Source organism: Brachionichthys hirsutus, unplaced genomic scaffold, assembly GCF_040956055.1.
Source record: "Brachionichthys hirsutus isolate HB-005 unplaced genomic scaffold, CSIRO-AGI_Bhir_v1 contig_197, whole genome shotgun sequence".
Classification (NCBI taxonomy): Eukaryota; Metazoa; Chordata; class Actinopteri; order Lophiiformes; family Brachionichthyidae; genus Brachionichthys; species Brachionichthys hirsutus.
In genome coordinates, this window is record NW_027180342.1 from 88,852 (window position 1) to 233,030 (window position 144,179).

General features: G+C 39.3%; 1 protein-coding gene across 1 annotated transcript; it reads right to left on the reverse strand.

The window, feature by feature from the left end:
• Positions 1-12,021: 12,021 nt before the first annotated feature.
• LOC137913747 (carbohydrate sulfotransferase 8-like) lies at positions 12,022-99,828 on the reverse strand. The gene is made up of 3 exons (XM_068757379.1): positions 99,669-99,828; positions 14,493-14,530; positions 12,022-13,155 (listed from the first exon to the last, which is right to left on the reverse strand). Exons 1-3 carry the CDS (start codon positions 99,826-99,828, stop codon positions 12,022-12,024), a joined length of 1,332 nt encoding a protein of 443 aa, XP_068613480.1.
• Between the last annotated feature and the right edge of the window lie 44,351 nt (positions 99,829-144,179).

Sequence of the window (144,179 nt, forward strand, 5' to 3'; positions counted from 1 at the left end):
AGAATCTCTTTTGCTGCCATCATGTGGTCTGAGGCCCTAATCACATTTACAAGCTGTAAGCAACTGCAAGGTGCATGAGAAGAAAAGCTTCTCGACACAGAAACCTCATGAAGGATGATTGCCACTAAGTCTTTGTTTCCAGTCATGTATAGTGCATATACATTTACTAAATCAAACACAGAAATCATCTTCTGCATTGCGTTAGAGAGGAGAACTGATGCTGTGGCTTGTTTTGAAGTTATCCCCTACCACACTCTCGATCAAGTGAATCTAAGTGCAATACTTTCTGAAAGTCTTTAAGACATTCTCTGAAATGTATTATTTTGCTTCTGGCTCCAACTAGTCTTATACAGATCAAGCATCATGCTTTGAATTCATGAACAGAGGAAAAATGGTCTTACACTTTTGTTGCTGCTACTATTTGGATAACAGTAACAGCATCAACAGTGTGATGTCTCCAATCACATCTGGTATGCATCACATACCATTCCCCCTACTCAACGTGCCTTGGGGGGGAAGTCCCTGGCACTGCAGAGCACCCACAGTCCTCATTAGATCGCATGTGTCATTACGACATCAACACACAGCCTTGACTTGTGCTTTATATTTACAGTCATCCATCACAACAGTCAGAAAACCCAAATCTCATCTTGAACAGTTTGAGATGATTTGTCTTGTGGTAATTCACGTACATATAATATCCTCAAGGGCCCTTTTCTGTCTTTAGCCATGTTGTGGAGACTAGTAATGGCCTGCGACTGAAACAGGCATCCCTGTCCCTTTGTTGTGCACTGAGCTCCCCAAAAGCACAGAGAGGGGACAGGGTTTGATGTGTCTTCTGAAAGCTTGCTGCTTTGTCAACACTGAGGCCTCTGCACTGACACTATGGTGGCTGAGAGCCTCAGGGTGACAGCGAGGGGAGGGTCGGGAGGGAGGAACGGGTGGGTCACGGCACACTACTAAAGACAGTCAGAGACAGAGCGAGCATGGGGGAAGGGTGCCAGCTAGTGCGACCAGTGCCCGAGGCAAGAGGAGAGTGCTCCGTGCAGCAGCCTGCCTGATAGGGACTGGGGCTGCTGGCTGATGACATTTTGCGGTCACAACATGCAATCCCACCAACTTTAGTTGGTGAAAATCCAGTTTTCATCCACTGAACAAATTGTTTTTGTATCAACCACACAAAGAATAGAGAAGTTTTTCATATTATCTTTGAATGTGATTCTTTTACAGTTAATGGAACAGCAGGTGGTAAAAGAATATCTAAACTCATACCATATGCAAGGATAATAGACTTTTTCCAAATATTTGTGTTGCTTTCATTTAGTAAGAAAAATAGCTTCTAAAATGTTCTGCATAATTGCAGTAATGAACTTAAATGTGGTCATTGCTGATAAAATAAATAAATAAGCCAGGCTCACACCTGTGTTCAGAGTTTGTGATCTGATCAATGAGATGGAAAGTTTGCAAGCTGAAGGGATGAAGGTGCAACTCTTGGAGCAATGCTGTCTCAGTAGATGTATTTAGTAATTTACTGACTAATACTGTTTCTGCCAGGCCCTCAGCATCACCAGAGAAAGCGACCAAACTACGTAAGGCTATTACAAACAGGCTGACTACAGTCGAGATGCGGAGTATAACCTGGACGTGTCATCAGTTCATTGACGGACAAACATTTATACACACATTCACACCTACAGACAATTCTTGAGTGTCCAATTCACCTGCATTGTGGAGGTGGGAGGAAGCCAGTAAACATGGAGCGAGCCCACAGAGGCACAGAGAAAAATGTACAAACACAGCACCGCATGCGGAATCAAACCTGGGAACTTCTTACTGTGGGGCAACAGCACTACAACTGTGCCATTATTATTTACTTGTTGCATATGCTTCAAGTCAATACAGTGAACCAAATGTACCACCGCTAATGTTCTACAGCTGTAAAAATATAGAAGAATACTTTTATCAGCAACTGGGGACAAAATGTCGATGCAGTTTTTTGACCGAGAACATTTTCTTGAGAATACTTCTGTTTTGTTTGATTGCAAGAGTTCTCAGAAAGTAGATTTGTTTTAATAACATTCTTCCACCACAGGATTAGTGACAACGTAAAGCAACAGTGGTTAATGTTGAATGCGGCGCTGTTGGACTGTTAGATTGTGATTTATCTGTTTTATTCAGGGAATGTGCTTCCTGTCCTCCAGAGGTTAAGAAAGAGATGAGACTGGGGCTCGCCAGAGGCATGATCTCTTCTGGGTTGGTCTGTTGCACGCTAAGAAGTCATCGCCACACAGACACTGCTTTATTTCACTTTGTGTTCAGAGGCCATAAGTAGCACTGGGTTTTCATTGTGCATCAAGCGTGAGTTTATTTTCTCAGACATCATTATGGGTTTGCTTGTGTGTGTGGTCTGTGCTGCTTTCCCTTATGTTTCAGCTCTGACCTCATCCTGTCAGTTTAAACCTCTGATATGCAGCATTACTCCATTTCTGTGCAGATGACGAGCAAAGCAGAGTCAGCCGAGAGGTGTATCTTCTGTGGTTTGTTGCGAAGTATAAATCCAAGATTCTAAAGCCAGTCTCCTTGGATTTCTGCACCACTCCCCCTTCTGTGTCTCTGTTTGCATGAGAATATATTTTACAGAACAGTAATGTAGAAATGTAAGTCAGCATCTTAAGATCCAAACATATCTTTCTGGAGTTGGTAGAGATTCAGAAACAGAGACAATAGCAGAGTCCGTAGATTAGAGCTACACTGCTCTGCATCTACTGGATGTAAATAGGCCATTGTTTGCCTACACATTCTCTGTATCAACTTTATAAGGTGGCTTTAAGTCCAAAAAAAAAGCGCCAAATTTAAGAAAACAGAGAAAACATTCCAAGATTATTTCTCAACTATTAATACTTCCAGGAGAGCTTTCTCATTGTTTTAATATTCATCATCTGAGTGTATTGAATCATACAGTGAATGAACTGCTGTGACTTGGTGTGGCACACCTGCTTTATGCCGGGCAGCCACAGAGCTGCATCTACCCCAGCCAGCCTACAGGCACTTCTAGATCACTCTTGTCTGATTAGCTCCTTAGGAGGACATTGTTCCAAAAGCAATTCACTCGACTCCCAGTATTAATTTAGTCCTGGGAGAGAGGCCCATCCATTCTAGGCAGGACGGGCTGTGCTCTGGGCCCACCCTACGGCCTGCTAATAGCACAGAACCTCCTGGCCTGTCAGTATAAGTGATAGTCTCTGCAAGTTTGTTGCCTTGTTGTGTGTTTCTTCCATCAGGCAGTGTTCCTCCCTCCCACTGAATCTCCGTCTTTCCCTCCCTCTGTGTCATCCATAGTTCAGGGCAGGTGTCTTCTCTGTCACATCCATCACTCCCGCTGCTTGATGAAGGGAAGACACAGTTCAGAACATGACAGGAGCAGGGGGTGATTCATTGAAAGCTCACCTCTCTCCTTGAAAGGGAGCATAACAAACAGGTTGCTATTTTAGATGTGTGTGTGTGTGTGTGTGTGTGTGTGTGTGTGTGTGTGAACTCTCAGCAACTAGGAAATAAGAGGAGAAGGAAAATGACTTCTGTATTTAATCTCTGCACCCAAAGTGAATAAAATCTCTGAAAAAGAAGCGATTGGCAGGGGATCCTAGTATATACCTGTTGTTCTTTCTGTTGAAGAAGAAACACTAGATTGTTGGAAATGCTAAAGGAACTGTGATGTGACAGTTGTTTCCTTGTGGAAAAGACAGGACTTCTGTAGCTCTTGACATTTGGGGAGGTCTGTTCACCGTGTGGCTCCATACATGAAAGTAAGTATTTTGTTTTAGATCTTTCACGTATTTGAGTTGTTACCTATAACTTTCCGTATATGCTTTAGAAACAGATCTGCAATGTCAGGGACAAAGATACCATTAAACGGTAAACTGAATGGTCTGAGAGAAGAATGGACTTGCTTTTGTTTGTCCATGAACAGAAGTATTCTACAGTGTAATAAAACTGATATTTTGCAGACATCTCAGTTTTATCGTTTGGGACGTTCTCACGAAAAAAACTGTTGCTGGATTTTTCCTGTATTTATATTTGGCCTGTGAAATATTAAGACAGAATGTTCCAATACATTAGGTGCTTCACCTAATTCTAAGAATTAGAATAATATGCAATGTTATAAAATTATAACATGGCTCGCTCCATGTTTAATTTCCTCCTCCTGTCCCTCAGCGACACCACCCAGATGCTCGTCGCAACCCTTGATGTGTTTTTAAATAAAGAATTCTCCACAATATGGAAGCATGGGAGGGGAAGATGATTACTTTATCCTCTAAAATGTTTCAGCCATTCCCGGCAGATGTGTCATCCCAGTAGAGATATAGCCTCAAGGATAACGAACCACTCTGTCCAGAGTAGTTTGTGCTACTGGCTTTATTATAGATCCTGTGTTTACTGATTCAAGTTCAATAAAGCTGCTGCATAATTCATGCCAATGCCAGCGCAAAGCTTAATTAGAAGACTTGCAGAGGCTTTCATGGGTGCTTTAGTGTAAAACTGAAGAATGACAGGTGGTGGCAGCAAATTACATATCAAAATGCCCTCCATGTGCAGCACTAAGGGAGGATCATGCTTTGAAAGGCAAGCCTTGTGTTGGAGTTTGCAATATTTCAGATGCAGCACTGCCATCATGTGGTTATGTATTATGCACCTACAATATGAGACAATACGCAGTAGTACTGTACAAGCATTTTGTCTGAGGAAACGTTCAATCAAACCATATGCAATGAAAAGTGATCCACTGCACTGGCGTAGGTAAGACAAATAAAATAGACAAATTGAGATCTTATTTCTCTTGTACCATTCTAATATTATTACTGGCTCTATACTTCTATTCCTGATACTTACGGCAAATGCTTGTTGACAGAATGAGCAGCGTGTTGATAAAAGAGCCAGGCTAGTTAACAATATGAGACGTTTGGGAAGCTCGATATGACATTAATTTTTAGTTTTACTGCTGCTAATATACATTTGTGTATCCACTCCTGATGCTGCTGTTTTGTGACGTGTCTGTACTTGTATGTTTTTTGTATTTAGTCATTACTGTTACATGTAGCACGACTTCACCAAGAACCATTCCTAGTCTGTGAACCCTCATTGACAATGGCAATAAACTACTTCTGATTCTGATTCTGAATTTTGAGATTTTATTTGATGTTTAGGGAAATATTTTTTGTCACTCCAGTGAACAGAGGAGCAAACCCCTAGAATCGGGTTTGTTCTGCAAATAAATAGAGTTTGTAATGCTACTAAAGCAATTGCTGTTACACCAGTGTGTGAAAGCAGTGTGTGAGTCTTTGCATGTACAATGTGAGAATTCTGTTATCAGCCATGTTAATGCTGGCTGGAAGGCAAACACAAGTATTATCTGCACAACCTATAATATTAGTGCTTAAAAAATGAGGCAAAGTCTCTCTTCACAGTCCTCCCAACCGAGCAGAGATTGTTTATCACTTGGGTAGATGTTTGGTTGCTTCCCTTGCATGTCTGCTTTGGGCCCTTAAGCTGATTTAGCTACACAAGCACATTGTCTTCAAAGCATGTCAAGATTTTCCATGCACACTAATGAGGTAAATGGATGGCTTTTGTTTTCTTCACAGGTTTAACTTTGCCCAAAGTGCTTGCATGAATTACGCAAGAGCTGTGTTGAAAATCAGCCTCGAGCTCTACAGAATTATCAATCTGTGTTGTAATATTCATCTACCACACAAACATGCACTTTATCCCAGATGTGCACACACACACACACACACACACACACACACACAACACACACACACACAAATCCATCATGGCAACAAACGATCTGAGGTTGTAATTTTCTCTTCTTCTGACAATAGTGTCATTTTGGAAAGCAACATGAAAGTAAGACAATAAATGTGCTATGAAAGACTTTTTTCTCCACTTAAAATGTTTATAAAAATTGCACATTCAGGTAGCACACAGTTCCCACTCTGATCTAATCACAGAATGGAAGTGAAGCAAATCCTTTCCCACAGAACAGGAGCTCCCTGGCTGCAAATGATGGGAGAAAAAAAGCCCCAATTGAAATTATTTGAAAAGTGCTTCAGTCTCATCAACTTTATTATTTTCTTCCGTCTCTCGTACTCACATCAATACATCAAAATTATTAGAGTGAATCGAATTTTAGCAGGGAAGCCCAGACATTCTTCTCTTGCTCTGTTTCCTCACTGGAATGTGTATCAGTGGGATCATTGAGGTGATCCTCAAAGGATTCCGTCCACCCGCCGAATGGTTTGACAGAATTTCTTTGGGGCCGACTGAAAGTTATCTTCCATGGTGTCACCAAACCATTCCCACGACTGGTTCTTTGCCTCCTTGACAGCTGATGCTGCGCATCGCTTTGCCCGCCAGTGCTCATCTGCAGTCTCAGGACTCCCATGGGGCAAGCATGTCCTGTAGGACTCCTTCTTCAGCCTGATGGCATGCCTCACCTCCGGTGTCCACCAGCAGGTTCAAAGACCAGCAGTCTTGTGACCACAGCTCCACGCAGCCACCTCGACAATGGCAGCATGAGACTTGGACCATTTAGATTCCATGTCTCCTGCCACCCCCGGAATATGATCTATATTTTTCCATATGTGGGTGTTGTAGACCAACTTGATTCACCAACAAGTGGTGATCAGTTGACAGCTCAGCTCTGCTCTTTACTGGACTTTCCAGAACACATGGCCGGCCAGAGTATCGGCTGATATGACTACAAAGTCGATTATTGATCTACCACCTTTGGTGTCCTGGTGCAAAGTGTATTTGTGGACACCCTTATACTTGAACATGAGATTAGTTATGGACAAAATGTGACTAGCACAGAAACTCAACAACTGAACACTATTCAGGTCCAGATCGGGTCCTTCACTTCTTTGCTGTACTGCTTAAATACATCAAATAATTACGGTACAGTACACGTATTTCAAGCACAACCAGACAGGAGGACAAAACTGGACATTAATATGGTTTTTTTTGTTTTGCAATTATTTAATTGGGCAAGTCGTTCTGGTCACCGACTCTTTCCCACTGATGAGATCATGTCTCCTGAGTAAAAGGTTAACTACCCAATAAATCCAGGGATGAATAATTTTGTTCCTCTTGAAAATGCTCTGGATGAAGTAAACCAATGATAAAGCTAAAGAGAGCCTCGTGTTGCTAATCCCACTGAGATGATATCAACATCTGAGTCTGCAGTGTTGCCAACCCTTTGAATCATTGTAAGCCTTGTTTGATTGTGGGCAGCAGTTCCTGGTTCATGTTAACTGTACACTAACTATGAAATGCAATGAAGAGCCAGTGGTGGAGAAAACATGTGGTGTGGTCCTGATACCAAGAGGGACAACGATACTCATGTTGTTCTGATGTATGAGGCAAATGTCTGCTGCAATGCCAGTGTAACCGGATGGGATGTAATTAGGCAGGCAGGTGTGGGAGGGAGCACCTGTGGCCCATTTGCCACTGATTGGGGGGGGCGTATATAGGTGCTTCCCCTCCCCCATTCCTGTCTTTGCGTTTTCCCCGTCGAAGGCAGGTTGGCCGTAGACTGTCACTGCCTCGTCTCTCCTTTTCTTTTGTTAGTTTTGTTTGTAGAGTGTTTTTAAGGAAGTTTTTAGGGGGTTAAATGAATGTTTTGAATTGTTGAATGCCGTGCTGGTCGTCACTGTGAGCGGACCTGTGGTTGGGGAAACCCGCTAAAGCAAGCTGGGGACCAAAGGAACAAAAAATTAGATCTTTAGGTGAAAGTCCTAAAGTGGCGTTGTCGGCAAAGGTCGGACCGTTTGGCCCCGTATTCCCAACGCCACACCAGCCATAACATATTAATATGTTGATACGGCACGTAACTGAGCATTCGCAAAACTGTAGTTGGATTCTGTCTACCTAGTGGAAAGTAGAGGATGCAGATTTACACGTGTGCTTTAGATATTTCTTTATATAAATCAAGCCTGAAATTCTATTCAATATAGGAATGAAACTTATGAAATAAAAACTCCATCTTAAATACATTAGATGTAATTTCAGAGATGCCACCACTGTTCAGTAATCATTTAGTGCTGCTAATTTGTTTGCTTAATAGTCAATTTTCTTCCTTTATTACTATGAAACATAATGGATTGAAACAAATGAAGAAAATGTGAGTGTGTTGTGTTGTTTTGTCTTCTGTATCTCATTTAAACAGTGTGTGAGTTATTCTCTGTACCTTTCCACAGGCCATCCTATAGTGAATGTTAAAAAGCCCTACATTGTAGAAATAGCTTCGACAGTTAAAAAAAAAAAAAATCAACACAAAAATACCACCTGGAACAACACAGAGCATCACAGACAGATGCCAAATAATGTATTTTAACGTCAGAGAAAACGTTTTGCCCAATGAGTGTCATTATCTTTCAACACAAGGACTCAATGACCAGATGCTGGAAATGTATCAGCTGTGAGCAACTCACTCCTGATTTCATCTTAATTCAAATATCTCAACATCTGTTTAAATGTTGCAATTCTGTAAAGACGTTCATGTTCCCCAGAGGATGATTCCCAGTGACTCGTGGCATCCTGACTTTCCTTATTAATGATGTGAAGGTTGAGGTTTTTGGCTGTTGGTAAGACATTTATGAAAACTATTGGAATCTGTTCCAGACCTCACACTAGCCAGAAGATGAATCCCTCTCAGTTTGATGATTTTTACATTTTTAGACCACAATAAACACAAAGTATCCTTCTGTGCTGTACTCTGAGAGAGCTGCTGCAAAACAGCTTGCATTTCTGAAATGTGAAATTCATTTGTAGACATTTACAAATGCTTCGATGTATTGGCTATTGACTTAAGAGTTAATTTTAATGATGCATTTCATTTTTTTCTGACTTTGTCTTGGCACAATGAATTTTTAATGTTTATAGTCATTGAGGGCAAAAGAGAGAAAGAGAAAGTTGATTGAAGGAAACAGGCCATGGAACCTCTGGTTTCCCCCTCCTGCTGCTTCTGATCATCATACTGTCTATTAATGCAGCTGAATTCATCTTCTCATTTGTATATTAACTCTGTCCCACGCAAACAAACAAATATGAAATTTGATGGCTGAAAAGAAAAGCACAAATTATAATAATAACAATCATACTATACTATACATACATGGTCACTGTTAAAAGTCAGAAGTACTCTAGACACAACACAGAGTAAAATGGACATGTTATGAAAATGCTAAAGACATTTTATTAGTAGACACTCATCAGCCAGAAAGATTACCTACCTGAAGAAGATCTTCCTGAAATACACCATTTAATTGGCAGTGTAAAATAAGGCAAAGGGCTTAAGATCATATATTATACAATTTTGCACCAACAATAAATATTAATACATTCACTTGTTACTGAAATCACACTTGATAATTCTGTGTATACACTCATATATCAAGAAAACTTCATGAGCAGGAGGGGCAGGGGCTGACGGAGTATTTGCAAGAATGATACTCATCTTAATGAGATAGCTGATTTGGTTAGCGATCTGACCACAATATAAACAAAGATTCATTTTTGAATCGCAAACGCTAACACGATATACTGACAAAGGGTCATACAATAACCATCACTGCAAGTGGGTAATACCATCAATATTGTTCAAGGTTTTCAAAGGCAGATTATATTGTGTTAAGACTTAAAAAATAAGAATTTTCATTTGCTAATAGGCAAAAACATCTCTATGAAGTAGTTTTTTTTTACACGACACATATTTCCAGTGAGCTGCAAAGCGTATAGCTGAGTATTTACTTTTTTATTAGAGAAAACTAGCATTAAGTTGTTCTCTGAAGCAAAATGGCCTGTGTTTATCCTTGCATTGCACCATCATAGAAAAAAGCCAAACTTGCTGATGCCAGTTAATGTTGAGATTTTGTTGTGTTTATTCAAAGTTTTCCATTTAAATTAAAAGCACACATCAATCAAAACTTTTTTTTGGTGTCTATAGCCATATTTGTTATTTAGCTAAATATGCAGTAAGTTTAAACTGAAACAAAAAGACGTAAACTGAAATTTAAAATTGGGAGAATCCAAGACTGACGACTTCATACAGTACAATATAACCTGCTTAATAATTGGGCTTGTTTTCATCTCATTTTAAATCTCACAGATGTGTCTAATATTACAGTGTTCAAACGGACAATGGATTTAAGTATATTAAAGTGTTCAGGAGTTTATTGTGTCGGTGCAATTCTCACATTTGCTTTGTTTCAGTTCAGACTGGATAAAGTAGTGCTTTAGAAAAACGTGTCTATTTATCTTTCTCACCCCCCCCCCCCCCCCCCCCCCCCCACACACACACACACAATGGAGTTGCTGTGGGTGAAAATGCCATTAGCAGGATGGGTTTAGGAGGAATGCAGCTCATCTGTACAGGGACTATTATCCTTATCCCAGAGACCAAACTGATTAGGAATAAGTAATTAGAAAGCTATTTTTTAAAAGACAATGAACTTATATGGATATTTTAATTTGGAAAGAAACTCTTCTTTGAAACAACGATCTACACTGGTGTCACACAAAGAACAATTAATGACATCAAAAAGGAAAATAAGAAAGTACCATCACCAAGAAGCACTGAATACATATAGTTTAGAAATACATAGAAAAATATATAGAATCTGAATGCCTATTATATAATTTTACACAGTAGTGTCAGTATAAAGCCTATAAGATGGTGTGGAATATGGGATTCATACAGAGAGTATGGAATCACTGGAAGTGAGATTTGTAAGTGATACTCTAAATTAGGTGTTTAGAATAATAGATGGGAGGTTTGGGCACATTTTTCTGTTCTCAAATTTCTAAATGGCCAAATCTAAATTTTTAAACTTTGTGAAGTGTCTACTTTTGCATTTTTACCCTGATTTATAGTTGCTGTTTTTCCCCACTGTTAACTTTTAGCCATTTGGTTGCTGTCAGGACCCTCGAGAAAGACGAGCAAACACAAGTATTTAAAGATGTTGGCAGAACTTTTTACCCTGAAAAATACCCCTTAGGAAAACCCTCCAGTGACGGCGTTAACAACAGCAGGTCTTTGTTAGATTAAACCATCAAACTAAGTGACAACATTAGAGGTAAGAAAATGCTACAGTAATTGCACACATCCTTAGAGTGGGTGGCACTTGGCATGTGTATATATATATATATATATAGAGATAGATAGAGATTGATCTTCTTTAATTTAGTTATGGTTTAGTTTTAGTAAAACCATTGACATTAAACATTTGTATTAGTGTGCATGGGTACATAGAGGTATACTGCTGCCTAAAGTGCTTTAAGTCAAACAGTAAATGCACATTTTCCATATTAAAAAATGGATATGTTGAGTTAATTTGAACAAATGGCAGTACATGCCAGTAAACATGACTAAATATGCATCTGAAGCCAAGTAATAACCAAATCAATATAGTCCTAAATGTTTTGCTTTGATTATTCCTAAGGTGGTGGTAGAGGTGCAGGTAATTAAAGCTACTGTAGGCTGACTAGAATTAGGGATGGGATTAGATTTTGTACTAAATGTGTGGCCTGTATTGCGCCACATCCAAGAATGCATTTGCAAATACTGATTGACTGGCAGCAAATAGGGCATATAATTTAAAGCCTGTTTGAAAACAACAAACTTTTTTTTAGAAGCAACATTAAAACTTGAATATTCCATCTCGCCATGTGTCAGAAGTGAATAAATAGATTGCATTTTACAACTATTTAGAATATTTTATATGACAACCCATAAACTTTCTCAACTCAGAATTGTCTAAAAAGCAAGATAATCTGGTAGAAACGTATTCATAAAAAGTACCTTTTATGAAATTCAGAGATATATTTGGTCTCTAATCTCTGGCCTTTGATTCAAAGATCCTTGTGAGCATGTGCGTGAGACATTTACATTAATGATGTAAGCCATATTAAGGATGTAGACGTGCTGGAATGTGACTGTGAATCGAGCATCTTGTTAGGAGTCAGTTAATATAAATCTTTAAAAGGCTTGGAGTAGTTAAACATCAAATAGTCCATGTAGTAGAAGTCATACACGCGCTGTCTCTCCAGCATGCTGACCTGTGAAAAGTATTTTTGTGTGATCTGCATAGAGGTCCTTGTGTCAGTTGGGTTCCGATCTTTAAAGCTGGGCAATGTAATGTTAGGTGGAGCCCCAGTCAATCTCAGGACAAAGTTAGACTCCTCTTCCATATTCTCAAACTTGCCGATAAAGTCATAGTCTATGAGACAAGGGTTGCAGAGTTGATTCACCTGTTCCCAATGGATGTCCATTCCTACTGGCCGGTGGACATCCAGCAGGTACTGGACAAACTCTTTGAATATGACCCCGCTGCCTGTCTTCAGGGCTGCCCGGGAAGGGTTTGCCCTGTACTTGGAAATTATGGGTTTTCCAAATAGGGAGTGGTAGTAGTTGTTAGGATTTTCAAATTTGTCTCTGTACGCCGACACCATTCTCTCCAATGGCTCTCGGACAAAGATAACTTTTGTGTAGGTCTTAAGGCGATGCATGATCCCCTGGCGTCCAAAGCTGTCGAGTGTCTTGAGATGGTGGCCATAGTGGACGGTGTCATGTTTAATGCTCTGAGCATTTGGGGCTTGACCTGCCAACACCATTAGGGTTCTCTTCCAGTTGGAACACCCTGCCTTGGGCACCTGGCAATACAACAACTTGTATTTATCCTCAACATAGAGGTGCTTCACATGATGACGTGTGACAGTTCTGGAGATGCTGCTTTTGTACTTTGCACAGATTTCCTTCATCAATTGCCGGCGTGCTTCAAAGATACTGGGGGAAAAAGAACCAATGGCTGTGGATGAGGAGGACACTGATGATGAGGAGGAAGGAGAGGAAGTGGGTGGGGAAAAATTATTGATGGTGTGATTGATTGAGGGACTTGTTTTCAACAGTTTGCGCTGTCTTTTGGAGACATGAAGAGAGACTATGTCCTGCTCCCGAGACCCAGCGGTAGATGCCTGTCTACTTTCCTCAAAGTGTGGAAACTGCATTGGAGGGATCGGGCTGGAGAAAATATCTTCGGCTGCTTCATGGTCATGATAACTGTCAAGTTTGCCTCTCTGTCTGTCCGGTGTAGAAAGAGTCTATAAAACAATGACAGTAAAACATCTCTTTAGACCAGAAAGATATCAACATACACATGCTGTACACTTCTTAGTAATTATGGTAGAGCTTTATTGGCAAAAACAATGACATTAACGTACAGTACAGAAATAGGCCGCTTGATGGTGCTGTTTCACTATATCTTTCACAAGGGTCTAACTTTGTGACATAAAAATATAACACTGCCCAATGCCATCCATCACATATCAATAAATGGATCTGTATTATCATATAAATGTCTTATAAACACTTAATGGGGAATCTAAATTAGAATCAGCCACTGTCTGATTAGCATCATTTGATCCCCCAGGCAATCGTGCATTCTGACATTTTATTTCAATTTAATGCTGTAATGGTGTCATAAAGCCAATGTACTAGATGTATAATTTAATTTAATAACAGCCAAGGTAAGGAGGCCATCATGAATACTGGCCCATCCCCCCTTTTTTTACTTAAATAGCCATATTCTTACATCTGGAGGGGGAGGGAAAGGAAGGAGTGGTTCCTTGCTGTTTGTTTGCTGTGTGAAGCCAGTAGCAAATGGCAGCAGCCGTTGCACCAGACATCACATGCTACAGGTTTTTCACTTATGCAAGTCTCTCATTAGTTCTGAGGATCACAGCAAAATTGAGAGCAAGAAGAGATCGGCTGAGAGGAGAAATATGTCAAACCTGATTTTGCTCTTCCTTAATTTAAACCTTGTTAGTGACAAATTACAGTATGATAAAAGCCAAAATGTCCACGCCTTAAAAATGTTGTAAGGCAATTCAGGACACTTTTAATGCCTTGTAATAGTTTATTCAAATTGTGGAGCTTTAATTTAGTTTTGATCTGGCACATGAAAGCAAGGCCATTAAAACTTGCTCTTGTAAAAATAATTGCCAGAAAATACAGGAACTGAACTCAAAATGCAAAATTATATGGATTTGAAAGAGTTATAACAATACTTATCTCTTATCCATATCGCTGCTAATGCTTGAAATGCTTCATTAAATGAATGGACTTCTTATAAATCTGCATGATTATGTTAATAAATAAACCATTGTTAACCAACTAAACTAACTAACAATCAATAAGCTTCTATTTTGGAGGATGAAAAAAACAGAAGGGTGTGATCTGAACCTAATCTTGGTTGACCCAGGATTCTTTTTTACCCAGTAGAGTCTGGCTGGCTGTGTGAGGTCAGCTTCTCTACATAAATGTTATTGGACATGCTGAGAGGTACAAGGCAGGCAATTCCTTTTTTTTTTGCTTGCAACAGATAACAGTTGGGAGCAACCTGTGTAGCTCTTTTGGGAGAAAGAGAGAAAGCATTTACCTCTCTGGACTGCCGTAGAGCGCTTCCAAGCTTCACGCCTGCAGGAGAGAGAGGAAGGAAGACAAAAAAAAAACAAAATTCACCTATTAAGTAAACATAAATTTTTTGCTCTTGTGGAAGAGAGTTGAGCCTCGGATGCATCAGAGGCATAATAACGTTTAACGTTTGCTATCTCTTTGCACGTCTGCTTTTAATCCCCAGGAAAACCACTGGTGATCAAGTAGTCCACAGGGGGAAGGCAGGTTATATCTGTGTGTAATGAGCTGCCACAAGCATGAAAAGTTGGTAAATGAGTTGTGCTCCTAGTATAACAATGAATGAGGATGAGACAGAGGGAGCTAACAAAGAGACTGAAAACTACATGTTATTTGTCTTAGATAAAAGAAAGAAAGAAATAACGAAAGAAAAAGAAAGTAAAGTAAAGGAACCAATTCAAGTTTGATAAAGGTTTAGATTACATACAGGGGGATCGTAAGAAAAGCAAGACAAAGAGTCATGGCATTTGTAAAGTCTTGAGAGGGGACAGCAGGAGGTGATGGAGACATACAAACTGGTTTTGTGGCAGCCTTTGGGACTGGAGGTATGTATATTGACAGATAGGGAACGGCATGACAGACAGTGTGTTTAGTGTTCTGTCTTTGTTAGACATCTCCTTTCCTTAGGTCCTCCACCATCTTGCTGGTATATAATAAGGCTGACAGGTTTGAGTGGAGCTGTATGGCTACTGATGGAAGGGAGAGAAGAGGACACCTCTGCGTGAGTGCCCTGTCACTTCTAATTTGAGTGTGGAAGTGAAAGGAACCTGCACAAGGGTGTTCTGGTGGGGTCTGTTGATGCAGGTCACCACCCTCCCTAAGTGATGAAATCTGCAGATCCCTATCTCACACTTAAACACGCATCGTTGGAAAGGGAATCAAATGCGCTGCCCAGGTGCAATGTTGGTTTAGATTAGTATGCACTAGAGCGCTCTGTGTTGCTGTCTGGCTCTGTCAGTTGAATCTTTACTTGTCTTCACTCTTTTTACACACTGGAGGAAGATGCAGAGGGGACAAGTGGACTAAGGCGATGGCGTATGACATTTTATCATCTTGTTTGAATGCTGCTCTGCTGGTTGATCTCCGAGCCCTGATACTAGCTTTTGTAGGATGAGCAACTCGCCATCATTTACGTTGGTGAATTAATATTTATTCCAACAGCAACAGATGCAATCACTGGGGAAACACATCTCGAGCGCAGCGATAACCACATTCCGTCCATGTCGAGCATCTAAACAGACGGAGTGGCAGAAGCCCCTTGCAGTCCTGATGATTTTGTCAAAGTATACGCTGCATGTTATCAATGTAGAAAAAGCATCAACGAGGCACTGTAATTGAAATCTCCAAATATTTAATTGGTGTGTCACGGCTGTCACACTCTGCTGTTCTATATCACACCTTCAAGCACTGGGACATTTTAAACCTGTGCCTCTTTGCAATGGAAAAAAAACCCAAAACTGTTTTAACAAGACTTTTTCCTGAAAAAATAAAAAGTATCTGTTAAAACAGTAGGCAGTAATCTGCAAGACAGTGATTGGAAACGGAACTGTCATAAATGTGCGTGAAGCCTTTAGTTGTTGTTTTACTTTGTTTTACATTTTTATCATTAAGTCTTTTTAGCATTTACGTCTGCTTTAAATGTATGGGGTGATCAAAAACAAAACTTTCAGACCAAAATCAACACCACAGCATAACTAAACTCAACAGAGTCTTCAACACAAACAAAATCATATAATCCATCACTGACAAGAGTATTTTCTTATGCACATATAAGGCATAATAATTGTCATAATTCTCAGAGGACTTGCATTTTGTCCATTTTGCCAGTTTAAAATATTACACTCTGGATACAGTTTTCATAGTTTTGTGTTTTGAGGCCATAACCAAAGACAATCAACCAAAATGCAGTTGGGTAAAACTGCTGTGGCGTAAACTGACCATTGCAGAAAGGCTACCCACTGGATAAAAATGTCTGCTTGTGATACATGAATGGGACAATTAGATAAATCACTGGCTACGGAATGGGAGGGCGCTGATAAACCAGAAATATGAAATGCAGTTAAGTTAAATTAGATTCAAGCCTAAGGCATTGAACAGAGCATACGAGACATCCAGCTGTCCTATTCAGCACTTTGTGACAAAGACGCCTAGTTAAAGTTGCTTTGAAATTGAATCTGTCACAGCTTGATTCAGCCCAATAAATCTGGACTTTAACATCTGTTGCAAATAGCATGTCAATTCTGGCTATGAAAATACAAGCCACTGTGAAGTAAAACAACTTTCATGCAAGAAACATATTTTCCACAATAAACTATGACTGAAACGAGTAATATAACGATTTAAAGCAAATTTCAGGGGGATTTGTAAACACCATTTATCTCTGTATTGTCTGTTTGGTTGACGCTAATAGTTGCTGTTTGATTGCAATTTCACACTCAGTCAATTCCACTCAGTATAAGTATACTATTGATTTTTACTGCAGTGCAGTGAAACACTGATAAATTATTTGGCGGATTCATCTGAGCAACGCAGAAAAGTCTCCCTGGTAATTCCACACTCGTGTAAAAAGAAAGCTATTGGCCATTTTCTATGTTATAATAATAATAATAAATAAAATAGTTACAAAGAGTCTAGAAAATACAAGATCTGGACGCTCTACAAGAGGATTATATTGTATTCAGATTCTGTTTTCTGTAGCACTAAGCAAAAATATTTTCTGCAGCATTAATTACAAAATTCAGGGATAACTGCACCAATCATGTAATGTAAATAAAATATTCAACCAATAAGACAAAAGCTGTTTTTTAAACATTAAATACCAAACTGTCTTGTCTTGTGAGCTCTGAAGGTTTCAGTAAAACAAACAGAAAGCCGACCATTTTTAGTCAAAAGAGGTTGATTATATCTATTTTTATGCTGTGATTCAGATGCATTTCTCTGTAATTCTTGTAATGGTGGAAGCTGATTTATAAGATGAAGCTTTGTCCTCTCTTGCCCTCTAAAGAACCTTGAGCATCCCTAGCTCTCTTGTTGAGACCAAGGTTCTGAATATTCATGCAGATGACCCTGCTTTACTGCAAGGATCCATATAATCAAGTGCCACATCATTAGTGGATCTATTACCATCCTTCCCTCTCAAAGACCCTTGTGGACCACTCTAAAAGAGACACACATCAAACATCCTTTTTCCCTGTTACTGTCACAGAGGAGGAGCAATGGACGAAAACAATGTGAAAATAATGAGCTTGTTAAGTGAAGGATTGCAGCCTGTCTGTTCTGAGAGAAAAATGCCTGGTTTTATTCAGAGACAAGCCGGGTGGGTGCTCGAAGCCAGACAGACAAGGCGTGTCCTCCTGCAGTCCACTTTTTAAACCAGGCAGTCATGTTGTGCCACCATAAACCCTTATTATTCATTCAGCACACTGAGCTACCGTGACCCCGACCAGCTGCAACCCCTTCTCTCCCCAACACACCACCTACACCTGCGCACATTCTCCTCCTTCACTTGACTCTGTGTGGGAATACAAAGCTTTGGCATACTGGTGTTGTTTATCAGAGAAAAAACCCCACTTGAGAACAGAGGAATTAAGCTTTATACCCAGGTCCATTGATGTTTAAACTGGTTTTGGTGAGAGATAAAATTATGTTTCAGCTAGTGCAGAAATCCTCCAGGACTGGGCCAGAGGCAGCAGCTACAGGAGGGACCTCTGAGTGATTTGGGAATGAAAATATGCTCGAAGAGCTTCTCAAAAGAACAAACGCGGACCATCTAAAATGTCTGTGTCTCATTATCTGACGGATGGCTCATGTTATGAAGGAAGGCTTGGCAGAGTTGCATCAATCTTAGATGTCCACACCTCAAAGCCCAAATTTGGCCAAAAATTAATCAATAACAGATGTTCAATGTACTGTAAATCAAACACCAGGAAACTACAAAACAAAGTAATCCCACAAACCCAGACTAATTTCAATTGGATTTAGATTCATTTTAGGAGACTTTGTACTCTGATTTGAAGAAATAAAGCTGATTTGATTACGTTTTACACTGTAGGTCACAGAATGCTACAAACTACGTTCATATTCTGCATTTCCTGGTGCTCATTGACAGAGGCTGATAAAGGAAATAAACTGGCTTGTTTAAAGCCCACCCCCCCTCTGTCTATTTAATCCATGCACTTGAAGAAATGGTAGTTCAAAATGACCTAAAAGAATGACAAAGTGTGAATTGCTCCCAATTTTGCTTTACATAAGGGGACCGGTTGGTGCGCCCCAACCACTGGGGGGTGTCCCTCAGTTCCCCAGGTAAAGTCCACTCCAGGGCCCCAGTGAGGAGACCAACACACACATCTATGCGACCCGGAAAAGGTGCTCCACCAGAGAAGACACAAACGAAGAAAGTGAAACCCTGCCCATCCATCCACCCTCCTCTGTCTTTTCTGGGGGGTAGCTGTGAATAAAGCTGTGGAAATAGAATAAAAAAGAAAAAAAAGAATTGTTTCGGTGAGCAGAGCATGATCACTGCTCACCGAAACAATTATTTTTTGAATGCCTAACAATACCCAACATTTTTCTGATATCAGCACAGTATTATCATTTTTTGCAACTTCATGTATGCACACAGGGATATTTATTTATGTTTTATTAGTAAAGTATGTAAATTACCACATATAGCATTCTCCTCCCACTTCTGACCTCAGGTAAATGTTTAAGGCATAAAGGGATGTGTTCTGTCATTAGCTGTATTTTAAATGAAAGAAGATGCTTCCGCTAATCCTTCACTGCATTAAATCAGTGCATCTTCGATGCACCATAAATAACGTATAGTTTGGCTCAAAATCTTCTGTGGCAGAGCATGTAATGCATACAAAGATGACATTACTATTCAAGAAGATAAAAACTAAGCACACTGCAAGACTATTTATGATGCAAGCCTGTGGTGCTGCATTAACACCTTTGCACTATATTCAGCGCACTTTGCTCTGCTCCTCTTAAACAATAGATGAGAGCTTCTCATGAATTATCACTTCCATCATAACATCATCTCTATTTATGAGTTTGTGAATTGGCTAAGAGTGATACACTTTTACCATTTCCATACAAGATACAATACAAATTGCATAACAATCCTTGTTTCTAAAGATGATGCATTGATCATGACAATCTTAGAATATCTATCTCAGAATAATTAAAAGAAGAAGTTAAAGTTATTAAAATGGACATACTGCCTAGTTCTTTAGGAGTAAAACTCTTATGAAGACAAAAAAAATGCAAAACTGCATAAAGATAAAGAGAACCAAACTCTGTGGGGTAATAAAGCTGGTAGGTGTTACAAGCTCCCTCGGTTTTCTCCAATATTAAGATTATTTTTCTGTGCAATCTTTGAATTATTTCTCCCACACTGGGAACTGAACACAGCAGGAGGCAAAATAATGAACAGACAAAGCCACCGAAAGGGGGTATCAAATGTGCTACTGGTACTTATTACTGCTATGCCCATTAATTTTGACAACTACATCGTCTCTGAAATGATCATACCCGGAGCAGTTTCAAGGTTAGAAGATGCGCACACTACCGAGGGCCGATTTCCATGGAAACAGCGAGTCATAGAGCTGTATGTATGGCTGTGTTGGGAGGCGGCGTGTTGTAACACATCGTAGAGGGGTAGGGCAGCCAGCACAAGAAGGGATGTGTAAACAAATGCTACCTGTGAACTCCACGCATGGGGTTAAGTGAATTATGTCGGCCCAGATGAGGTGCAGGAGGCCGGAATTGGCACATATTGTATTTAGATCATATTTAGCTATTCAGATATTTACACCTCTTGACCCAGCCACTGACACAACCCCGCCCTCCCATTGAGCTTCTCCCTCACCCATGACAAGAAGCTGATGGGATTAGAAGAGTAACACACAAAGTGGAGTTTTAGCCAAGTTTTTCTGTTTACAACCGTGCAATCTTTGTCGACGCAGTCACAGTCTGCAGGTGGAGGTGCTTTATGCTGTCCTATGCACAGCTGGATAAAGAAAAAAGATTTACCAGAATGAATACTGACATGAGAATAGTCAAACTCAGCATACTTCAGTAATATAAAAGAAAGTTGTGGACAGTGAAATATTTGGCAATGTACAGTATATCAAAACTTTCAGCCATTTTTCCAGAAATGTACTCCAACATCAACACTGTAATTACAATGAAAAATGGCGTGTGACGATCAATGCGTGCTCTGATTATAAAGATACTGTACTCAGCTCTCAGCTCTTCAGACATGATTTTAAGCTATACATCAAAAGTAGAAAAAAAGTGGAAGCACAACAGTAGTACATGCAGTGGTTATGAAATCCATTTTGTTTAATTTTTAAAACAACAACTTCATAATAATAATGGGCTTTGCCTTCCTTAATGTTGGAAGCAAATGCTTACCAGTTCCCTCTCATATTACATGGTGCCATTTGCTTTTTCCTCCAAGCTCAGTATCACAGAAGGATAGAGGCTACTAAAAGGCATACATCCACTTGTCCAGATGATTATCTTCTACATTCTTATTTGCTTGAATCTCCTGGTCGAACGTGGAAAGCAGACAATTGCAACTGACCACTTGCTGTACCGTAATTCCCTCACCCTCCCTCCTGCTGATTTAGGACAGGCATGAACAGGAGGCTCTGCTCCAGCAATAGCTATACACCCTTTACACCCACTGCACTTTACAATATGCATTAAAAACCATAGCGCATGCCAACTCCACTTATTCTGCTTGTCAAGATATACAATTTAAACAAGGGTGAGAATTGCCTTCCCTTACATTGGTGGAATGCATACAACTGCTAATGCCTAAATAAGGGTCACATTTATCGCCAGAGAAAAAAAATAAAATAAAAAATCCCCCATTGAGAGAGTCAAAATCTTTGATTCAACCACCAATTTCCCAAAAGAGAATTGGCATCTCATAAATGTTAAAATATTTTTATTTGCAGCATTACAGCATTGGCAACTTCTAAACAACGGTGAAGTATCTTAATAGCAAAACTCATTATCTTCATTGTTGAAGACACTTTTGTCTTTTAAAGTAACCTGATGGCTTTTGAAGAAGTTTCACTGCACCCTTCAAGCAAATTAATCATTTTACAACATAATTTCAAATGGTATACTTTTTTGTTTTGTTTTCGCCACACAAACATTTAAGGTGTTGTGTGTGTTGGCTTTAGGAGGAATTCCATGAGCTATTTGATGACATCTTTTTTGTGTCTTTTTCTCCCACAGTTCTGAATTTCTTAAAGATTAAAGATGGGGCCGAACCCTTTTATTGTGACCCGTTGGTTGGTACGCTATGCACTGAGGTGCTGTGATGCTATGTCTTCGTTAAATCCTTCTGCTCCCCTGTTCACCCCTATTTGTGGTGAGATTGGGAGCCTGAATTGGCCCTGTCACTGTTTACCCTGCCTCTTATTTGAGTTAGCTTCACGTTCTCCTGCCCACCCCTTGTTCTCCTGTCAGACTGCTGCTGATTACAGCAGCGAGTGATGAGTCCAGACATGTGAGTAAAGCACAGAGGCCATGACTGAATTCTAAAGAATCAGCAGTCACTCTCAGCCAGCAGTTCATGCCAAATTAACACATGGGGAGAAGATTGAAAATGCCATAAAGGTAATACTATCCATAGTGCTGCACACAATACTGAAATTCTAGCGAAAAGAGAATGAAAGAAAAGGTGATGATTTAACAGAAAAAAAGCTCTGGTTGCGTATGAGACAATGTACAACATGACAAGCAGATTGTTATCTTGTGATCAAAGAGCAGCAAGTGAGTGAAATCACAAGTCTCTTGAATCCTATTCAATTTCAAAACTTCTGCTCGTAAAACTGATATAAACTCCATTAATGCATACTGATAATAAACTGGACTATAAATAACTCAAATCGATAACCTGTCCCAAACAGACATAAAGGGGTGGGAAGAACAGGACTGCCACTCGAGTTCACGCCTCCAAGCAGCCTTATTTCTCTCTCAGTGCCCGGGAAACATACATTTTTAACATGCCTACTAGCTCATCTCTGGGTCCAGCCAACACAAAAACAAGACCATTACAGGTCTTCATAGCAGCTCCTGACTTGCCTTGAGCACCTTCCTCTTTTCTTCTTATTGCCTATGGCCTTGCCTTTGTTATCCTCCCCATTATAATTCTCTCCACCTCCAGATTTTGGTCTTTTACTCCATTCTCCCAAATGTCTTATCTCCCTTTGTTTCTCGACTCCCCTCCACACCTCTGGCCTCCAGTCTTCAACCTATAATTTCCCCATACTATCATCTAGATCCTCTGTGTCTAACCAGAAAAGCAGTGGAAATATCACCAGATATTAAACATAGCTGCACCATCACGACTCCTGTGACTATGATTTCCTTCTGTCCTCGACACTGCGTGGGAACAAAGATAGAAATAATGATGGTAAAAGTTTCCATATCAGAGACCTTTTTGAAAGAAGCTCTGACAAGAAGTGATGTGTATGTGAACATCTGAACAGTGCAGAGCCGATTCCACTCTGTGCTAATAAGCTGTGTTGGTCTGTGTGTACTTGTACGGCTGTCTTTGTGGAAATCATTCTGTTTTAAGACTTGGGTGCGAGCACATTTTTGCAAAATGAGGACACTGTGGCTAGACTTTCAGACAGACCCCCAAAGACCTATTTCAGGTTAAAGACATGGTTTCATTAAGTTTTAGGTTGGAGTTATAGTACATGTGGACTGGAGGATGTGCATGTACACTAGCTTTGATGAATAAGGCTACAGGCAATATGTTAATGAATTTTAAATGTGACATGTGGGTTTCTAGTTTGTTGTGCAAGAACAGAGTTTTATGTAGTCACCACAACTGAGACTCCTGGTGTGTTTAGTTATGCAGGCAAGATTTGTCTACATCAGCGTATTGGACACAGACATCGTCAAGCTCGACACTACGCTCTACATTAAATGAGTCAAATTTAGTATTCAAAGTCAAAAATAAGGATGTTATGGGAGCATATTATGTTATTGATTGCTGCTGGTTGATTTCTGCACGTGCAGAGCTGCGGAGGCATTGCTGAACTGAACGAGACGCACCTGTTAGACATCTCACCTAATCAGCTCCTGTTCTGTCTGTTTCCTCAGTATTATCAGGCTCTCCCATTCTATGTTTCACACAAGATGCAAGTACTTGTTTGGATCTCAGTAGAACTAAAAACTCCTTTCAATTTGTCTAGAATATGCAGTTCTATATGCAGAATCTGCTAAGAATCAGCAATGATGAGGCAGATACTGATCTTGAATATGACCAAAATGATCTGAAATTTGCAACTAACTAACAAATCCTGAACCTGTTCCTCCCCTATTGCACTTGGAAGATGTTTCCTATGTGTTTGGTTGGTTTACACTCTGCTTTGCAGGATCCAAATGATCAGCCTTTTTTTCTACATGCTTTTTGCTGCGTCTGAATATTGACAACGTCTGTGGAAAAAAAAATAAAGAAGAAAAATCAGCAGCTTAAGGAAGCATGAATTCAATTGACTATTTATTTTATTATAATATGTACCCGTGCAAAGCATCTGGTCAGGCATTAATGAAGTCGAGTCGTGCTTGGCACTGATAAAACCATTCACAGCTAAATATCTCTTTCTGATTACCTGGCTTCAGCATTTTAAGTGCTCATTGAGCCCAGGCCGAGCCTCATTCTGCTACCTCAGACTCCTTTCTTCTCCTTTCCAGGGAAAATGTCAGAGAGGTGCAGTTAGCACCATGCGCTGCTCCCAGTGCTGGTAATTTGACAGTGAGCAGAGATGGTACAGAATAATTGGAATAGCATTTACGTGTCAATGTGACACTGATGGAAAGAGCTCAACATTTAATGTGTATGAAATAGGAAGGGAAAATGGTAGTTGGTGATTCCTAAAATAAAAAAAAAAGGTTAATCAGACAAACAAAAACATCCTGGGGTTTTGTATGTGACTGGAGCTAAAACAACTGTCAGTAAGCCAGTGCTGACCAGAACTGGTAGTTGATGGTTTAATTGGACCTAACTCAGCTGAGCGGATACATTCAAATATAACAGGAGGGTGTGATTGGTAGTTGTCCTGGTGATATTTCTCACACAGCCAATCCTCCTGTTATGCGCTGATGCGAGGAGCAAAATGGTATGTTGTATTGTTGAAGCTTTGCCTGTCAAACAGCACACACAACAATAAAGATGCATCTTGATGGTGTGACTGGCAAGTTTCACAGAACCTTTTAATTGGTACCTTCCACTGAGCCGTGTACATTCACTGCAGCCTGCAATGTGAGAAGGGTGAATCTCCCTATTAGGAGATGACACGAGAGCAAATCAGTCTGGATAGTCTGTGGGAAGGAAAACAACCACATCCCTCAGCAAAAACTTCCCATATGCTTCAACAGAGCTGGCGCCTCTGTACGATTTGGACAGTAGCGGCTGCCATGTTAAGGAGATGGTGGGAATTGTTCAATCATCAGAGCTTGTGTTTGCATGTCAGAAAACGACGGTTAGAGCGGTCTATGATAAAAGTCAAATGCTCAAGTGATCAAGATGCAGACTAGAAGACAACAGCACTGGCCACAGGCTGTCTCTGGTGCAGACTCGCCAGTTTGGCTGTCCTTTTGCGCTCTCATACTATTAGATGCTGCTTTCAGTCTCACAATAGCAGTACAGCATGGTGTAATGAACAAGGTTACCAAGGGAGACCAGCAAGAATAGCATGGTATCAAAGGAAATCCAGTCAGCAAGAGATATTCAGACAGCGCTCCTGCTCTTTAATTCATTGCCTGCGCGTTCAGAGCGACTCAGCTCACTCTCCTGCTGTCAAACTCTGTCATTATCCATTAGTGTGTTTCTGCCTTTCCAGGGACCGCCCACAGCTGCTGGCAAGTATGAGTAGGTGTCTTCATTTTTGTTCACACGCATTTTGTGTACTGCGTGCTTGCTGTTGTATGAATGGGTTTGTTCACAATACCACTGATTGAGGTTACTGTTTGCTGTTCAAGAGCCTAATTGGTGGCCTTTTCTCATCAGGAACTTCGTAGTCATGGTGCTTTGTGCTTTATCAAGCACTGAGAACAGGAACATAGCCTCTATCGCTACCTTAGATAGATTTTGAGCAACACAAAAATGAAAAAAAATACCAAACAAAAAATGTGATTCATAAAATGAATGCAGAGAAATGTCACACATTATGTTTACACACTGCTGCATTGTGTTTCATATTAATCAGCCTATATGATTATGACTAAAAATATATAATTTAGATCAAATTCCACATGGAATTCTTGCAGTGCAGCCTTTACATCCTGGAGCAGCATCAGTAAATCCGGCGGCTCAAAAGGCCTCACTAGTGCTACTTATTGTACAAAAACTAATAGCACACAACAACACAGCACAGTTACACAAAGTAGATAACTCAGTCCACCAAATGCCACTGTTGCTCTATAGTTACCTTATTGTTGATCATTTATACTGGCAAAAACTTATTGTCAGCCTGCTGTACAAAATCTTCAAAAACATTTCTACTTAGAAAAAGACAACTCTAATTGCTAGAGCACAGTTGTGGCTCTGAAGGGCAGCTGAAGTTTGGCCTGCATAAATGCATGTTGCAGAGAAGCTGCATGTCCTGTCATCTTAAGTTAAAACTATGTAGCTTCCACAGTACTATTATTGCGCCTCTGGCTGTTTGATGATGCTGACCTAAGACTTTAAGCTTGATTCATCACAGCACTAACAGCATCAGTAAATTGCTTACAATGAAAAAGTGAACGCATTTATGCCTTTCCTACATTGTAGTGCACTTATAGTAGAGTCATGCTGTCTTTCTTTATAGAGTATTGTGGCATGAGATTGTACAGCAGAACAAAAGTTTCTCCCCTCAGCAGCTTAACTGAGTGACAACTCTGATGTTGCATGAAACGTAGTTTCGACTGTTGACGGATCCAGCCAAGCAGGAGTGTGGCCAGAGGTGCGTTGTGAGATCGCTGTCATTTTATCACGTTCACTTTGAATTAAACGTCTTACTCCCGTGGCTGAAAATGGATTTATAACTTGCTTGTACTTGGGAGCATGGGATGTAAATAAAAAAGAAGAAATAAAGGCAATCGAGATAGGGATTCCAGGGAGAGACTGAAGCTGAAATTACCAAGCAGTGGCAGGAAAACAGATACAAAAAAAAGAGAAAGTGAGGAAACAAAAGGAACATCACAGGAAAACATAAAGCAAAATGACTCAAAAAATAGAAACATGTGAAATATAACATATATTGCTGCATGAAATCCAGATATGGCAATTAAATGAAATTACGGAATGTTAATATTGGTTTTCCATTTTTAGACAGGTGGATAAACTGATCACTACATTGCAGAGATTTAACTAAGTTGTATATAATACTACAAAAAGAAAATACCCAGGTACATTTAGGTGCACCTGTTGTTATAAAGATTTTGGTAAAGAAGTCAAAAGAAGAAACATGAGCTATATAGAGCATTGAGAAGACGATTGAAAAATACAATCTAATCGCCAGCGGTTTAATAGCACTTAGAAGGAGGAGGTCCTACGCACAAGCAGCTCTCACCTAAATAAATGCACCATCTCAATTTTGATGAAATGAAAGATAAGGTTTGTGCTATATTTGTCGGGAAATTTGATGACTACTTAGGAAAAGTACTATTAAATTCCAGATTTGGAAGAAAATAGGAAACCAAGTTTAAACCGGTTTCACACTCTGTGAGATTAAATAAACTGTATTGAAAATGTTTTCTCCCAGCCATGCTCAAACATCACATGCAGCTTCGTGCCTGCACGTTGAGAAGCATCTTTATGACACTTAAGCCATTAATCTGTCCGCTGCATCAGTCTAACAGTGAGCTGCTCATGGCGGCCGTAAGTGAACAACCGAGTGGCGACGACATCAGCTGCCAGGAGGATGAGTTGTCAGACTTGTTGCACATTCACAGCTGATAAAAGCTAAAAGGAAACAGCCAATTATCCACTGCAGCTGTGGAGATAGAGAGAAGGAAGTCAACCACTTCACCAGTCTTCTTGCCTAATGATGGCGGCCCACAAACCCACATAGCTGGATAGATCACCCTTGTGTCGTGTCAGCAAAGCATTACTAATGATGGACTCTTAAAACCGTATTACAGCCTGATATTGTGATTACCTATGCTTGATGGCTCAGAGATTCAGCCTGGTGGGAATTGGCCAGGTAATGAATAACTGACATGCTTAACCATCCACAAAAATACAAAATGCTCTATGTTAATAAACGAAAGGGAAAAAAGAAGAGGCTATAACAGTGAAGAGCTGCTCAGTCTACAGTCGGCATAACCAATGTTTCCATGAGTGGAACAGCAGTAACAACAATGGCAGTCAGACAGCAGCAATGATGTGATGATTCCCCACATTGGAAAGTTATGTTAAACAACTTTAATAGTTGAAAATGTACATAACCATAGGTTCACAGTGCCAGTCAGAAGTTCAGACATTCATTTGACTGGTACTGTTGTTTCTGCTTCTTTCAGCAGTTCAACACAGCATGTCCAAAGAACCATTTAAAGGCAGAGGTGGACTCAGACAGCCATTACCGGTACTATTTACTTCCTAACATTTTGGGATTTAAAACCCAAGCTTTTCTCTTCTCCTTCGCTCTATGGCTCTCCGTGTGGAGCATGCTGTTCTCAGCAGACAAACGTTCCCCCAGAAGTTTGATCAGTGTTAATGATAAAAGGTAAAACACACACAAACAATAAAGCAAGTACCGGTACTGCTTTAGCCTTTGCTTTCCAGTGACAGTATTATAGCTAAACATACTACTCGTGATACTTGTCAATAAGCAGCTCTGCATGCTGGGACACCTTAACAGATGTTTATTAGTTGGAAAGTTCCTTCTGCTCTTGACTCGTCTAAATGTTGTCGTTTTCTTAATTGAATTAAAATCACTTTGTTGTTGGTCGGTACTCTAAAAATAAACTCATTTTGCCTTGCCTTCAATTCCCCACCTCTATATTCCAAGTTTATTTATATTTCATATTTTCTACCAGTGAACCCTTCATAGCCCTCTATTAAAACCAGTTAACAGAAAAGCCTAGATCGTAGTTAGCTGTCATAAAACCACACCAGCAATCAGAAAATAAATAAGAAGTTGTAAGCCTTTGTGCTAGACTGCACCCTTCAACCCCCGCAGTGCACTGAAGTAATTGCACTACCTGCCAGCATGGAAGAAATGCCTCCCATTGAGCATTTCCATCATTTTGAAGGTTATGGCACTTTGATGTAACACAAGCTGCTTCATTTGACTATCTGCCAAATATGTATTAGGTGGCCCTCTGATGTTTGCGTGAAATATATCAAGCCTTCCAAACACTGACCAGGAATGTATGACGTGCTACCTTAATGAACAATAGCCCAGCCTTCTTCATGGAAAGTAACAAAGAAAGAAAGAAATACTATTAAATAAAATGAATGGCTTTAGGTTTAGCATGATACTGAGTAGTATAATACTAAAAATGTATTCAGAATATATAGAAATATAACTATTATGATATAGATTTAATCTCAAAATCTTGTGACAAAATAAAGAGTAATTACAAAAAAACGATACGTTCAATTAATGTATAAGTACGACTTATTATTAATAATAATGTCTTTTAAGGTAGAAATTTGGAAATTACACTCTGTTCTCAGGACTTCAAAGTTTAGTTACCCTGAGTTGAAGACAATGGTGGAATTTCCCGAAGTGTCAATTCTTTCCATACAAGTGGAAGAATATTTCACATGTGATATACACAAACTGCACTTAATAGCTGGGATAAAATATTGCAATATAAGAGGAAGCCGTGCAGTATTAAGAATATATAACAAGTCTTTTCCTAGGCGGCCCGGTGGCACAGTGGTAAGCACTGTTGCCTCACAGCGAGATGGTCGCAGGTTAGTCTCCGACTTGTGGCCATTCTGTCAGGAGTTTGCATGTTCTCCCCGTGTCTGTGTGGGTTCTCTCCGGGTTCTCCGGCTTCCTCCCACCACCAAAAACATGCAGCTTAGGTAAATTGGTGACACTAAATTGCCCGTAGGTGTGAGTGTGGCTGATTGTCTGTCTCTGTGTTGCCCTGCGATGGACTGGCGGCTTGTCCAGAGTGTACCCCGCCTCTCGCCCATTGACTGCTGGGATTGGCTCCAGCTTGGCCCGCGACCCGATAACGCAATAAGCGGTTGGATAATGAATGAATGAATAACAAGTCTTTTCACTCCAGTCAATGTGTGTCATTGATACACTGTCGTAAAATATTAAGATTACATTTTTCATAACAACATTTTACAGTCTACGCTTAAGATTTTAAAGGTGAGAACAGCATGCACATCTGTGTAGACACGTGTGAAAAAACAATGTGTATGAAAATGTTGAAATACAAATTAATTTTGTTGCCTGCAAAATGTGAGACAGCCAAACAGATGTTGTGGACATTGGCAAGCGAGTCTCCTGGTTGGTGGGCATCTTCCAATATTGGTGAATAGAGAATGGTTCCAAGATGAAGATCACAACCCTTTCTGAATCCATATTCTATACCTCAGAGTGCTGGAAAAGGTCAGATCTGTTTTCCTGAGAAGTTGCTGGAGCTGGATTGACTCCAAAGCACCTGGTGCGGTGGAGAGACCTGGTGGAGGGTGAATCATCCTGACCGAGCACCTCTGCTGTGAGGGCATCGCTGATGATCTCGGGTTGTGTTTCCTTCCACCTCTCTGTTCTTTGTTACGCTCCCGGATGATTACACACAAGGCAACCTGCCGTTAAAAGAACTGGTGGATAATAATTCTGAATTCAATCACCTCATCCTCCCACTGAGCCCGTCTATATCACACTTACTAAATTTTACCTCCAGTCATACAGGAGAAGATGAAAGAAATGAAGGAAGGAAGAAGAAAAAAGAAAGGAGGAAAAAAATAGTGTTACATGAATATCAGGAGTGCAGTGGGTGTGGCCTTTTGGTGATGCTGACATTTCGCCACAGAAGAAGATTACAGAGCTGTTACAAAGAGCTCTGAAGGCAAGGCCTATGTAGCGCTGAAGCGGGATGAATGCCACCCACGAAGGCTGCCGTTTTCTTTTTTCCTCTCATGGAAAGCTGAAAGGGCCTTAAAATATTAATAAACATGCCCATCAATATCAAACCGCTGAAGTCATCGTCCCAGCACCACACATGCGGTTCAGACACTAATGGCAGTGAAGTTGAAAAGATTGGTATAAGGAGCGGACCGTGGTTGATTGAGATGATGCCACCTCTTCCACAAAATGATGTACAAATGGTTTCTTCATTTAACTGTTCTGATTTTTAAGATACATTTTGAGACCCTCTGAAGCTTTCATGGATTCTCCTGAGTCTGTTGGTTGTATAAACTTTGCTAATTGAGGGAATGTTCATTCATTCATTTTCTTGAAGTCAAGACAATCAAAAAATTGTCTCATCTTTAGCTGCTTATCAGGATCCGGTTTGTGCTGGAGCTTATTGCACCTTACTATGGGCGGAGGCACTGCATGTTGAATGAGGGCAACATGGTAAAGTGGTAAATTTAAAGACATATTCCATGAGAACTGAAATAAAATATGACAAGATGAATTCAAAATGTATTTATTTTTACAGCTGGATTACTGTCGTGAAAATTTGCTGCAACATTAGGTGTCCCGTTAAATAAATCGTCTTTGTAAACCATAAGAGGTGCTTTCAAATCTGTCTTATAGAAAAGGTATAATAAATGGGAGAAATAATGTAGAAAATTTCACAACTGCAGAAAAACTGTGGTAATATCTCCTTTTGAAAATACCTCTTTTACACATTAAATATATTATTACATTTAGCTACAGACATGCATCTGTAATTACCCGGTGGATAATTTAAGTCTTAAATGTTTTCATTCAGAAGTCAAAATTGATTTTTCTAGAGAACATGGTCATGGCACAGAAAATTAGACCAGGATGTTAATTTGGAATTGAATTTCACAGAAACAGTATAAAGTGCTCACTCTCTGGGTAATGCCTGTCACCCCCTGATAAAAGGCTGTGCAGCTACAGGATCCACCAAAAGGAATATGGGCTTTTAAGAAATAAATTCATCTGGTTGACTTTGTAATTTTGGATTTCAATTAACCTACTGACAGCAAGTAAGTATTAAAGCAGTGGCCATAAAAAAAGAGACAAAGTAACATGATTTTGCACGTGTGCTCAGGTATGTGCTAGCATCTTCATGTTTCTTGCATGTAAAGGCTGCACTACAAGACTTCCATGTGGAAGCAGCACATGCAGAGTTATGCTTCATTTAATCTCTGGCATGCGTAAACCCACGGAACATCTGATATAGAAGATGCTGTTTTAGAACTATGGCATGCAATTTATTTGACACCATGACTAATCTGAATGCTCCATCTTATTCCAATGTGTTATCTCATAACACACTACGTTTGTTCTTAACTGTAGCGTGAAACGCCCTACGTGCACAATGAATTGCCACCCCCCTGTGAGCCGGAGATGGATTACAGGGCTTTCATGGGGAGAAAATCACCTGCATTAGCAAAAGGAAAGGCCACCATAATATACAACGAACCCAGACTCCCATAAAAGGAAAGCAAATACCAGGAGGAGCTGTATGTTTTATAGCAAGAGCACAAGATAGAAAAGCAAGGGAGGAAGAAAGCATTAGAGAATATAACTTGAACTCATAATGAAAAGATTCAGTCCAGAGTAAATCTAAAAGCTACAGAGACAGCAATATCAAAAGTTATTGTTGAACAGAACAGAGAAGTATGCGAGCAATCAAAACTAAAAACACATTAACTTTTGAAAATTGAAATAACTTATTATAGGATTTAATTCATGATTTGATTCAAATATTGCTCTATCATTTACCACACTCTGTTCTAAATCATTCATGATGTAAGCAACCAACTTTTAAAACAATTTCCTATTGGGATAGCACAGGAAGTGTAGATGGTTCCACACTAAGGGCAAAGTCTGATCAAATTTGTATAATATTTTAATCTCAAAACACAAAATTAACTTTCTTCAACACATTCACAGCCACAAGGTTTTGTAGTTTACTGGTTTAATATGCTTACATTTTTGGATACTACCTTTTGTCCCAGCTACATTTTACACTTGAAGTACTTTCCTTGAAGTATTCAAATGAAGGTTGTCTAAGAGTGGTGATGTGCGAAATTCTCCAGATTGTAATTTAGGGTGAGCTGCATGTGTTTGTGCATCAAATACCGGCACTTTGAAGAACAGATGTGTGACTTCTACCTTTTTTTTCTCCATAGGTCTGTCAATGCTTCTGCAATATGTGCAAGTACACAGCATTTTGGCATGGGGTGTGCTTCTCTGCTGAGGTTGTAGCTGTAATTGTGGTTGGACTGTCTGAGAGGTAGATTCTATATTATTGTGCAGCAGCCCCCCAGCTCTAAGCTCTCAGTGTGTGCCGTCCAAGCAGTGGGACAGAGATTGCCACCACCTGTGGCTCAACTGGGAGCTGCTGCGAAATGAGAGCTGAGAAAAAACAAAAACAAAGGAGGCGCAGTATTGCAGAAGAGACAGGCGGAGGGAGGTGACACCGGAGTACGAAATCGCACGGAAGAGCAGAAGCTCATCTCTTGGTACTCCAAGAACCCCTTTTCTGTTTTCTGCAGAGTACACACAACCACAACACAAAGACCGCATCTCCATCACCCACCCTGTGTTCTTTATGCCTTGATTTTGGAGCAAACGTCCTTTAGACAAAGGTCAATGTAACCCCATTGTCATCACAACAAGCTCAGCTGCTGCTGACTCGGTCAAAACTGTAAAATTAAACGGAGAAAAATAAACCTACCGGTAATCACAAACACGGATTTTGCATGTACGTGCTGATTAACATTTACTGGTGTTTTATTCAACCTATAATTAATGATCTGTCACGTTTTAGATGCTGCAGGTGTCCCTGGATGACTTCAGAACCGATATCAGTCAGGAATGTCTCCGTGCTAGGCTCTTGTTTTCCTGTTCTCTCCCCCACAGGTCAATAGTGGCTGCGGTTATTTGTGCACAAACTCTGCTTCCACACTGCAGTTGAAAGTGAACCAATTCTAATTTGTACATTTTTTTACAAATTATTTTGCTTTGGCTGCACACATTCATCTTTGTGCATGACCAGTATCTGACATTAGTGTGCATATCTGTATGGCACTCTAAAGGATTCTGTTTCTAGATGGCAGAAAATGTCAGTCGCTGAAGAGGCCATCCTCAAAACGTACAGAATACTAATACAGACATTTATTTCTGTTGATTTCTTGAATTTTGTGGTAACAGTATTGTGTTGACCACCTTGTCATACTAATGGCAAGAATGCAAAAAGGATGCCTGTCTGTCTGCCTGTTTATCTATCTATCTATCGATCTATCTATCATCGCTTGTCCGTCTATAATAAATCTATTTTTATTCAATTTGTCACTGCTGAAATTTTCCTAATTTTGGTTTTGTCTACCACTGCTGGCAGATGATGAATAACGTACAATGAAAAAAACAAAGCCACATGAATTCCTATCTGGCTGTTCAGACGTCTGTCACATTAGCAGGAATCAGATATCTGATTTAGAAACACACATAAAAGTCCACATTCACACTATGGTTGACGGTAATCTGAGTTGAGAATTGTTCTTCCTATCATCCAATTCACCTTTTATATCATTTGAAACGTAATATCCCCGTGGGAACTCAGCTTCCTCCCAAAGTTCAAAAACATGCAGAACAGGTGAATTAGTGACTGTAAATTGCCCATAGGTGTGAGTGTAATGGGTTGTTTAGCTTTCTGTGTTGGCCCTGTAATTAACTGGTGGCTCGTCAAGGTTGAACCCCGCCCTGTCAGCTGGGGTAGGCTCCAGGCCCCTATGCAACTCTAAACAGGATAAACGATGACAGAAAATTAATTTGGGATGGAACTTACAGTTTTTCTCAGTCGCTTCGCTACTTTTCTCAGATGTGAATGAAAATTATCACAACTATTAGGCCAACCTCCACAACATCTAGTCATTTGTGCAGATCATAGTAGCAATTTCTCCTTCCTCTGAGAAAAATGCAAATGCTTTTGGACATGTATCAGTTGCTTTCATGCAATTCTCTGCTATTTTCTAACTTTATCATTTGCTTATGTCATGTCAGTCAAGATGAACTATACTTGTGGATGCTGAATAGTCATTCCCAATAAAACTCATTTCATTGCTTGAGTCATTACATACAAAATTGTTGAACTAGATATCAAATTCTGTCAAGCAAATTTTATACATGTCTTTATGTGCAAATGGCCGTGCTAGTAGCCATGGATGCAGCATGTGGTGACATCACAGCAGAGTCATGCAGAGGGTGGATTCACCACTCCATGAGACTCTTTCCTCACTGGGGCAAGGGATAATATCCGCTGTGATGTAGATGATAACATGTGGCCAGACAGGAACGTCTGGATGTGCCAGAATGATATAGTTGTGTCCAGTTACAATATGTACTGTTATATTGTTCACATTTGTACACAGCTCTACCAAAAGGGTGTTTCTTAGGTTTGTTCTAAATAAGTGGCTTTAGTGTATTTTTCTTTTGCACAATGCTGTAGAATTGCAAAGAGCATATACAGTAAAAACAACCGGATTTTTGCCAATGTAATAATCGCCTGTGAATTTTCATGCTTTACGTGATAGGCTTCTAAAAACAGCCGTAAACTAGCGAAAATTAAATTCAAAAACAAACGTCTTTGGAAAGCTTTTTTGCTAATGGAAGTCCAACTGAGGTGGAAGAAGAGGAGGTAGAAGAGGTGCTGACGACCTCCAAGAAAATAAAACTTATTTTAACAGACAAACCAGGAGTCAGACTTAAAACACCGGCTTATCTAAAACAGCTGAGTAGCTTCGTTAACGAGGCAACGAAGGGTTCAAAACTGCTTCGGCACATAGAGACCAAGAACCCTGGATTAAAAGACAAGAATGTGGAATTTATGAAACTAAAAACGTGACCATGAAGGACAGAAGCAATTATTGAGGCCACAATTTATGGTGAGTAGATATTGGTGTAATACTTCTTTAACAGTTATTGCAAGTGCATAATATAAAGTTTATTGGTAAGATTATATTCCTCTTTTATTTATGGAACCAGATTTTATAAAACTGGTTCCAAAATGCTTCAAATTTGCAGTAACAACTTTGCCAAAACAGAAGCACAGGCATATTAGTAGTTTGTTTTACAACCGATTGATGCTGGTTGAGTGAAATTCAACTCTGCTGTAAGTAAATGTGGTTTAACAGTGCACAGCATCACTCGAGCAGAGACTGCAATGGAACAGACTCATGCTGTCTTTGGATGGTTGTAAAGAGATACCAGTGTAGGAAAATGGTCAGAATACAGTGTACCCCTTCAAATCATATTGCTTCAATAAGATAATAAATAAATAAAATGTCAAAAGTAGCACTGTGGAAAGATGAGCAGTGAGTAGGCTCATTGGAATGAAACAGCTTTTTGCCAGACACAGGCCCGCCTGCAGACCTGCCAAGGCAAGCTTGGATCTGATTCAACCTTTGAAAACCTGCCACGGTGTGGCTGCACATGAATGGCCAATCGATGGTTACTATCCTGCTTGACAAATGAAATGGGAGTCTGCTGATTCACAGTAATAGAGAAGAAATTGATCCTATTTGTGCAAGATTTCCCAAAGCTGCACAGCAGATATTCATCAGAGTGTACGGAGGAAAACAAAACAAATTTGGAGGTTGCAAAACACATTAGTCAATAAGAGTCACACAAATACAGACGACACAAAACAGCAATGTGGCATCAAAGATGTAAGAAGTATGTCAATCCAAGTTACTAATGTTAAAAGTAGGAATCCCCCCCCCCCCCCCTCCACACACATCAATTCTCACATCTACTATCCACACACATATGCATGAGCACCTGGTAGCTGATAGTTGGAGTGCAAACTGTCTCCCTGAAAAGCCTTAAATAGAGAGTATGTTTGGGAGAAAGTGTGGCAGAAAAAAGGAAAGGAAGACAGTAAAAAAGAGGCAATTAATTACACCAGAAGGGGATGAAATGAAGCGTAAAGGAGAGCAGAGTATAAAAAGGCATGAATATAGAAAACAAAAGCGGAAGCCTTTCTACTGGTTATTACTGTTTTTCATTCTTTAACCTGTTACTACAGTGCCACATTACGTTAACTGATAAAAGAGGATACAGGCCTGATATCTGTGTATTTTGCCATTTATTATATGGTGGCTAATTGTGAATAGTTATTGTGCAAATGGTATTTGTGATATGAAATATTAGCAAGTCTGTAGCCTATTTTTTTTTACCAAAGCACTATATATCAGGGCCCTGTGCCACATTATTATGACGCTATCCATAACACCCTAATTTGATGGGTTTACTCACACACACTCCTCAAACATAAGGTGTTTAGGGATTCATGCATATTGCTTTTTATGAAAGGCAGCAGATGGTTGTTATATTGATGACTTTTGTCAAGAAATGTTGCCATAAATATTTATGTGGTTGCATCTCCCTAGCAGTATTTTGTGTAATACAAATGTGTGTGGAAACAACTACCAACATAATCTGGTCTTGATACATGAGCAAATCGTCTTACAGTAAATGCAGTACACGTCAGGACTTCTCAATGTCCGGACTAGGGTTTGCAGTCGGACCCCTCTAAACTGCTCGTGGGGTGCAGTAATAAGCAGGCTGCTCGTCACTTCATCAGTCTACTTTCTCTCCATTGCATCTGTATTTGCCCTTCCTGTGTGAGTATTTAGGCCTTTATCATGGGTGTGAAACTGTGCATGTGTTAAAGTGTAGAAAACAAATTCTGCTTTGTTCTGGATGAATGAAATATTCGTAATCTTCTTCTTACAGACCCCATTTTTGGTTGACGAGTGTTCAAGAGAGGTTGACATCGTCCCATTGGCAGGTGTTGTATCTCTGCAAACATAATGGTTACAGCAGGAAGTTTCCTCAACCTTCAGAAGGCAGTCAGCTTTGTGCTGATCATGTTTGTGTCTCCAGAACAGTTTGAGTCTACATTTTCTTCAATGAAGGAGTTTAAAAGCTCAGACCACAGCAGGTTGACCAATGAACATTTGAATCAGTGTCTCTAGCTGGCAACCCACCGTATCAGCCAAGGATTTAGCAATTGATTGCAGGAACACAGTGCAATTTCTTCCACTAGCCTTACATTAATTTTTACTGTGTTGATTTTTTTTATCTGATATTTGTTGCTTGAAAGTGATAAGTGTGTTGAGAAAAGGTATGTGTTTGAAAAAGTGAATTAATTAAATGTTATTACATTCACTCTAATTGTTCCGGACCTCTGATCTTAAATGCTCATTAGTTACGGACCACTGAGAAATAAGTTTGAGAACCCCTGCACTATATATAAAGAAACATACTGTGCCCATGATTAATATCGCCAAGCTCTCTCATGTTGAATAGACAGCTACCCTTTGTATCAAAATTGGGATACAGGATAAAGAGGACAAGCTCCTTTTTAAAATGCCACTTCATTGAGCTGCAGTGCCCCAGAATAATAATAACTAATACTCAAAATGAAAGAAAGCAGGCTGAAAAGATCATTCTATTTTTATCATGGCTATCCAAGGCAATACTTTGTTATTAAAATCCTACGGTCTATAGACAGTACCTCAAATTCACCCATTTTATAATATTGTAATTTAATATCCTCAACAGGCTGACACTGTTCCTTGCAACATTCAGAGCGTGATAGAGAGCACAGCTTATTTTTTTAATGTCCGGTGGCTTTGTTGATGCATTTAAACAACCTTGGAAGATATTTGAAATAAACCAAAACAATTTTCTTTTTTTCTTTTTCCTCCAGCCGAGGGCATGTTACCGGAGACTTGCCGCTTTATTCGAAGATGCTTTAGAGATGTTTTTCCATTATTCATAATCAGGGACTTCCTAGAATATATCAATGCTAGCAATACAAAAAGGGCCGACTGCACATAGTCCTGCATTCAAAACAGCACATTATCAATATAAAACATGGTGTGCTGAAAATATACCCTTTAATTTTCTCATGAGCTCATTCTATCACTAAGGTGAGTACAAGTATTATGGTAGCAGTCGAGTATTCAGTCTGCTCGCTATGTATTCAGTTCAACTGCTTTTCTCTTGTTTGGATTCTATGGAGACATATTGTGTCACGTCCAGCAGATGAAAGGAGATTGCCTATTAAATGGTAAATGGACTGCACTTATATAGCGCTTTCTCCACCATTGCGGTGCTCAAAGCGCTTTACATTTGGTCTCACATTCACCCATTCACACACACATTCACACTCCAGTGGGCGACTGCTGCCATGCAAGGTTCTGCCAGACCCACTGGGGGCAATTTGGGGTTCAGTGTCTTGCCGAATGACACTTCGACATGTTTACAGTCAGCTGGGATTCGAACCAATTTACTGATCACTGGACTACCCACTCTACCAACTGAGCCACAGTGATCTCCATTACTGTCGTGCCTCAGTCTTGGTGTTCTATAATCTATTCAATATACAGTACAGCATTTTACCTCTTTAATAATAGACTAGAATTGGTAGTTTATGCAATTTATTAACATAAGGTTTGCAAAATAAAAAAAGTATTTACTTGAGCTTGCATAGCATTGTATTATCTGGGTATGGAGTCCACATATTTTAACAGAATCTTTCACATTATACCATGGAAGGGCTCTACAGATAACGGGACAAAGAAAGATATGTGTATCATCCTCCACTTCCTCAAAGGAGGTAGGCAGTTCTCTCCCCAGCAGAGCTTATCTCAGCACAAGAGGCAGCCGTTTCCTCACACGGTGACTACAGGCAGGATATCTCATTAGATCTCACAACACAACACAACACAACACAACACAACACAACATGACACAGCTTTCTGCACTGATGGACCAATAAGGTGCTCAGTAAAGCAAGCCATGTGCCACTACACTCACATCCCAGATGCTGTAGAACACTGTCAGCCCATTAGTGGTAGGCAGCAGCATGTTCAGTGATTAAGCCGGGTAATGGGGGGTGACTGCCTCTGGAGGGTGTGGATGGATCTTTGGGGGTGGTGTTTGTGGATGATGCAGAAGTCTTCACTTCATGTTTTCAGTAACAATTGTCCAAACAACAGTACATTCCCTACCGAGACACTTCATTTCCTGACTTTTGGTCCCAGACACTTTGGATATGTTTAACACTTATGCATTACAGCAGCTTTTACCAATATGACACAAACATGTGTATATCATAATACATCCTACATTTACAGCATATTTTCAATGAAAAGTGGTCTATACAATCTGTACATGGCCTTTACTTCATGAAATACATGAAAAATAGAGCCGCACAGTCTCTCACTTCTCTCATGCGAAGGTGTTGATAGGGATTAGAGTGAATGATGGCGATTCATTTCCTGACTTTTGGCACAGACACTGTGGATTCCCCTGGGAGACGGCAAAGCCGGTATTATGCTGGAGACGCTCATACAACTCAGCTGCTAATGAAATAAGAGCTCCTCTGAGGTTTTTCTCACTCCACATTTTAGAAGAGGCTATTTGCAGGCAGGAAGAAGACATTAATAGCTCTACTTCACATAACCTTTTCTCGCTGGCTTGAATGTGTCTTTTCAAAGAAATTCTGATTCGCTTCCTCCTGATGCCAAAATGATGCCTACAAGATGATACTGAAATAGATTGTATGGCATTGACAATGGACATATTAAAGAGGAATATGCAACTGCATCTCCTAAAACTTTGAGGTCTTGCTGTGAACATAATCAATCCTTCAATTAAGAGTTCATACAATGAACAGTTTAAATGTAAACTGTGTGTATACATAGATATATTTAAGTAAGCAGTATATATTGACACAGTTTATACTCAAACTGTTCATTTGTAAACATCTGAATAAAATGACGTACTTTCATTTTCAATTACGATTTTGAAAAAATGGGCCAGACCGTTGTACGTATGAAATAGAAATGTAAAAAAAAACTAAAGACTAAACTACTAACTAATACATTTAAGACCCTAAGCCAAAAGCAATCCATTGTATTCATAAGGACTTAACCATGGATGTAGTTTATAAAACTGTTTATGTGCAAGTAATTACTAATAAAAGAGCAAGCAAAGGATGGAAACATGATTTTCAATAAACATAGTCAGAAACAAGGATGCAGCGCTCGGGGCTGTTGTACTCTAAGCTTCTGTATCTAGAAGAAAAAAAAAAAAACTCCATTCCATATAAATAAAAAGGGTTTCAGGCATTACTCTGAACTTAATGGTTGTTAGATTTTTTGCAGTTTCTTTTTTTTCCAAAATAACTTGAACAGACATTATTAATGCAACTGAATAAAAGGGTCAGGAGGTTCTTAAGTGGAGTTGACTGTTCTCTGAAAACCATATAGGCTACCTAGCACCTTTTCGCTCTATACTTGATCACAGTATTTCAGTTCATGGCTGAGTGTGAAAGATTGTATTGTTGACGCTTAATGACATTTAAGATCCGTGACAATGCTGTAAAACTTTTAAATGAAATTCTATTTCAGCCGTTCTGATTCGGACAGGAGAAAAGTTACTCGATGTGAGAGGGAATGGACTGATGACTGTTAAGTTATTGTTGATTTGAATACAGAGAGAATCCCATTACACTAAAGTTATAACACAGGAGTAAGAAGAAAATTGATAAAGAAAGCAAGTTTTAGGTGGGCAGAAGGCATATACACTGCATGAGGTCGCTAATGGCCAGTTGACTACTGCAGTAAAGGCCTGAGATAATAAAGACTGGTTTAATCGGTGTCCTTAGTTCACATCAGAGAGCACTACTCCCGGGATTTATAAATATACACTGATTACTCTATGGTATGGTAGGATCATAAATGTAAAACTATAGGCTAAGCTAAAATAGATTCATCCATCAATGATCTTCTTCCCTAAGCACTCATTATCATTCCATCAAGATCCTCAGTGGCTCGATTTAACCATACGAAATGTCTGGAGATCGTTTCAGCTAACATGATATTTTTGCTGAAAGCTCTTGAAGTTCAGGTAATGCATGTTGTTCAGTAATTCTCACTTTCCACAACTGATGTTCTGCTAAATGGCTGCAAATGAGGACAAACTGCTAAAAGAATCCAAAAGCTCTCCAGAAATGAAAAATAAATGCATGGCATGTCCTGTTTCTCATTCATTCATTCATTTCTCTGTTCATGCACTCATTCGTTTGTTCATAAATCCCAAAGCCAACCTAACAGATGGTGTGATCAGCTTTGTACCATAAACAAGAGGCTGCATGACAAACACATTTGGTCAGGAACCATTGCTTTTGCTGATCTTTTAATTACATTTTCTGTTCTGATCAAGGTTGTTCCCAATTTCTCTGCCATCTGTGTCTGCTCTCTCTCTCGTCAGTAAGCTCCATCAACAGATTGATTTCATAGCTGTAATATATCAGTCACTACACACATTTAAATGAAAACACTACATGAGAAGGTCCCAACACTATCTTACATAATACATGTCTTTTCATAACATAGAAATTCTTAACTAACATGTTTAAAAAAAAATTCCAACCATCCACATATTTATACCAAAGTAAATCCTAGTACTTTTCCTGTCTGCTTGGAACTCATCTCTGTTATGCTTCTCTGGAGTAACATCCAACCATACATCTACACACACAAAGAAGATAGCATGCGATCTGATTAGAAGTAAAGCAAAAAGTACTTATTTTATAAATACATTTAAGAAGAGGTCAGAGAGAATCTACATTTGATAACGGAATATCCGAATATTTCACTACTTAGTAATGTTAGAGCATTGTGAAGTCACCTGCAGCAAATGTATATATAGTTTTGGAGAATGTGTTAATTTGCATTCCCAGTGGATGAGACAACTTTGCAATGAGACTCAAAAATCAGATATTTTACTCACTTACACGTTGACTTACACCGTGCTTTCAGGGGATACATGGTGTTCATTAGTGAGTAGAACAGCTTGTCTCAAGAAACTCAACATTTAATCAATCAATAATAAACAAGCTTCATTTAAAATTGTCTGATTTGTCACAATTTTAGGATAGATAGTGCTACTATGGTAACAGATTACCATGTAGTTCTGGATCATGGAAATTGTAAAGATGGACATTTTCCGCTAAAAAGGAGAGCAGTTGTTTTTTTCAGCCTCTCCATATCCACAGCCTGGATGGCTGTCTTTGGCAGACAGAACACATTTTCAGGTTTTTGAATAGAAAATAAAATCAGATAATGGCTAATTCTAGCTGAAATTGTATTTCTTCTCTTATACCAAGAGTACAATGTAAAAAATGCTTTTCAGAGAATCCCCCTTGCAGCATCTTCTAGTAATTATCTACTGGAGGGAAAATCCTCTCCAATCTATTGGTTTCCTGAAGATACTTGTTACAGCAAAGTAATCATACAGAATCAAACAGTATATATTACAGTACCTGTGTAACACCTGTGTTGAGGAACAAATTCAGGTGTATTGATTTATTGATAGCATTAAACTAATGTTGCGTAGTTATAGACTATGTTTGATTTAATTAACAGCAATGGTGAACCAGATACAAACTGGGAAATGTTCTCCCTCCTTGATTGTCTGTCAATATAAATACCTTTAATATGAGATCATTAAATTTTTTTCTCAAGAAATCCAAGCAGAAAGATTTAATCGGGGGGTTCTTAGGCAGAGCCAGAAATTTTCATATTGATTAAAAATTTATTTGGAGCCGGCATAGAAAGCAGTTCCAAGACTTTTCACTGAATCTCCCTGAGGGTGTGCCTCATTTTCTGCTGCACATGTGATTTCCCATTTTATTTTTGTGTACATATTTTTTTGCACTGTGAAAAAAACAAACATTTTAAACTCAATTGAATTCTTCTCTAAATATATTTAAGATATATTTTGCTAGAAAAAGCTAGAAATGATAATGGCTCTGATTCCGTAACTACGGATATTTGTCTTCCTGCTAAGTGCATGTCCCATAGATATAAAAAAGAAAAACAAACAGAGAAACGGTGGGACTTCAATGAACCACCACAGGTTTTATTTGCACTGATGCTGTGCTGTCCGGCCTTTTGCACCTTCCCTCGTCTGAGGTCCTGCCTTCTGTTCACTGTTACTGTTTGTTTCCCACTCCAGGCTCAACTGTGGGCTGCCAACTGCTCCTCCTCTGAACCTCCCTCCTCCCTCCTTCATCTCCTGCAGAAGCTTCCTGTGTTGGATGAAGGCCTAGTGCTTCCAAGCTTAAATAATGTGCATTCCTCTCTTGCATCCCTGCTTCTGAAAGCAGATTCTTCACCTGGAGACTGAAGAGTCCTTTCAGACTTTTCCATTTAGGCAAACGCTAGGCTTGTCTGCTCTTTTATTTACCAGCTTCCTGAATTATTCAAGGAAATTTAGATTTGCTTCAGTCAGATTGGGAAAATTACAAACTATATTATAACCCGGGATGAGCTAAACACATGATGAATAATACACTGTAAGAAGATTTAATCATTTTAAATAAACATTTGTGTGATTCATATGGAGCATGCTCTGTGGTCTATCTCTGAGTGACCATCCTCTACTTGGCTATTTCATCTCAGACAGGGAGCATAGCCTGAGGAGCTGGGATTGTTTAGTAAGCGTGGAAGGTGATATCCTTGCGTAAAACAGTAGACTCTGGCTGCTACTGAGTGAAAAATGTGACTTATCTATGCACACTAGAGAAATGTGTCTGCCTGTGTGGCTGCAGCATTAATTATTATGACTTAACATATCCTAATAGAAAAGGAGTTAATTTTCTTTGATTCATCGGCTGCATTCTATGACATGGTTAGGAACGATGTGTTGGAATTAAAATGGATAATTCAAAGGATTCTGTTTAGTTTTTTTCCAGGTGAAAGATAAATTCTTCATCAGATGCCTTCCGGCCTTGAAACACGAGTCTCCTCCCGAAGTATCTAAAATGTACTTCATGTCCCATTTCCTTAAAACCTGTCTCACAGGGAAGATGTTCAGAGGCAGCACCATCCATCTGTCACTCACTGAGTGCAGAAGTGGGAAAACTCATCTGTGGCGATTGTGCCATGATAAATATGTCATCAGCTGTCCGTCCCTTACTTGCCTGACATCCAATTTATGCAGCTTGTAATTGATTACTTGCTCTTCCACATTATGTGAGTTTAATATCACACTTTGAGAATTTTTTTCGTCCACTCTGCGAAACATCCATTCACTTTGCATTACCTCACAGCTATGGCTCATATACAAGCTCATGGATGTGTTGCATGGTGGTGGGAGTGGTGCTGACCTCATTTCCTCACTTCGGTTTACACTTCTTCCACCACCATCAACACTTGCTAAAACTAACACCATCGTCTTATCAATGAGTCCCAGAATCTTGCACCTCTTTCACTAACAAGCCTGAACTAGCAGCTGAAGGCGCAGTAGCAGAGACGAGGCATACACAGCAAACACCAGCTGCTATAAATAGACATCTGTTAAACCTCTGAGCTTTGTGGTTCACTGACTGCATCTATTGATCGTAAGAAATTGCAGGAACTCAAAACCAATAAAATAAAAAAATGAAATGTTTGCCAAACAATATCTGCTTCCGTGCAAAGTGATGAAGTTGACCTTAAACTAATGCCATGTGGATGCAGTCAGGAAAAACAGGAAAACAGTGTCATCTTTCCTGAGTTAAAGCCCCTCTTTTAGATTGATTTATTCTGCAGTGAAAGCAAATTCTCTTGGTCTGCCCACTTGCATTTGCCTCTAGCAGCTTGGGAAGATCTCCTTTAGAGTGGCACTCTCTAGGGTGAGCGGATAGCAAGCCGGCGGCCAGGCGTGACCAAATTTAAAATCTCCAATCAAAGGGCAAGAGGTGAGGGCAAGGTCATCAGCCTCACCTTGAAAATATCATACACAATAGTCTAAATGTGGATGTAAAGGGCTGAGCTGGTGAGTACAATCCTATAGTAATAGGATTGGCTGTACTGCATACAGCAAAGTAATCTGAGACCAGAAAGAAATATGATTGATGCAATCTTCTTAAGGCCCTTCTTCAGGTTGAGAAGAAGGCATCACATTCCAAGATGAGCTTTTTTTTCCATTCCATCGTGTCATTTTGTTGTGCGAGACTGCCAAAATCTTCATGGAAAGTCCCACGACTCCATGTTGCTTTCTTTCAATCCTCTGCTAATACCGAGGTGTCAAATCATTCTTCTTTTCATTGTTGCCACTGCATCTGCTGCCTGCTGTTGGTTATTTATGGACAGGATTCTGTATCAGGTGTGCAAAAAGAAAATGTAAAACTATCAATATACCTTGTCTGCTTCAATTATGCTGCAGCAATCAACACATGGCCCTCACTTACCCCCATCAGAATGTTAACAGGAAATGTAAAATGTGTTATGCTAGCGAAGGTGTCTTTGAAATAATCAGCCTGTGTAATTTCCCTATGGGCTGTTACAGTTTATGTTATGTTATGTTGTTCCTGAGGAGAACTTTTATTCCCGTTTCCCTAACTGTGCCCCCCCCCCCCCCCTTGCAACTCTATAAACTGCAGATTAATTTGCACTGACAGAGAACACCTGTTTCAGCAACCATATCTCTTCTCTCCCCCTCCTTGTTGCAGGTATGTTTTATCTTCACTGAATTAATGCAGCTCCAACTGCATGCAGTGCAGTCTGAGGTGACAACATCTGTTGGTGGGAGGATGTTTGGCTTGTTTCAAGAATGAGAGGATGTAGGCAACCTGCCCTCAAAAATAGTTGTGCTTTCATTTAAACTTGCTCTAAACTTATCTACATACGAACGTGTCTATTCTAGCAGTGTTTACCTGAGAAGATACAACAAACACCATATGTTACAGCAGCAGTCTCCTACTTCTAGCCTTTAAAGTAGGCTTTAGCAATTATAAACTAAGCAGAGCAAACAGGATGTTGTTAAGTGCATGCTTCCATACTTATTACTGTACTGTTTTGGAATTTTTTGAAAGACAGAACTCTACTTTTCTGCTTTCTACAGGTACATCCTATACAGCTTTAGAGGAGGATTTCAAATAACTACTATATTATAATGATATATTAGCTCTGTGTGGCTCAGATGGAGCATTACAAGGATTGCTTCGAGGCAGGTTAGTGATGACGATGAGAAACAGAGCAGCCACTGATAAAAGAATGAGTGAAGATGAATGCGCCCAGTTTGATCATGTTTTCAAATTGAGGCAGAATATTTCCCTCAAGAAAATCAAAGCTGATTGCCTTACATTTTCAATCACATCATGAATTAGTTTCACTATAGAGGATAGTTGTCTTTGAGCAAGCCAAATGACTGAAAATGTAATACAGTTTCTATGGAAAATGGTTTCTGGTCAACCTTTCTCAGCACAAACATTTGACTCCATCAAAAACGCCCTCACTTTACGGAAGAAAATGTATTTTTGAAACCTTTCCATTAGGGTTTTTTAAATTTATTTCTGACTATAACATTTTTGCTGGAACAATTACACTTAAAACCCGACAGTGCAAACTGTACTGATTGTGTTTAAGTGAAAATAAACTACACCTGTCTTTCCTGAAGGCTGAAACAATAGAGGAAACTCCTGAATGAGGACTCTGATCCGTGCGCTGTGCAGTGGGGAATGGGAATCAGAGATTATCAACTGGTGTTTACAAGGATGCCTTTTTGATGCTGTTCATTGAAGGGCATCAGAACTGACATAGCAGACAGACAATCCGTCACTTGACTCATGGACCTCTATTTTCCCTGAATCTATTGACTGCAACTAAACAACAATGATGGCCCTAGTCGTACCAATACACCTCTCTACTGCAGCTGAAACTGTTTTGTAAAGGAGGCTAACTTCTAATTAAGTAGATGTTTAAATACATTGTCTTTTTTTGTTTTGTTACTGGTGACCATAGAATAAATCCTGCTTAAGAATTTTCTTAATTGCCTTCTCTATCGTTTGTCAATCTTTGCTTTCCTTCAAAATGATCTGGAAAAAAAATCCTAATTCATCTGATGGGTTTATCTTCAGCAGTTTCTTGGCGACTACCAACAGCCTATCTCTGCATTCTGACATGTCTGATGTTAATGTAATTACAGAAGCACAAACTGAAAAGGGCAGTTTGGTCCTCAAGGCACGCTGACCTCATAACAGCCCCATTAGATGTCTATCTACAGACGTGAAAATGTGGCAGTGAGCCAATGGATAACATTTTTTTTGCTGTAAAAGCACCAGTGACATGAAATCTAATGCTCACAGTATACATCAGAAAATACAAACAGACAATATGTGAATACAGTATTGGATGTGTATGTAAAAGCAGCCAATGTGGGTCCACAGAAACCCACTTCTAATGTTTCATTAAAGTAATTCATGTAAGTGGTTCGTGTGACAATACTTGCTTGTGGTGCAGGATTTTGGGGTAAGGCTTGCAAATTTATGAGCAGGGAATTATGATGCGCATGTGTTGAATATAATCATGAAATTTAATTCTGTGGCAATATATTTACATGATTTGTTTGAAAGACAACTTGAAGTTCTATTGTCATTTAAACCTTTTCATTTGACTCAAACTCTATAATTTCAGTCCATCTTTAGGCCATTCAGGTCCTTGTAGAATCGATTGTTTTAGACATTCATAATTTGAAATAGATACATTGGTTAAAGCTGTTGCTCAGCAGTCTGAAATGGAAATGAAAGATTTGCAACTGTCTTTGAGTCTGTGAGGTAAAGTGAGATAACCCTTTGTTCCAGTCATCATTTCTGGAGTGGGTATTTTTTTAAATCACTGACTTGATAAATGACTGGAGGCTGAATAATATTTCCCTTTAAAGGAAAGCTAATCTTCGTTTTATCAATAACTAGCCAAGCACATACTGTATAGTCACAGCTACTTGGAATGCAAATGAACTCCAGTAAGAGCTCCTCAGTTCATCGAAGCTGCACAGAGTAATACCAAAACGCAATTCATAGCTTAAGAATTAGTACGTGAAACAACGCTCTCCTCTTTTTTCCATGGAACCTGCAGTATAAACTGATGTGTACGCATGCAACACGAGCATGCAGCTGTAACAAAGCATGCTGCTGTATGCATTTAAATATAAATCCACCCCACACAAGAAGCTCAAGGAAGCATACGTCATGCTGGGAGAAGAACTAATATGTGATGAGTACTTTTTTCAGGCTGTCTTCTCTTTCAAAGCCTTTGACAGTGAATGCAGGCAAGGAAGCATGGCACCATCCACAAAGTTCCACAAGAGACATTCACACAAAGGGGTGGTAAAATGTTTTCAGGGGATTTTCGCCCTTTCTTTTCAAGGTGGAAAGAAAGCATTCATAGCGTCTACCCTGTGTTTCAATGTCTGAACTGTGAAAGTGTGTGCAGCACCTTTATAGTTATTTCATTGTGTAAAAAACGTGGAATGAGTTTCCCTGTTTTGCCCAGGAGAAGTCTACAGTGCAAAACATGCAAAATGTGCGTGTTGTTCAGCACAGATTAGTTAGGATGTCTGGTGATGAATCTAAATGTTGCAAAAGTTAATTGTAATTTCTGTATACTGTATTGCTATTTTTATTTAATCATAAAAATGTATCATCTGCACAATTTGTTTTTTAAATTTGCAACTGTTGTTCAGTATATTTTCAGTTCACAATGTACAACTAAACTTTTTTAAGGATATTGCAGCGCAAATTAAAGCCTCTTTTTGGTTTGTACCTCTAAACTCCAAACCACATTTCTGCGACAGATCATGGTGCCTTGAGATAAATTATTTAATAGACACTTGTCACACAGGATAAACAAGAATACACTGAGAAAGATACTGAACCGTTTCGCTGCAGGAACTGGATTATTATTTTCCTCTCCAGTAATTTGGTGATGTCTAATCTTGAGGCGATAATTGGCACATTGCGCGGCGGTTTTTCACACTGGTGCTTTGGATACTATGATTCACTGCTGAGTCATGCAATATGAGCTGTGAGGATTATTCAAATGTTCCAGGATGCGATCTAGCTAAAAGAAGTGTTATATTTCTCCTTATTAGTATACACTGTTGCATAGACAAAAAAAAAGTATCTGAAATCAGGGGTCAAAGTCCAAGCGGTTAGTGTGAATAAAGTTGTTTACTTTTTCTGAGATAAGTAAAAAAAAAAAAAAAAATCACCAGAGGCACTATAATGATCCAGGTGCAGTGTGTATGTGTGTATTTTTCCCAGTGGCTAAATATTGACTGCGCTTTATAGAAGCAGATGGGCAGAACGGTGAATGCAGGCTGTGCTGGAAGGAATGAGTGAGTGTACGAGTGACATCTGGTCCTTTCTGAGCCCGGTGGACCTGGTTGCTACATCAAGCTGCCTCATTAGAACTACCTGGGGCTTTAGGAGCATTCTGCCACTCAAGCCACAGTTCCAGTGCTCCCCCCTGAATCCCTCATTTGCCACTATGCTTAGACTGAAGGGCCATATAATGTGTTGTGTAGGCATGTTTTGCACATTTGTTTCTCTACACTTTGCTGGATTCATCTAATCGAACTTTGGGTGAGAGAATGATGAGGCAGTCGCTGTCGAAAATATCTGCATTCAACCTTGCCTCACAGCTGGTTTTCAGTAATGCTTCCTGACTGGTGACATATGGCTCGTACATTCCCAGTTTGAACTGACACTTACAATAAATGTAATCATCATTCCACCATTAACCATAGCATGCATTTAGCATGCTTGAACAGTTGTGTAGTCTTCTAATACTAAATTACCAAAATACTAATACAGATGAAAAATACTGATGCTGACTTGCCCTTGCAGCATAGCTGTCTATTGTGAATTCCGCAAAAATGGACAAACCTGTAACATGATTACAAATCAAATTCCTGCCACGTTTCGCATAAAAAAACAAATCAAGTAAAGCCTTCAATTCTACCCTGATTATATATTAGGGGCGACGGTGGTTGAGCGGGTCGTCCTATGATCGAGAGGTCGCGGTTCGATTCCCGTGTCCGGCGTGTGTACGCTGTTGTTGTGTCCTTGGGCAAGACACTTCGCCCGCATTGCCTGTGTGAATGTAGTGAGTGAGTGAATGTCGGTGGCGGTCGGGAGGGCCGATGGCGCCAATTGGCAGCCTGTCAGTCTGCCTCAGGGCAGCTCACCACCACAAAGTATGGAGTGAATGAATAATGCCCAATGTAAGAGCGCTTTGAGTTTCTGTATAGAAAGAAAAGCGCCATATAAAACCAAGGCATTATTATGATCTTGATTGTTAAAAGTGAAGGAGGTGATCCTGAAGGACGATCACAATTTTAACTTTCTTTATTTTGCGGTGCCTTTATGGTGAAAAAGATCCAAGCCAAAGTGTTTTTGTGATGAATCACTACAATCATAAAGCATGATTTCAATGATTTCCACTCACAGTAAAGAGCCATTTATTTTTCTGATGGCTGTGAAGAGTCCTCATTTCAGTTCAGGCTGTGAACCTCTCCTCTGCCGGTAGAGGCAGCTGGGGTCCGGTTCAGCAGCTCAACTCTCCTCTCCTCGGGGCTGCAATCAGCTGCGGCACCATCTACTTGTCACAGAGGGCTCTTTGGATTACCGCACCACATTTAATGGCAAGCTGCCATATGATGAATATCATAATACACAACACAAGTGATGCTACAAATTCTGTGTCCCTTCACAGAGTGCTGCCTTGCTGAGCTCAAATCCGAACCCCCCCCCCCCCCCAGCTAGTGGGTTCCTCATATCACAGAGTACAGAAGAAATTGTTCTGGGAAATAATAAAAACAATAGCTAAATAAACATGGGGGTCGTGACAAAAATGTTACTTGAGGCTGCTGTTGTGCAATACATATTTAAAACAAAACCTGCACATTTAAAATCAATTCAATGCATCTTATGTAAATTTTACTTTCTATCCTACGTGCACCCAATTAACTTATTTCACTTCATATAAAGATTTTTTGTTAGCCCTACAAGAAAGATACTTCTTAAATCTATGCCTTTTTGTACAACATTGAAATGTTTACTATTATGTGTTTGTGATGCTACAAATTTAGAAAATTAAGTTCCTTCTATTGGTACACTAATCTCCCTCCTAATTATAGCTAAAATGAAAAATGCAGATGGAATGCATCTTAAAACAACAAGCCTTGGTGAAAAAACAACAAACAAACAAAACAACCAAAACTTAAAATAAATGTTGAATTATATTAAATTCTAGTCTGTAAAATGCAAAATGAAGCCTGTCTTATCCAGGTATTATGATCTGAGTTATTCTGCAGATTTATTGTGCTCCTGTCTTAAATAAATCCACTATTTATTATCTTCACACTGTCTCAGATTACGGAATATAAAACAGATTTCTCTCACCATCAACATATTCATACACATTAGGCTTTTAGGGCTTTGCCTTGGAATATTTCTTTCAGAAACTGAAACATTTTGATGTTGAAAAAAACTATCACCATTACTACATGTAAAATAATTTAATTCCAGACTGACTCAATCCTTGCATTAATGCTGAGTGCATTGGCTCTGTTAATCTGAATTCACCGTAATCATCCACATCACACACCCGGATGGAGTAGTTTCTCCATTTCAGATACTTGAATTTTTCTCAACATCTTCCAGCCACTGTAAACTATGTTGAGTGTGAGCTGGCGGTGTGATTTCTCCATTACATACTGAAATAAGTATTTTTATACAGCTCAGATGACGCTCAGGATTCAATCAGGGGCCATGCTTCATGTCATCAGCAATTACTTTACTACAATTACACAGTAAGAACTAACCTGCGTAGCCTTTAAGATACACACATTGCATAAATTAATACTAGATCATGACCAATCCCATTAGTGTATTTGGAGATTTCACTTTATAATGGATGGACATACTTTCTGCTGTTGATGAATCACTGCATGTAATGCACCTTTTATTTTCCTCTTTAACAATGTATTTCACTCAGCATACAAATTGTTTACCATGAAACAATGTTAATTTTATGACCTGGTCTAACTGATCTGCAAATTAACCAGCATGTTTCTGGAAATAACTGCTCTTTCACTTATGTTGATGTAGAGACTGATGGAATGGGCTGGTTGGGTGGCATTCTCTTTTATTCAAGTCTAGTTCTCTGTAACTCTCAGATGAAATGGATGTAGGGCATGCCATATTTCTGAGAAAGTATGACGGGGATGTAAATTACAGATTCCAAAATGTAGCTTTATGTAAACTATCTTAAAAGTGAGCCCTGGATTTTGACTGCTTTGAGCTAACTGACATCTGGCAGAAATGCAGTCGTTAAATGCCGCTGAGAAAATGTCAATGTGAAATAGAGACCTTTAGATTGGAAGGTACTAAAACAAATAGAGAGTGGAGTCATAGAAAATGTGAAAACCGGAAAATAAAGTACTACACCAAAGTAATAAAATACACTGCTATTAATGATTAAAATGTGTTCCCGTTGCTGGCAGAGCAGTATTCAACCGCAAAATAATTAGAGCAGCTGCAGCCTCAGCCCCAGATCAACTTCTCAAAATGCTCATGTCTCATATCACTAAAGTCAATGGTTCCATTTTCAGATTCTCAAAGTTGATATTGGACACGAACACATCTCCACAATGAGCCCCACATTTTGCAATAGTTGAGTATAGAGATCCACAAGATTGAAACATGTTCAACAGTCCTCAGCAGTCAATCAATCACTAACCTGTCTTTCCACCTTGTCAAAAATAATGTATTTTTGTATCATTTTGTAGAATTAATATTATTGTATTGTCTAAGGTGACACTATACACACATGGAAACTGAATTTAATTTGATTTAATTCAGCAAATTTCAGTTTTGTGGTTGAAGTATTTTGTGTTGTGACGCAAGTGGTTATTTCCAAGGAACAGGCAGTCAAAGAGTAAATTTGTGTAGCCTTTAGCTACAGATGAAATTTCAAGTAAATTTCCTCAGAATTTTTTAAATACTAAAATATATTATTGACTGCAAAAATTAATTAATATATATATAATGTATTTGTTGATATTTGTACTCATCATGCAAGCCATTTCATTTGGCTCATGCACGCATAACAAAATTAAACAAATAGCTGAAAGTGAGAATAACAATTGATGTACCATATATCAAAGCAGGAAAACAAAACATATACACAAACAATAGCAAGCACCGTGCTTGTCAGCTTGGTGTCATGGCCAACGGTGCTCCATTTACTTGCACACTGTACCATGAGCTGCTGGCAGTGGTCTATTAGCTGAGCTGCTGGCTGACTGCATCTTCTGAGGTTCAAAGATGCGTCTGGGCACTACATTAACAGGGAGAGGGCTGTTGCCTGATGGAATATTGATAAAATGTTTTTTGTTTGCTGCACATTGCTCAGAGACTTGATGGCTCACTGCACTAAATCATAAAGCCCACTTGGGCGTACTGCAGAGTCAATAACCAGTTCTTTTTTTCTATTCTGGGAATAGTTTCTGGGAGGTTGTCAACTGAAGCCACAACGATATTGAAAGCCTCAGCAGTAACTCAGCACACTCCTACTCTCTGGTGCAAAATGTACAGATTTTATCTTGGTAGCCTTGATCGACCCGAGTGTGAACTTATATAGCGGTTTTTCATACTGTACATGCATAGCAGCATTTAGGCCTGCAGTATCTATATTTTCATTCATTTGCTGTTCTAACCCCCATCTGTACTTAGTTTTTGACTTCCAACGAGACAGTCCGAACAATTCCTTTAAATGCAGCTATACGATCCAAATGAAGGGATTCTGGCTCTGATATCACCAAATGTTCATGTCTTGAAAGACACGTACACATATCAGAAAAATGCTGTCGCTATTTTACCCCTAAACTCACTGATTTGACAGTTATTGTAAATGCTTGTAGCTCTCTGTCAAAGTAAGTGGCATGTATCTTCTATGTGAATGACATGTTTTGTTCTCTGCGTGCTGACAGCTTGTTAGAGCATGGCGAAGCAGCAGCAGCAGCGGCGGCGACGGCAGCAGTGGCAGCTCCAGCTTTGAGGTGAGAGGCGACATACCAGGGGAGATAATGACGCCAAGAGCCGCTGTATTATTACAACGCCACTCTTAGCACTATAAATTATACATCACATCATGAAATCTTAACTCTGGTGTTTCCAAACATTTTAGAGGGCCCCTTGGTGAAATGCTGTGCTCATTGAAGTGGACCAACATATATTTGATGGAAGCGGACTAGAAATGCTGGAAATATTTTGATTGTATTTTTTTCGTTTGCCACAGCAAATAATAATAAAGTGACTATAAGTCGGTGTGATATTTTGTGCATCAGGGATTGTCTACTAGCTTTCTGAAATAAATTAGCTGTAATGAAGAAGACTGATAACAGGATATGTCAGAAGTGATATTAACATACCAGCATCAATGCTTAGTATGACAATGGGATGACTGTAAACCAAGTAAATCAAGGACTGTCTACTTTTCTGGTACTTGTTTTTTCCATTCTTCTACATTCTAAAGGCAAACCACACCACATTTATTAGCTTCTCTAACAAGTTACTTTGCAAATACAGATTACCAACATAACGCAAACCTGTTATACCAAAGCTTATTCAAACTACATAAAAGTAGGAACTTAATTGTATTAATAATTAGAAAAAAGGTCAGAAAAAAATAGATATGATAACAACCAATGTATTAGTAATTTTAATATTAGTTCAAGAACAACCAACATTTGTGAAGGAGATGCAGCGTTTGCATTTATTATGACAGCAGTGTAACACGACCATGTCCATTGTGAGGTCTGACCCTGTGTGCCTGGCCAGACCGGCTGCTGAGACCTTATCTAGCAGAGTGGAGTATTGGTGGACTGATGCGTAACTTATTTATAGTGTACATTGAGCCTAATTGGTAAATTGGTCTAATGATTTATTCCCGATCGTGTCTGGTGTCGTCTGTCTCGACTGGGCTGTGAGGGATGACTTGAAATAGCAGGGAGGACAGCAAGGAGAAAGAAGAGCCAGTACTTCCCCTGAGTGCATGATCCTACTATTAACAGCCCATTGTCTCCATGTGAGTTCAACCCACTGTAAGCAATTAGATACATCAAGGTTACGGCTCAGTCTGGCTATCACCGGGATAGGACAAAAGCTGCATAAGAAGAAAGGGTTCTTTTTTAACAGCCTTTGAACAGAAGCTCATGTTTTTATTCCCCCTGTTTTTTTGTAACCATTACTTCATGCAATTAGCAAGTTAAACCCCTTTTCATATTTGGTGAGCGATGATAGAATGCAGCAGCTTCAAGCTCGATTCTCAAGATGTATAAAACAAATCGTTGAAGGGGTTGGCGACTCTGTCCTGTGTAGTACAGAATGCTAATGAATCGTTTTTATCAAAGCATGATATAAAAGTGCTTTGTTCAGATTTTGTGAAGTGTGTCCCTTCGTATTCTTAAACTTCCCTCTGCAGTCATGTTATAAAACCCAATTAATGCTTTTGTCTCCTGGTCAAAGCAATCATTTCTTTCCCACATAAGTGTTGTTTCAACAAATAGATGAATTCGTCTTCGTGGCAGAGGGCAGCCCATTGCAATATGTGATAGTCACAAATAAATCATAACTTCATGCATAACAGTATTCCACTTCATACAGAGGACTTAGCTCAGGGGCCTATCCTCTTGGCTTCCAGTTTGAAATTCAATTACGCGCTGCCCTGGGTAGCTCCTTGCTGGATCTGAGGTAGGGTTTAATGGATTTGAAATATAATTTAGCTCGGGCTTGGCTCCTTAGAGACAGGTCACCATTACCTATAACCACATTAGTGGTAATCAAAGATTCTCCTGAATTTGTTACCTTGACTTCCAGCAAGCACCTTGAATGTTCTACTTTTTTCCAGCTTGCACACATTTAAAGAGCACGTTTAAATGCAGAATCACTGTGAGACGTCAAGCTGAGACAGTGTTTCTCCTTGGCATCACTTTACTATGAAATATCTCACATTTGGACTGTATCAAGGACTGTATTAAAGGCAACCTTACAATGTCTAACAATATATTCTCGCTAATTCCCTCCACACTGTATCGCTTTGCAGGACCTACAAGATATTGGGTAGGGATGATATGATATAACACACCCACTGCTTCTTTGCTTTAATTGCAGATAGTGACTTATTGCTTGGCCTTTCTTCCTAAGGATCCCCCCCTCCCCCCCAATAGGCCATGCCTCCCTTTCTTCAGACACCTAATATTAATTATCTCCTTTTTAATCAGAGACCCGGGAGGGAGCAGTCACTCCTCAGGCAGTGAGGATGACAAATGAATTGCCAGGTTAGAAAAATGGACTCAAATTCATCCACCCTTGGAATTTGTGTTCACATCCATGCATTGTTCTTCCCCAAGGATAATGGATGGCAGTGGAAGAATTTCAAAGGTGTAGCAGAGAATTCCAATAAATAGTTGATGCTGCAAAAAGTCACCCATTACAGTTCTCTGGGACTTTGGTGGTCTGGAAATAACTTACTGCAGTGAACATAGTGGTGGGAAACAATGTAACTCCAACAGTAAACCATCACTCTCAGGGGAATGTGTATGAGAAACATGATAATAAGACATCTGAGCAATTTGTAGGCAAATACAGTGGGCCTTTTAAGCCATTGGATTCCTACCTTTGCATATAAATCAGACAGATTCTAATAAGCTTTCAAATCCATTTGCTTTGCTTTTCCCCCCTCCATCTGTGAAACCACCTGGAAACTCTGCTATTGCTGTCATCCATACAAATATTGTCCCTCCCATGATCCACCGTGGAAATGTTCAAATGTATTCTAAAGCAATATTTCCATAATCTGGTGATAGAGGATTCAATATAGCTTAATATTGACTCAAATTAATACAATTATTATGTTTAGGATTCTTCCTTCCTCCTCTACAGAAAACGTGTTTTTTAGCAATAAAACAGGAGGTTATATTGTCCTGCAGTCTGAAAGATATTATTAAATATTTTTTTTCCTTTTTGTTAATGAGAATCTACACAAACATATGCTGTTTCTGTTAATCATTTCCTCTTCTGTGTTATTAATCCATGAGTAACTCATATTTCTCATTACTATGACTCAATTCTAGCTATCGGTATATTAAAGTGCATACAGATTGAACATGAGTTCAGGCTTTCACAAGCTAACAAAGGATATGTTCCTGAGGGACACAATTGTTTTGTGTGATGTGAGTATTTACTCAGAGTTGCATCATCAAAAGGGAGCAGCAGTCTGCTAAAGCCTTCAATGGTTGCACTTGTAGGTGCCTGACATGGCATGCTTTTTCTCCTGTCAAACAGCGTTCAATGCAGGACAGAAAAGAGGTGAGCATGCCCTGTCAGACACTGTGATGTGACTCCCTACTGCTTGTTAAGGTTTTAGACAAACTTTGTGAAATAATCTTACTTACAGAAGTTTACGAAGGAATGTGCAGCTTTCTTTTCTTTGTGAAATGGAACTGACAAATATTCTTACTTTATTGTAAAATGTAAAATGTTTGGCATGCAGCGCTCTGTTTAGGTGAATTAACCCATCAGAGTCATTTTATGATTTATTTCACATAACATGAGGATAAAGTTTTTGCAGTCATATTTAATACTTTTGCTTCAATTAATTTAGGATTAAAATAACACTGTCTTGCACTGAGTAATGACAAATGCTAAAACGAAACATGAAAGGGTTCAAATATTGTGCTTTTTAAAAAATATTACATTTAGTCAAAATGTACCTCACCTCTCGCCCCTCGCAAGATGGGATAGGCCCCAGCAACTCTCGTGACCCGCAAAGCGGAAAAGTGGTAGAAGACGAATGAATGAATAAACATTTGAAGGTAGATTTTCTGTCCAGTGGTTATAATTTGGGATTAGGATTTCAGATGCTGTTGCTAAAAGATTGTAACAATAATTTTTAACATGAAATAAAACGTTTTACTAATTTTTCGAAAATCTAATGCACACATTTTATTACTCTGAATGTCTGAATGCCTGTATGAAGAGTAAGTACCCTTAAGAGTAGATAAAGTATATGTGGTGGGGAAATATTGACTATTTGGTTAATTTTTGTGTCATGTTTTAAAAAGATGATGCAATTTATGAGAAGGACAGTGTGAGACTACTCCTACATGAATCACGCTGTCTTAACATCAAAACAGCGGCCGTCTAGGGACAGAATCCATTCTTTTTAATCAAACAGCTCACTTACAGATAATAGGGTCTGATACTGTCATACATTGAGGTGGATTTGAGTCCTCCAGTTGTCATGCAAAGTCCTTGTACAAGGCAGTGCATTGATCATTTGAGGACAGTGTCAAGGACTTATGCATCTTATACAATGTGTCAGTGAGAATAAATCCTTTTCAGGATTGTGCTGTTTAAAAATGGATACAGCAAAACATTTTAGAATAACTACAAACAAATGAATACAATGTTCAGCATGCATTTCAAAGTCAAAGGCTGACAGGTAGGTGCCTGTCTTCAGCTGCTCTTCCAGTACAGTAGTCCTCAAGAAAGGGAATTGTCCTCAAGCGATCAGCCTGTCGTGTGAAACTGATGCTGAGCCAGTCATCAGGTGTAAGGAAGGAACAGAATCCCTCAGATTGCACCAATTTTAAAAGCCTCAAAATGGCATCATACTCAGGGCGACCCTCAATCTAACACTCTAATACTATTATCAATGTCACTGAGGCTTAATTGAATGTCTTATGTTCTTTTTAACAAGTCACTTTTAAGTTTCTGGCTGAAGCAAGATAACATCCTGTAACAAGATCTTAAGTGTGTAATCCGACTAAAGGTCTTGAAGCTGTATGAGTCACGTCCAGGAAAACTAACATTTGATGGAAGGACAATGTTTAGAAGATAAATAAATAAGCAGCAGGCAGGATGAAGAAAGTGCGGCATTTACAGTAACTTCAGAGTCAAAGGTTCCACCAGAGCCATCAATATTGTGCAGAAGTAGCCCACGGTCAAGGTGGTAATCAGATTTCTTTTTGATGTTTCTGTCCAGGTTTGTGGAAAATCACGATAGGATGGTGAATAAGGCCTGTGTGACTGTCGGCCCTCTAGCTGTTTGATCATTGTATGAGGCAAAGCAGGAGACATAGTCAAAGCCACAAGGCTATGAACACAATATTTGGTTGAGAAGCAAATAACAACAAAGGTTCGGTAATACTTTAGTAATGATCACACAAATTTAAACTACAAACCTCACAAATGCTGCGATAGGAAAAGAAAAAAAGGAAAGGGAGACTCTCTGTGCAACTGATAAAATGCTGGACAGATCCAAGGCCAAGCTAGTGTGAGTGATACATTTCTATCATGCAGAGCCTCTAATAGAGCTGCCAATGAAATATGGCTTTACAGGACTAATTCTCCAATGCCATCCAGGGGGCTTGAGATCAAGAGACTTTAGATGCAGGTTGAAAACCCTGTTAGATTGAAGCAATTTATCCCAGACTTGTATTGTTTTATGAGGTCACAGCCAGGCCTTGGATTTGGCTCCTTATTGATGGGCTTTATTGAGGCATCACAGCAGCAAGCAGACTAGGGAAAAATCCAGAAAGTTAAAAATAATCAATTAATGGCTTCTTCCAAATCAATTAATTCTAAAGTAAAATTACATTACATTGACTGCAGTAAAATTATTCATATGTGTATCACGTCTATCGGCAATATCTAATATACATGAGCTAATTGCAATGACCAGGTCAGAAAAGAAGAGTTTTAGACCTTTACGATGGACATTATAGTACTTCGCTCAAAATAAAACACAAAATGCTCCTTTTGATGACTGCAGTCTAAACATGCTATATTATGCCATGTTAAAGTTTAATGCCATATCTTGTTTTCTCTCCTCATCAGATCCTTCCATCAGGACTCTTGCTTGCTAAATGCATATCAATCAATTCAAAATATCAGATTTCATTAAAAACCTCACAAAGACAAAAGTCTGTCACCAACCATCGATCCTTCAGCTCAAAAAGCCGCTGCTCCCCCACTGATTTCCATATCAGCAGTCTGTGCGCTGCCCCACAAATGATGTACTGTGTGTGTGTGTGTGTGTATGCACATACAGTACGTACCAGCATGACTGAGTCATGCATTGCATGAGCTTGGCTCACCAATGAGGTGGGATGGGTAAGTGTAGGATCGTATTCAGGCTTTGTGGCTCTGAGCTGTGGGAAACTGACCCTGTAAAAATCTCCACAGACTGTGAGACAGCTTGACCACATTTTGGAGTGAAAAGCTCATGGCATGGGGTTCAAGCTATGTGGGAAGAATGTTCTAGTTGTGAGAGCGATATGGGAGCCAGGCAAGCGGACCATGCTGCCCGCCTGTCGAGGCAAAGCAGCGGCAACAAACAGGCCCGATGCCTCTCATGTGACTCATTTTCACAATACTCTGGCAGCTGATGTGTGATGCTGCTGCCTTCCGAAAATCAAAGGCAGTGCAACAAATGCAATAAACAAGCTTGGGCTGGGGGGGGGGGGGGTGAGGGAGAACGCTAGAGGATGAGTCTCTGACTGGACACAGACAGGAAGAGGAGGGCCTGTCCCTGCTGAGTTTCTGCTTATTGTCTGATCCATCCTAAATCACACATCGCTATCTGTTGAATTACTGTTAAATCTGCCACGATACAAATCATTTTTATTATAATTCTATCTGCTCGGAATAGCTTGTCCTTTGCGTTATTTCATGTATTTGGTGCATTGCAATTTATCAGAGCCCGTTCTCATTCACAGGTTGTCAGCAGACATTTTTTCCACTGGCCTCGTCGTCTCATACAGACGCACAAGGTGGCCTTTAGCATCGCTGTTACACTGACAGACAAGATTTACCAACAAAGCCTTGCTGCATAATGATGTGGAAAAGTTGGAATTTAATTTAGGATAAGGCACCAAACTACTTTGGTAGGTTTAGGTATGAATGGGTTACAAACGCTTCTGTACATGAATTGAGTAGTCAACAAATATATATACTTTCTCTCAGTAGCTACAATAACTACATTTGAACTGTGTCTGAACCATCCATATAAGAAGGCTTAATATGACTCTGGAGCAGAGTCATTGAGTACAGTGATGTGAGTCAGGCATGCAATACAGGTGCTGATTTGTATACCGCACAGAAGATGGTGGGTGTAATGTGTAGGATGGATGTGAGTTAGGGATGAGCCCACTGGAGGCATTGTGCATCTAAATTTATCAAACATCTGGGATGGGAGGAGCACATTTAGCACCCCAGTGGCCTACTCACTCAGTTAACGCTCTGCAAGAATCTAGCATGTGGCGTGTGTTGCTTTATAATAAAAGGCAACACACGCCATTTAAAAACTCAAGTTAAGGTGTAAAAGAATGCTGCTTTCATGCATTGGAAGGTATCAAAAAGTCTATAAGGAGCAAATATTTTTACAGCTGTGTTCAGAGACCTTGAAGCAGTGGCCAGAAGGTGTCTGCTCACAGATCCCTCTGAGGGTGTGGTTAGGAGAGCCAATATTTATCTTCTCTATCACATGTATGTCCAGAATACACTCAGCACATATTCCCAAACCATATGAAGCCAACATACATAATTGATAAAATATGATCCTCGTGATACAATATTTGAGGAAAAACTTCATCACTGTCTTTATCCTCCAGGAGGAAAGCCTTCAAATGATTTTCTCACATGATGCTCTTGTTCGCCACCAGCACAAATGATTTACTTTACTTAAAGGTCCCAAATTATACCCTTTTTACACAAGTTAATGCAGTTCCAAAACTGACTGGATGGTTTATTTAGCTGTTTTTGTGTTGATAAGGACCCAAAATCACCATAATAGTGTCAAAACATGGGAAAAGGGAGTTTCTCCATAATATGGGACCTTTCAGAATCCCTCAGTTGGCGATTTCTAAAAAGCCATTAAACTTCTATCAACTTAAAAATTTGACTGATTTGTTTTCTGAGATGACTTTCATGTAGCTGCTTAAAAACAGATTCATTACACGTCTTGTGAAGCCACCTTAAAATAGAAAATAATTCACAGAAATGTCCTCCTCCAGCAACATAAGTTCCTCGTGAGGAAAAACAATTGCTTTGACATGTTCAAAAACAATGAAAGCATGCAAGTTTTGCTGAAATGTTTTCTGTCATGCGGCACTGGGCATAGGGATGTACTTTGCATATCTATTATGCACGTTCGCTGTGAACAAGAAACGTTGTGGAACTCATCTCTTGCACATTTCTTTTGAGATCCTTCGGCTCACTGCTGTCTTCATGTCATCGAATGTCAACTGCCTACATTTTCCCAAATTGCAGGACTCATCCAAGGAAGAGTCTTGATAATGATTGCATTACCTGGCGCTGGCAGGGATGAAGGAGGGGATACTGGATATAAACATTTTCAGCTCTGTGGAAAACTACATTTTAGCAGCTAAAATTTAGCTGCTTGTTTATTTCAGAGTCAAACCCACTTAAAACAAATTCTTTAAAGTTTGTGTTGCTCCAGCGTTGTTGACTTAATCATTACGCTTTAGAACTGACTGATAAAGCACGCTTAGCTGAGAACAACAGTTGGAATGGAGATTGTGCTTACCTGTCAAGCGTCAGCACAAACGGAAAACAGAATGGCCGGGGAGAAAAGCACATGGAAAAAAAATGGAGAACAGAATTAGTCACTAACGTCACACACCAGTGTTAAATTACTCAGTTTGTAACAAATGTGGTGAAGTTTTCCATCAAACGAAGTGAACTGGTAAATCCAGAGGACATTTTTGGTTCGTAATACCAACCGTTGCTTAATATTTACATCCTTCATGAAGGAGAGATTTATGGTGGCTGACAGGATGACTAAATTCCATGAGGAATTTGAAGGAAAAGATCTGATGTTTGATAAAATTGCTGATAAGACTCACGGTTGTAGAGTAAATATGTAGCTGGAGACCACAGCTACACGCACATACACAAAGACTTGAAAAAGGTAAAGCAACTCAAACAGCTCTATCCAAAGAAACAAAGGCCAACAGCATATTCTCAGCTCTCCAATTAACACAGGCTGCTAATCGGATTTGTAGCCTTTGGTCTAATGGCTGCTTCCTCCTTTTTTCCAGTTTGTATTAAACTACATTATCTGGCTTCTGGCTGAAAGTGCTATCTTATCTTATTCAATACCAAACAATTAATAAGAATTTGAATAAATCCATTAAATATTGAAATCATTAATAACAAAAATTACGTCACTTTAACCTTCACTTCATGAGTGTGTGGCTAATAATACACACATCTTCAGTGTTGCACAGCAACAAATATGGAAACTTAATATTTAATAAAATAATGAAGTCTGAGACAGTTTCATCCATGCATAAAGGAAAATGCAAAAGCTTTGTGTAGCGTTCTCTGTTGTGTCCTCAAGATTAATTCTCCACTAAAGCAGTATAATTCAAAGTATTTAAATCTAACATACATAAATTATTACCTCCGCCGAGACGGAGGTTATGTAACCTCCGGCGTTTGTTTATGGAATTTGATACAGTCATGTAGGGTGGGGACGTCTATCTCACCACCAAATGTCATCCTGATCAGATCTAGAATGGAGTCAGTAAAAAATATTACATTTTTAGATTGAAAACCCCATTTAAGGATTCAAAATACAGATTCAATACTCCGATTCACTTTTACTTTTCATGGTTGGTGTATAAAGATACCAGGAACAATTTATAAACTATTGATGATGATCCAGATCACCATGTGGATGGTGTAAATATAATTATGAGCGGAATGAGCTGCTTGGCGGAGGTCTGCGCTCTCTGAGTGCTTTTCTAGTTTCAATAGTTTTTATTTATTTAGGTTCATTTTTTCAATTTTTTTTTAAAAGCGCTTGTTTAATTTATTTATCTGCGTGCCTGTGTTTTTTGTGTGCAAGTGTACAAAAACCTGCATGCATGATTTGAGACCTACAAGTTTCAGAAGAACAAGACAAATGCATTAAAGATACATGGGACCTGTCGTCTTTGCATGCAGTGCCTTCAGTCTCGGCCAGCTGGCATATAATGCAAGAAGCAATCTAACCTTGTTCACCATGAAAAATAGAAATCTCCAGAGCCTATTCAAGACAAACCTCAAGATGATCCCTGCACACTCTTTTTCTTCCTGAAAAGCAATTGTTTACCCCCTTACTTGCTAATTAATGCAGGGCCCATGCTCCTTGGTCTTCTATTGTCCTCTATCTTTCTCCTTTTACCCACAGCTTTTAGCCCCAGGGCCTCAGTGAGGGCTGCCTTTGGCCCATGGCTTGCAGCTTCCTCCAGCATGACTATACAGCTTGGCTTTGAGGCCTTGCCCATGGCAAACTCGAGCACAATCAATGAGGAGCCAGAGAAGGTGTTGGGATTATCAGAAGAATTGAGAAAAAAATACAACGGTTACATTGTTTTGATTGTTCATCCTCCCCCCTGAAAAAAGGTAACAGCACAATTGATTTGAAATGCCAAATTACTCAAGAAAAATGTGAATGGATTGTACTTGTGGTACTCCTTAATTAAATATCTCAATATTTCTTTCCGACTATGACAGGTAAATTACCTAGATTTGATCAACATCATGCCAATCCCTAATTCTCTTCAATCACCAATAGGTGATAGGTAGCTATCAAAACAAGGCACAAGTATCATGGTTTGCTGGACATAACATAGATTTTGGTAATTTTAGTACCAGTGTGGTACATTTTACAAAAAGCTCCTATTTTTATTACTGTTCTGTTTTTGTGTGAGGACGCCGACCAAATCAACCGGGAAAGGGAGAAGTGCAGCTCGTTATGTGAATATTGCTGACATCAGTCAGCTGAAATAATTAGGTGTTATATTGCAGCATGTCATATCTTGTGAGAGACTGAAGCCATCCAGTTGGGATCGATTGGACTCACTTTGTGTGTGGAAAAGTAATAAACATAATCATTACTTTTTGCTCATTTTTGGATTGAATCCACACAGAAGGGGGGGGGGGGTGCACTCAAGCAGAACACTTGGCCAATTACCACAAATCATAGTCAGCTGGTTTTCCTCCTCCTTTAATGGGACTCAAACCTTTCTGCCTTTTTATTTTTTCCTTCATGCTTGGCATTACTGTGTGTGGCCCATTCAATACTCCCATCTCATGTCCTGCTTATTAAAATATAAATTGATTTATGATTACTAACTGAAACTCTACAACTGGATCAATTAATGATGATCTGTGCTGAGGAAGAGATTAAAGGGGAGAGATTAGCTGAGCCATACACAATATGATCATCACCACCGCTAGCAGATTTATAATATATCACTTTTTCCAAATTAATTTTTGTACATATCCTGCAATATTATACAACATGAACAGCATGTAACACATGAAGTTAAAACACCAGAAGTGACAGGACAGGGGCGCTTCATGGGCCAATCAGATTTCAGCATGGTCCAGTGAACCTCTAGTCCTACTTCTGAATCCACTCCTGTGGAGCTGTGATTACCCTCGCCGAAGGGGAGGCGAGGGTATTGCAATTGGGTCTGTTTGTCTGTTTGTCTGTCCACGCGCATAACTCAAAAACTAGTAACCCAATCGACTTGAAATTTTTACACAAGCAATGTTCTGTCCGTGGCTCGGTCCTCCTCTGGATCCAGATTCTAGAATTTTTTAAGGATTCTTTAACATTGCGAGATAGGGCACTTTTTGACATTTTTCTTAATTTCTTCAAAACGTATGGTGGTATGGATCTGAAAAAAAAAAATCACACATAAGTACTCCTTAAAGGTCTATGACCATGACTAATTTTGGCCGGATCCGGATCACAATCCGGATCTGAGAGCTAATTTTCTTTCTAAAATCTGCATTTTTCAGGAGTCCATCCTGACCTCAATTTTGGAGCTAGAGACTTCAAATTTGGTGTGCACACTCATAGTTCATTCTAGTTTCATATATGTTACAGTTGTAGTTGTATCTTTTCCCGTTCTAGAGCAGCAAGTTAGCGCAGGTTTGGCCCCTCTGATCCGGAAGCCCTGTTTACTGTCTCACAAGATCGAATAGTCTATTGGAGGCGAGGGTCTGCAATCTCTGATTGTCTCTTGTTTTAACTGCTTTGTTGTGGGATGTAATGTATGTTCAGTTCGTATATGCCCATGAACAGGCTCATGTTGTGCTCATACTTGCTGTTGCATTGGATTAGTTTCATGCAGTAAAAAATTCAAAGCATTGTTTTTACAATTAATTCCATGAAGATGTTCCGAAGGTAAGCATAAAAATCAGGGATTAGATTCCACTTTCATACTGGTTAACTTTTGTTAAATGTGACAATGCTGATGGAAATATGATATAAATTGTGACAGAAACTCAGAAATGAAATATGGGTGGAAACACAACTCTGGGTTGGAGCACAGAGAGTTTGAGCCTTCAGATCGCCTCTCTTTCTCATGTATAAACTGCAAATGTGATGCAAATGTGTTAATCCCTGTCATAGGAGGAGGATCCGACTATATTAAAACCTGATTGATTTTAGAATCCTGCCAGACAGCCTGACATTTCTGTTGAATGAAAAAGTATGACTTTAATTAATTCACACATCCTCTCGGCTTCCTAATAATCTCTTCCATCTTCAACGCGCAGAATTTAATCGAGCGTGACATAAAATGTAAAATAGATGTTTGGTACAAATAAGCATTCCTATAAAGAACTATAAAACTGTCTAATGGACTTCGATGTAATTGCCAGGCATCTAATCTAATGTCTTATTTTTGCCACTGTGCTCTGTGAAAAAGCAGTTATATGTGCCTATTACATTCACAGCTTGACAACTACTAAATGAGAAACAGGTTTTTAATAACATATTGCCAAATAATGTTAACCATAATCCATTATAAATACTAGAAATTAAAAATATCTCCATAATATAGTTTAGTATTATTTAGACTTATCTTAAATTTATTTTGGATCTGGGTCTTATGTACTTCAAATATTAGAGGTTATTAAAATCTGCCCTAAACAAAGTAGTGCATCTATAAGACACCACTAATTTAAGTTAATAACATTCCGGGAAATTGAATAAAAATACAATTTAGTAATTAATCAAATAAGCAAGCAGATCATCTAAAGCCTTCCACTTATTGAATAATGTTTGAGTCTATGCCCATTCAAGGTTAGCTGTGAAGTTTTTTTTCAAAATAAAGTCAACGGATTTCCTGTAATAATAGAAGTGGCAGTCAGAGAAACCTTGAGATAGTCATCCATTCTGGCATTGAGTAAAGTCTTTGGTGATAGAAAGGACACCGCCACCTCCTGATGACCAGACTGACTGATCTACTAACTCACCCTGAGCATCACTGAAAATGACTTGCATTGTCCCATTCATAAGGCATCATTAAAAGAGGAAGAAAACTCAACAGGAAAAATATCAGCAGCAGCAAGAGAGAGAACAAAGAAACAATGACGCTTTTTCAAGCAGTGATCATATAATCCTTGTGTTTTCATTTCGGTCCAGCATGGAACCATTGCTTCATGGCAAATGTTTGAAATCCTTGCAGCAAACTGGCAGAGGCTGCACATTATACGAAGTGAAGAGAGGAAATATTTGTATGCAGGAAGTATTAATATAAAAGCAACATATAAAGATGTCAGACTGCCATATTGGCAGTATTACAAAAGATTTAACAACATATTTATAATATTTGCTTTGCAAAAGACGATTGTTTCATATTGCAGAAACAAAACAGTGATTAATCTCTATCACCAAAATGCACATTTATCTGTCATTTATCTCATGCAGTTGAATGAATGCATGATAAGGCATGATGGAAAACATTTCTGTGGTATCACATAATGCTTAAACACACAAGACTCTACTTGCTGTAAAAATATACCCCATAATCTAATTATTTCCACACATCATTGGGTACAGATGCTTCTCTATTGAATATGGAATATGTTACCTGAGGGGCAATGGGGTCTGTGAGGAATTGTGTTTGCATTTTTAGAGTTATAAATGACAGCAGAACCCACAAACAACCCCACATTTCATGGCCATGTGGTGGAAATAATGATAATGCTTGTGTTTCTTCCTCTTTCTTCATTGAAATTCCTGTCATAAAATAGCACGGCTTCTGGCTCTGTCTCATATACCTCCCTGAGTAATGGCAGAGCCTTTGACAGAAATGCCCAGTCAAAGCCGCAATGGGTCAATATGGGGGTGTTCCGGGGGTGTGAGTTATAGCTGATTTAGACTGTTATCTTTAATGGGGCTCCAAGCGGTGGCTCTAAAATGTCCATTCGTTGCCTCTATAGGCACCGTTCATGTGGATTTCTTAGTTGGCACAAACCCTGTATAAACTGTGCTGCACACAAACTATCTCCAAACTCAGACTTTTTCACTGAAGACGCGGTGGTGCAGTGGGTGGTGCTGATTCCTCACAGCGAGAAGGTCGCAGGTTCAAATCCAATTTGGGGCCTTTCTGTGAAGAGTTTGCATGTTCTCTCCGTATCTGTGTGGGTTCTCTTCGGGTTCTCCGGCTTCCTCCCACCAAAAGCATGCAAATTAGATGAATTGGTTATGCAAAATTATCCGTAGGTGTGAGTGTGTGTGTGAATGGTTGTCTGTCTATGTGTGGCCCGACAATGAACTTGTCCAGGGTGTACTCCACCCTCTCGCCTATAGACAGCTGGGATAGGCTCCAGAATGACCCGCGACCCGGTAACGGACAAAGCGGTCAGGAAAATGAGTGAATGAAAGGTCTGCTACGACTGTCAGTGAGACAAATAGAGCAGTGAATCGTTTTCTGGGACAACATGGAAGTAAGCTCACACTTAATGTGCAGTCTGGTCTCAAAAAACGATGAATCTTGATTGAACTGATAACATGTGGTACAGTACATGATGTGATTGTGTGTCCCAAAGGTAGTGTGAGAAAGTCATGTGACAAATCTGTTCCCCAGTTATGCTGTGAAGAAACAGGCACATCTTTTAAAATCTGTCTTCTTTTCATGGCGCTCTCCTGACACCCACAATATGCTGCTATTAATTATTTGTGACATTTCTCGACGCAGACGTTTTCTCTAGATGGCACCCTGCCCAAAACATTTTTACCTAACAAATAATCAAAGACCTCTGACATATAATTTCTTACTCTTGAGTAGATTGAGTAGCGATATAGTAACAGAGTTTTTACTAAGCTCTAGGCAGTTTGCACTCATGCTGCCTCTTCTCAATCTACAACATGATCACTGGCCAGTGCTCAAACCTTAAAAAAAAGCTTTCGGTATTCACGGAATAACTAAACACCATCTTTACCAAGTGTCTCATATTTATTCCACCCTGTGCTGAATCCTGTTTCATAGTACATTCATCACCATGATGTTCTCACACAGCTTTTGTTGTAAATGTGCATTGTTTGTAAGGTAATGGAAAACAAACATTCTTATTGACGACCAACTTTTCTGTTCAAAAACATTAACAAAATCTGATGGAAAAGAAAGACACACATTTAAATGCATGTGCACACACACAGGAACACAGACACGCACCAATATGTGCTGTGCCTCCCAATGAAAACATGAAACAGCTACAGAGTGATAGATTTCCTCCTCCTCATCGACGACATAGTTCTACAGTCTGCTCATTATTAATCACATCAATGTTAACAACTTCTTCTCGTGTTTGTGTGACTGTCCACATTCATAACAGACTTACAGAGGGGCTTTATGTGCTGACAATCAGGCATTGACAGAGTGGATGCGTGTAAATCCATTCAATGCTGTAGCTGGTACAGTATTACACTGCTGAATGGGAGGGGAGCACTTCAGATTAATATGACATGCAAATCAAATGAGAAGTAATAGCTGTCGACACGCAATTCTCGAGGGATCTCAATCTGCAATTCCACGATGGTAATAACACCAATATCTGACTCTGGCTATGATATTATGTGATTTCCCACATGCTTCTCCCAGTTGTATCTCTTATTAAAAAAAGCAATGGTCATTGAAATTGGTCACATATGGCAGAGTATGTTTTCCTGGCGATGTATATTTAGCTGCACAATTTCATCCTTAAAGTTTATGAAAAATGAATCAAAATCATTCATGTAGTCTGTTACTCAGTTACATGTTACAAATATTAAGCAAATATTTGTAAGTGTTTGTGTCTGCTTAAAGTCTGGGATATATGACAAAAATTAACATTGAAAACAAATCTGTGCATCGATCGCAATCGTCTCGTTTACAGCGGCGTAGACGCCTTGCGGGTCACGGGTCTGCAGGAGCCTATACCAACTTGCTACAGGCGAGAGAGTTCGGGTTAGGTACACCCCAGATGAGACGCCAGCTCATCATGGGGCCACATGAAAGACAAACAAACATTCACCCACACACTCACACCTGGCTGTGAGCCATGTAATTATTCACCCTGCCGCTGTAATACATACGAGTGCGTGTAATGCTTATTACTGAAATGCCCAAAGAAAGTTTACCAAAAAAAACATCTGAATCACAAACCCACACAATGCTGCATATATTTAACTAAATAGAGTTTGTGTAACCATGGACGCTACTAACAGATGAGGACAAATATAGTGCACATAAGGAAATGAGCTGATGCCTTGTTGGTATATTAGGATATGATTCATGAGCAAACAAATATTTTTTCAATCAATAAAAGATGGGACGAGTACAATACAAGATTGACCTTCAACATTACAGGCCACAATATATATTTTTTAATTATAAATGTCGTGACACGACTAAAAGTGAGTTCAACTTGAGATGACTATCTCAGTCATACCTGTCAGTAAACCCATTTGTCTCCAGGTCTCGTCAAGAAGGTAAATCTTTACTTTCATCCTTTACTTCTTTTGGAAAGATGATATGTAGTATTCTGTACATGACTATGTTAATACCTGGTGATGCTATACGCAACTAATTTCCTAAAATCATGGGTTGAATGGGATTTGCAGCAACACTTAGAAACATTGGCCTGTCTGCGCTGCATAGCAGCATCCCTCTGTTCTTGCTCTCTCCACTGGGGAGCTCACACTCAGACAACATCATGCAGCTGCCAAGATAAAGTTAGAGACACAAGGATAAAAGGCAGAAGCTATTTAGAGTCAGCGAAGCCTTCAGCAGATAAAGTGTTGTTACTTTTAGTCACACTGGAAGATATGGCGCAAGCACACTTTGGTGTTTCTATCACTTGTGGGTTATTTATGTGAAGTTCACATCCCAAGATGTGAATAGAGCAGCAACAAATCAAAACCAAGTTTATAGTTCAAGTAAAGAAATTGCACTACTCCTAAGATCTGTACATCATACAAGAACTGAATTATTCATGCAGTTCTTAGTCAAATGATTTATAGAATTAGTTCCTCACTAAATCATAAATTATTATTTTTTCCAAAATCAAAATTAATAACGAAAGAAATCATAAACTATCCAATTTGTAAAAATGGAGGGTCAACCTTAACACCTTACTGACTGACACTCCTTCAGTGAATGCACTCAACAGTTATTGAGTTTTGGCTTTGTTGTAAATCATCAATGAGAAAGCCTTTAAAATAATCAGCAGATTGGCGAATAAATATAACATAATCAATGTGCTCAAATCAAGTCACTGCAGGGTTTTGGCATAAGTAACCAGCTTCATGTTCCCAGGATCATATTTACAAATCAGAAATAAAAGGTTTTCTTGTGAGTTGTGGATGATTTGATTAATGGCCACCCATCTTGGTGTGTGTCTCCCACGATACATGTCACCCTGAAGGGGTTTCTTGCTTGTCCCATTAAGATTTGCTCGGAAATTGTAGGTGCGGGCCAAACTGATATTTACATTAGCATACAAACAAGCACCATTGCTGTGTGTGTGCTAGATCCCCTCTGCTAGTGGGCAATCACAGATAGTGAGGCAGGACATTTAGCTTATTCCTGGAGATGAGGGTAATAAATTGAGTTCTTCATATGGCACATTGATAAACTTACTTCATGCCATTAATCAGCAGCAGAGGGAAATGGGAGAGTCTTGGGAATATGCTGTGATTGACAGGGTAATTTCATAAAGGAACATGTTTCCTTGCTGTGAATGTGGCTCTGCTTACATTGACTGATTAAAGGTGGCTGCTACACGGGGACACCTTGCCATGGGTTGCATGGTAAGACCAACTTTGGGAGGTCGCAGCAGACCCAAGAAATATAAAGATCAAAATCCTTCTGCCCTGCGATGAACTGTTGGCTTGTCCAGGGTGTACCCCGCCTCTCACCCGTTGACGGCTGGGATAGGCTCCAGCATGACCTGTGACCCGGTAACAGACAAAGCGGTTCGGAAGATGATAAAAAATCATTCTGTCAAGAAAGAAGGAACACTAGTCATTGGCGTCGCATGCTGAAGGTTAAAGGTCCCATATTATAAAAAAGTAACTTTCCCATGTTTCTACACTATTGGTTTGGGTCCTTTTCAACCCAAAAACAGCTAAATAAACCATCCAGTCAATCCTGCGTAGTTTGCGTAGTTCTGTAATCAAGTACAGAAACGCTTCTGGAAGAAATCTCTCTTACGGTGACATCACAGCGTGCACAAGATGTGTGTGCACATGCATGCACATGCATGCACATTTATTGCATGCATGTCGTTTTCAGAGGCTTTTCTGACAGAGCTGTTTGAGACAGAAAAGAGGGACGCTGTCCGGCAGCATCTGTTTGCTATTTTGACCAAAGTCCATCACAGATATTTCATCCAAGTGTCTGGAACTGCGTTAACTTGTGGAAACAGAGTATAATATGGGACCTTTAAGTGAAAAGCACTATCCTTGTTCTTTGAAGGCACAATTGGTTGGCTTGCCCAATGAGGCATCATGTGAGTAATCATTATTGTCAGTTTCACTTGGCTCAAAGTGTGAATGGTGTTTAACCTCTCTGAAGGGAGATGCTAAGACATCATTGTATGTGGATGAAAGGTAGAGGAGTAGACCACACAGTTTGAGTTCATTTAGAACTGAATGAAAGCTGAAACATCTTCAAACCCTAAATTAAAGTCCATTCCAAATACCACTGGACTTGGGTCAAACTGTAAACAACACTGCTTCCACACTTTGTGTTGGTGGACTTATTAAAGGTGGTTAATTTATTGTGGTAGGATCAGTGAGTAAGACAATGGAGATGGCTTTGCAACTGCAGCGTGGAAGGCATTGCAAAAACATTGGCCAGTGTGAGGGAGCTACAAGCATGTCAACAATAGAATTGCTAAAACAGGAAGGGGATTATTGCTGTTATGATTGCCCACATAAAATCTGATTGTGCAGTGTGATTATCTTACTCTGAGTCTCATCCTGCTCTTACAGCGGCAGGATGAGATAGCATTAGACATCAGCCTTGCTCCCAGTCTCAACATATCTGATGTGATGTTGCCCCTCTGAATTTCCGAGGGCAATTCTTCTTTTCTATTAGCATCTCATCTGGCCTTACACATTGCATTTTCTCACTTTACATTTGTGTGCCAAGCAGCGCTTCTGCTTGAATGGCAGGATAATCCAATCAACTGGGAGCGCCTCAGACCCAAGACATCTGACCTCGACTGAGGATGGGATCTTGTCAAATAGCCTTTTATATGTGATAATAATTATCGTGCTTTGTTTGGAAAGCCTCATTTCTGCTTTGTGCTACAAGGCAATTTCAGCTTTGAGGAGCATTGGGGAAAATTAATAGAATATCTATTGAAAGAGGGACAAAATAAATAAAAAAACATCTGAAAATTGGAGAATTTTGTATTACTCAAGCTGGAAACACAATTTTGGTGTGTTAGTAAGGATTTTTCACTTGTGTTCACTGATGATCAAGTTACTCAAGTACTTCTCTCAGATGCACAGCAAAAAGAAAACAATTCTGTGAATTCTTTATTTTTTTACTTCTGGCTAATTGGAGCAGGATAAGGTGACAGGTTCTGTCCAAGGTTTCTGCCCGTTAAGTTTTTCCTTGTCACCGTTGCCAGAGTGCTTGCTCTTGTTGGTCAAGTTGGGTTCTGTGTTTCCCTGCAGGTCTTTCCCTGCTAATCCTGTAAAGTGCCTTGAGATAACTTTATGTTGTGATCCGGCACCAAATAAATAAAACTGAATTTAATTTAATTTAATTATTATCCTCATGTTAAAAGTTCATTTTGGTCATCTAATAAATATTGTCCATCAACTTTGACTGTCTTTGAAAGCCAAACGCCAATGATGTAAAGGCATAGTTCATGTCTTCCCCCCATGCTGTCCTGCACTCTGTCAGTTTGTAAAAAAGGTTAATCTCATTAATTATAACTGCTTGACTCAGGGATGACAAAACTCAATATATGGGCATAATAGTCTCTACTCAGAATCAGAAGTAGTTTATTGCCATTCTCAATGAGGGTTCACAGACTAGGAATGTTTCTCGGTGAAGTCGTGCTACATGCAACAGTAATGACTAAATACAAAAAACATACAAGTACAGACACATCACACAATTTCCCACTGCTTGGCCAGCTTTAGCCAGTTTAATTGTATTTGTTTATTTTTTCCCCCCTATGAATAAACAATAGCCTGGAACTGGTAGAAATCCAAATATGTTCTAGGGCTTGAAAACATTCAAAAAGATCATTCTTGTGATCATAATAGTGGCTTGAAATGGATAAGAAAACTACTTGCCTTTTTAAAAAATATAAGAAATATCGGACATGAAGTCCATACAAGAGTTTTCATTAAAGTATGTGACTTGTTTACAGCAATTTCCACTCATCAAGACAGACTGGGGAAATAAGAAAGGAAAAGGCCAACAAAATGGATATGCACGCGCAACACTGTGAAGCGATTCACTGAATGGAAATAACCAACATCCTGCCCGTCAGGACAATTTAAAAATGGACTTTGGCGTATACCTCTGACCTGCAAGGTGGACAAACAGGTTGACAATTGCAGTCGTCTCGTCTACATGAGAATGGATCAATGGAAGGATGGATAGATTTTGTATTATTTTCTTTGGAAGGAACTATGCCCCATAAGGGATTGTGTGATGCCAAATTGGAAGTCTTTCCTTTTCAAAATGGCATAGCGCTATATCAATGCACCAATGACTATTATAAAATCAAACGGCATCAAAAAATAACACACGGCAATTTGTCTTGAGTAATGTTTGTCAGACCCTAAAAGCCTTTGGAAATGGTATCTAAGTGTCTTAAAACCTAAAGGAGAAAAAGCACAGAACCGTTAGAGATAAAGAAACACAAATGGCAGTTGTGAGTATGGCCATTTACTGTGCAGTCCATTAGCTTACATAGTTGAGTACTGTATTGGCAATAGAATAATTACTAAGCATAATGACAATTATATAATTGATAATTGCAAGAGCAATCAAGCGGAAACAAGACCGCAAGGGCTTTTTTGAAATGCTCTTAGACAGGATGTTTGACTGTATTTGTACTGTAATACATACTACTGTTTGACTGTACTTGTACTCTAACATTCTATCTAATAAATATATTCTTCATCATCAGCAACGAGCGCTTGCCGTCCTTCAACATGGAACCAAAAATGTTCTGGAACTCTAACAGTGGTTTAATTCTTTTAAATTACTTAATGTACTTTTTACATTATTTAGGTGAGTTCATTAGCCACAACAGAAATTAATTCATTCTGAAGAATATGCTACTATGAACCAACTGCCATTTGTTGTTACGGCCCATTATGTTCAAGGAAAATGGTAGAATATGAATTAGGTATAATTATTTGACCGCTGATTAGGATACTTGAACTCAGAGTTAAAAGGGCTGATTAAAAGAACATGCTAAGTAATGGTTTGGTGGGTTTTAAGCCCCCAGGGGTCACATTTTATATCTTATTTATTTTATGCATACATATGCTTGGCTCTCACACTGCACCTTCTGCTGTCACACAACATAGCCCATCTGTCTTATATTGTATATTTCTTATATACTCCTGATCCTCTGCTTTGAAATGTGTCAGTAAACAACTGTTTTCCTATTTTACATGGCACATTAAAATAAGTCTGGTAAAGTCAACGGCCAATGACCGAGGAAAAGGGAGATTCAGGGAGAGGGTGAGTGATATTCAAAGTGTGCGTCATCACCCACTGGCATGCGGGGAACCTCTGGCATAGTAACATAATCCCCATCCAAGGCTTTCAGATTAAGTAAAGGGACATGGAGCCTGAATCTTTCATTAAATGAAGGCTCATTTCATTATTTAGAGGGGTTTATTTTCTGCCTCAGTTCACAGACTAAATGGCAAGTGCCAATGCCAAGGCCTTTTTAAATGAGTCAGACTCTGGTCCCATCTGTCCTGCTGGTTTCTTCACTCTTCCCTGAGAGTGGGTGGGCAGACTGGTGATATAGTCTGCCTCTGGGATACAGGCTGGCTTCTGCTGCGTCATCTGTCTTCCCACTAAGCATCCTACTTACCTGTTCCAAAGCCATGATCTCGCTTACATGTAGATCTCAAAGCCACAGGTAGAATTTTTTTTTTATCTTAGCTGGAGCGCTCACTGTTATCAGGAACTTGTTCCTCACAGAATAGCCACACCAATGGAGTCATCAGGAGAAGTGTCGGTATCATAATCTTTGGAGCTGTGTGTACACTACATACATTTGAGTTGCTCTGTTTTCATTTCATGCTATTGAAGGATTTCCTCTCATGTTACTAATTTAACTTCACCGGTGTCACTTCCTGAAATCTGAATATTCTTGTCCTCTCCCAGTGACGCATAATCATGTCATGTACATCTCTATTTTGTGTACCTAAGAAATAAATGATTGCGTTTCATAGAGTGTCAAATAGAGAGCATCATTACAAGCAGTTCTGACAAGTGAAGGATTGTTTTAATAATATGGTCGGCTTCATTAATATCTGCTTCATTCATTATTGGCTGGCGGAGTAGCTCTGTTGCTTTTACAGCGGGATAACACTCCATTCTGTTAATTTAATTTACTCAGCCAGGTTCTTGGCATAATGTTGTTTGTCATCTCTCGGGAGGAAACCATTATCTGCAGTTCAGGAATCCTCTATCCATAGAAAGTCTTCCGTGTCATAACAACAAAACTTGGCTTGTTCCCCTTTTCCTTCATTTTACAAATGACTTTCTAAATAATTAACTGCTGAGGAATGAAGCAGCTTCCGATGCTACTTAATCGGGGGTTCGTTTAGCTTTGGGTGCTAGACAAGAAGCAATGCCATAAGAAATAGGAGAGCCAGCATGAGCCCATAACATAACATCTGTTGACACCGTCCGTCAAGTGAAATATGAATGTGGTGAGCGCTTTCATAAGAATATCTACTTTTCATTGCTTGTGTTCCAATCTGTTAATTTACAGAGCATTTTCAAGGCATGAAATAAATGTCTCAATTAATTATAATTTCGGAACCAACAGTTGTATTTCCCAAATGAGAAATGGGTTTTCTTCTTATTCCCCATTTTGCCACATGGCCTGTTTATCATCCTAAGAGAATGCAAGTTGCTACTGTGGCTTTCAGATCCTGTGTCGTCCCTATTCAAAACAAATGACATTCCACATATAGGAGAAATATCTTAGCTTCACATACTTTGTGATAATTTATCAATCGTTTTCAATTTCAATGAAGCTCAAGGGGGTCTGCTGCAGAGCAGGGCCCCTGGAATGGGTATTGTCTTGATTCAGCTCAAGGTCAATATTGTATGGGTATATACACACCACATGTTCCATTATACACAAGTTTTACAGAAGTAGCTGTTGGTGGTGAAAGGCACTGGTGTCAATATTTTGCACTGGGGGGGGGGGGGGCAGTATGGAAATTAAATCAGTTTCTTTGGCGCAAGTGGCCGTTGGATAAATGGAAGCTGTGTTGCTGTATGTTGGAGAAAAAAGAAAAAAAGCATGATGACAGAGAATAATGTTCCCTTAATTACTTTAATGCTTATCGTACTTTAATATTAATTTATATTTCTTGAAGGAACATTACATGAATTCTAACTTGTGTTTGATATAAATGCAAGCCTTAGAAACACACACAAGCTGCACAGCGCATTGATAATCCAGATCAGATCATCTGCGTTTGGTCTGTGCTAAACTTAGCTCCAGTGAGAGCTTTCTAGGTATTGTTTTCAAAGCTTTGCTCAAATCTTGCATGTGGATTAGTTGGCTTCCCACAGGCTTGTTCTCAGGAACTAATCAGAAGCAAAGCTGTATCATTACAGTAATTAAGAAAGCACTGGGCAGTCAGTATTTTGGATGCCATGGACCACTATGTACAATCCCTGGGTGGTTATTATATAGCTATACAATCAGCTTGAGATTGATTCAATGTTTTGTTAACTGGCATATTCAAGATATTAAATATGTTCAGAGGCAATGAGGATTTCAGGACTGCTTTTACTTCATGATAAAAAAAATTGAGTGGAAATAATAGCTAATTTGTGTGAAAGATTTTAATAATATACATTTTTTGGCCATAAGATAAAAGGTGAATGAAGATCTCTTCCATGTTTCACATTTCACGACATGAGCTAGATTTCATCCAAATGACCTTGCTGCATGGTTTCCTCTGTGATACTCTTCCTCCCTCACCTTCTGTGTTGCTCTCTCTCTTACACACATCACTGTTTCACAAAAGCATGGGCGAGAAGAACTCCCCATTTGTATTGCCACGGTGAAAGTCGGCACTCGGGACTCACTAGAAATTGGGGGCACACCTGATGAGCACTCCTGATGTGATACTGATGAGATTTGTTTTCCACATCTCTGCACAACAGATGCAGCTATACCTGAAAAGACACAATGAACGACTCAAAAAACCCAAAAACTAACAACAGTAATTTGTAGTCTGCCCAACTGATTTATTTCCAAGAAGGAAACTCAAATCACTGTTACAAATCCATTCCCTATCATCATCTCCTTCCTTGTCAGTTCAAATGACTTGCCTTGGCACTGTGAGCCAGACCTGTGTCACACATCAAATTAAAAGTGCAGCTTTTAAAAAGTTATTGCATGCTACGTTAGACATTAAATATTACAAATAGTCTCAGGAATATGTTTTAAAAACCTTTGATGGAAGAGGCTCAAAAATTCAGTTTTTGTTGCTCTCTTCACAGATTTACAGGACACTTATTGATAATACAGTAATAACCTAGAAAAGCACTCATTCCCCTCATAATTAGATTTACACATCCACATCTGGATCATCACCGAATTTCATCTGGATCAGAACAAGAATAGAGTAAGTCAAAAATATTTAATTTCAACATTCAATACCCCATTTACGGATTCAAAAATCTGTTAAAAATACACATCAACCCTGATTCACATTTACTTTTCATGGTTGGTGTATAAAGATACCAAGAACAATTTAGAACCTTTTGATGATGATCCAGATCACAATGTTAACAGTGTAAATCTAATTATCAGGGGAATGAGCTGCTCGGCGGAAATCTGCGCTCTCTGAGTGCTTTTCTAGGCATTTATTTATTTTAATTATTTAATTTTAGTAGTAGAAGTAGTAGTAGTAGTAGCAGCAAAGGTATTACTATTATTACCACTGCGCACTGCTGTCACATGAAATCACATTTGTTGGGATTAGGCAGGTTTGCTGTGTTTGCTTTACAATTTTAACATGCGTGCAGCACAAACAGTGAGCGTGTAATGCATATCTTTACTTGCTCACTATAAAGGCCATTACTTATTTTGCTCATTTTTAAATCAGTAACAATGTTCATTGTATCATTCTCATAATATTGCCTTGAGGAATTGAATTAATTTATCTCTAATAATCATCATATTGCATTTAAAGTATTATTATGGAAAAGCTATGCTGTAGAATCAGTACATGAATTACTTTCTGATAGGCTCGTCATTCACTTATCAAGCAAATGATTCAAATGCATTATGATATACTGTAATTAATCATTTATATACTCCAAATGTCACCTGATAGTCTTCCTACTGTGCTTTTCCAGCATTTCTCATTAAAATGCTAATGTAAACTGCTGACAAATCCTGCTGCAGAAGAAGACTTCTCGTAATGACCCCCCACTGCATTTTAGCCCTCTAAATCCTACAAAGCAGAGGGGGCAAAGGACCAAAAACAGGGAGCTTGCATGTAATGGGAGAACACCAGATTATTATGTAGATATACATTTTTCTGTTGCCCTCCCTGTGCTGCCAGGGGATGCAGGGCTCGTTAACCAAATGCCATTTTATTTTTGAAATAGCTGTTTCCTCTCGCTTCATTGAGTTAATATACTATACACAACATAGGTGACTGATATTCATTGAGGAGGTGTAACCTCAAAGATGATAAACAGCTGAGGACTCACCCCTCTGCCTCAGAGATGACAGTGACAGTTAGAAGCAGCCCGGCATCTAAAATTTCATGTGATGACTCAGTCAGAGCCAATACTTGTTGTTCAAGGTTTATGCACTCTAATACTGGGGTGTTATGTGATCTCCACATTGCTCTGCACACGTGGGATCTGTTGAGGATTTTTAGTTTGTTCTTCAAATGGTCTTGATTACTTTTCGTACTAATATTATTTTTGTTTGTGAGGAATAAATCTTACCTTTGTGGGGTTTTTTTTATACCTTTTGTAATTGGGAAGTTTTTGTATTGTGTATTCTGTGTGTGTGAGTGCTGCCTTTGCCCAGCCTATAAAGAGGCTGGCTTCCGGGCTCTAAGGTGTGGCTTTTGGCTGTTCGGCCTGGTGTGACCGGCTGTCCTGTTTTCGTATTTCATTTGGGTTGGTTTCGGACTCCGTTTTGTCTTTAGTTTGGACGTGGGAGCAGGTTCTACGGCTGCATAGCAGTTGGCCCGTGGACACGTCTTTAAGTCGAGTTTGGCCGGCTCATCAGGTCCAGTTCATACTTTGGTTTTTGTTTTGTTTCGGGGAACAGGGGAAAAGAGGGACTTTTAGAACAATCAATAAAATTGAATGTTTAAACCTTCATCGTCGCCTCTGTGTCCTTAATGAATATGTTGTGTCTCAGTTTATGGGCCGTAACATGGGAAGAACACCATTGTAAAAGAGACAGAACAGCACATACAGTGCTGTGGAAAGGATTTTGGCCCCTTCCTGATTTCTTTCCTTTCTTTTTTTTTTGCGCAGTCACATGTAAGTATTTCAGGTATTTAGACAACAATAGTGATTTTATTGATTAATGGAAAATAGCTATACAAATCTGCCTGCGTGGCCCTATGTGAAAAAGTAATTGTCACCATTAAATCATGAATTAACTGACTGACCACAAGCTGAGTTCAATTTCAAGAGCCACACACAAAATACTGCCAGACTTGTTAAATCATTTGTCTGTCCATCAGTCTGTCTAATCTTTAAAGCACAATTACAGATAAATAAGGGCATTAAACCAGTAACAGATTCAAAGCACTTTGTCTAAATACATTGTGATAGCATTTGACAGAAGGTAAATTCAAATTATTCTCTATAATGAGCTCATAAAGAAGCACAGAGCATCAAATGAAGGACCAAACATAAAACGTGGTTTAATACGCCCAAATGTCTTTATTTGTTTTTGACAGAAGGTTATGTTCTCGTCTTCCATGTGGTGCAGGATTCAGTCCAGCCGGCATCAGAATCAACATCAAACCTGTCAATGACAGTTTACGGTTTTAAGGTATGTTTAATTTTAAAGTCTATATAATCTATGATATCTTTTTTCTAGTTTGTTCCCCTCTTTGTTTGACTGTTTTATTTGTTGCATGCAAATAAGCCGGGGTGTTTTAGGAAGGAGGAAGAGTGACGGTGAACTGGTATGGACATGCTCCATGGATTTAAGATTACACGCAATTTCAACAGCTCAGCTGACACAGGAAATCAAATACGGTGCAAATTTGTATTAAAGTTTTGCTTAATTTAGCATAGATAAATAAAAGTAATTGTAGTCGTGTTGTTGGTTAATACAGCCTCAGAGGTAACACTCCCTTGAGCCGGTCCCAAGCCCAGATAAATGCAGAGGGTTGCATCCGGAATGGCATCCGCCGTAAAACTTTGCCGGAATTAAGCAAGCAATCGACAAGAAGGTGGATTTGCTGTGGCGACGCCTGATGGGACAAGCTGAATAAGGAAGAAGACAAAGAAGACAAAGTTGTGTTGTTGGTCGATTGACTCTTTCAAAGGATACAAATGTATTATTTTCCTTCAAGTTAATAATGCCTTCCTGTCTGCTGTAAGAGTACTGATAAACAAATTAAGGCAATTTGTTTAAACTGGAACAACTGAAAGCATTCAATCTGTAAATGGAATAAATATAAAATAAAACAAGAGTTCAAACAGAAAATTTGAAGTACAAAACAAACAATGGCTATACTATCATACTATAATATCATATTTAAAAATAGAATACAAAAACAACCAAGACTGTGCTGAGAAATTGGAGCAAAAGCCATAAAATAATGATGTAAAAGCCCTTTATGGGTTTTTTTAATCCATAAAGCTGAGGCTCTCAATTATTTTTGTAAAAACTGAAGCTCTACTTTTGTCTGGTTTTAAAAATAGACTTGTATTAATGCTGTCTCTGACAATACCCATCATGTCAAACCTCCAACCAAGTGGCAGAGAGGATTCAAACAGCCTGTCAAATTCAGAAAACATATTATCGTGTAACTGCTCTTCGATGAAGCTGCACTCCAGCAAACAAATGGTTGCAATAACTCCAGGCTTCATACACAATAAGTTGTTTCCAGCGAGACGGACCACATAAATGGAACAAATTGGCTGGAAGTGATATGTCAGTGCATTAGATGCTTCTGTGCCAATATTAGACGCTACTTTACCCTGTATAGCCTCTGGGCCCAATTTACACCGTGCTGGATAACTACGCTCATGTCATACTGAGATATGCTTTGTCGTGGCACTTGATCAGGAAAGATCGCAACCAAACACACCCTTAGCATTGTAAGTGTTGTTTTCTTTAATGTGATGAAGAAAACTGTGTGTAAAATTGCTTTGTAACAATTTCTAATTGGCAGATTTCAAGAGAAGAACAATCTGGGATGTGATACATTTAAACAGAGCGGAAGAAGCTATTTTAATTTTAGCTCAGAAAACCTCTACAGATTTATGTTTTTGATGCAGTGCACCATATTCATTCGCCACTCAAACCAAGATCAGTTACAAATTAAATTAACCTTTCAAGAAGCAAGCATAATCCTTCGGATTAAACTAAATTCAAATGCAGTGCATTTGCCGTAAAGATCTGCAGCTTTATAAATTTAACCGCAACATAGAAATTGGACCCCTTCATTGAAAGGCTGAAAAAAAAGTATAACAAAGCAGATCAGAAAATCTCCCTTTCCAGTGCAAAGGATGAATATTTATTATCGGCTCCGTGGTACCTTACTTATCGTCCTCTTCACTCTTTAGTCAATGCAAGTTTGATTTATCACTGGTCAGCAGAAGGGTTACTGATCCCTGAAAGAGGTTTGCATTAATGCATTATTCAAAACTTTTCTTTTTTTGAATCATAATCTGCCAGTTTAGGATTATGGAGTAAATGCTTACTTTTTTACTGAAGGCTCAGCCAGCAGAAATGTGCTTTTTTTCCCCATTCAGTCTGTTTTAAGTCAATTATCATGCACAGCAAACTTCACTTCATGAATAAAGAAGAAAGTCTGTCACATCACATTGTGCAAAGATAGTGTCCATAATCAGAAGCAAATATTACATCCTGTCTCCATACATCCCGATCCTCCATCCAAGTCATCGTTTTTGATTGTGCCAATAATGTTAACAGCCGTAACAACAGTGAGTCCAATTGATCAGGCTGTTATCAGAGGCTTGCTACAGTTGCTGGAGAGCGTCCATCGAGTGCAACAGAGTGAGAGGAGCCTTGTGTTAATGATGTGAGTAATTAAGGAGGGGGGGGGTATTGAGCCTGCTGACCCTTTCGGCCTTGTTGAGCAGGGGAACCAGAGTGAGCTGGACCTTGTGGCCAAATTACACTTAGAGAACTGATTATATGAGCTTGGCTACTCAAGAAAGCCTCACCTATTTCCTATGCTCCAGCTGGCCTACATCTAGCATTGACCTGCATAGATTAAGACAATTATCACTTTTTTTTCTGACATTTTGGAAGAAACACCTAACACCCACCCAAACACGTGTTACAGTTTTAGTTTTTGTTAGTCATAGAGGGACTCGTAATTTGGGTGGGCGTGTGTGGATTAGGTATTAAGTGTGGTGAGATGGGACAAGGGTAAGATGAGAAGATGTGAATGCAGACATCTACTGTATAAAACTGTGAGGAGCAACCGCACCTGCTGCCCCAAAAATCAGAGATTAAATGTATGTTATCTGGTTTGGAATGTGTCAAAGCACAAGGCAATATTTATTAGAGCGTTATGATGAAGGGATAAGTGAATGTATAAACATATACGCCGTATGTCCCTCTGTGTGGCCCTGCGATAAACTGGTGACTTGTCCAGGGTGTACAACTCCCCTCACATGTAGTCAGCTGTGGTAGGCTTCAGTGTAAACCATGACCTGGATTTGCAACGGAAGAAGAGACGATTACAATCATCTCTTCTTCAAGAAGATGAATGAAAGAGTGAAAATGCCAAATTGTTTGTGACTGAAGAAAAGCTACAACTTTTCAGCCCAAACAATTAGACTTTGGCAAATCAAAGATTTTAAACAAGGTTTATCTGTCAGACTGATACAGATAATCTAGAGCTGCGTTAAATTAAACTTCTGTTGCAGATAACTTTGTCTCCCTTTCGACAGAAATAGCATGAGGTAAGGCTGAACGGTATTTGGCGCAGTATTGCTTACCTCATCTGAGAGAACTGATGAAATACATTTTTGTGTTTTGCTTTGATAAATTTTGAGCTATTTTGAAAGCAACACATTAATCAAGTGACTTTTGAAATACTGTAATTATGCTGTCCAGTGACTCTGTAATTACCTCTGAAAAGGAGGAAATCTTTTTGCTGGTGTTTGTTTATCTGTTAGCAGGATTAATCTAAAAATCATGAAATAAATTTTGATGACAATGTGTGTAAAGTCTGGAATACCCCAGCCAAAGGAACAAGAATTGCTCAAACACTCTTTATGTTGTTAACTGGAAGAACATCAATACATTTAACCAAGAATAACTTCAGGCATTGTGCCTCCTCTGGAGAGAGACTAAACTGGAGTTAGAATATTTGCATGTTTTATCCGATGTTGTCAGCTGTATTTGTCCTCCTAATTAAATCGTATATAAACAGTGAAGTCCATGTGATCGACTGTTCAAATTTAAATACAATAATCATCTCTCTAGTTTGATAATTGGTGAAGTCACTCCAAATATGACGGCAAATAACCCAAGTAAATCCTTTGATCTAATCATTAATTTATGGGTGCTGTTCAAGAAAAGCTCTTCTCTTCCATGACAGATCTAAATCAAATATTAGAGAATATAAATTAAGAGCAGCATCTTATATTGTGCAGTGTCATTCTTCTTGAATGCGTTGACCCATTAAATTAGATGACAATTTACTTTCTACAGGTGTGTGTACTTTAATATTGAACAAATTACCAACACATATAGAAAGATAAACAGCCAATCACACTCATATCCATATCCATACTTAGCGTCAATTCAGAGTCACTCATTCACTTCCATTGCATGTTTTGGTGGCTTGAATCTGAAGAACCTGGACAGAACCCACCCAAACAAAGGGAGAACATGCAACTATGCACAGAATAATCCCAGATGCTCAGGTAAATTTGAACTCCTGACCTTCTTGCTGTGAGACAACAGTGCTGCACATTATTTCATCACACTGATGGGGAAAAAAGCAACTCAGAGATGTCAACATAGGAGATAATCTGTGCAATGGGAACACGTCCAATCAGAGGTCATGATGTAAGGCACTGTCTTTATTCCCTTTGGTAACATCTGTGGTGATGGGCAGTCATCGCCCGCAGCGTTACATCTGTTTTCCAGAAATTTTATTTTGAAGGACTGACAGCTGGTCCCAATCCACCCAAAAAGTAGGTCTGACCTCCTGTGACTACTGACTAAATAACTACATTCATATATTATAGTCATGTGATACTTTTTTTTGTAATGTTTTACTAAGATTTATATATTAGAATTAGCAGAGACAAAAACAAATAGGAAATCGTACACCTTGTTCCTGCTGTTATTTCATCAAGGCTGGAAACAGCTGCTTATAGTCAGGTTTTCTTTTGGCAAACATTTAAGCCATTGTTAGCATTGTCTGTGTAATAACTAATAAATAAACGTGAAGTCTCGTGGTATAAAAATCAATTTTTTCCTTAATGATTGTGTAATATTTTTGTATCTGTCATCAGAATGAATTCTGTATTGATTTTGCAATATGAAGCAGCAATTTTCTGTAAAAAGAAATAAAGCGTTATCTTGTCAACAAGAAATTTAGTTTTCCCCAGGAAATATATGTAAACAACAGAAGTGCAGAAGTAGCTAAAGATATGGCAAACAAATACAGATGCCATAGCAGGTGATTTTAAACGTGTTAAACAGGAGCCTCATTAATCTTTGTAATGGCCCAACTCAGAGTTTCCCTTCGTTCTTTGCCTGCCTCGTGGAATATACTCTTTAAAGCACTATTGGACATGTCAGACCAAGGATTGAGCATGTGATGGGAAGCATATAAAGGGCAGCATGTGTATTTGAATGCAACTTGTGCGTGACGGCATTAGTGGAAATAGCATCTTAACAGCTCTGAAATCTGCTGTTTCCGAGCTGTGCTTGTGACCCTGCATACTGCAGTGCAGCATATGTTGTAAATACAGTGTGTGTGTGTGTGAGTAGGCGTGTGTGTGTGTCTGTGTGTTTCAGTCTACTGTCAGGATGGAGACAGATGAATAGATGGACTTGTGCAGTAAAAAACTTGCATGTATTTTCATCATCATTTTCATTGCAGTGAGCCTGTCTTGTTCCAGAGATATTTAACACACACAAAGGGGTACGGAGAAGGTATAATCGAGGCAATGCCCCAATTCTGTCAAAATCTTGCCTCACTGAATCTTCCATGCTTTATTTCCGCAGCGCTTTGTTGCCTGCATGGCTCTGTGAGACTCACATTGTTACACCTGTGTTATGATGGCAGCATTAATCTCTATATGTGACTGTGGCATTGTTCAAGGAAGGGCAGACTTATTAATAGCTGATAGCTGCTCCTCGACCGCAAAAAATTCAGTTGCAAAAGAGATAATAATTATCTAGAAAATAAGACAAAGGACAAAATCATAATACGAATAAAGACTTGTTAGATAATGACAGAAATCACGAAAAGTTGCTGTCTAATTTAATGTTTGATACAATAAAAATAAACATTTAAATATATAATAAAATAAAGCAGGTTTTAATTTTAATATGTTTTTTAAATAAATTGTAGTTTAACTGTTGAAATTTCCTGTGAGCCAGCTCAGATCACTTTATTTGAGTTTTTTTCTTCTTCTTTCTAATTCACTGAAACTTTTCCATCAGAAAATGGAGGAGAGAATGTGTGGAAATAAATGCAGGACAGGTTTCTTCCATTACCGTGAGCAGAATTATTTTGCTTAGTTAAGGGTCAAGAGCTGTGACCGGGTTCAATCTTAATGGCGGATCCAAACGGCTCCAAAAGCAAAATGACAAAGATTAACTGTCCCTTGATGCTTGAAGGCTCATAATTAATGCTACCTCACTTCCCTCTGCCCCTCTGTTGGGAGCAGGATTGACTCCAAATTGATAGAATTGCCATTTAGGGGTCAGTCATGCCATGATGGAAAAGACAGTGATGGCTCCGAATTTGTCAGGCTTAAGCTCACATTGATGTGGCAGAATCTCTCATTTTCACAAAGTTCTATGAAGAAAAGGTTAAATGTGACCTTTTCGATTGCCTGAACAAATACAAATATTTTGCATTAGAGCCGTTTTATTTTGCCTTTAAACAACACTCAGCAGGCTTTGGTGAAACCTTGAGGTTTTAAATGCTGTGTGGTTCAGTTTGGTGTAGGCTGAGGGAAACATGCTGAGTGGTGGCAATCACTGTGTGGAGGGCAGTTCTGTAAACAGCCTTGGAAAAAGGGCGACTTTGAAAGGCGCCCTCCTACCTTTGAGTGGGCTGAGCAAATCCTTCCATTGAAGTGGGCTTATTTCTTAACAGCGCTCCCACAATTTTATATTGATTCTGTGGAATCCCCTTTGCAGACAAATTCTCACAATCATGTTGGCAAAAAGGAAATATTTTGTCATGAAATATGATGTGATCTGTAATCAATAGACGGAGGCGTTAGAGGTGGAGCCCTCCGTTCTGCACTCAGACGGTCTGTAACCAATAAGACAAACAGCTTGTGAGGCATTCAGTATATAAGAAGCATCAACTGAAGGTGAATCGAACACATTTCTCAGCCGTGACAGAACAGGACTTTGAAATGGAAGACGGTCCTGCTTGTGTATGTGGAGGTTAAGTTTCTTTAGCTTCTGCCTCGCCTAAGTCTATTCTCGTAAAACCGGGTGCTGCTGTGTTTTATGGTACAGGAAGATATAATACCGCAAAGACTTACTGAGATGTCAGAAATTATATAAATAAATGGGGATCTATGTCTAATTCTCCTTCATGCCAACATCTGAGAAAATTGAAAATTGGTAGCGACAAGCTCAATTTGTCTTGATGTAATTTAATGACCTGTACCTGTTCTGAGCTCAGTTTGATGCAGTAAAATGCAATGAACAAAAATTCTACTCAGGGAAGTATAGGCTGTAAACTGCCTGGCAGCTGTGAAAGCAGTGTTAACAGGCACGAGCACATAGGGGTAAACAGACACATTTAGCCATTCCACCTCAACTCAGACATGTCAGATACAATACGTTCAAATAATGAAGGCACTTAGGGGGGTCTATTTGATTTTCCAGAAAAATATATGATAAGAACAATCTTTTTTTTTTTTTTGCTCAGTTGTTACTGAACTTTAAGAGTTCATGTAGGGAATCCTCATATTTGTTGTCATCACACCACAACATTCTATTAGTTGCTGAAGGAAGGAAGAACTAGGTAGGACAAAACGTTGGAGCTAAAGTGTGAAGAACATCTGTTACCACTGAAATCTATCCTGCAAGTTCTGAATCTAGCCTGGGATCTTTTCCTATTATATGCCCAGAAGGTCGAGGAACCCATCAGGCCCAAACCACTGCAGCTGATTCTTGTACAGCTAAGAAGAAGCTGGAAAACCTCATAAAGAGAGTTCTATGCTTCATCTGGTCGCATAGAGCTTGGCTGGGCACAGGCCAAAATAAATACATGGCGATTCTACCAAAGCGATTGATTCAGGTATGATGAATCCACAACATATCCTGACAATGTACAGGGGGTCGTCGACTTACGACCGCACTGGTCTCTTGTTGTTTTTTCTGTGTACGAGGTGTTCAGCCTCACCCACGATGTCTACCGAGAGGGAATGGTCTCTTTCTACGCCGCTATTTTTTGTATCATGACGCAGCAAAATATACTTACGGTAATTTAACATGAGGCGATTTACAACCGAGTCGGTATATGACAAAACCCTGTGTCAAATTTTGAGAATTTCTCAGAAATACCCTGATGAATTCTTCGTGTAAAACAAGACTATTCCCCTGGGTCATTCCAGTACAAGCACTTTCTTCTGGAGTGCTTGGAATTCAATTGTTGTAAAGATAAGTGTTTCCACTCATCAGTGCTTATTATATTCACTGACAGCTTCAAATTGGAAAATTGACATAATATTTCGCTTCATCAATTTGTCTAAAGGAAAGCTGGATGGGACTGAATAAAAAAAATGATCCTTTGAATATTAAGCTAACTCAGGACACACAAATAAAAAAAGCAACCCCCGCCCCCCTTCTTTTTCTTTTCATGTGGATATGACTTTGCACTTTGATCCATGCTGAAATATTCCAGCAGCTACTGGATGGATTATCTTTAAATTATATTTAGTAGAGACATCCATGGTCCCCAAAGAATGAATTTAGCTTATATCAAAATGATACACTAATCTTTCACTCACCTTTGTCAGGTAATTTCAAATGTAATCCATTACCTTCAGATACTCCCTTCCCTAGCATCAGCTGCATTTATTTACATGTTCATTGTTAATTAGAAATTGTTTGCATGCTAAAAGGTGACGTGAGCAGAGAAACACGACCTGCTTAACATTAGAAAATAAGAAATAGTCTGACATAGTTCAAATCTGTAGATATCAGTCTGGTTAAAAAAATCATTTGAAAGCGATTACGACCATGGATGACTTGGAGCACCGTTAAAACACAGTTTTACCTAACCTGTTTTCTTCTCCCTCACTTCCCTTGCCGTCTGTTTTCCCCTTCCTATTGTTTGTCCCTTGTTTGTCATTCCTGTCTGTGTGTGTGTGTGTCGGGCAGCGAGCTGCAGTCAAGCTGAAACACCTGCGATTCATTTGGCACTTACCGGTACCTCCAGGTGTATTTAAACTAGTTTTTCTCTATGGCCATTGTCAGTGTGTTGCTTAACCCAGTGTGATAATGGTCATGTGACCCAGTTCTTGTGTTTAATTATACTTATTATGCGATCTCCTCTTTTCCCAGACAATAATCTTCAAGTCCTCGGCTTCAGACCTGCCTTGCTCAGTCCATCGCCTGCTTAAGTCAAGCCTCAAGCTATGATAGCCCCATTCATCCGCCTAAAAACCTGTTTTCTCAATTAACAACTACCCAGCCTACCACGTGGGAGACCTGGGTTCACTCCCTGCTCTCATTTGAATGAACCTTTTTGAACTGAGCTCTGCTGAGTCGTCTGCATTATTGAGTTCACTCTTAATTCTAAAATTTAGGTAGAAATGTTTACCTCTGTTCTTTTCTATTTATTCTGTTTTTATGTCCTGATTATTTGTCCATTATCAGTCAGCACAGAGTGACTTCAAGACAACTAAAATAGAACCAGGTCAAAGTGATTTCTCTCCCACTCGGCTCTATGGACAAAGCCATATAGTATCTATTTCATATCATATGACTGGTGTTACAGGATCAATAGCTTAAAGTCAACAAGGGAAACCCCCCCTGCTTGCAAGTCTGAAATCAAATTGTTAACAGCCTGAAATAGCTCCTGCGTGACTAATTCCCTTTCTCTGCCATAACTACTGAGATTGTTAGTGGCTTTTTGTGTAGACCAGAAAATTAGATTATTTACCCCTTTACAGCCAGATCCTTTACCCCCACCGAGATACAAAAAGAAGAAAAGAAATCCAACCTGTCAATTTCAAAGACTAATATGATTTTAAAAAAATGGCTTTGCATGTTTTATTACCCATCTGGGAGCTCTGCTGAGCAATCTGAAAGCCATTTTTGTGTTGTAATATGTGAAGATGAGAGACTGAGCAATACAGCAAAAAAGAAAAAAAAAGAGAAAATCCACTTTTTAAAAGGCCAGATAACGACAAAGTTGGATTGATTTAATGGCAGCAGAACATTGACAGGCCCCATATTGCTGCCTCACTGGCGACTGAAGTGTGCATTAGGACTTGGCAGCAATATGGCTTTTGCATTTCACAACCTTTGCCCATGCAGAGCGAAAGGATTCAAGAGACAAGTTGACATAGGGGAGCCTCCCATCACTTGTCAGCATTGTCAGGGGCAATGCCTTATTATCACCAGTCTATTGGCTTCTTTTCATGTAATTTATCATTCCCTTCACCTTTTTGTTCTGGCCCAAATCAGAATGAGCAGGAAGGTCTGGAGGGTGTGTGTAGATAAATACGGTGAGAATCGGCTCCGTATGGATTCATGTGCTCGTGCAGACCTCTTTGTTTAGCGGCATACAGAGGTGTTTTTGTGCATCGTCCAGCATGGCCATGACTCTCTCCATCAAAGGAATGTCATTCAGGAGATACGCATCAGCTGGCGACCCACACTGACACCAACACTTCTTTCTGCAGTCAGCAGATTACATTTGAGAAGTTGACAGCTTGTTATCACTCTGGATAGCAGGCGGGCTTAATCTTTTGTTCTTTTCTGTCTCAGGCAGGCCAGAGAATTCGTTGATTCGGGCCAATGATCCCACTGACTTCCCTCCTTGTGCCCCTTTGCAGTGACACATGTGGCGAATAGGCTCGCCCCTCTGCTCTTTTCATCTTCCTCTAAGTGTGCCTGAACTTTGTAGAGGGATTACCGTGATGGAAGCCTCAGCAGTGCACAATGATACCCATTCAACATGTCTCCATTGCAGGCAGGGAATGGGTTCTAGTCTGATTTGATAATGCGTATGCTGGCTTTGGTGTGGGGCAGCTGATCACAGATCCCAAGGCAGAGCTTGTCGTCTGACAATCATGTAGAATCCGGATCAGAATAATAACCATGACGATAGTAGCGGTAGAGTGTGGCACGGGTTTGCTCAGCTTGTAATATATTAAAGAAAGTATTAACCTAGCTTAAAATACTACTACATTTCAATGGCTCATATAGCATAAATCTGACAGTTAATACAGGTATTACTCGCGACTGTTCGGCTTTACGACCACACTCGCCTGCTGTTTTTTTTTGTCTATTTACGAGGTGTTTTTTACGACATGCCGGAAAGCGAGTGAGCAAATCGAGTGTGCGACAGTTTCTGAGGTCTCACCCGCGATGTCTACTGAGAGGAAATGGTCTCTTTCTACTCTGATATTTTCCGTATCATGACGCAGCATAATATACTTGCGGTAATTTAACATGGTGCGACTTATGACTGAGTCGGCTTACGACAAAACCCTCGGAACCAATTGTCGTCATAAGTCGACGACCCCCTGCACTGTTTATTAAAATATAATTAAATGAAATGCAAAAATAGCCTCATGTTTAACTCATTATCACAGATTAACTGACCTGGTTAGCAGATGAATGACATGTATAGTTATGCTTACAATACACTGCCTTGCATTGATAACTTAAGCGTCTGTGAATACTGGCATTTATTACGGCTGCGTTGCTTCTGAATATTCAAGATGTGTCCTTGGTGAGGACTGTAGTTATGCAACAGTCCCCTCTCCTCCAACTTTCCCTTTGGTGTCTCTTCCTGTGAAATAGCAAGGGGCAGACTGACAACATTTAGAGGCACCATTTGTGATCGGAGTCCTCAAAGACATAAAAATAAAAAGAAAATCAGCCTTGCTGTTGGTTCCAACAGGTGCTCTAGCTTTGTTCTGGTTTATTTCCTTTGGAGTTTTCAATGTTACCTCGCTGGCATAATGGAAAAGGCCACCCTGAAAGTGCCAGTAGGACTGCAGCAGAATGTGCTCTGCTGCTCAGCAGGCGTCCTAACCTTGTTTGCTTGTCAGTGGCTCAAAGGATGAATCTTTCAATCAATGTCCTCCAGCTTTTCCTTGCATCTTCCTCCTCAACCTGTGTTTGCTTTCATGTTTCATTCTTTTATGGACAGTAGAGGGTCAGCTGTTTAAAACTCCTTTGCTTTTCAGAAAGTAGAACTGGTTAAGTGGAGAGTCCGATAGTAATACGATTTACACCTGAATATTCAGTCCAATCATGCAGCACATCAACGCCTAAATGTAAAGTTTTTAATTACTACAATATCTCTGGTGGTGCAGCATCTTGAAAAATACAATCTACGTCTATAAATTGATGTGCAGTATACAGCAGATACTATAGGCAGGTTGGATAAGATTGTAAGAAACAGATCATGTTCCGGGGCTCCAATGGCATAACCCTGAGCATTAATGTTAATGGAAAGTCACATGACCTTGCAGTTGGTACCGAGTGGCTGCAGTTTAAATTCAATTGACATCGACCAATTCTGGGAGAGGCTGGACAGACAGCGATGCAGGCACCCATACTTCTGTTTTTCTGTTTTTCAGAGAATCATAGAGCTGATATCTGCTCCCAGAGATGGACAGAAGATAGAGCTGAATGTGTTGCAGCATTTGCAACAACACGTATGGCACCCTTATGACCCATGCCAAACACCATGTGATAAAAACAATGGTAAAGCTTGGCTTGGACTACTTCAACATTCAAATCGAAGAATGTTGTAGAACTCGTGCATTAAAGACCTTAGACCCTAAAAGACAGAGAATTGTACGCGCTTGGTTTAAAACCACGATGATGGAGTTGGCTTCGCCACATATTTGTTTCAAATGATCTTTGTGCCAGCTCAACAGAAACAAGCTTTGTTAAAGGAGCTTTGCACACACAGATGATAGAATGGAAAAGTAGGGTAAAATAACATTCAGGTTTTATTCCACGAGCATCCAATCACGGATTTGAATTTAATATGGTGCGGCTCCATTGCTCTGAGCATCAGTTTAATTACATTAAGCGACAGTTAAATTGGACTTTGCAAACGGACAAGGCTTAAGGGATTACTGGACCTCTGGCAGGGAGATCAAATTTTACCTTCAAGGATGAAACAATATGGCCAGTTCCAGATTCCATGTGCTTGGAGAGAGAGAAGGACGGAGTGTTAAAAAGGAATACTGATGGACAACGAGATAATTATATTTATTTGCTCTGTTAGAAAAGGCCGACATTTAGAAAAGCATCATGTTGTGTGTTAAGGTGACACAATGTCCTCTGCCTTTATTTGGTATTAATGAAATGGCATTAAACTGGTTTTAATCTAAATCAAGACAACGATGGATTCTCCATGTTAGTCACAGTGATTGGACCAATGCTAGTCACCCTACAAACGATGACTTTAGGGAACACTATTAAGGAGCACTCCTAAAATGTTCATATTTAATCTGATTGTACTCTGAAAATCATTTCCAGAGGAGATGAAGGAAAGGGTGATTGAAATACATCAGCCTGGGAATGTCCACAAAGCTATTTCTCAGTCTTTTGACCTCAACAGATCCAAAATGAGACACATTATCTACAAATGGATAAAACTTGGAACAATTACAAAACCTCCCAGAAGTGGTTATCCTTCCAAAATTTGTCAAAGAGTATGACAAAGACATAATCAAGAAGTCAATCCAAGGATTTGCAGGACTCTTTCTTTTCAGCAGTCAGATTTGAAAGAAACTGGTTAGTTAATAAATGGCATCCATCGGATGGTGGTGAGGTTAGAGTCACTGGTTGAGGCGCAACCTCATCATCAATAATAATATAAATCTACACAAAGGGATTTACTCACTACTGCTCAGGAAAATGCCATATGGATATTAACTCCAAGATAGAACTGCATTTCAAAGAAGATAAAAAAAAAAGGTCGACTATTAGCCTTGGCATCATTGAATCTACAGTCTACAGAGAAATCAATACGCTGTAATCATATGTTGTGTTACATAAAATGAATTCTCTTTTAAATTCTCTTTTGATTAAATTGCGTTAGATATTGGTGTGTAATTAATGTTTACTAGTTGCCAGTGCTGTTTAGAGCTGATCCAGATAACACGCTGGCAACTGGAGGCAGCAGGCTGAGTGAACAGCTAATCAAAAGCAGGCAAAGCAATAGTTTTATAAGACACTAATTTCTCATTTTCATTGACTAATTTAAAGAGCCATCATAATCAGTCATTCCATTTCATGTTCTTGCATGTTTGGACAAGCTATTGCCATTATTTAAATCCTTCATATTTTTTAGGATTTGTGTTGGACAAATAATATTAATCTTGCCCATGGATTCTGCAAGATTTCTCTCAAAACATTTTTTTCAGTGTACAATGTATTGTATAATTTAAAGATTGTTTTACAAATTTAAAGTTAAATAAAAGTTCAGAAGTGTAAGCAGTAATGGCATTTACACAATTAAAGCGGTAAGGCCACTTGTCCTGCAGCAGGGTAAGAAAGTCACATGGAAAGGCATCAAGTCATTAAAAAAGCAATTTATATTTGACTGAAATGGGTGAATAAATGTCCTGGAGTTTAAATGCCTTTTACCTAAACAATATATGTTGAGGAAAAAATACAATTCTTACAAAACCAATGATTTGTCCATATTTTATGTGGACAAATTAAGACCTTACAATCATAGTGTGATTTAGAGACACGGTAACATATATTCAAAGTACTAAATCTAACAATGAAAGTCCCCTGTGAGATAGGATCAATTTGCTCATCTTAAAATTAGTGTCAGGAACGTGGCCAGAGCTTCCTGATCCGCATAGCTCCACCCTCCTGCTCTACTCTCGCTACACTGCCTGCCACGGCCGTCATCAGCTCATCCACATCACCTGTGCTGCTCTGGACACCTGCTGCTCATCTCCTCATCAGCCACACTGCATTTATATTCTTTTTTTCTACTATTTACATCTCTAAAAAATGTGCATTCAACTCTACATCCGTTTTGAATTGTTTTGTTTTACCTGTGAAGCCCCTTGAATGCCAAATACATACAAATAATTTGAAATAAAGTTGGATTTAAGTGGTTTGATTAGATGAGTGGAGGGCAGTGAGGCAGGTCAGGAAAAAAAGACAATCTTCAAAAGTCATGCAGAGATGGTTCACTTCCACAAAAAGATTGCTGCAATTGGAGCGTAGGCTTCACTTCTAAAAGCACTTTGCAAAAATAGATTTCATATAATTGTTCACTGAGATCTTGGCACTTGATTGCTTGGATACACATCCACACATGCTTAAAAGGGCAACAGCTTCACCTCATTCATGAATTATCCATCACCTGTTTATCATTTGCAGGGCGATGCAGGTGCAGGGTACATCCTGGATAGCCAGTTCATCACAGGCCATAGAGACAAGTACCCACTCGCTTTCACATGGCTGTGGAGTCACCAATTAACCTAACCTGCATGTCTTTGGACTGTAGGAGCAATTACATTGAGGGAAGCCATAAAAACACACATAATGTCCTCAGTTAGCCAATGAGATTCCAACCAGTACATTTATGAATTATTCTGCAATGGGAGTGAAGAGGTGAGACACATTCTGACTTTCCACCCACAGGAAAATTCCATCCTCCCAGTCTTGCCCACCTTAAAATGCCAAGAGGTGTAAATTTTTGCAGAAAGTTTTAACTGTACAGTTTCTCCAACTGTTTTTAAGCAATTATCAGGGAGGATTCAGGGGATGACTCTTGCCGGTTAAACTGCATTTTTCCCATCTACCATTGTGCAGACCATCTAAAGTAACCACATAATACAAGCTCTCAAGCACACTTTGAGCCAAATACAGAGACGGGGAAGGAGGGGGAGGCATATAAAAGCTGACACCCAATGTATTATAACTCAGCTCTATTAGATATGAGCCTCTGCAAGGGTGAAGCACGATAGCTTAAGGCAAAGATACTGCTTGCTCATTGTGCTGTAAAGAAGGAGCTCAGAATCTGGACTGTGAAGCCTCTGTGTTCTGTACACGTACTGTATTCAATCTCATGCATGATTTAGTAAACTAAAATTCTTCCTTGAATATTTAAGTAGCAATATAGGAGAGAAGAGGAAAGGATTTGCTTGGGCAGTAAAACTGAAGGCATCTGTTTAATTTTTTGGTAGCATTAATGGATGCATAGTCAACTTATTGTCTGAAGATATTAATGTTGAAAAGGCAGACAGTTTTCTTTTGGTTAACAGCATCCATTGTGGCAACAGTTTCTACTGGGCATTGTCTGTGTAGATATCTGGTGTCCCACATTTATTATTTATTGGTGTACAGTAAAGGCACATACAAACCAAAGTTAAATGTCCGGCTTGACTGGGTGGCAATCCAAAAACCCTCTGACTTTCAAACCACTACTACTACTGTACTTTCAGCTTGTCCCGTGAGGGGTCGCCACAGTAAATCAACTTTTTCCACTTCATCCTGTCCTTTGCATCGTCCTCCCCAACACCATGCAGCCAGACTTGAATGATGTGTATTATTGCAAATAAATACTTAACATGAAAATTTACATAACACAGATAACAGTTTTTTATTTCATCTTTTTTAGTATGTACACCATCTGTCACTGTGAGCGGCATTATGTCCCCTGCCACCTTCCCTGAAAGCAACTGACAATCAGGATAAAATTAGAGGGTTGGAAAAATTCCACTCTTGCTAAGTGGATCGCTTTACCTTCCAATGTGAGACCACTCTGATGCACTGTACATGATTCACACACGGTAGCTGAGGGGATTACACTTTCTCTGACTCTCCTGCTATCATCCCTGAAGAGCCTGCTGGGTCAGTTCATCAAAGTTTTGCTTGAGTGCCATCAACATTTTGACTCTTTACAAAATGGGTCCATCGACAACAACAAGAAGTGACTAATCCTGTTCTCATTTCGGTGGAAGGTGTAGCACAAGCCAAAGAGGAGCATCAACAAGCAGCTGATCTGTTGTTTCTGAAACATCAAGCGGCTTAGCTTTACACACTCAGGACATTCTTCCACCACAGCTGCTTAAACCCCAATCTCCTTAATGCCGAGTGCCAAGCAGAAGCACATTCAGTTTGACTCATTTCGAAATTGAAAGTGCAACCGTCCTTTACCATGGAGGAGAATCTGACAGAGGCCACAAAGCTGAAAATGAGACATCAGGGAAACAAAGATTCTGTGAACACCACTGATTGAACCTTAAAACAACACCAAATAATATCACAGAAATACACATCTGTCAAAGTCTGTTTCTCTGTGTTCACCTACGTATGGTTGGGCGAAATGCATTCATGTGAATTAGTGTGTGTTCTTTTATATTTGTACAGTAAATATTTATGCAAATTATGAGTGCATTTGTGTGGTTGCAGACTTTTTTGTGCTTTTTTCCATCCAACTATGTGCTGGTCTTTGGATATAGAAGGCCCGTGGCAATTAATCATCATTCAGCAAGTGTATCTGTCATTTCCTCAGCAGACAAATATGTCCGTTGATATTTTCAATTATATTAATGCACAAAAATACTGTGAGGACAAAACTGAATATATTTCCTTCTACAGCAAAATACAACCTTCCAATGTAGAGTATTGATAATTGCACAAACATTGAGTGTTAATTACGGGTTTTTGACAGATTTGTGTGTGAAATTTGTTCAGTCATATATAATAAGCAAACTGATTGTGTATTACTTCTTCTCAGCATAAGAGCTTCCCTACAAGTTCAAGAACCTGAAGAAATTATATAATGGAACAGTAAGAAGGTCTACGCTATAAGAAAATATTGGTGATTTGGACATGAGTACATACGAAGACTAACCTGGGCCATGCTGCTGAACCATCTCTGACAGATCCCGCTGGTGGATGAACAGAACCAGACCTCCGGCAGCAAGTAGCAGGAGGAACCAGAGGGAACAGGGCATCCTCCTCCTCCGTCCACACACAGAGTCCGTCACCATCTTCCACTTCATCCACAGCATGATGCAGCACTGTGAGATGGCAATGTAAGTTCTGTAGAAATTCAAGGAAGCAATAAATAAATGGTGGTGTGAATAAAACAAGCAGTAAGGTCTTGGTTTGCTCATCAACTGATGTTGGTTTTATCAACATCAGTGTCAAAATGGTAAAAGTAATGTCAGTAGCGGAAAGTACATTTGTCCATTGATCATCTACTGCTTTAATATTATCATTTGTTTATTAATAATATGGTATAAACTTTAGGCAGTCTATCAAACTGAAATTGTTTTATAAAAAAGCTAAATGATAAATAGGTATATAAAGACCTAAGAGAAAAGGAGTAGAAAATTCATGTAAACTTAATATCAATAGCAAAGGTAGATTTGACCAAACGATGGGATGACGCATAGGAATAAGATAAGGGATCATTCTGGAATGCTAATCTTAATCGAAGGGGTGTACTATTAAAAATATTGCTGAAATAAATAGTCTCAATTCGTCCTAACAAAAAGTAACAGTGAAGAGTTGTTAATTATCTATGGTGAGCCAAGTTATTCCTGATCTCATAGTATTAGTTCCTGATTTGCAGAAAAAAAAGCAAGTGTCAAATAAATGCAATAATGGTGTTTACATCCCCCAAAAAATCTGTTTTTAATGTGACCATTAGCAGACAGAAAAAATAAGAATATTTCATATACTGTAAACCACCATGTGTGTCTATGCAAGTAAAAAGAAAAAATACAAGAGGTATTCCAAATTAAAGTTCAACACATCAATGAGGCAATATTTAATTCCTCCAAATAAAGAAATCTGTGGTCTGTTTGTAAGGATGCCGTTTTGTAAACACAATACCAGTTGGACTGGCATGAGTGCAAACCAACTCCGGGCTCTGTTCATACAGAGGAATGTGCAGCATCTGTCTTCAAATGAATATGCAAATGAACGTTGGTGTCTACTCAAGCATGCATTGTCAGTGCAGAAGGTACAACTGGGTTGGTTTTTTAGGAACTCGAGAATCTCACTGGCAGATTGACCCTGTGCTCCTGTCGTGTTTTATACCATGAATCATGATTATACACAGATCTCTATCAACACCAACAGGACTTTACGCAAATGTCTCGACAAAGAGCGACATAACATAACATAACATCAAAAAGTCAAAAAGGGTGAACCGGTGAAAAATAAATACCATGAAAAAAAGAACGTAAACTGCATGTGGAAAGCATGTTTTAAAAAGTTAACTAAAGAAACAAAGGACAGTTGCTCATTTCAATATAGACAACCCATTATCCCGCAGTATAACCAAACTGTGGGATAATTAAACGCTTTTGAAATAAATTGCCGACATGGCATTTTGCTGCGGTCAACAATAAGTCTAAGTCGTCCATCATGGTTGGCCTCACCACTGTCTTGTAGACCTTTCCCTTCATCCTCGCTGACACTCTCCTATCACAGAGCACAGGTCCAGGCCAGATAAGATATTTAAAACCTCCGCTCTGGGTCCTGGCTATACTATGGGGTCTCCTGCCAACTGTTTGTGTGAGAAATAAATACCAAAATGTAGGCAGTTCGGAGACATTCTAATCAAATGCCCGAAACATCTCAACTGGCTCCATTCGATGTGAAGGAGCAGTAACAACAGTCTGGATAAAGCACCATGGGAGCAAATTCAGTATCTTGCATAAGGATACTTCCACATGTACACTGGGATGCAACAGTGGCTATTCTGATGAACAGAGGATGTAGGTCTTCTACAAGACCATAAAACACACGTAAATACACATAAATCACTGTTTAAAATATTCCTAGACTGTTAGTCTAGGAATATGTAATGGCTGATTACAATGATTTATTTACACAAGGAAGCGGTGATGAAAGTGACATGATGCATGAAAATACTGATAAACTATAATCTAATGAGCATGGCTCGGTAATTTGGATAAAGATTTTCCCAACATCTTTCACTGTGGCCCATGAAGGTAAAACTGTTCATTCTTTCTTAGCATTAATGTTCGTGTTTTTGTCAATCTCTCTCAAGCATAGTTGCTTTGCTTGGAGATTTATTTTTGCTCGTGTTATGATGGAGACAACTGTGAGTACCAGACTGATTGATAGATGACATCAGCCTGCAGATGAATAAAGTAACGCTCTAAAAACTCGTAGATATTCTGCTATAGTATTTTTATAGTGTGACTTTCGTTCTTCTTTCATATTTCACATCACCTCAAAGGTTTTTCATCAATGTTACCAGCTATCACAGTCCTGAAGAAAGAAATACGCATATTGTAATGCATCTAGCTAAAAATAATGACTCAGCATGTGGGCTGAATGTCAACAACACCTTTTGACAAAAAAGCAAACAAAATTAATTCTCAACTTGTCTTGTCACTCAATTGATTCCACCAAAAGGTTGGAGACATTTCAGATGTTGAAAAAGTTTTTTAGAATGTTTATTTATTTATTTTTAAGTGTGATTGCATCTTGTTCCACTACTGTGTCACCAGAAATGATTATATGATGATAGATGCTGGTATACGATCGTGTTTGAAAGCTTATTTCCTTTATTCATAAGAGCTGGAGATCTCTGAGATCATATAATGTCTAAATACTTTGATGAACCTTAGTAATAAAATAGACATAAGACTTGAAATGTTTATCAAAATATGATCATCCACTCCAGAAAATAGGCAATAAAAACTGTAATCTGTGAATGTGATACGGACATATAAGGAGCACATCCAACACCTTGTCTGTGCCCATGCATCTACTGTATTGGCATCTGGTTTTCACTCTCTAAATTTTTAAACACAATTAAAATTCTCTTTCATTATTTATACTGCATACCAAACCACAGCTGTTCCGTTGGATGTGCTCTCGCCAGCCCCCTACTCTTTGGAATAAAGCCACGTGAATAAATAGTTAAATCATTTACATGATGTGCCTACTCACTGCACAGTGGACTCACATCTACAAAAGTACTGCACACTAAAAAAATAAAAATAAAAAAAATCTCCCAACTCCGTCACTAACGTGAAAGCTCTGTGACGGTGACCTAGCGCGCTGGCCTCAGGATAAATACCCGCTCCGGCAGAACAGGTGATGGCAGCTCCAACCCAATTGGACATGCTCATGTACAACACATCCTTGCCATATCATGTCAGCCCAACGGCTGCCACAGGGCACTGCTGTGCTCTGCTACATCAGATGATCAGATGTTTAAATATGGAGGACCCTCACTGCAACCCAATCACAAGTAGTGCAGAGTAGATCCATTATAAGCAAGCTTATAAGGAAGAACAAAAAGAACTCGAAACAATGTTTCACAAAGCCTTTTAAATCAAGTTTTAAAAAAATGTGTTTTGCTTCTCTTTTGTGATCCAGTTTAGATTCTTACAGTGTTGAGGGTCTGCTTCTAAAAACCACAATCAGAAAATGAATCATGTGTCAGAATTATCCAAAAGCTTTTTGGCAATTTCTTTTCAATTTCTAAAATATAATTGAAACAGACTAAAGCTTGATTCACCAAAGCTGCTCTCCAATTTTTTTTGAATAGTAACACACCTGAGCCTGACACACCAGACAAATAATTAATTTGGCACACTGTAAGTTTCTACTCTCTAATAATTCCCTTACCATTTAAGGATAATTACAACCAGTGACCTCTAAATTGTGCACTGAAACTCCCCAGCAACTCAACCTATTAAAAGCTTTGTGCAAAAGGCTGCCTGATTTAAAATATAATATATAATCAGGTGAATCAGTACAAAATGTGGACTTGCTCTGTTTATGATGTGCCTTCTATTAAACACACTTCATTCATGAAAAGTAGCTGAAAGGGATGAACAGTCTGAGGAACTATTACACATGACCATGCTGAGAGACTGATGGTGCAATGCTGGTGCAATTCAGTACCGGAGATGGCATTCCTCTTATTTCCTGCCTCTGAGTCTGTCAAAGAGGTCGTAAGTAGTGAAGGCTGTATTTAAAGGAACCGGCTATGTCCACTGCACATTTCTCTGAAGGTGTCAAATATGATCAACGAACCGCTGCAGTGTTGTGAGTTAATTTTAATATGAGGATACATCTAAAAGTAGGTAGGTCTGTATCTATGCATGTGTAGGCAGTAGATTACAGGGATCCTTTGCAAACTTGCTAGCTGGTCTTAGCATTAGCATTGAGCATTAACACACAAATATTGATTCAAAGCAGAAAGGGGGTTGAGGACGTGTCGTTTAGTTCTATTAAGATTAGTCCTGTCTTCTTGTTTTTGTGTTTTAATTGAAACATTTAACAAATAGCCGATAAAAGTGTAGTGCAGCCGTGGCCTAATTTCTTTATTGATCTCACATAATACACTTCAGAACTTTTTAAAGCTCAGTATATAGGCAAAAGGGCCTTTTGTTAGCTGCTCCTAATTTAGCGCATTAAGCTCTGACCACGCTTCCATCCAATTTCAGTGAATGGATTAACAATGGAATAATATAGCACTAATAAAAGCAATTTAAAAAAATAGCGTTGATTCTGTGCCGATGCTAATCATTCTTCCTCACCTATTTTTAAATTGTCCAATGATTTTGCCTGGAGGGAGGCCATACCACTTCTTTCAGATCTCACGTTTAACTGTCTGATTTGTTAATTCAGTGGGAGCTTACTGGGTGTTTTTCCATTGGATTTTGCTATTCTTTGATTTCAGCGGTGCAGTATGAATGTTGGATGGTGACATATTGCCTCTTGATACAGAGGCATCCACGAAGCTGTCCTCTTTTCTCTGCCCTTGAAGGAATTATGCTCTGAACTGTGTTTGCCATAGCACAGAACCACATACAGCTAATTAGAGTGTAACCGAATTGAACGATGGATTTCCCTCCCAGATGTGTTCAATCTGCATGAGATCCACATGTACAAATCATGGAGGAAGACTGCAGTGGCAGATCGCAAAACTTGAATGCCTTCCTTTATTCCTTTCATGTTTATCTCTCTTGTCTGAGCATAATGTCACTTTGAAAGTCGTAATATTGCATGAAATACATGCATAATTAAAAAGCACAGACAAATCTTCAGAGAGACTTTATTTTTATTAAAGTTAGTACAAATTTAATCCCTCTAGCTGTTGTGTAAGATAAATTACATGGGCATCATTTGGAGATGTGGCTTGACCTAAAAATAAGAATTATTAAATCTATTTCCAGATTTCTCTCGGGTCTCCATGGTCACCATATATTGTAATATAAGTATACAAAGAAGAGAGAAAAAAGCAATATCTTATCCTTTAAACAGAGCTATTAATTCTGATGATTTAAGGTCATGCTGAAGTTGATGAGCCGAGATTACATGACACAGAATGTAGCGCTTTACAGCAGGGCCCAAAGTATGTCCTATGACTATTCTGTTTATTTTTATTTTTATTTCCCTGAAGAGCAAGAATGCTAACAAAATCCTTTATGAAGGACATTAAATTGCTGCAGAAATTATTATGTGCAGGCTCCCTGCCTTGCTAAAAACTACTAGTACAATACCCACAATGCAACTCTACAACGAGCAGTTCATTTCAGATTTTGAATGTGATATTTTGAGGCAAGTGTAAAATATTTCTTCTAAGGAGAAGATTATATTTCTTTTTCAAATTTAGGGTCTTCCGTTGCTGTTGCCATTGGTTTGTGTGACATCGCTTGAAGACATCACGGCTGCCTTCACATTAAGGATTGTACAAGTTCTGTCACATATTTAGCTGTTCTCTATAACATAGCAACAAACTCTGATGTTTGAAATTGTTTTCATTTATTGAAATTAAAATGCACTTGATGGAAACATTATTTAAAGATAATTATCAGCATTCTTAATAATATGCCACATGCAAGAATGAACATTTATTAAAAAGTAATTTGATGCAGGTAGCTGTAATTAAATTAGAAAAAGGAATCAATCATTATCAATTATGCTGTCAACAATGAGTAATGAGTAAAATATCTGTTCTCTGGGAGCTTTGTTGAACAATGCAGATCATGAAGATAAAAACTTTTCCATTAGAATATAAAGATCAATCTCAAATGCAGGAACACCTGCTTGGCAGGCATCTGTGCAATATTCAGTTTTCAGTTTAAATGTGCAATAACAGTAATTTTAAAATTTCTCCCACACCTAATTTCATGAGGTCAGTTACCACAAACCTTGCCTGTTTTCTCTGTAATGCAAATTATTGTACATTAATAATAGCATTCTTTATTCATCTTACTTTAATTCTCAGTTAATGAGCCTCCACTAATCCCCAGGAATGAAATATTGTTTTTGGTGTGTTGTGAAAGCATCCTGTTTGGCTTTAATAACACAAATGCATCACGAATAGTTGAGAGTAATCTGCTTTTTTAAATAAGGCACGTTGCCATGTGAGGTTCAGCAAACAGATGACTGTGTAAAGCACAAAATCACATTTTTTTTAACTCTTGCCTAACACATTGCTCAGCAAACTCATGCAAGCTCGGCGAGTGCAACCAAAACGTCTCTCATTGATGCACAAGCTATGAGCAATCAAAACACAAGGTCAACTGGGGTTTATTCTGCATGAAATCACCACAACTATTAATATTTTGACCCTCTGAAAAACAGAGATCATGCCAGGATGTACCCCACCCTCTTGCCCAGTGACAGCTGGGTTAGACATCCTGCATCCTGTAAAATATTAATGGATGGATTAGCATTTTTAAAATAGATTAATTTGTTCACTTCAATTTCACTGACTTAGGTGTTGCATGAAATAATTATTAAAAAACTTTGCTGAGGGTGGTGTGTCTGTATGTGTTTGGGTTTTATATATATTATCGAGGAAGAAACTATATCCCTCTGAGAGCATCAAAAAAAAAGGCCCCCAGTGACAACCTGCTAAACCTCAGGCATTATAAGCCCAGTAAGGAGGAGGAGCCAGAGGGGCTATCATGTAAGGACAAGCCCCTGCATGGCATGTACCACCGATAAATTGAAGTGGTAGCTGACATGGGAAAAACATGCCAGTAGCTGGAAAAGGCAGGACTGAAAGACAGCACAGAGGCACTAATCAGGGAAGAACAAGAACAGGCCCTAAACACAAGATCAATAAAGGCTGGATTCTACCAAACCAGGAAGGACCCCAGGTGCAGTCTGTGCAAAGAAGCCCTTGAGACAGTACAGCACATCACAGCAGGGTGTAAGATGCAGGCAGGCAAGGCATGCATGGAACAACGTAACCAGGTTGCGGGTATAGTGTACAGGAACATCTGTACCGAATACGGACTGGAGATCCCAGAGTCAAGATCAAGGACACCTCCAAAGGTGGTCGAGCACAAGCAAACCAAGATCCTGTGGGACTTCCAGATCCAGATGGATAAACTGGTGACGGCCAACCAGCCTGACATAGTGGTGGTGATAGATGTAGCAATCCAGAGCGATAGCAACATCGGGAAGAAAGAACACGAAAAGCTCGAAATACCAAGGGCTGAAGGAAGAGCTGGAGAAAATGTGGGGAGTGAAGGCAACAGGGGTGCCAGTAGTGATCGGGGCAGTAACCCCCAAGCTGGGTGAATGGAGAATGGAGAACATGGAGGCATAGCATGAATAATGAATAGCAATATCAGTGGGGCATAAATGGAAATGGATGCATCTCAATACTTCACAGAGAATAAAACATTTTCAACTACAGAAAATAGAAAAAAATCGAATCATTATTCTGCCTATTATTCAATCATGTTGATAAGAACTACAGACCTGCAAACTGAACTACTATTTGCAATCAATATCATACTATTGTGTTTGAGCTTCTGCATCTTGTCTGTCATTTGATAACTGCAAACATCATTTCTACAAAATATTGACAGTGGTATCCTATAAAGTTTTTATACAATAAGTGTTTTTAAATGATAAAATCAGTCTTTTAACCATCTCTCCTGCTTAAGCAAAACCTAAGAGGAGCTATGAATTTACAGAGATGTTCGATTTCCATTTTTGCAGAACGGAAAATATGACTTTTATTTTGGCAGTATCTCTTTTGCCAGAAAATTGATTAGACAATTAAGCTGAATTTTATACTCTAAAGCATTAGGATTAATTGCCTATTGACATGCATATTATTTCTGAATACTAATGTGTTTATAAATAGCATTGCCAAAATACAGCACGTACAAATCTACGTATTAACCAATGGAACTTCGCTAACTTCGCTGATATTGCCGATTTGATGAAACACAGCACCAACAAGCAAAAACTACAAAGCGCTGTTATATCCTATCCATGTATAAACTTCCCTTACCTGGCAGGAATGCCTTCCTTCCTCTCACGCAGCTTGCATTAGTCATCAGAAATCATGGTCAGCCTCATATTTCAGTGAGAATGGAAAATGTTGCCAAAAGTATATTATAGAACAGATTGTCTGCTCATCACAGGTTTGCTGGTTCAGTCCCCACCTTCTACTTCTGACAGTTTGAAGTTGCCTTAGGCAAAAAAAATTAATGCCGTGTCACAAAATAAATGTTGTTGAAATGAAGTATGCTGAGGGCATCCATGGTCCAGGAATTCTTCCACTGTGACACTAGAATGCCACCCTGGATGTATGCACGTTCCAACATTAAGCTTAAATAAACCAACAGTGACCTTTCTTTAGGGTTCCCAGGCGGTATAAGGAACATGGAGACACAGCATTATTCAGGATTAGCTTTAGTCATGGGACGTGTTACAGAATTGATGTACCAAACTTCAGAGTGGGAGACGACATTTTCAACCGGACAACAATCCAATTATTCTCGTCTTAATTTAATCAGGGAGATAATGTAACAAGCCGGTTATAGCTGTCGCAAGCCTGCATACCAATATTTTATGCGTTTAATATTCATCGCAAATGTTTCCTGCTGTTGGAAGCTCTTAATTTTGCTAGTTTTGTGTTATATTTTGTGTTGTATTTGCTATACAGATCAAAGATATAGTATTTTTCTTAGTAACTATGTTTCAACCAGACTAAGAAGCCTTCCATCCTGCTCTGCAGAGTGCATTACTCATCTTTGAGCATGGGCTGCCTCATATATGATTTTATACCCCTTAAAACATCTTTCCTCTCTCAACTATTGAACTCAAGTACATAAAACATATTTATCAAAATATACAATTAAAACATTCTACAATAAATGTATTGAAAATTTCAAGCAGCAAAAAGTCAAAATAATATTTACTGTTTGAATGTTTTTCGTTGTGTGTACCTGCTGATCTGGGGATTTGAAAATGGATATGGAACCTGTCTTTGCTCTAAGTAAACCTGCTTTACTACAGTCCTATTTCAAAGTTGTTCACTTTCATGATGCCTTTTATCTTTAACATGTATTTTGTGGGACTCGGTTAGATGTGAGTATTCACCACCTTCCGTACTCGTCACCAGCGTGTCTCCCGTGTTGTGTTTCCATTATTTACATGAGTGTATCTGTGAGTGTGTGTGTGTGTGGAAGGGGGGTGCATCTATATAGCAAAAAAAAAACTAAATTGTTATTAGCGTTGATTTGATGGCTGGAACTATTAATTGCTCAATAGTTATTAAAAGTGCATAATATAAGATTTAGCAGTTAAATCTACCATTCCTCTTTATTTAATGAATTAAAAACATATTTTTTGCATGAAAGCAGGTTAGGCGCCAGACACACATACACACACACACACACACACACATTGTAACTCTAAATGAAAAGTTCCAGATCTCAAACATAAACAGCGTGAACACAGGTACCAACAGCCAGCCTCGACATCGCAGAACATTCCTGCTATGTGATGATGATGATGAATATATTTATTAGATAGAATGTTACAGTACAATTACAGTCAAACGGTAGCATGTATTACAGTACAAATACAGTCAAGCATCCTGTCTAAGAGGAGCATTTCAAAAAAGCCCTTGCGGTCTTGTTTCCGTTGAAAGTAACATCTCGGGTGCCCTTGCCTTCGTTTTGGTTCGATTAATTATTTTACTCTGAACATGAGTGAAAAAGTCATCCTTACAAACTTTGAGACAGTCGCAGACTTTCTTCATTTAATTTTCAAAGACTTTCAAAGAAAGGAAACCTTGTATAAAAATTGAATGACTCCAGAAATACTTAATCGGGTTTGCTTGTACATTCTTCAAAACATAAAAGAGCTCAAGGTCAACCTCTTCAAGCTGTGCCCTTCAACTTGAGGAACACCATGCAATTTTCAAAAAGACCATCATTAATTCCCCGTTACTCTGTAGGTTGTAAAATAAGGACCTGCCTGACATTAACCACTCAAAGCTGGAATTACTTTATCAAAACACAAATGTTCAGAGGAAAGAGGAGCTGATAAATCAGCCTGATCAAACCGCTGCAGGAAGGTCCCATATTATAGTATGCAAAGCAAATTGTCACTGTCCTTTGATCTTTCTTCTCTTTAATTTGGATGACTCAATTTAGCAATTTAACACAATATACATATTAAATTGTGAAACATATATATACACACAATATAGGTGATTAACTCAGCTAAATTACATGTTTTTGGAGGTGGTAGGTAGCCGGAGAACCAAGGAAAAACCCACACAGACACGGGAAGAACATACAAACATAGTTTATATGTTTGAATCAAGTACCTTCTCGCTCTGGATATTATATATGGATATATACTATCTTCATTAGCCAAAAAATGTTTATTATACAAAGGTAAAGAATGTTAGGTACATTGGCTAGTAAATTTATAATTGAAGATAATGTTTAAGTTTAGAAGGGGTAGGGTTAAATAAGTACATACTTCTTCCTACTCCTTTTCGCTCATGTAAATTGCATAGTTAGTGCATTATGACTATTATTTATTGTTTGAGTTATTTTTGTTAATTAATATTACATGTGCTGTGTGTGTGTGAATATGTCTTTATATATGTATGTACAGTATATATATGTATTTATGTATATGTTTATGTATATGTGTGCGCATGTATTTGGCATTGTTTTATCATTTTATTATTTGTTGTTTACATGGTCTAAATAAATAATAATAATAATAATAATAATAAATATTTTTTATTTATTTTTATTTTTTTCTGCACCACCTTGCCACCCACTGTCAAATCTACAGTCTTTGAAATGTGTAAGAATAAATTCTTACACATTACGTTACTGCAATCAGGGATAACAATTTGTATGCCAATTGTCACTTGTGGTCCTTTTTACTGACACTACACTTATTTTATATATACATTTAACTTGAAGAAATTATATTTCAATACGGAACACTGCAACTACTCTGAATGTGCAGCTTGTAGATAACTACTGTGTTTGCCAGGTGTGATGCTCGGTGACAGATTTTGAGTTATGATTCTGTAAATACTGTGTGTTTGTGATCCTGCATGCTGTATTTTTATGATATTTTTTAGTCTTTATACTCTAATCATATATTTCTCTGTGGGCAAACCAGGTTACCATCAAGCAGTTTTCTCTTGAATCTTATAACCAAAGAGAATTGAATATTCAGTCTAACTGCTCGAGACATTAGTCTCCAAAATTAGACATGAATGTGAAACAAAATGAACATGAACGTTCGAGCTGCAGGCCCTTTTTTCCCCAAAATCTAGTGGTATACAGTGCAAAAGTGAAGAATGTTTTTAGTTTTTAGTTAACAGTTCACACTAAGGATTGTTACTACTCTCCCCTGAACTGGCCGAAGATCAAAGTATCTGGCTGCAGTGAGGTAGCTAGTTTGAAGTGTCACAGAAGCTTTCAATACTAGAAATCACTGCCACGGTGAAGACGAACTCATTCGTCCCTGGGGAAAGCCTTTAATCTTCAGCCACCATATGAACTGCCTCCCTCTGAGTAGATGAGGGAAGGAAATCAGGTAAGTGCAATCATTAGTCAAATGTGGCTTCCTGCAGGGTCAGACAGGCCACAGATTGTGGGTGATAAATGAAACACTAATTGAATAATAAGCAACCCCCTGCCCCTTTGTCTTTATGAATCACATGCGTCACCAATGCTACTCTTTGTTACCCCACGGAACATGGATTAAAAATGTTAAAGTACATGTTAAATACACTTTCCCCAAGGATAGTTCCTGTTATTTTAGAAGCATCTTATCATGTGTGTATGTCTGTGAATAGTTAGCAATTAATGTGCAAATGCATTATTTCAATTTTCGGCAGTATGATTTTGAAAATTGTTTCTGATTGTCTGCTAAACTGGAAGCACTTTTATTCATCTAAACACACACACACAAGGATAAATCCTCTCCCAGCTCTTGTTCTGATGATTCTGGTTTCAATTACATATTGACAGCTGCGGCCCACTCGGAGGTTGGTGACATCACCATCGCAAGATTGCTACACTGCGTTCAGAATTTGATGGTTTCAATTTTGTGTAGTGGGAGGAAGTGGACACACGCCATCCATCTTTATGAATGTTAAAGGTTGGAATCAAAAAACCACACAGGCCTGTTTCACAATGTGTAATACTGACTGCAATGAAGTGAAGATAAATGTCCTCCAGATAATTTAACATAGTCTGAACATCCACTTCGGTTAAATTCAGTATCAATCATTGTCATTGTTGCATGATCGTTTCTACCTTTACAAATGAGAAATAGGTGCTGATTAAGAGCTTCTGAAATGTTATTAATAAGACAGTTTGTCCAGTTTATCAACATTATGGGCGGTTTGATGAATAAGTTTCATTACATAATTTTTCATTCATTATTTTCGGTTCTATATTTTTGACTCCATGCAGCAACAACCAACCCATGTGGGCCAATGTATAGAGAAAATTAAGATCTTGCATCCGCAAACACAAGGACACAAGTACGCTGCCAAATACTGAGTGGCCAAGTTTAGGCAAAATAAATTAGAATAGTTAATTTTGGCAGCACCGATCTGGCCCAGTTCATCAACACCCTGGAAATTAGGCACATGTGTAGTGAGAGGCTGTTGATAATGTGTTTGTGTCCTTGGTGGTGACTTTTCAAGTTATTATTTTCTCTTCCAACTTAAACAGCATGTGGCTCAGCGTCATCCCGCAATCAGCTTGCCTATAAACCTATAAGGCTGCTTTACCCCTCAGTTTCTTCAGGCAGGCCAATCCACATCGTCCTCACTTACACACAGACGCGCTGATGGAACCTGCTTTTCTTCAACTCTTTTTCCAGCTCCATGATAAATGAACATTGTCACTGCTGTGCGCATGCTGAGGTGGCAATAAAGGAAGTATCTCTAAAAGAAATACTGGCACTACAAATTAATCCTTGAGTATCAGTGTCCTCAAATATCATTCTGTTTATATCCCCTATTTAATCAGCCTGGATTCTGAACTGAACTGGTTTTTAATTCTTAACTTGTGCACTTGGCACCTAAGAATTTCCGCCCACACTCAGTGATCATGATCTATAGCCGGCACATTTGATTCACTTAACTAAAATGCAGCAGCAGCAGCAGCGCTTGTGCGTGGCAAACACACACAGACTGCCAGTGAGCAGTTTTAAACACAAGCATGATTTACTGCTACAGATAGTAACGCCTGCCTTTTGTAAAGCCTGATATGCATATGATTAGATCGCAATTGTCTTTCTTGTGGTTCAGCAGCACTTTATACTGATTGATATAATTATGAGTCATTATCAAGGAATGAGTGAAGAATAAATCAGGAAATGTCAAATAATTAATGAACAATTAATACATCAATATGTAATTAAAGACTATTCCAAACTGAGGACTAAATAGAAGATACAGATCAGTTCAAGACCAAGGACCGCATTCCCAAATTAAAGGTTAGCTTTTTAGGCTCTGACTGGATTTCATCATATTCAACATGATGCGCCTTGAGCTGTCGGCTACTATGAATCCACATTTAATGTGTTTAGGGTCATATTTCCTCACCACATGCTCTGCACCTTTTATTCGTGGAGGGTAGTCTCCTAAATCACTTTTCCATTTAAATAACTGATGCATTTTGTGTCGCTGCATGTGAGACATTGTGGCAAACTGCACAAAAACATATCTGAAGATGAAACTTGGGATTCATGCGATGATAATCAAATGTATCTGTACATGGGAACTCTATTTTAGATAGACTATTTTTCTTTTTCTTGAGCACAATTAGTATGTAAGATTTAGCTCGCTTTAAAAATGATAACATTAAAAAATTTTAATTATGCTAATGTCAATTTAACCATTTTGCACCGTGATACTAATTCTTATCCATTCAACAATGTTTTGCGTAAAGTTGCATCATCAACTTTGGCACACACCAAAGTTTTTCTAAACTACTATTACCAATTCATCATTTATAAGCCCGCTTGAATATGCCCATGCCATCAGGGAACAAAATATCCATTAATGGAATAACCTGGTCATTCAGTATATTCTGGTAGCCAGCTGACCTCATTCTCGGGGTACATACTGCTGCAGTCATAGCACAGGCTTGTATGATAGGCAGTAGGCATGATGGTACACCCCTTCATCTGCCTCTCTTCTTACCCTGATGCACCTGTCTAGACTCACCAGACCACATGACCTTCTTCCATTGATCAAGTGTCCAATCTTTGTTTTTTAGAAAATAAACTAAACTTACTGCATCAGTTGGGGTTAAATGACTTGTTGCCAGCTGAACGATAATCGCCCATGCAGTAATTATCCAACAGGAGGCTCGTAACTGTTTGCTTAGTTAAACCCAGGTGACGACTTTTTTTTTGTCCAGGCACTAACGAATTATAACTGCAAAATTATGTATTTAATTATGAAAATATTACAAGTCTCCTAGAATGAGTTATGTAAATTACCATACATACCACATAGAGTTAGTTATTAGTAGATGACACAATGACATATAAAACTTAATTAGGTTCTCCACAGGTATATTTTATGCAGCTTAAGTCTTATGTAACTATATCAATCACCATTATCACTGTATCACCATTTAGGTGTAATTGCAAGGCAACGGCAGTCCTAATGATCTCCTCTGCCTCCACCGAACTACGGGTAAGACATCAGTGAGATAGTTGCCATAATAAGATGAGGTAATTCTGCTGATTTCTGCATTTACAGTGACAAACATGCTTCTGATTTAATTGGCTCTGTACTTCCTTCCATCTGTTGCATGATGGACGCGTACCGCATCTGGACATCTACTGTCAGAGGTCATTCATTCAGTCATTCAACGCTAGTAAAATTGGAATAAAGGAAGTGTCTTCTCTCACACACACACACACACACAAACACACACACACTCCCTCTCTTTGCCTCCTGCGTCTCACATAACAAGATGAACATTTTCTCTTTCTCTCCTTGTTCAAAATTCTACCCATGACGCCTCCCTCTAATCCTTCCATGGAAGTGACTCACATTACAGCATTCTTCACTTTAATGCACTTTAATAGCATTAATATCTGCTTTTGCCTCTTCAGCTGAAATAAACACCCTTTTACATCTTAAGAAAGCCGCTTAAGAGCAATTGACATGGCAGGCGTACCAAAACAGAAATATACCGCAGGTGAAAAGCAGAATAACTCATTGTTAAGGCGTAATCTGCTGGTTTTTATATATATATATATATAAATTGGCAGCAGCCTGGTGCAACAGGGCACATGGTGTGTTGTAAATAGACGCTAGAGGAACCGAAGACAAGGAGCAGCCAGCTCCCTGCTCCCTCCTATTCCCTCGCTCGCTGTGTGGCAGACCTGCATGTAGGACAGAACAAGAGTGCCTGCCACCTTTTGTGTCACCCATCCTGCCATAATAGTGACACCCAAGGTCAGGTGAGGGATGACAGAGGGCTCCTGCATCGATATAAGACTCACAAATTCAAACCTCTGTGCTGTTTTGCAAAGGAAAGAGAATCCTGGCCCTGAATTATTCAGCGGGTCTCCCCCACCCTAAATAACAGCCGGCAAGCATTGTTTGACATCCTGAATGAATAATTAAGATGTGACCCTTTGTTCCCATTAGAGGTGATAGTCTGATAGTACCATACTTTGAGGATGAGGCTGTGAGAAGACTTAAGATGCTGCGAGGAACTCGGAATTTTATACAAAAATTAGCAAACCTCTCAGGGACAAGCAATGATGCTAAGAAAAGAAACACACCATGTCCCTGCGGGATGCATTGATGTGCAAAGACGTACATTCTAGTCTCTGTTGATTGTTCCTAAAGCGCAGCCTGAAGCCGTTCTTTGTCACTACTTCCATGTTCTCATAACAATTGTGCCAGTTTGTTCCTGACACATCAGAGACATTTTGATTTTGTCATCTTGTAGTCAGCGCTGTGAATCAGAAATTACTCTGTAGTCTCAATTAATCTGGTTAGGTTTGGCTTGGTAGTGCTCCAGTGACTGATGGTCTATTTCTCAGTTTTGTTTTTCGATAGGAAAATGCATCATAGAATTCTGAACGCACCAGATCTATGCAGTATCGTAAGAGTCCGTGTGTGGGATTTCAGGGAGATTTAAGAGCAAACATATACTATAATACTGTTTCTGTATAGTCACCTATGCGTCACATTTTACTTGAGATTTGACTATGACACCAAGGCTAACCCGAGAGCCAGCCTACTCATGTGTCTGTCCTACTTAAGTTTCTCATGATATATCAGTATAATATTAGCAAACAAGATAATTAAAAGGACATCCAGTGGCAATATATGCAAATTTGAATAATGTCAATGTCATATCTGAAAGCTCCATACCATAGTCACCAATGTCATAGCAGCTGTTATTGAGGTTTCTATAACAATTGTTTTCAGCTACACTTCATACACATCGGCTCTTCCTCTAAACTGTCCTAAACTGTCCCTGATGATGCCCTTTAAAGTTGTGCATGGTGCAATCTAAAATAAATCATGTGAATTGTGTAATCTAATAAAATCATACCGCACCTTGGCATTGACCATACATGTAGCTTTTTCTTTGGCTGGTTGTACATAGTAACTACAAAGTTAAATTTGCCTGATTAACAAAAATGAAGAAACAGAGATCAACCGTTGTTCCCAGAATCAGAATCAGAACCAGACTTCTCGGCAACCATCTATCAGTGTCACCAAATAAACCACCACAGCAATAAACCAGTAAAGACACCAGCACAACAACAAAAGCAACAGGCGCGATGCGACTGTCCTCACACATCACAAAAGAGAGACCTTGTAAAATCCAAGAAATGTATAATGTGACTCACACACATGAAATGGTGTTGTCTATAATTTATACATTTTTTGGGGGCCTTCCCAACAGTGGCTGAAATGGATTATATTTCACCTCCAAAGTAAACAGCGGACAAACTGACATCAGTTATCATTTTTAAATTCTGTTCTATCATCTATTCTTAAATATTGTTCATCTGCACTGCACTTTTTTATAGCATGCCATGAAAAATCACACGTTTGACTATTTCCGTCAATGTGTGTGTGTGTGTGTGTGTGTTTGTACTTCACTCACTGAGTTGAGTCAAGTCCCGAGTCCAGCCTCTGCTTCAGTACAGAGTGCTGCTGGCATGATCATTCAGAGATTATAAACACTGAGCATGCATAACTCATCCTTTAAAAGTAGATGAAATGAGCAGTTCTCATTATTTTCAGACGCACGGCTATCAGGTGATAAATTTGCTCTTAATTAATCTATTTATATAATTTATAACAAACATCTTCAGAAAATGCTCTCACTAAGGTGTCCGGTTTCTTTACAGTGCGAGGCAGAAAACCAGAGCTGCAGTCGGCCCTCAGTGACGCACTCATGAGAGCGCTACTCAGAGTCGAGCACAGATTCCTGGTTTAAGCAAAGAAAGAGAGCCCGGATGCTGGAGACAGACCATATTTATAGCTAAGGATAGGAATAATTTATTGTGATCAAAGTGCAGATCATGCTCTATTCCATCACAGAGCAGCTGTAGCAGAATGAACAGAGCCTACTCTCCTCCCGTCTGCTCTCTAGCGGCTTCCCAAATAGAAAGCGTGAGGCAAAGTTACCTCTGTGAAGGCTCTGTGTGTGTGACATCATGTGCTCTGCACTCATTCTCCAGTGGCTTCACTTTAGAAGGAGTACAATGCCTCCAAAATGCAACACACAGTAAAAGACAAAACAAAAACAACAAAACACGTCCCATATGCAGCGCTATTCAATCATAGCGAGAAGCGAATATCAGTTTCTGAGCTCACAGCGGGAGGTTATGTGCCTGAAGCCGTGTGCCATAAAGCACAACCAAAATGACAACTGTACGTCACACAGCTCCCACATAAGCCTGTGAATAAATTAGATCAGAGTCAGCAATGATGGACTTACTGAAAATCCAACAGACGATCCATGGTGGACATAGTCCTCCATTTTGCTTGTTTTCAATGTGCAGTTCTTTAATATATCAGAGAATTCCACTGTCAGCAATTCCACTGTCAGCATTAAGTGTCTTCATCTCTACACACACACAAAGCAGCAGCCCTACATGCCAAGATCTCATTCTTCATTTTGAATTCCCAAAATTAAGACAGAAGCGCGCCTTTCCTCTTCCTCTTTTTTTTGGGTGTGCGATCTCTCTTGCCTCTTCTCTACCAGCAATTACACACACATAGAGACACACACACAGACACACACACGCGCTTGCTTCTTCCAGTTTCATTTTCTCTCCCTCCCACACACAGAAACACTCATGCACCTCTTTCTTTCTCTTTTTCATTTTCCGTCTCCACCCTTGTCACTTCTCCGTGCGCACACGAACACACACGCACAAACACATGCACATGAACGCACACACAGAAATACACAATTACAAATTTCTGCTTCTTCTCCCTCCCACATTTCATATCACTACTTCCATACATGCACGCACAAAAAACTGTATTATTCACTCTCATTTTCTCTCCCTCACCCACTCCTTCCTAGCCAAGACACACACACCCTCCCATGTATCTCTCTCTATCTCTCTCTCCCTTCCCTGATCTTGTGTTTCTGTTCATGCACAACACAGTCTCAGTACCAACAGTCCAGCTTCCCTTACTCCCAGCTGGGCTTGGACTGCTCTCTTCCTCTGGCCTCTCTGGGCCATCTGGACTGCAATGTCCCTGCTCTTCTGGCCCCCTGCCAGCCGCTGAGCCTCCCAGGATGAACACAGCATCTTCAAGCACAATTTGTACGCGTCAAAGCTCTGCTGTGTGTCCAGTGACCCAGCTGAGTGAAGTCGTTGCGTCTCGCATTTCCCGCCTCAAAGGAACCTCATTCTGCTTTGATAACACCTGCGCTTCTCATCTCTCTGGATTGAGCAGTAATTGATTAAAGCCACTGAGAAACTTTGCTAGTAATTGGATTCAATGTCAGCTGTGGTGGAGTGTTTGTGTTTACATGGCCATGAGGAGTGAATATCAAAATCTGGCCAACAGGTGAGGTACTGGGCAAAGTGAAAATAAAAAATGAAGAAGCCTCTGGGATGAACAAGTGCAGAAGATTCTTCTTTTTTGCCCGTCATGATATAAAATAAAAAATGTCTTCTGTTTGAATGTCTTAATCACTGAAATATGAAATACCAAATTTATTTCAATACTGAAGAAGAAGAAAAAGGGACTTTTGAATTTAATCATGACTTAATGTTATTCAACCACACGTTTCCTACCCGAAATGCGCCTTGTTCTGCTTTCACAACACCCACGCTCCTTCTCAGCTCAACGAGGCAACTCAATAAACCAAGCAATTCATAGCACTTGCAATTACAAGACTTTAAGATCTGTTAGATCCAAAAGTTTTAAAACAATCACTTTGTTGAGGAACTTTCTGTCCTTGAGCTCATTAAATTTGCTTCTTAAAGCTTATTGTCATTTAGTTGGTCTGCATTTTCTCATCCAGTGAGTGAAAGGGTACGGTTTATCTCCAGCCAGTGCACAGATGTGCAGCTCCCAGGCAAACTGGTGCTGCTAACACGAAGGGAGAGGAAAACAGATCAGGAAGAGGCGCTCTCTGTCTGGGAGACAGCGTTGGCGCCATTGTTTTCCTCACATGACTTATCCAAAGAAAGTAATTCCTCTCCAGCTAGAAGCAACCGATTTAATCAAGCACGCATTACGCAGGTTATGTGCATGACGCGAGAACTTTAAGGTGACATCACAGTTTCACCTGCTGATGCTTGTTTTGTTCACCCTTGTTGCGCCAAGCAGCAATAATTACTTCTGCCACGGACACCTTTCATCTCCTGCACTGATTCTGTAGAGAAGATTATTGCGTTGGTACACGATGATACAAAACAAGCTGCATATAGTGTAACTATACACAAAGACATGCAAGCTAAGATACAATGCAATCTGAGCGTTGAAACCAAAATAAGGGAGCATAATTAAAACTTTCAAAACTATTAGGATATCCATGCTTTGGTTGTACGCAGGTATGAAAGCCATAGAAAAATGGACATTTTATTCAAACCCAACGTTTCACTGGAGGTATTTCTGCAGTAATGCAGGGGTGGAATAAGAGAGGATTTAGTTTAGCCTATTAGAGAGATAACGGGACTTTAGTTCTTCTTTTATACATCATGATCTTGCTATTTCTATATGTCCAATAAAATGAGATTTTAACAAATATTGATTGTTAACTAGCATAGAAAAAATAAATTAAAAATAATTTGAAGATTAGGAATTATTGCCTCTTTTCTGTGTTAAATTCAATTACTGACATTCTAACAAATGTGTGATTTCAGTTATTCAAGCGAACTTCCATTTCTCTGTAAAAGTGCATCCTATTGGATTAGTTCAGCTTCACACATATTTTTTTTTCTTAATTACTTAAGGTACATTGATTATGTATTTTATGTCATAATTTTTTTTCAACTGGTTTTGATGAATTGACTAGCATTTGTTGCTTCATCTTTCTTATTAATTTTTAATCTTTTTTTTTGGGGGGGGGGGGGGGTCTGAATCGGATGCTTCATGCATCATTTAACCGATTTGTTGTTTGTGACAGATTTCATTGTGTTTTGTTTTGTTGTAATTTTGTCATCGCAACTTACTTTCCGTTAATTTGGCAGTTGGAGTTGAATGCATGATCAAAACGGAGGGAAATTCATTCACACCTTTTAAAATTGATTTCCAATGACCACATTAAATGCAACATTATTTAAGGAAAACAGGTACATAGTATTAAAAGCATAAGAAGTTAGCTGCATATCAGTGCTCAGAATTGGCCCCATCCAGACTTTTAAAGTTGCTATGAAGCTTCAGGCTGTATTCAGGATGATTGAGTAAAATCATCTGTGCAGTTTAAGTGCCATAAATTGCACCATAGGTCAGCTTCTGAATCACACATGTTCTGTTCTGCATGTTAGAGGCGAGAAATAAAATTAAGCCATTAAAAACAAAGGGATGGATCAACGACCCTGCTAATTAATGCTGATGTTTTGTTTAAAGACATTAAATACCAATCAATTAAATACATAAAGTAAAGTAAAACACCAGACCGCACCATGCAAATGTTTGCTGCATTGAAGTTAACAGGTAGCCTACCATTAAGCTGCAAAGTGAGACCTCACTCTCTTAGTCGTTATTCAATTCAATTCAAGTCTTCTTGAATATTTCCCACACTGAGAACGCTACTATATTAAGTCATTTCATGCAGCGAGCAGAAACCAGTGGAAATAAATCCCTCATTGTTGCCCCAATAATGAAAGAGAGGATCCATCCTTTGTTGAATCTTGACATGTGAGTGAGCAGCACAGGAAGCAACCTGGGATAATAATAACTCGACTCTGAGCACTTTCCCAATGATAAGCATTTATCATCAAATTAATAATAATTAATGAAAAAATGTGGAATAAAGGTCTTCAAATAGTCTTATCGCTAAAATGTCTGGAAACTCCAGCTTCAGGAAAGGAAATAATTTTGGGGAAGCAGCTGGATGGACACCGAGGAATTTCAGGAAAGTAAAATTCTCTATAATGGAGCGAAGAATAAAATCAACAAGCGATCTGTGACTTTTTGTGGATCAACACATTTCCAAGCAACTCGAGAACCATGACACTAACTTTGTAAATGTCGTCAGGTTGAAGATGAAGCTCGGATCGCACTCAAGACAGCAGATAAAGACGCAGCATCCCTCACATGACAGCGCGGTAATGGGACTCACCTCACCAGAGCTACCCGAAGCCACGAAGCAGGTGAGGAAGAGTGTCTTCCTCTTCTTCACTAGTTGATCAACCAAGAGTCAAGTCGTTCTGTCTCAGCGCAGCTGCGTCTCCGTGGAATGACGCAAGTTCGCTCGTTGACGCGTTGGACGCTTCTGCTGAGCAGACTGGGAAACGCGTCGCCTCTCAAGTTTTACGCGCCGTCGGGGAGCGAACATGGCTCGCCATGCGCCGATCTTTGGGAGAAAGTAGATGACCAATCACAATGCCTCTCGCTGTTTTACCCTCACATCCTGGCGAGTCCTCAGGGGAGTCGCTCCTGTGGCCGGCGCCCTGTCTTTAACACGAGCGTCTCCTCCTGTCGGGGTGGATCTTCATTTGCGGCGCTCTCTTTGTCTTCGAGGCGATGCTGATGCTGATCAAGCGGGGCTGTGGATGGGAGCGGAGCGGGGCTGTCTCTCAGCCGGGGGGCGATAGGAGAGGCTTTTACGGTCCGAGTTTATTAGAAACTCTTCTAATACGGTCCAATCCGTGCGTCGTCGTTATTGTAACAGGTCTTCCCTGACCAAACGGCGCGCTGCCAGTGGATGCTGAACGATGCGCACTGCTATAATAAATGCAACTGCGCTACAGTAGAGGCGGCATAGAGTTTATCTCTGATGCCTCACTTCCATCTGAGATGCAGTCTATCAATAATCAGTTATCTGGGAGTGATTTATTTTGATGACGGTTCTTCGAGAGTTTTTCTCTTTCAGAATGACTCTCAGACTTTTCACACAATTGATGAGGGGAATGTGTCTGAAGGAAATTCTGTGGGAACCTGCTGTCCTTACAAATCCTTTTGTACCACAGCCGGCAGGGGGAAATTATTTGTCTTCATTATTGTGAGGAGTTTAGTTAAGACAAGACTGCAGACATGAAGCACACTCAAGGGATTGAAAAATACGCCACTGTTTTATTCGCAAATCTTATGTGGGTAATTGCTTGTTATGGAAACAACAGCCCACATGTTGTTCCCTTCTAATGCTCACTGGTTATTTTTAATGTAACCAGTATAAAAACAAAGTGATAATACAAAAGAAAACCAATAATTTATGCACCATAACTGGAATATTTCAACATTTCACATAAGTGTGTTCAGCATGGATTAGCGCAGTAATTCTCCTCCTTGTGGACTGACACCCATCAGATGTCATTCAGCCAGAGTTCAGTTTCCTCTTATTCTGTGCAGGATGTCCAAACTGCAGCAATCCCTCATTCAACCAACCTCACAGGTTTCCAGCAGGGCTTTGGTCAGGGCTCATTGCTCCCCACCGTCATGTTGTCTCGGCTGTAGCATTTTTCCAGATATCATTTTCTTCCCAATTTCTGTGCTTGCTGTGGTTTTGGTGATGGAAGATGGGGGGGTAGTTTAAAAATGGAGTTGGCATTTGGGATTAGTTGTATAAAAACATTGTGGTTATTTCATAATCATTTTTTTTAGTCAACACCGCTCACTAAAAGCTTTCAAGCATTTCTGGATCTCTGTATTGAGAGCCATCCAGAACATACTGCATGTACTAACGTCCAGTCCAACTTCACATGCCATACAGTGCAGGTGTGGAGTGCTTAAATTAAATAAGGATAATTGTGATTGCATTCGATTTGAGGTCACATTCATCTTTTTTCACTGCTTTAAGACCAAAGTGACACCTCAACAAGTTGACCGTAACCCAATTACGTTGATGCTAAATATTATCACCGCCATCAAGCAAACATCAGTCTCAGAAAAGGAACACATCACAATGAGATATTTAATCTTACACTGATTTGAACTAAATGATTTTGCAGAGTCATTTTCTCTAAAAATGAGAAGCAAGGTTGGAAAAAATGAAAAGAAAAAAGGCCCTGTAGGATAGATATCAAAAGCCGGTGAATGTGCATAATTTATCTTAGACTATTTCATAAAGCCTGCAGGAGGATTTTCTCGAACCTTTCTTTTTTTGATTAGCAAAGAAACATCAAATATTAGTCCTCTGCACTGTGCAGGAAGGAAGATGTTCACTTAGATGTATGCTGAGAGAGAATGTTGTTGTTTTTGTTTATTGTTTTGTTTCCTCAGTAACAGCTAATCCAAGTAAAAACCTAAAATATGAACCCCTGTGAAAGCCTTTTGAAGAAGGGCTAAGAGCACATCTCTAAAAGCTATGCTGCGTGTATACCGAGTGTAAATAATAAAATAGGGTTCTCTATTATTGTCTTTTATTTCAGGGTGTGGCTGCCGAGGGGCATTAGAGGCTTCTGTAGGTGCAGCTGACACACTGACGTGCTCTTCTTGACTTGACCACACCCCCCTCTACTGGTGTTAAGTCGCAAAGAAACATCCCTCCCTGTTGATTCGCTGCAGGGGCTCTGAGTACATGTCCAAGAACACTAATTCAGACCTACAGGAAGGCTTTGCTATCCACTGCAGCACCAGCTTTTTCTTTTTCTTTTTTTTGTACAGCCTTTCTAATTCACAAAGATGCTTCGTGTAAGTGGGGCAAAACATCGCCGAAGTCCTGAAGATCTAAGAGGCACCAGCATACCAGCTGCAGCATGTCTCTGCTGGGACTGTGTGCCGCTCACTGTGTGTAGTATCAGCAGGCCTGACTCAAAAATATGCTGAAAATGATCAGTGATTGTGTTAGTGAGGGAGGAAAATCTGTGTATGTGCTTTTTAGTCTCATTTTATAAGGCACTCCTAATTTATTTAGTCAGAAATGAGATGAAACACAGGAATTGAATCTCTTCAGGAAGCATTAGTTTAATATACATATTATGTGATATCTATATGCTAAGAGTAAACACAAGCAATGTTATTAAGGCACAACCGATTGAAAAATGATCAATAATATACCTCTGCTCTGGGTCGATCAGATTTCTTTATATGTTTCGTTGTCCAGAAACAGCCTTATAGTCGAAGAGGTCATTTACCAGCGTATTGGTAATGGAGAGTTTGCATGTGGTTAAATGAACACGTAGCATCAGACTGCTGGCTTCTGATGGATTTTGGAGATTGTGAGTCTTGACACAATTCCCTGGTCAAAAGATGAACAACTCCCTCTTGGCACACTCATCAGCGAGATCCTCCCAGTGCACATCACTCATCCAACTCTGGCATTGTTACTCGTAATCAATAGTGTTGGGATCCAAGGCAAGTAGTTGTCAATTACATATAGCACACACGGAATATGATCTCTGTTAGGGGAAAATAATATATTTTCTCTTTCTCTCTGAACACTTTATGTTATAGTGAAATTAAGATATGCAAAAAATGCGGGGGAAAGACATAGAAGGTCATTAGTCCTACAGAGGTTTGAAGAAGAGTGCTGCGCTTTTCATTGCTTTGATATTATCCATAAACCCCCATATGCTCTCAACATCTGGCTTATTTGATCTGTATTTCCTTAAACAGATTCCCGCTTAATTATTTTTCTTCTTTCACTATCTATAATTCTAAGTTGATCTTGTGGAAGATATAGATGAATACTGTGATGAATGATTCATGACATTTTGACACAAACTGTACCCTCAGGTACAATATTTCCTGAAACGATCTTCCTCATCCTTATTATAGACTGAGCAGTGATATAACTCTGCAATGATATGAATTGGCCTTTTGGCCCAACAGCCCTTTGATTGATTACGATAAATGAGCACGAGCAACAGTTTAATAAATTACACTGAATAAAACCAGAGTCACGTTTTGGTATTGACCCATTACGCTAATGTTTACCTATAATTTCAACAGGTCACAGCCTTGAATTTTCATGTTTTCATGAAGGTCAGGAAAGTTCTGGTGGAGGGACAATTTATCCAAAAGAAGTTTGTGCATCAAGCGTTCACAGTGATTTATTCAAAGCAAAACATGTATTAGGAAAGTAGTTTTGCCAAAGATAGAAGACAAGCAATGTACCGCTGTCATGAACACAGCGTAGACGGCATGTGAGAGTGACTGCATCGGAAGAACTGCAAAAAGGAGGCAGAAATAAAAATATTTTTACCCGTACCTGGTTTAAATTTTTTCTTTCTCATCATCTCTGCTGCACAGAATCTAACTGATACTTCATCCTGTGTTCCTCTGATGAAGATGAATGCATTTCTGCTGTTTCCACCGAGGTTGCGCTGAGCTGGAGTCAGACTCTGATCAATGACAAGAAAGGCACTGCGTGGGCAACCAATTCCCCTGGGTGAGCACTCCTGTCTCAGGGCGTGGACAAAAATCTTTTTAGTTATAGGATGGGTAAACCATAGACAGTCCATATACCGGCAATCAGTCCCATAATGCAACAGAGGGTAATTTGATATAGCTGTTATTATATTTTCTCTTTGTATTGTTGCATAAACTCATTCCTTTTAATTTCAGATATTTTCTTTGGCTTCCTTTAGTTTAGAAATAAATACATGGCCTCATTGGCACTGAGCATTGGCGTCTGCTCCAGCGCACCTGTCGACTGACTAGGTGATGTGCTTTGGGATGGCTGTGCTTGGAGGATTCATGTTTGTGTCAGGACCATACGATGACCTGTCTGTTCCAGAGACGTGTAAAATGATGAGTTGTGACTTCGCTTGTATGGCAGTCGGGTCTTTGACTCCATTTGCCTGGTTCCATCTCATGCACCAATTTTCTATCTTTCAAGTGGAGACAGGATGAAAAGGAACATTAAATGGGCAGCACCATGGCTGGGCTTAAAAGGTTTTACCAAATCTTTATTGTCGAGCCAATTGTCGCAGATGGAAATCAGTGTGTTGCTGCACACAGAACAGAAAACAGAGTTCCTCCATTATGTAGTTTTATGTGCACAGCCCCTGTCAGTGCAGAGGAGAGCTTTTATGTTCTTATAGTCAGATCACACTTTCCGAGAGGCAACTAGAAAAGAAACACCTACACAGCTACTTTGACTCAGAACTGAAAACATCTTCTGATGTTGATTGGCCCCATCAAGGACTGAAATTGCAGCAGGTCACAGTTATCCAGCTCAGGCTCTGACTAATCTGAAAACCATTTGACTTGCTGCTGTTAATGAACCTTAACAAGAAGTGCCTCCAGATGTTAGCGATCCAGTGGTTTGGATCAATGCATAAGATTGCCTGGTTTTAAATTCAGAATACATAATAACAGTAACAATGATAGTAATTCATAGTGTTGCTGACAGCAAGAAGGTCATGGGTTAAAATCCACCCGGGATTTGTCTGTGGGGAGTTGACATGTTCTGCCTGTATGGGCTCTCTCTGGGTTACTCCTACTAAAAAACAACTTGCAGTAGAGATGATTTGGTGACTCTAAATCTCCCGTAGGTGGATTCCAAGTGTGATTGGTTATCTTTCTGTGTCCCTGTTTGGAAATGGATGTACCCCATCTCCTGCGGGGATGTCCGCTGGGATGGGCTCCAGCCCCGTGACCCTACACTGGATAAGCAGTTACAGAAAATGGATGGATGAACATAATTTTTAATTTGATCTTATTTCAGACAGAGGCTAGAATATATCTGAATAAGGCCATTTTAAGCTTGCCATAAAATTTCTAATTTTACTTTCTCTGATGTGCACCTTGGTGGGTTTTTAAATTATGGGATTTTTAATTTCCTGTGAGACTCAGAACTTTTTGTATAATGAACTCTCCTTGGGAACAAGGTCATAGACATAAAATCATTTTCAGCCTTGGTCTTTAACAAAAGATTCATAAAAGATCGGCATATTTTAAGCACATATTGAAAAGCGTATAAAAATCTAACAGAGTGAGGTTTTGGCATAAGTGCCAGCAAACCTTTCTATCTCCAGTGAATTCTAAGTTGGTGGAAGCTATGAAGCAACACATGCTCTCTGCAGAAGGGAATGTTTTTATACCACTGCAGGATCTGTCTGCCAGACGAGGATGGCGCTTCTGCATATCATCATCTTAAATCACATTCGCTCTGATCACTGGAATACACAAGTCTTAAGAAACAGCCTGGGATTTTTTTTCTTTTAATTGTCAGACTTTGCAAAGCAAATAACCTCAAATGAAAAATAACTATTCATTTGAGATTACTTAAAAACAGAAATGTCACAATTTAATGATTAAACAATTGAAAGTTTTTGTTTTACATTTTCTAGCTTCACTACATCTTTTTTTTAAATCTATAAATGGTGTTTTAAAATACAGAAATTATCATCCTTGGACTCTGCTGTCCTTCATCCTCTGCTCTCAGGTTTACCATAATTCATTTTTCACTCTGTGAATAGCTTCCAGAGAAAGTGCCCTTCAGGGTTTCCTCCTGGCACTGTCTGCAGTGTTTCCTCTTTTGCAGGTCAAGGACATTTTCCCCATGTCACAGCAGGTTTGGGAGGGACTTCTGACAAAACCCCTAAACCTTCTAATGAAGCCAAAGGATCCACAGGGTATTTTAAAAAAGCACTACAGGGCTGCTGCGGCACTCAAGTCAGCTCCTTGTTCTGTCTAAAAGCGTTTTTTCAGCTCTTTTTAATGCACTCTAGGGCTCAAACTGCACGACTGACCTAACCCAAATGAAACCAACGTATCCTTTCAACTCTCCCCATGGAACCACAACAGCAAATCCTTCCTGGAAAGCTGTGGTCGTGCAGACAGAAGACATACTTCGACTCGCTACTGCAATATTGGATTGTCATTGGTGTGAGGTCAACTGTGTTGATACTGTGTTGATCTGCTGACAATGCACTTTGAAAAAAACGTATGCTCGTTCAATCGAGAGTCACTAATTCACCTACATTGCATGGTGTTGGTGATGGGAGAAAGTCAGACAACTCATAGGAAGCCCATGCAGTCATGGGAAGAACATGCAAACTCCTCCGGTGGATTTGAACGGCCCATCCCACTGTACCACCCCCTAGTTCATTTGCAACTTTAACTAATTTTCACATGCTAATATAGCCTATCACATATTATTCAGCGGGAAAAAAAACAATTAAATCTTTCTGTGGCTTTTATGTGTGAAAAGAAACATTTCCATGTGTTGTTTTTTTCAGTGGATTGAAATAATGATGGTATGCAGTGTAGTGTATGTAGTCAGTGCTATTCGGTGCTCAGTGTATGCATGGTGACAGCTACAAAGGCACATTTAGAACATCCAACACCATAATGTGTGAATCCTATAGAATGAAAGGTGACACAGTTCCATAGCACAGATGCAATGTTAAGAATAGACAGGCAGCAACACGTGCTGTCAGTCATTTCTATCATGCTATCTGCCAGAGATTTCACTGCGGGTCAGCTGCACCCCCTGTACAGGTTTATCCACGATCCATACCGGTTTATGACCAAAATTCTCAAGGACACAACTGTCAGCTTTTCCCTCCCTCAGCATCTGGAGCCACCATTTCTCCGGAACAACCTATTATCAGTCTCTCAGTTAGTCATTTGTTCTGTTGACTACTTGCCAAATGTCAAGCAGGCAAGCAGGCAAGCATGCAAGCAAGCATGTCAGAAGATGAACGAGAAAAAAAGTAGAGCAGGGTGAAATGCTGCTTCCAGAGAGATGCTTCTGGTGACACAGTGATGGGCATTGAATGACACCCCTCAGCCCCTAAATATGTTGGTTTTGTTTCTCTCTACTTGCTTGCCCAATCCAGTGAAATGTATGTCAAACTTAATGCATGGCTGGGAATGTAAGTAGAGGTCAGACCAAGGCTTTGTCAGGAGTGATGTGACAAACCAGCCTCATCAGGGGTAATGTAGAATCTGTGTTTTTTCATTTTTAAGGGCAACTGAAATGATTCAGGATCATTAGGATGTCAGATGATCTGTTAGTGGTTGTATAGGTCAAATGCTTTGTAGTAATTGCATGTCCTAGACCTAACCAAGCATTATTTTTCAGTAATAGTCATGACACTGTCCTGTGTTCCCAGTAAATACCAATGTTACTGCAGTATCTCCCGGTAAGGCTTCTCAATCAGAGGTTGATGGGTTTCCCAATATCACCAGTACTCACCTTTTGGACAAATTAATGCATCACAAGTAGCACATTCCCTGTTTAAAGAGTGCTCTACTAATTTACCAATACATTGCTAAAACAACTCTAAAGGTTCTGTGTTATTAATTCTACACACCCTTCTTTCTCACCAAAATCTGGCACCGACACTACCCATTAAGACCAGTAGCCTGTTCAACCTCCACAAAACATGGACACATGTTTATTTAGATGGAATCAGTGGTGCGTTGAACATCCTGTTGTGCAAGTGCACTTCCTAGTCTGCCTTTCACATACAGCAGGGTTTATACATAAACATCACAGCTGAATATCTCACCCACCAAATGAGAGAAGTTATGTTGTACATCGCCCATTCAGAAATCTTGGGTTTCTTATTGATTTCAGATTAACTGTGCCCAGAAGTCCAGTAACCCCTACTTCCGTATATCTGTTTCTCATTGCTTTGGAAATGTTCCTGGAATCCTTCTGGCTTTTCCCTCACAAGACCATGAACAAGTCGTGTAATAATGTCCCCTGTGCTCCATTTAATCCTCCATCCCAGGTTTCATCTCTTGTTTCTATCCTCTCTTCTGTTCTCCCATTTGTCAGGCTTAGACTACAATCATTTTCCTGAGGGCTGCCTCTTCAACTAGCTGTATTTTGTCTTATTTTATTTCCTTTATTTAGGGAGAGTTGGGAAATTCTGAACGGGTAATATGAAATGTATGATTCAAATGTTGAATTTCAATAGAATCCCTCTGTTTCTGTAAGATTATAGCCTGGTAGGAGGGAGGATTTTTCATCTTGATGCTGAAAGTGTTAAATGGCATATTTAATTCAGAGCTGGTGATGCCCATCAGCTTTTGCTCACACAGTGCTACTGAACACAATTGTTAAGTCCCCTTAACAAATGTGTTCAGATTTCAATTCATTAAATGTTATAAAAAAAGAAATCCAGCACCATGCATCTTCATACAGTGTACAAAAAAATTATATTTTTGTCAAGAAGATGATAAACATAAGGATGAAAGAGTTTTATCCTGAATTGCTCGCTGAGTCGTGCATTTGAATGTGGTCAGTGTGTTCACTCATTTATAACAATAACTAAAGCAGTGCACATTAAGATTTGCATTCATGCTAACTGAAAATGAATAGAAGCAGTCAGATTTCTGATCTCACTGATGTTAATTGGGTCTGTTTTAGTAACAAAGTGGTCACATTTATTTAGCAAATTTGTCTTTGAAATAAACCTCTTCGCACATAATAATGTTCTTCCAGGGCTTAGGATAAACACTACCAGGTTTATTACATTTTAATATATTTACATTACATTCAAAGTAGAATGTGCTTTTCCATGCTTTTAAATAAATGATTCTGAGGTAAACACCAGTCACGCCTCTGGCACAAGGTTCCGTAAGCTTTTATATGTATAAAGTATGGCCACCACTTACAGCAGGCTAACGTCTATGAATAAATAAAATATGTAAAATGCATACAATGTACTCTAATTATTCTGTCACATGCTGAAGAGAACTGTGTGTTCCCAGTTCGTGCCTTATACTGTGTCTTGGATATCACTGGTGTGATTGTTTCTTTGAAAACATCGGTGTAAGGGCCACAATGGTATCAGATTTATTAAAAGCTATCATCCTTCACAGTTGAATGTTCAGATTGGGTTGAATAAGAATTTGCATATACTCTGTGGGCCGAGGAACATGAACACGGGTGATAGGGGCTTTTACGAGGGTCTTCTTCTGGGCTTTAAGCGTGATGAAGGTAGTGATGGAGCAGCCTTCCACGCCAGTCATCCTTTGTGCATTCAGCTACAGAGAGTAAATCATTCAAAGTGTCTTAGCTTCATCGCAACTGAAAGGAGTGGCCTAATCTTTAAATGAAAACATTTCTGTGTGGATATGAAATAAAAATAAATTGATACGTGTATGTAGCATTCATCCTTTTTGCTGAAAAATGAAGCTGATGTCTTAGACTTGATACTTTTATCTTTTCTCAGAAGCTTATCTCTCTGGAGTGTTGCTTGATATGACTTTAATCAGCAAATTGAATAGGTGTATCTGGCTTATCAAAAAAAAAAGGCTCACACACATTGGAGAGCTCCTGCAGAGGAGCGTTTTAGCATTTGGCTAATCACAATAAAAGGAATATCTTTTTCTCTCTGTAGATTTATGTGCATTTATTCAACTCCTGCCTTTGATGCAACCCTTTAAAGTTCCTCTGTTGAACTAATTAGCACTGTGGCGACTTATCTTTCTAACTATTGTGGTAGTTCTAGAAGCCTGCCAACTGGGACACACTATTTTTCAAACTGTAAGCATTTTATTTTCCCAAGCTATCGCTGTAATATAGCTGTAACGGGGGCAACAGTAAAGCAATAGCTGTTGTCTGCTTAATTGCCAGCAAACATCTTTTCAGGCATCTTGCCCAACGGCATGCTGTGAAAGAGGCTAAGAAAATGAAATTAAGTGCATCGTTTGTGACATTTTAAATTCCTGGGTTCAATGCATCTCTTTGCAAAAACATACTGCTAATGCTGTCTTTCTTCCAGACTATACTGAATGCCATCTGTATTCTGTCGCTTTTTTTATTCTATACATGAACGTCTCCATATTTGCCTTTCGTGAATTTTGTGCATGCGGCATGAAGATTACCTGGGTGGAGCAACAATGTGAGATGGGGGAAGCTTGAAGCTCATTAGTTTTTGTTTTTTACTTAGTGTATTTTATGGCATACCCCTACAGCATAGCACTGTCGTTTGAATTTTATTATTATTATTATTACCTTGTCTTACATGTTGCACGATTGCACCGAAAAACATTCCTAGTCTGTGAACCCTCATTGACAATGGCAATAAAGCGATTCGGATTGTGATTCTGATTGGCAAAGAAGCCAAATGAAGCCTGTGTCCTTCTTCCTGTGACATGACAGCGCTGACCACGGAGCTACAGTGGCTCAGTGAGGTTAAGTTATCACAGTCAAAGTGTATCATGCGGTGACCGATGGAGGACAGTTGCATTTTCTCTCCTAGCAATGAGCTAGCTGTACCACCTGAGTCATTTGCTTGACCTTGACAACAAAATCATAGTGAGGCTGACAGAAGCACCCTTGGGAAATAGCCTAACTACCGCATCCACCAATCCACTCTGTAACGCCCACTGACCGTTGCCTCTTCTGGCCTGCTCATGAAAAAGGGTTGTGCTGAACACCTGAGCAAAAAGGGTGATCAGGGCTGAAACGGTTCTTGATCGTGAAGAATTCATTATTCCTTTCTTCCTTTCGGATTGTTGATAAGAAGCATAAGATACTCAGTGTCATATGCTGCACACAGGAAGCTACGTGATAATAGTGGTTTGTTCAGTGTTCATAGCAAAGACAAATTCAGAGATGTGTCAACTGTTTGTCTGTGAGCCTGGACTTGTCACATGCCTCTACAGGTGTAGGGTAGTGACAGCCCATTAATTTATTTAGCATTTTGTAAAGCTTACAAGCTTTGTTTGTTTATGATTCATTCATTCATTCATTTATTCATTCTTCACTACTATCCGGAATCAAGGTATTGTTGGAGCCTATCCCAGCAGTCTATGGGCGAGAGACAGCGGGTACACCCTGGACAAGCTGCCAGATAGTTAGGTTATGTTCAACGTTATTGTCATGAGTCATGACAAGTACAAAGTAACAAAATGTCTAATCAGAAGTGCAATTATTAGACAGAATTATACAGGTTAAGATGATTAAAGCTGCTAGACATAATACATGGGTTTCTATGGATGACAGAATGTGTAGACAAATGGACTGATTAAATTAGAATATACATAGGTTAAAGTTCATTGCAGGGCGACACATAGACAGACAATCTTTCACACACACCGATGGAAAATGAAGTTAACCAATCCACCTAAGATGCATGTTTTTGGTGGTCGGAGGAAGCCGGAGAACACGGAGAAAACCCACGCAGACACGTGGAGAACATGCAAACTCCTCACAGAAAGGCCCCAATTTGGATTTGAATCTGTGACCTTGCTGCAAGGTAACAGCGCAACCCACTGCGCCACCGTGCTGCCCATTTCTTTGTGACAATATAATAGTTCATTGTACAATTTGACCTAATTTCTCATGAAAGAAAAATTTAGATTTTTTTTTTCAACACATCCCAGGTCACCATTATGTTGTTCTTTTCTGTTCATTTGTTTTGTGTTCGTTTGTTTCTTTTCCAAATAATATTATAAGCATCCTTGTTATGCTACATTTTAATGAAAAATGTGTCCAGGTATGTGATTAAACATAGAGCCTGCTGCTGAATGTGCACTCATGATGAACATGCAGTAGGGATATTTATACATGAAACTGGGACATGTTGCCAGCTCCCGTAAAAGGGTCAGAGATGGAGGATTTTGGAAATCAGAGGAAGATTACAGTCTATAAACGTTTTGATGGATAGTAATATAAAACTTATATGTATATGTAAAGAGAGGTTTTCTGTATACATGTCAAACATTGATGGACACAAACTGTAATATTTGCCTTATTCCTCCTTCATTGTCAATCATATTCACTTAAATGTGGTAAGTGTCCTTTAATAGAACTCACAGTTTATCTGCAGGTTTTTGTTCCCTCACCAGACTGTTTAGATGTTCAGCTCCTCTGACCCACTGTCGCTTAGCAACAACAGCCATGTATTTTTATTTCTGTGTGAATTGATTGTTTGCATTATTTTTATGATTTTCACCTTTTTTAGGGTTAGGGTTAGGGTTAGTCCTATGCAGTAGTTTGGAGTTTGTGCAGGGGCACTACAGAATAATATGGAGGTACAAAGTTGACCATTATTTATGTCCTCAGATCAGACTGAGTTTGGAGCGCTGCACAAGTAGGGATTGTTGCACACATATTTATAGCACAATGTGAAAATAGGATGATTTTAGGCTCAGATTCTGTATCGGCTTGTCAATAATTCAGCAGCATTGCGACAGGGTATTGTTACTCAGTGTGGAAGGAGGACGGAAACATCTTGAATGTCCACTATGCCTTAAAGGGCTGAATGCGTGTGTGGAATGTGTTTGGTTTATTAAGAAGACAAAACAATGGCATAAATAATGTTGTGGAACCTTGAAAGGAAAAGGGCTGATTGACTTTCATACACGCATTGCTCACGATCCTGTGCTCCAAGGGAGCCCTGTGCTGGTGATGAAAGTGAAAGGGGTGTTGTCTGCTCTTTCCCCCAGGGTGAACACTTCTCTCACCACATAGATCCAGGCATGGTTTGATAAGTCCCCTTTAAAGCTTTTGATCCTCCTTTGTAAGTAGTGAAATATGATGGGAAAAGGTCTGCTGTGAATATGAAAACGCCAAGCGATGGAGTTTATGAAACAACTGCAGCTCTTAGTATTTCCATAATTATTGACATAGAAAGACGCTGTTTTGTATGAATGTTACAGAGATGTATGCAGAACTCATTCGCATTTAGCATTCGATCACTAAAGCAACCTCCTTGAGAAAGCTTTAGTGGAAATCCTGATTGTTTTGAGATGATATTATGTAAAGCAGTTCTCATATTTTTCCTCATATATTCGGCAAATGACAAATGCAATTATTTCCATGTTTGCTGTGTCTGGGAATTGGAATATTAATGAATCATGGCTGAATTCCCCAAATGGCATGGAGAAAGTGACCGGGTCTCAATTCTCAACATATTTATGCAATATGAGGAACAAAGCAAAACCAAAAATAACTGCTTTAAAGCAGACACGTACACAAATTATGGTCGGGGGAAAAGTATATTACATAAGAGAAAAGGGAAACTGGGCCCGTAACAGCGCCAGCATTAAACCTGTTTGAATATTCCTCTACTATTGCATGTAATCTCTTGCAGAAAAGCCCCTATGCCCAGTTCTGTAATTACAGCTGCTTAACTTATCTGCAATAAGCAAACAAGCTGATCTTGATTGCTTGTAATCATCATCATTTTCCACTTAACTGCTAATCGGCTTTTCAGATGTTTTTTCATCCAGTAAAATTGAACTCTCGACTTTAGGTCTAAGTAGATTTCACAACCGTGCCAAATGAAAAATAAACAGGATATTCTGTGATGAAAATCATCATACAGTTCCAAAGTTGTGGAAATACGGATTTTTGTAAATCATAACCACTTTCGTAAATCATATATCATCCAAATCAAGTAATGCATGGAAAATAAATGTTGTGATACATTCGTAGTCAGAAATCCAATACAGCGACACTCGTAAAGAGATGTCAGCCATACTCAGAGTAGTGCATTATAGAATAAGGATGACCGTGGACATAAAAAGATGATAACGACCAAGGCTTGGATCCCACTGGGTCATTTAAGCACAAATAAATGACCACCACTTCCCTCATCCATCAGCTTAATAGCAGGGATTTTCTCATGCACTTAGCCCCCCTATGAGCTCTAAGTGTGTTGATAAATAGAAAGCTGGTACAATACCACTGACATGGAGGTAAGATGTTGCTGCTATATTATTGGCCTCCTCTAGAGCCAGCTGCCAAATGGGTAGTGTTTTAATGTTCAGACTATGTATTGTCTAACTTCAGAGTTGATTTGGTGCTTGAAAAGAAAATATAACTTTCATCTTAAGGTAAGCTTCTTATTTGATGCCGACCTGCACATGAATGCACAATACAAACAACTGTCAGATCAGTCTGCACTTCTAAGAGCGATATAAACGCAGCCAAAACCAGAACATATTTGCAAGCAGAAGGCATTTAGTGCAAACCACCACCAATGCTACAGTCACTAATTCCTGTACAGCTAGTCTGTCACCATGCTGACCTCACACCTCACCCGACTCACCATGATGACTTCAGTTTTTTCGACCTCATATCAAGTTAAGCAACACCTGTTAATTCACCTGTTGCAGATGTTTTGTCATAAGGGAATATTTCTATAACTTACCTTGTGTCTTTTGAGTACTAATTTCTTGTCCATTAGCACATTTTCCAAACTAATTTTATAATAAGTACATGATGGTCCTTATCGGTGTATGTGTGTGTGTGTGTGTGAGTGTGTGTCTTTTTGAACTCAAGCATTTTAGTAAAGGGTAATACCTATTTCTCATATTTCCCGGGAAAGGAATTCCCCTGCTGGCATTGTTGCTCCCCTGTCATGAATAACCCAAACAATCTTCTGCGTTAGCAATAACTATTGAGATTCTGTGTTGCATCAGATCTGAATAATCTTTCAGATCTTTCAGATATCAGACACTTCAAATGAGAATTATTTTCTTGTTCTCTATGCCTATATATAACACATGATACTACTAGAACACTTTGCCTTTACGCTCAAGCTGCTTTCTCCCATTTTTGCTGACCAAACATGTAATGTTAATTTAAGCATGTGAAGGTTTCAATGTGCAGGAGGGCCTGTGCTCGTGCTTCAATTAGTTCCCTAAACAAATAAAGCTTAAAATAAACAAACTGACCTCAAACTATTACATTAATTTCAGAATGTGCTGATCCTTATGATGTATGCTGTCAGGACTGGTATGAATCTCACTTAAAACTCAGTTTGCTTTGACAAATCACCTTTGCGTCGAAGAGTCCCTGTCCTTGCTGGTGTAAGTGAGCATGCCCTACATAAAAATACCACTAAATGTATTCAATAAGATAACTGAAGGCCAGAGAATATCCTCATGACCTTCAAACTTCAAACTGACATTGGATTTTGGCAGGGAGTTATTCTGAGCACGTTCGACTGGCAGCAGATTTAGCAGTGAAGAATTGCTGCATATTAGAAACAAAAACTCTCTGCAAAAATGATCAGAGCGCTGTGACGGCTTTGATATCCTTTTTGCCTATGAGGGAACTTGCAGATTCCCTAATCACTTCAACAGCATTACTTCTGGATGATTGACAGCAGGACACAAACAGAAATATAGCACACCTGTCATAACTATTGATTTCTGTTTCCCATAGCATTTGTGGAAACTGGCATTCATACATGAATGAATGGGCATGTGCAGACTTTAAACATAGGCAACATACCAATTTAAAATCAACTAGAAAAGCACTCAGAGAACGCAGACCTCGGCCAAGCTGCTCATTCCCCTCCTAATTGGATTTACACCGTCAACATGGTGATCTGAATCATCACCAACAGGTTATACGTTGTTCTTGATATCTTTATACACCAACCATGAAAAGTAAGGCTGAATCGGAGTTGATTTGTATTTTAAATAATTTTTCCAATGTTAACAGTCAGACAAGCATACAGGAAAAATCATTGACATCAAACTGTTGTGCCCTTTTTTTTTCACTGTAACACAATAAGTGTACATTATAGTATAGTATGGTTATAGTTTGTCTTGAAATAAAAGTTTTTTGCAATTACCACATGGCAGCAATTAAATACAAACCATATGCCAAACAAAAATACCTGCAGGATAATGGATATTTCTGAACTTTTGTCAGTCAGCCACACAGCAATAATTTAAGGCCCATTATCCCATCTCAGGTGCTATGTTCTACCATTAAGACTTGTGTTATGTGCAGCCTGCGCAGGATTTATAAAAGGACAGTGCAGGGTTGTGTAGCTTTTAGTTTGAGTAAGAGCTTTCATTGTTTGGCTATGTGTCTATCTCCGTGTGCTTCTCAGAGCTAATTGCTCTCATTTTTCAGTATGTCTGCAAATATTACCAACACAAGGATGTGCTGTTTAGCATTTAAGCTGTTTGCAGATGGGTAATAAAGTGTGCTAAGCTCATTTGAGCTGTGCCTTTAAAATGTTCCGCTCTGTGCCAGGGGAGCTATAAAGCCTCATCACTGCTCATGTGAGATGCGTTCTTGTGTGGAGCCAGAAATCACTGCTCTCAGTATTTCGATCAGAATTGTTGATCCCTCTACACTTGTAAGATATATTAAAGCATGTGGAATGGATGGATGGATGGATGGATGGATGAATCATGTCTGACTTTTCAAACTAACCAACTTGATTTGTTGAATTCCGTTAGCTGAAGCTAAATGCATATTTGCACAGAATGCTGCCTGTGAATAACGATAATCTCCACCAGCAGATGAATACTGCCTAGATATCATAGGTTTAAAAAAAGATATCCCAGGTGCAAACTTTAATCATAATTGTGGATGATAATTAAGAACTTGTTCCAGCTGTCTCCAGATAAACAAAGAATACCATATCAGTACAGAGAGCTGGTAAATGATTCAAATGTGACTAATGTTGAAAAACCAAATATCAGCTGTGCTTTTTTAAAAAAATCTACTTTAATAACACAAAATCAGACTATCACATTCATTGAGCAGAAATAAAGTCAAACATCCCAGAGGAAGGTAATTAGAAAAAGGACTACAGTTCATTGTAGAGGATGCAGTTGTTCTTAATCTTGCCTGATGTAGTGCAGCTGCTCAGTGAACGATAAGCTCATATGTCCTAGCTGACTACATGGATACAAGTTAAATGCCCTCTTCCATAGATTCACACGGATTGAATCAAAGAGCTCAAGATCCCTTTTGATGTAAGCTGGACTTCCTATTTTCTGAATTGGCAGCACCTATCTCTAACAGCCTGATGGCTGCAGAGGATCCTGACTTCCTAGTTCTAAAATGCTCAGCTCAAGGTTTTGCAAAAACAAAATGTGATGAGTCTGAATAAGTAGCTCTGCTCCCCTGTGGCAGATCTTTCCAGTCTCACAAGGTTTAAATATTCAGCGGGCTTGACTGGAAAAGCCTGTTAGTGTAGCAAGCACCCAAAGCTCCTTATCTGTTCATCAGAGTCCACGAGCATGGACAGCAATTAGAAAGTGTGCACGCTCTGATCATTATATCAGCTACGTAGCCCCTGTTGGCTTTTCAGCATCGCGTTTTACTGGGGATGAACATGGTCAAAGAACACTGTGGCAAAAGAACATCCGTTACATTCATAGTTGTCCAAAGTAAAAAAAAAAAATAACTAACAAACTTTTTTTACTTTTCATTATGAGACTAATTAAAATACAGCATCCAAAGTAAAAACCTTTTTAATAATTAACACATTTCTACATTATTGCCTTGTATGTTTCTTTCTTGTAAGATTACCTGCTGTTTTGCTCCTTTTTTTTTAAAACTCTTCTTATTTATTTTTATTATAAATATTTAACATCATGATTTCTTTGTGAGAATCACTGTGCATAGTCATACAGGATCAGTCAAAGGTTTGGGAGGTCCCATGGGAAGGTGTGTCCAAACATTCAGCTGGCGCTGTATGCATATCTCAGTGTGAACCTCTACTGTGCTGCTGTCTCACTTTTCTTTACCAGGCAGCCTTTCAAAATGTCAGGGAAAACAGTTATGTTAATAGTGAGACGTTCCTAATGGTCTATCTTTAGTCCTTCTCTCATGATTCCTTCTCGGTGATTCTTCAACAATGACAACACCTGTGATGACTCACTGAGCAGCAGACAGCACATATTATTCAAAAATAGTTGCACGAAAGTAACTGCAGCAGTGGTAACCCATGGCAACAGAAGTGATGTTGCGTCATCTCATGCATCTTTTCATTTCCAAGTCACAATTAATCCAAGGTGACAGCCCATTGTGTCAGGAATTATTGTCACTGAAACCATTTCCATTAATAAACAAACAAACAAAAGAAATCAGCTCATTATTCATTATTGCCACACAACCCTGGGGATGAATGTCAACATTTTTCCCTAGGCCGAGATGTGTCTGAATGACATCCTGGCTCATTTGAGAAGGGTTGTTTCATCAGAGCAGTTCAGTCCTTGAACTCTCTTTGGTAATCTTTGATAATAATTGAGGGGAGGAAAGAAATAGAAAGTTTACAGAGGAAAGATGCGAAGCAATAATGAACCAGCTTCCTGCAGGGTAATAAGGGCCTGCATCTAATGTCAAGGGCAGCCAGGCAAGCACGAAGACCATTACAGCTGAGCAGGCTGGCTTATAGCTCTGTCTGGGAGCCCAAAAACAGACAGCCCCGCAACCCAGCCTGATTTTGACTGCAGAAACAATTATCTTGCGAGGTTGTAGCGGAAGACATGTTAGATGTTTTATTTATTTTTTACAAAAGTACAGACACTGAATACGACCCCTGGAACATTTCTTCAAGATAGCAAGAACATAGGAGAAAGGCTTGTTAGGGATGGTAGACAATGAACCTGCTAACTGTTGAATGCTAAGTGCAATATGTCTTGTTTTCTCAGTTTACGCCATTCAGTGTGAAATAAAAATACTAAAAATGCCACATGTAAAAACAGACTTTTTGCATATTGCATTCTAAATTATTTCAATTTTAAGTTTAAACTGATACAGTAGGAAATGTAATCAACTAATGGAATTTGGTGACAATAAATTATTAGGATTAACAACCACTTTAGAAGAGAAGCATCACTATACTGTGGTGTGGCGCATCATATTTGCAGCTCAGTGGTTCTGAAGCATTAGAGATGCTTGTTGACTTTCTCAGAAACACTCTCATCAAATGGTAAACGGACTGCACTTATATAGCGCTTTCTACACCTCCACGGTGCCCAAACAGCCTTACAAAGCCTCACATTCACCCATTCACACTGCAGTGGACTGCTGACATGCAAGGCTGCTGATTATTTTGGGTAACCTAGGTGACTGGTACGGTGGCCATTGTTGACAAGAGCATAAGGTGATAAAAAAATCAGACATTTTATTGAAACGGTTAATCTTCAAATGAACACCAATTTTGGGATTAATACATTGAAAATACCAAAATTGTATTCCTGGAACAGAACAATATTTCTAATCCTTTTTTAAACATGCTTTAGTGATTAAAGACACTCTAACATTCTCCTTCATCATTTTATCTAAACTATGTTTAAAGTTCAAATCCATGCTGACTGGGTTATCCTATATTCTTGGATTGCTGTATCTAAAGCCCGAAGCGAGTGTGGTGCTCTTCATCATCTACTAACACAGCAAACATTTACAGTAAATTACAGCGTATCCTTACAATCACCAGGTAAGAGATTATTTAGAATGTGGTTATGGGTGGCATGATGGTGAAGACTTGGATGAATGGGACGATAATACATTCCTATGTCAATCAAAGGAGAGGCTTTGAAAGACAAGGCTGAATTTTCCTTTTGGCTTCTGGTTAGCTCAGCCTTGAGCCTGGAGACTGCAGCAGGGAGGCATTGAGTTACGCCCTAAGGTTCCATTTTCAGCAATACAGGTGGGGACGTATATTAAATGACATAGGTCTTCATAAGTGTCATTGTCTCACTGGTCTGATGAAGACTGATAACTACAGTCCATTCACCAGCTGCGACTTCCTCTTTTATCGTTGCAAAGCTTGTCTCAGAAGAGCAGGCCTCTGGAGGCGTTTTATGGGGGGGGGGTTGTACTCTGCTGTCTTCAACTACCGAGGTCAAGGAAAGGTCTGTGCATATTTATTGTGTTATGGGACTATGTCCACTGGGACTATACATAAATAGAAAAATACTCTTGAGAGCACAGACCTCCTCCAAGTAGCTCCGTCCCCATATATTATGATTTAGGCCAAACATTATTGTCTGACATTTATTTTATCCACAATTTTTGACAATGAAAGCGCTGAAGCGCTGTGGAAGGGGTTGATGACAAGCGATTCGCTCTCATCAACAGCATATACAGTAAACATGTCTGTCCAAACGCCGTGAACCTTTGTATTGTAACGTCGCAACAATAACACCAACCATAGCCCCCTAGGGATCATTACACTATATTTTCAGGCCCAAGCATTTAACTGGCGTAAGGGCCTATTGTTTTTGCAACACAGTGGCTGACGAGTTACACACACGCACACCCACCCACACACCCAGTTTTACAAACACAGGATATGGTGTTATTACCCAAAGTGCACTGGACTCTGCACGGCAGGGGCATCCTCATCCCTGAGCCAAACTTGTCTGACTGCATACCGGAATGGGACTGGATGTTACAATCCTTTTTACCTTGATAAATGCCTTCTTTCTTCGACCAGTCAAGTTATTTCCTGCTCCTGGATTGAATAGGGATGGATGGTGTTTTCTTCCAAGATTTTCATATATATATTCCAAGATTTTCATATATATATTCTGAGATTTCCATGCACCGGAATATATATATGAAAAGCTCGGTCGAGTGGTTAGGATTCGGCGCTCTCACCGCCGCGACCAGGGTTCGAAATCACATAAACATTAACAACATTTTTAGCCTTCGTAATGTATTTTGCCTGTGCTTAAATGAGGAATATTAACACACTTGTTTATGAAAAACATGAGATGCACACGAAGCTCTGGTTAGCTATTCACCACAGGATTTATTCTGTGGTGTTTTAGGTCTCTGCGGGTGCTGATTCCGCTAGTGGCGTATATGCGCCCCCTAGCGGTCACAATGAGTTGCATTCGAAAATATATTTAAGTGCTGAACCTGCTGCATTTATCTGTCTAATACCCCAAAAAATATTAGACCATCTTTTAAACTATGCAATACTCAACTCCTTACATCAGCTCATCGGCCTGTTGGCCCGCGAGGGCCTTTGATGCCGCTTGCGGCTTTAATTTGACATTGCTCCCGTTTTCAACAGCACTTGCACAGCCAAAGTGAAAGGGTGGTGAATGTAAAGATACTGCATTACACAGTAGCATGAACAGTCATGATGGAGATTGTATATTTCCTGTGAGAGGTAATACTCGCTCATGTTTTGCAATGAGAAAACGCTAGAATGTGTCCAAGGTCTTTCATATGTTGTAAATCTGACAAGAGATAGACGGTACAACAATTTGACCCTCGGACCTCCTTGATGAGAGGGGGCTGTGTGCCATGGTTTCTCACTCGGTTCCCTCTTTTGATCCTTGTTTCCTTGTCTACTACAGTGTGGCCGTGGCCGCGGGAGTGTCGGCAGAGCACCATGAGACATCTAACTTGCACTGCCACTAAGGCAGCAAAGAGGGAGTTGGGGATGCTCTGTGACATTTTGCATGCATGTTTCAAAATGACCGCACCATCTGTCCCTAAAGAAAAAGCTGGTGAAATGGCAGAAATACTTGCATGTCACCAATATTTCTGTGTTTTTTCCCGGATGCTACAAAACACTTGACAACAAACAACAGAATACCGTACACCTAAGTCAGGAAGATTGCTTTGGTTCATGGAAATGTCAAAATGTGAAGCGGTACAAGCCCATTTGCATGTCCTATGCACTGGCAGTGTGACTATCCTTAGCTTGGACTTGACAGAGTCAGCCCGCTCTGACTTTGTCTTCTCTTGGGATGTCATTAAATTTCTGTTTTCAGCACCTGAGCCTCTTTCAGGCTGATTACATCCCTCATATCTCTTTGGGCTATAATGCAATGTCCTCTTGA

Excerpts from the sequence above, each read along its gene's own strand:
- LOC137913747 (XM_068757379.1), bottom strand. The coding sequence starts at position 99,828 with ATGCTGTGGATGAAGTGGAAGATGGTGACGGACTCTGTGTGTGGACGG. Across the intron at positions 14,531-99,668 it reads GGTTCAGCAGCATGGCCCAG|GCGTGAAGCTTGGAAGCGCT; the intron begins GTTAGTCTTCGT and ends TCTCTCCTGCAG. Across the intron at positions 13,156-14,492 it reads CTCTACGGCAGTCCAGAGAG|ACTCTTTCTACACCGGACAG; the intron begins GTAAATGCTTTC and ends ATTGTTTTATAG.